This window comes from Passer domesticus, chromosome 4 (assembly GCF_036417665.1).
Source record: "Passer domesticus isolate bPasDom1 chromosome 4, bPasDom1.hap1, whole genome shotgun sequence".
Taxonomy (NCBI): domain Eukaryota; kingdom Metazoa; phylum Chordata; class Aves; order Passeriformes; family Passeridae; genus Passer; species Passer domesticus.
Genome location: NC_087477.1, coordinates 76507711 through 76629606, shown reverse-complemented (window position 1 = coordinate 76629606; position 121896 = coordinate 76507711). Strand labels below are relative to the sequence as shown.

Sequence of the window (121896 nt, the reverse complement as noted above, 5' to 3'; positions counted from 1 at the left end):
TATTTTTTTTGCCTGGTGTGTGAGATATGAATTTCGTGACTTAACCTATCAAACTCTTAAAGGGATAATCCCTTTTTCATCTGCATCCTCATGAAAAGCAGAACTCTCAGCAGCAAGACTCTGAAAGCAAAATACTGTTCTCAGCTTTAATATATTATTAGTTGATTTATAGCAAAGTTCATGCAGGGGCTCTACTTTGTTGTTAAGAGTCAGACATACTTATTTGACCAGCAAGAATGTGGATTTTTCCTCCTCATCAATACCCATTTTAATTTGTAAAACACATTTTTCCGAAGTTGCTGGTATTGTTCCCTTATGAATGCATCACACCCAAACCAAGAAAGGCTATGAAAGCAAGAAAAACCACATTCTTCAATGAAAGAAGTCACAATTTCTTGGTGTTCTTAGAGACACGAGTTCTCATAACTTTTTAAAATGCTGCATTAATATAAAACAAAGAACTTTATGCTGAATTCCAGCAAACAGCCCAAATTCTAACTGTGGATCCAGTGAAACAGATTTGTGCTGGCAGACAAAGTGTATCTTCTTCCACACTACCTAAATCCAGTTCACCTCTTCAAATTAGGGCTTGAAAATTCATCTCAGATTTGCTGTGGAGTTTTTCTGAGGGATTATCTTAGCAGAAATAATTTATTAACTTATAACTAAAAACAGAGACTTTGTGATGTTTTTTCAGGCAGGTTCTTTGGGAATATTTTCTGACCATGAGGAGACCCTGGTCCCCAGCTAAGAGCCTGCAGGGAAGTGAGTCCCTGGTTTAGCTGATTTCCCACAACAGGCACATCAAGGATCTGAATCCAACTTCCCTAGTCAGAGTTTTGCTTTTTTCATTAAAATCAGAAGTTTTGTCTGTAGATATTTTTACACTATAAGAAGGTTGTCCCTGCCCAGTTGTAGACACCTTCTGAGGAGCTCACCATCTGCTTGAAGATAACTGCTTCAACCACACTGCATTATGGTCTGCAAAACTTGCAATTCCATCCATCCAGCCCTTCAGTTCCCAACACTAAAACTGCACTGGGTCTCACTTAGTCTATGGCATTATAACTCAGAGAAATAATGGGATCCACTCATACTAGAAGCACTTTTGTCAACAATTCAGAAGATTTTAAAAATATTACATATATCTATATATAATATAGATATATATAAAATATATATATATATATATTTAAATTCCAAGAATTGATGTATCTAAATTTACTATTGGGAGGACAACATGACCAAATCAGAATGTTTCTTTACAAGTATTCTACAGAACAGTTAGAATCCATTAAAAATAGATTAAGGATCAGGTTAAGTCTCACCTCTGTGCCTTACACATGGTCTAGCATCAAGATTGTTGCTCATAAGAATGAGAGGAAGGAGTTTTATTCTCAAATGTCATTAAAATAATAATTTATTATTTTGGTAAAGTGACAGGGAACTAAGTATCAAATTCTTCTAGGCACTATCAGGCCATTCTTTGTTAATCAATACTGCACATTTCTTACGAGTCTTATCATTGGAGTACATTGTTCCAGAAATTTTAGCAGCATAGTGAGGCATGAGTCTGCTTCCAGATAAGCCTGGCTGGCTTAATTTTTTGTCTTTTTCTTTTCAAGATAAGTGCTGTAGTGAAGGGGCCCAGCAAAACATTTTATTCCTGATATACCTATCAATTCTAGCTTTGCCATATCCTTGCAATTCAACATTCAGCTGCTCAGGCTGTGAGCAGTCTCCAGGAGGGACTGACTCTCTCTCTGTTCCTTTTTCTGATGTTCTTTCCTGTGCACACACGTGGCAACCTCACCAACACTCTCCTTTCAGTTGCTGCAAATTCCCTGCTACGATTTCACATCCAACACTCCAACTACAAGGTGTAATTTGAGCTCAGACAGCAATACTTTCAGAGCAGTGAGGGTTTGGTAGGTGTACGAGACAAACACCTTCTAACACACGCCAAGGAATATGGATTTCATGTCCAGGAATATTCTGAAGCTAGTCAGCTGTGGATAAAATCCTGAAATTCATTTTCCCTGGGAAATTTTAACTCCTCAGGAAAAAAAATAGTTTTCTGTTCTTCACAAAAGTGAAGCTCAAACAACTTAAGCATTTTCAGATACTTCCACTGTAGATCACTGAGGATTTTAAATGCAAGCAGGCTTGTACTGTCTGTCAGGAGGACTTTTTCTCCCCCCTGAAGTCCATTTTTCCTCTGTCTGCTGTTAAGTTACTATTATCTTCCATTCTTTGAAATAATGGGCTTAAGATCAAGTGAAACTGGAAATGGAAAGAACAGTGAAAGATGACAGACTTGCAGGGGCTTTATTGGGACTATGGGTTGCTCCTGAGGTCAGAATCAGTAAGTATAATTAGATTCCTGGCATTTACAACAAATATAAAGCAACTCAGAGCTCCCTTTTGTGTGCCTGTAATTAAACATGCACTTTTACTGCCCTCTGCAGTGCTCCAAAGTATCTTTGATTCCAGCACATGAAAGTGGAATGAAAGAGCAGGCCCAAATCTTCATCTCTATATGGCACTCATATTTCTGAAAACAAAGTATTTCTCAGCAGAAATGGAACAGCCCCTTTCTAAAGAAACACAAAAGGGAACATTGTTTTTGCTAATAATTGGAGCCACTCCTGTACCTCCCAGAAACTTTCTCAATGCACTTGCACAGATAGAAAGGTCCCAACACAGACAGCTGGGCCCCACTTTAACCCACAAAACAAGTCCCAAATTTCCACTCAGAGTGAAGTTTTTTGAGTGTATGAATCAGCACTTTTTGGATAAATTAGTTTTCTCTTGTGCTTGAACACAATCCGAGAGGTAAGTGACAAGCTCAGAGAGAACAGGACTGGTAAGCAAAAAAAACAGTGGGGGCCACCAGTGGCAGTTGCTGAATCTTTTTTCCTTGCATTTAAGTATTACCCAGATGCCACAAAACTAAACAGTGCACAACTGAAATAAATTCTGCTCAGCATTACCACTTTCTCTGACTAAAGTGTATACATTATATTCCAACTACACTGTTTTCCTTGAAAGTAGAATGGATTTTTGACACTTAACTTCAATCTCTTAACTATTTATATATTTTGGCAAATTTATCTCTAGTTGTCAGGAAGCACTCACACTTAGTGTTCAACAGCTAGCAACCAATCTTCTCACATTATGAGAAGCCATATAGAAGAAAACACAGAAGAACAAGAACTTTTAGTAAGGTCAAAATTCTCTTAAAAGGGGTCTTTTACTTTTTTGATAAAGAAGTGCTTGATCCCCCAGGTTTCCACACAGACCCATCCTTGGTTGATGTAGTTGCTCTTATTTACACTGGGAACACAGTAAAACAGAAAATCCTGAAAATAACTCCAGAAAATACTTGCATGAACAGAAAATTGTTTGAATGGTATTTGGGACATTAAAATGGATTCATGGAAGAAAGCTGGTTTTAGCTTGAGTTCCTTGGAGCATTAAATTGTTATACTGGCAAGTCTTTTCCAAAATCTCTGTCCTGCCACTTCTAGTTTTTGAACTGGCTGTCCAGGTACTGAACAGAAAGGTAAATATGTTCCCTTATGGTTTATGTGACAACAGCTGAGTGATGAAGGAAGACCCAATTAATGCCCAAGTGAAGGACAAGCTGGGACAGCTCAGCTCTTTAATGCTCTGCTTGCCACCCTACCCACACACGTGTAGCAATGGCCCAGCCAAAACAGATGGAGCTTTAAATTAGCCACAGCCACGACTGTCAGCCAGGCATGGCATGAGGATGCTGATGGGGGACAGGGCTTGGTGTGAAGGGAGTAAGAGAAACACAAACCAGCAGGCACAGGTCTATAAAAAGCAGGGTTGACAGGTTCTGCTGCCTACAGAACAACCTGCTCTGTTTTATTTTTAGAGGAATTTAACCTAATAAGGCTAAAATTTGACAGCAGTACTTGCTTGCTCTCCATCTGAAGCAAACTCCACTACATGCAACTATGCACAACTGAACATATGGACATTGTTTTTCCATAAGATTCCTCTATTACCAGATACTGCCCTAAATGGATGGGGTTAGCCCACATTTAACCACTAGAGGGCTTAATTCTATTGCAAAAAACTCTTTTTTTTTTTCCAATTTGGTGTTCAGGACCTTTGAAAAAACATTCAAACTGAGTGCTCTCTTTAAATTCCAACCATAAAAGCTCAGTGATCTAAGTAACTGAGACAAAGGGGAGTTGTTGTAGTGAAGACATGACTGTGGATGGCAGCTCCTTCAGGAAAAAGTAACAAATCTGAGCCTGTTTCACAAACAGCTACTGAACACAGACCAGCTACACTTCTAGTCTGGATCACACCCACCTGGTTCCTGGGTGAGTGCACTGCACAGAACTGAGAGCTGAACAGCACTCAGATTGCTTTTAGTGAGATCAACAGAATTAAGATATCTGTAAGCAAGCTGGAGCACACCACAGGAAAACAAGGGATAAACTAGCCAAAAAAACCCCAAAAACAGTGACACAGAATCTTACAGTGTGAAGCAGAAGTGACAGAGCACACTGAAAGGTGACAGAATAGAGCAGAGATGGGACAGTGAGCACAGTGAGAGGCAAGGGCAGGGTCGTGCACAGGAGGGCACAGGCAGTGCAGGAGGGTCATATCCCAAGGCCTGTGCTGAGAACCTTGTCTGAGTAGTAACAGGTTAGTTGGATTAATCTCAAATTCTATACCACATTATGGACTAACCACTGAGGAGTTACTCTGCAGAAATTTAAAAGCACCTCAAGACACTTGCCAAAGGAGAATTATTTATTGTGTGCTCCACTATGACAGAGAAGTGCATCCCAGTTGTGTGCCTGAAGCCTGCCCAGGGATCAGTGTTCTTCACAGTTTTCCCCACATTCCAGCCCAGAGCTGGATGCAGTGCTCAAGGTGGGGCCTCACAGAGGGGCAGAGTCCCCTCCCTTGCCCTGATGGCCACCCTGCTCTTGGTGCAGCCCAGGACACAGCTGGCTTTGTGAGCTGTGAGTGCACATGGCTGAGTCACTTAAAGTTTCTCATCCACCCACCAACATCCCCCAGTCCTTCCCCTCGGGGCTGCTCTCCATCTGTTCATCCCCCAGCCTGCATTTGTGCTGGAGAGATTGTCCCAACCCATGTGCTTCCTTATTTCAAAACCAGGTGTAAGTAACCTTACCCCTCAGAAGCCTCTAAACAATCTCCTGAACATCCCACTGATCCAACCTGTTTGGGTAGCTACAGTGGGATAGAAAAACTTCTTTTAAAGAACCCAGTTCTACTGGCAGTTCTGACACTCAGCTACAGACTGACACACCAAAAATACTTGAGAACAACCAGCAACAGTGCGGCCAGAAAATGTGACATGAGAAAAGCAGTCTGGGAATTACAGAGGGTGCTCAGTCCAGGCAGAAAGCAACTACCATTTTGTTGCCTTTTCTGGAAAAAATACATGTTAGGAAGGCTGTCTCCTTTACATTAGAGCTTAGCACCAGCCTTATCCCAATGCCACTGCTTCCCCTTGGAAGTTTTCCCATCAGATCAAGTTACCTGATTTCAAAAATGCCTAACAAATCAGACAGCTGTAACCAATATTACCAGTTAAGATACTCCCCTGAGTTGATGAGTTTAAGGGGTGTAACATCACCAGCCAGGAATTCCATTTTAAGAGCTAAAACCAGGTGAGGTGACTGTAAAAGATGTCCTGTAAGTGAAGAGTTGTTCACCCAGCTCTTCTAGCAGTTTCTCCTAGAGAACAGAACTTGGCAACCAGCTGATGGACATCTACTCAACAAAATTGTCTCAAACTCACTCTGATGGTGATGTAAATAGATTTTAAGGTCTCCTCAAAGTCAGAGGATGGTGCTAACACAGATTTATCCTGGCTTAGTACCAATATCAGACGCTTGGCTTTCAGCATTTCCCTGCGTTTCATTATGCACAGAGCACTGCTAGCAGGAAATGAAGAGTCAGATGTAAAAGTAAATGCAGTTCTGTTTATTTTCCAGCAACTTCCCACGCACAAGCAATAGAACCACAAACTGCTCTCAGCAAAAAATCTGTACAGTTGGTAACATTTACAACAGTTTTACATTTAAAACCAGAAAACTGAAAGAATCAAGCACTTTCCCTAGACATTGTTTTCTTGACTGCATTAATAAATGACTGATGACTATTTACAAATTTCAAGTTAAAGCTACTACTTCTAAAAAAAAGCCAACATTATTGCATAGACTTTACCATGTTGACCTCCAATTTCTGGAGGGTATTAAACTTCCAATTGTTTCTGAAATATTTTTGCAAAAAAAAAGTGGGTTTTTTTTAAGGTAAGGTAGTTAAACTTACAGTAACTGCAGTAGATGGGCTTTACTAGTACTAATCAGCCACATGCACAGTACCACGTGCATTTCCTCAGGTTACAAGAGCCATATGTAAAAGCAAGGAAACATAAAAGAAAAATCCCTCAACTTGGCTCTTGATCTGCAGGTGGACAACTGAAATCATGTTCACAGTGGGGGAAATTGGTAAGATCTTGCTGGTTTTAATTACTAGAGGATAGCACTGCCATTGGCTAGTTTTACTATTGAAAAGTTTTATAAAAAAATCTGATATACATAAATTAAAAGTTAACAAGAAGTCATACAACTTAATTGCAATTTCATGTAAGTTTGGCCTGGAGAATACCTAGACCAATCACAGCTTTGAGAACAGTCTTCAACTTTGCTGCAGGTTTCTTACTATTAAAAGGTTATGGACCAAGCTAACCTCTCAAGCTTAAAATAAATGTTCTCTAAAACAGGTTGCACAAGACTATTTAACTCACAGTATCAAATTCTTTCAGTGGCTCACTCAAACACACTTCCAAGTCAAATTCTCCTTCTGCTTGATAGTCAACATGTCTAACTTTGGTGGGAGTGCCAGAACAGGTATCCTGGAAGGAAAAGGCAATTAATAATTACTAGTTAAGTAGAGGTTATTAGTACAGGTAATTCAATTAACTTCTGTAATTCATTTAGACCACCCTATAACAAAGGCTTCCAAATGCCTTAAAGCCACAAAAACTCAATACTAGTCTTAATATTAAGAGATGTATGCTTCTGCCCATCCAACCAGAATTGAAGATACATTGCAAGTGTTCCAAGGACCTATATATGCAAACATTTAAACATTAAACAGATTTAATATTAGAAAAATAAATCCAGTAAGAAAAGCAATCTTAGATCTTTACTGCTCAGCTGTACAAAGTGCTTTCTGGACAAAAATTTCATTTTCTGTGACAAGGAAATTCCACCCTATCTTAGTATTAGATATTGCAATCTAAAGTAGTATTTTAACTGTACATTACAGTTCATAACTGATTTGCGTTCAACAAATAAATTTTCTTTTGTAGGCTATGAAAAATGGGATGTTTTTAATTTGAGATGATAATTTAAGTTCCAATTCTCTAAACCCAAGACTACTATAGCTGGAAAATACCTGAGTTTCAAAATTGCTCAGCTTTACAAACAGTCCCTAAACAAAGCAGATGATGGTATCTGTGAGGTATTCAGGCTGCTCTGGATATATTTCTAAGCAATGAGCCAATTATCAGCAAATAGTTATGCAAGTAACAGATATGCTTACATCATTTTCTTGACAGCTCGTTTGAGATTCAGTAGAATTGCTTCCAACAGATTCTGTCTCCATCTCACCAAGGTCAACAGGACAACTATAAAATAATTTAGAAGAATATAGCATAAAATAAATTGATTTTTAGTGTTAAGATGCATTTTTTTGTGCCGTTCTGAAAAAAAAAAAATGACCAGAGGAGAGCAAAGAGACCTACAGAGATCACAGGGACAGTGGTGGCAAACTGGGGAGAGCAAACAGAACTGCAGGACAGCTCAGTACTCCCAAAATGGCCAAGGACTGAATTAAGACTTGAGACTGAATACTGCAACTTGTCAAAGACAAACCCAGTGCTCAAGCAATGCTCAAAGCAGGTGCTGCAGGAAAGGAATGAAATTTTTATGTTTTGCAAAGATTTAATATCCATTATACACAGCATCTGAGGGTAGTATTTCAACACCAATGCACACAGCAGGGATCTGGCTGAAGTCCTAACTCCCCTCACACTGACAGCAAGTAAAGGGAAGCTAAAAGGAAGCTTTTCTTTTAGATCCTATTGCTCTGCAGTAGTTTTAAAATCAGCATTCCATTAAGGAAAAACACTACAAGTTTTGTGTTTTATCAACACAAAACTGCCTGCTGAGGAATTAAGTTCCATCTTTGTCCCCTTCATTCTCTACTGCCAGTTTTATGTCACATTTTGCTGATCAGCTGTATTGCTTAATACAGAAGAAAATAACCAGGGCATCACTCTACATCTTCTGGAGCTTGGGCTGTGAACACTTGTGGCCATGCTTTGAGCTTGGGATGAGTTCACAATTCTCCTTCTCTGGACAAGAAACATTTTGTACCTCTGTTCTTGACCTAGCAAGTGAGAAGAGTGAGGCAGGTTCCTGTACACTGGATTGGTCCCAGCTTAATATTCAGTCCTGCCATTAGTGAGAACTCTGCAGCACTGCTCCTACCAGATAATTTGAAGGCAGCTCTGAAAGAACTGGCTCTGCTTTCACCATTAAAAAAGTGAGGGATATGTGTGTATGCCCTTCCAAGGATACTGGGAAAGGACCAGGAAGCTACTGGATATTTTCATTGAGGAGGAACTGAACAGCACTAAGTGTGGATAAATAATTAGGAAAAACATTCAGCACTCACTGACTTGTCTCAAAAAGAACTATGCTGGGGGTGGTATTTATTTCCTAAACATGAGACTTCACATCATAATTTCTATAACAGCATTTTGAATACTCTGTACATACATTTCCTGCAGATCACATCCTCCTTCAGTTGGAGGATCCCAGGAATGCAGTGCCACTTTCCACAGTTTGATCTGCTGGTCCCATGACCTACGGCTGTACTTCTTGAATTTGTTTGGAGTTCTGGGATGAACTCCTGGTATACGATGGCATCTATTCAGATATTAGACATGAACAATTATCAGTGCTTTATTCACATACATAACATAGCTTTAAATGTTAACTGATTGTATTATTTATGAGGAAAGACCAACGTGCAATTCCAGCACTCAGGCAAAGGTTTGCCAGCTCCATGTGAACTTCTTAGTTTTTCTGACTTTAAGTCAAATGAAATAATAATAATAATACAGAATTGGCATTCCTAGGTCTGAAAACTGAATTCCAAACTCAACAGCAGCTGTAGCCCATTTTGTCTTGTAGTTAATTCATGAGGAAACTGACTGCAAAAAGCAGTTTCATTTCCTCTCACTGACAAGCACATCCAAAGAACTTTCATTTCCATTTCAGGAGTATGAGGTATTTCATTAAAATAAAACCTTAAACCACACCTCAGTTGATTGTTAGTGTGATCTAACAGTTCAAAAATGTCTTAAAAGTTTAATTTGTAATACCTGCTATTAGAATGTGTATTGGATACCAAGTTTAGTACATTAATGTGCTTATAAAGAACAGGTATGACTTGCAGGTGGATATTTAGTTTTTTAGAAAGTCAAGCAGCTTACCTAGGAACTTCTTTAATGTATCTATCATATGCAATTGTGTTTTTTCCATAGTTTATCTGTTTTTGTCTTCTCATCAAAACCACCTCATCTGTTTCCAGTTCTACTGTCACCGTGGACTCCTTTGAATCAGAACTGAGAAAAAAAAACATTGCAGGTTTGGGACTACTAGAAAACCAGTGACATTCAAATAAACCCACTTGTAAAAGGCTATAAATGAACATGTTAAAACTTTTCAAACAAATGCTCGGGGTGTTACTAAACCATGGTGTTGGAACAGACTTGAGATGAACTATTTTAAACCGCGTGTTTTAAGAAACAACATTGTACAATGAAAATTCAATTTTCAAGATTTTCCTCAGCTAAGCTATAAATTTAACCTACCTTCCTGAGGAGGACTTCCTTTCTCTTGAAAATTCATTTATCAGGAGTTTTCTTCTGTGTCTGTAAGAATTCAAATCAGTTTTAAGAAATTATGTACACAAAGAATGAAGCCTGCACTGTCACAGCTCACAGCTGAATTAACTTTTCAGAAAAGCTGCAACACCCCAGACATTACAAAGACCTTTTTGCTATGAAATGGATGTTTCAGTTTTCCCTTAAAAAAAAATAAAACTACAAGGACTTTCTTTTCCTGACTCTCTTTCCTAAAGCAACTTCTTAGAGCAATTATATGAAAAAACAGTAATTAGTGAGAGGGTATTTTAATCTAAGAGATTCAGGAAAAGCTTCTTGCAAAAGGGAGATATTTAGGGATACACATCCAATCTCCAGAGAGTATCCCATGGCATTCTTGCAGGACTTAACCCAAAGCTGATCTAAAAGCAGCAGAGGATGGCCTGATTTTACTACAATGCTGAAGTTAAAAATACAAGTTGAAACAGATTCTACAAGACAACCTCCTGTTAAACACTCAGTGGTACCTTGCAATTTCTTTGTGAACATTGGTCCTCATTTCATCTTCTTCCACTGCAGTTCCCCAGTCTAAACACCTGGAAAGGGGTCCAGGACCTTCTGGTGTTGTAAAACTAGAAAGAAAAAAAAAAGATTAAGGCTCTGTGTTAAAAGTTTGGGTTATTGTATTCAAGTCCCCCACTCACAGCTTGATCCCTTAAACATAATTATTTACAATACTCAAAATGGCTGTGAAAACCTTGTGTTTTATTAAAATTTTAGCACTGTAAAATTAAGCATCAGTTGTGACTTCCACCTTGAGGTTGTGTGGTTTGTGTTGGGTTTTCTTAAAATTGATGCAGGTATCTATAGAACCACACCACTGTAGCTTGATAACCCAGCCCACGTTTTCAGTAACTTCCAGCTCGTGTTCTTCAGAAAATGGTACATGAAATGCCAACTTTATTCATTTACTCACTTCTTTTCACTAAATGACTTAGCAATGATTTATTCTTTGATGACTGCAGAATCATTAGCTATATAAGAGATAAAAGCTGGAGCACAGAATTAAGTGCAAGGCTAATTAATTAAAATCACAAGATAGCACCAGGAGTTGCTCCATGTAAATATATGCCCAGTAGAGAAGGCAAAGGCACAAAAATGTCCTATTTTAGCTGGGAAAGAGAGGTTTGCTCTGACTTTGCAAACTGGTTTAACAACTCTGCTGCAGCCCAGGCTCAGCAGTTTCAGACTCTTGTGGGGAATAAGCCCATGCCCTTCCCAGCCATCTACTGCTGCCTGCATTCACATTTTTCAGTGTTTCTCCTGTCTTCCTGATGACCAATTTTCCCTGAGTAAAACTCAAAACTGTATCCTACAGAGCAGAGCTTTTTCAGCAGATCTGGAAATGCTCTGGAGACTTTCCAGGATTCTGTGCAAACGTGTGCCCTGGAGTCAGGGAATTAGATCCACCTGCACTAAAACCAATTCCAGCTCCCTCCCTGCTCCTAAACTGGTTTGCACAACTTTGAGTGGTTTGTTAAATTTAAACTAGAAGTTATTTTTAGATGAAACCCATTTACCAACTTGGTAAAATTAAAAATCCATAGCAAACAGTACAGATCCCTCTGCAAAGACCTGTTCAAGCTCTGAGGATTTTAAACTTTTGCTTATACCAATTTCTAGATTTGCAGAGAACACAATAACATTCTGTCATTGCTCTCCCGTGGTAGAGAACAAACAGCAGAATCCCCCCTGGTCCCAACTGCTGAGTTTTTTCCTCAACACTCTGATGTGATATCTTTTTATATTTGTTTGATTCTGTACCTGTGCTGAGATTATCAAGATGACCCATCCTGATCCTCTTTACTTTTGAGAACTTTAATTCAACACAGTTGGATTGGCATAAACAAAAAGTAGTTTTGGCAGAGGAAGAGAACAATTTCAGAGCTCAATCCAAACTGAAACCATGAAGTATGACTGCACAATTCAATACTGGGAGACACACAGAAGTGTTAAAATATTTAACTTATTTACACTGAAACTATCTGTTGTTTCATCCTTGTAACTGCTGTTCAACCATGCTTCCTGGAATTAGTTTAGGCTACTCTGGATGGAGTAACTTGTGCCACTGACCAACGTGTTCCCTGCTTATTCAGCAAAGGAAAATGGTGGGCACAACCTACCCCATTTTCAAGAAACCTTGATTCAATCAACTGGGCTGTGGGGACAACTCCCATCCACAGATGAAAGTGATTAAAGATAAAGAGGCCGTGGCATGAATAGCTCAGACTGAAAATGTGATATAAAATAAGATACTTAAGTCTAGCTGTGCTGGCAAACACAAAAGGCAGCATTGTGGGGTGACCTCAAAACTGGATCCCCACACAAATGTGCTGAAATGTAAATCTGTAATAATAAATAATAAATAAAATATATCTGTACTCCCTTCAGAAACAGAAAATAGATTATTTCTAAGAACTGATTTTTTGTCATTTACTTCAATTTTACAACAATTGTTTGTACAGCTTGTGTACAAACATAATGGGCCTGTACAACATTAGTCCTCGAAAAACGGCAGTAAACCAGCACGAAATAGGACACAAATTATCAAGGACATACTTCAAGAGGAAAGAATGAAAAATGCTGACTCTTAAGAACAGACTCCAAGATAAAAGCACGGCACTCGATCCTTTTCCCTCCTTAAGACCAGCTATTTGTGGCTGATGGGCGACTGATAAACAGGCAGGGCCAGGAGGGTCAATGTAACAGCTCCCGGCGAACAAAAGAGCAGGAAGTCGCTGCCATTGTCACCACGCTCACCTGTCCAGCCGGCTGTCCTCAGGCCTGGGCTTGTTTTCCTCAAACACGGAGGATTCGGGCTCGTTCTGCCTCCGCCGCTTCCCATCGGCGCCGCGTTTCCGCGCCTGGGCCCAGCGCGGGGCGTGCTGCGGGCTGGGGACAAACACAGCGACACACGGACACCCGGTGGGCTTTAGGGCTTTAACCTCCTTCGGAGACCGCGCTTATTTACCATTTACTGCCGCCAAAGGCAGGGAGGCGACGCCACTCCAGGCGGGCCCTGTGAGGGGGCTCTGAAGGGGCTTTGAGGGGGCTCTGCGGCCGCTCTGAGGGGGCTCTGAGGGGGCTCTGCGGGCCCCCTCTCGGCGGGGCTCTGAGGGGGCTCTGCGGGCCCTCTGAGGGGGACTCTGAGGGGGCTTTGAAGGGGCTCTGCGGGCCCCCTCTCGGCGGGGCTCTGAAGGGGTTCTGCGGGCCCTCTGAGGGGGCTCTGAAGGGGCTCTGCGGGCCCGCTCTCGGGGGGTTCTGTGTCCCCCCCACCCCCTCAGAGACTCCGCCGCGGGACGGCGAGGAGCGAGGGCCAGGGATCACGCGGGGACCGACCGAGGCCCGGCGCCGCCACCCCCGCCTCAGCCCGGCAGCCCTACCTGCTCTTCGCGCTGCCGTGCGGGCTCCTCTGGCGGAAGGACATGGCGCGGGGTATCGTCGGGAGGGAGGCCTGGAGGCTGAGGAGGCCGCTGAAGGAGAGCCGGGCGCTGAGGGACTGGCAGGCGAGGCAGAGCCGAGGGAGCGCCGCCGCCTTCCCGCTCAGCCCCTTCGCATCTCCCGCCGGCGCTGAGCGACGCGCCCGCCCCGCCTCCCCGCGGGGCGCCTCCACGGGACAGGTGCGGAGCGGGGGGGGCGAGAGGCAAAGCGCTGCGGCGCCCCGCGCCCTCAGACGCTGACACACATCCCCCACCCCCTCGGCAGGGTAATGGCTCGGCCCGCTCCGCCGGCCCCGCCCCCGGGGCGTGTTGGCGGGAGAATCGAGCGCGGCGGCGCGCGGTTTTGGCGGGACTCAACAGGGGAACAACAGGGAAAAATCCAGCCCAAACAAAAAGAAAAATACGAATTGCCGCTATTTAAATGTGAAGGATGGCGGTGCCCGGCAAGGCTGTACAGTCGATGAAGCGCACAGGGTAATTGAAGTGGCAGTTCAAACCCCGCTCCAGACAGTCACTACATAAATTTCACAATTACGCGGCTTTAAATTCCCTATCAGTAGTGAGGAAGGTTGGGTAACGACACGAGGTGGTTACGCCTTGGTCCGTGGACCTTTCTGGGGTTTTTACTTACACATGCACAGAGATCCTGTTGGTCCTGATGTTGGGCATACACTCATTTTAGAACAGTAATTTAGAAACAACCTGAAGAGCTCCAGCAGAACACAAACAGCTTTAAGCAGTAATACATTTGCAGCCTGAAAACTGGTGGGACACTTCAGAGACATGGTTTTCTTCTGGCCTTACAATGGATTACTAAGGTTGAAAAAGCTTACAAAATCAGGCTCATAAAGGTTGGAAGAGCCCTCTAAGATCATCAAGTACAACCATTGCTAACGAGGCACTGCTAAGTCCATTACTAAACCATGTCCCCAAGTACCACATCTGGTAAAACACATGGGAGAAGTAGCAAAAAAAAATTGTTTGGTGGGTTCTTCTAACCAGCTAAAAACACTAAAGCAACTATCGAAGTGCAGCAATAGTTTTGGAGAAACTTTCTGAGCACACAATAACAGGTGGTATTTGGTTTTGATTTTTTTTTTTTAAATAAAGATACACTTCAGCCTTGCTATGCATGAGGGGATTTACTTTGAAAATTCCATTCCTGTTGCTTGGCCTTGCTACAGTAAATTTTGTACAAACACACATCTGTGTAGCATCTGCCTGAACATCCACATTCCTGCAGAAAAGTCTGCTCTGCTGGCACCCCTCCTTTCCCACACACTGCTATGGAAAACAGAACTGTGTTCTTGAACCAAGGTCATGCTTGAAGTACAGCAGAGGTTCAGAACACTCACAAACAAACTCCCCTCCCTTCAGCCTGGCTCTGACAAAAGCTAGACCAGCATGTTCACCTGAACACACCCAGGCAAGGCACACAGAGGACAGCTGCAGCCTGGAAGCCACACTGCACTTTGAGCACAGCACTATCTAAAAATCAAATTCAGTTTATCCAGCAGAACTATCTGCTGGGACACAGCTCAGGGATTTCAGCTGCACTGCATCTTTCTGTCCTTGTCAGCAACAAAAATCCTTCAGAAAAGCAGATTCACACCACGGTGGGAATTTAAGGGGAGGAGATATCTTCAGCTGTGACCTCAAAGGAGTTTTAGAAACAAAATAAAGTACACACAAGCCCTGGCATTTCAGAACTGGCTGTGAAGGATGGTTTCCACAAACACAGATAATGTATCATCTATAAGGAGATTCTCCCAGTGGAAGCATGCCAAGAGAAGATACTTGTCACTTCTAGGGAGAAATTGAAACTTGTCTGCTGAAGTTCAGGGTATATTTTGGTTTAATTATAAACTGAGCACAGATTTATGCAGAGGAGATTTAATTAAGTTGGGTAAAATTAAAGGAAAAACTGGGGGTGGAGTGCCAGACTTCTGCTTCACTTACCTCACTTGCAAGCTCTGTGTCAGACAGCCTTGGGTAGGTAAACAAGTGCATGGAGGCTGCATTCCAGTTTTGACTGCTCTATTTAGACTAATGAGGGTACTAATTAGAACACAGGATGATTCTACATCCACTGGCAGCACTGCATGAAATGACTTTAGCAGACCTCAAACTTCATCTGCTGTTTCACTCCTTCCCTGGTGCTACCACAGCTTGTTCAAGCACACAGAATCTGGATTAGGGAATCAATCTGCCCAAAATTTAACTGCCACAGGCAGACTGGTTATGCTATGTCTAGTCTAATACCCTCAACCAAGAAACACAAAGACCTTTTAAGGACTGCTGAATTGTAAAATCCTATAGATGTGCCCTTAGATCCACTGCAGGCCCTGTTCATCACAGGCAAAAGCTTAAGGGCACTTAATACTCATAAAATACTTCAGATGAGTTTAAGTATTTCTCAGCAGCCCATTACTCTCACCTAGCAGTTCCTTCTTCTCCAGCAGGACCCCTTTCCATGGCAGAATGGGGGCTGGGATTCAGCTGCTCCCTCCCACTAAGTTACAATGCCTTAAAACTGAGGGGCTGGACAAAACCAGAATTGTACACTGCCTTCAAGAGTCTAATTTTAATCTCTGAAGACTCCTCTATTCCCCTTTTAGCAAGGACTAAAAATCCAAAATCCCTACCCAAACCAAACAAACACCCTAAAATAAACAAGAAAGGACTACTGAACCCACATGTTCCTTTTATAATCAAACTGACAACACAACTGCAAAAGCAGACTAAAAAGGATTTTTAAAGTTCAAGTCTTTAATTCTTCTGCATAAAGGCAAATTGCCAAAAATGTAACACATTCCCTTATTTACAAGCATCATAAATCACAAGGAAACATGCACACTGGAACAACAAGGTCCTAAATATTACCTCTTAGAAAAGTGCTGTACAGATGTGTCCCTTGTACACACATGATCTGTGCTCTGTGATGTGTGACTGATAAATCCTTGTGTTGGGAAAAAGGCCTGAGCATGCCTGGAAACAACATTTTGGGAGTGAGAGTAGTTTCTGAGGAAGCAGCTTACTTCAAAATCAGCAGCACAATGGGCTCTGGGCCCTGGCTACTGCCAGCCCCATAGCAAGGGAAAGCAAAACCAAACTCCTGCAGAGACAACTCCCAGCTCTAGCAGCCACTGGTATCCCAGTACATGCTACACAAGGACTGTAAAATTCTTGTAACTGGCATGTGAATTTAGTCCAAACCACTGTAGCCACAGCTCTCACTTCAAACTTCTGCACACAGTGCTAGCAGAATGCAAGAAGGAGAGCCTATCCCAACACCATCACAACCCTCAGCCTGGACAAGAGCAGCTCCACACCTGCAAATACTGCTATTTATCCCCAATAGTTGTAGGAAGAACAGGCACTCAATGTATCCTCTCCTACTCTTTAACTGCAGACTGGCTCTTTGGGTCAGGCTGCAACATACATAAAGCAAAATCCAGGTATTTAAGCTGTGCTGCTGTTCTAACAGTCACTCAACCCTTCAAGAACAGGATCTGATTTTGATAAACCACACACCTTTCCTTTCTCTTCTCTCACCTGGCTTAGGCAAATGCCACCTTAATACATCTCAGAGAACAATAAATAGGCCAGATGGGTGATCACCCAATCCAGAAGTTATGAACAGCTTGTCTTTACTGGCTGAAGTAAAGGAAGGCTGAAATGATCTACATTCTTTTGAAGCAGTTCTTCAGGCTGGATGCCCAGTTCTGGCCCAGTGGAGCAGAGGAGGTTCCTTGGTTGGAGGAGTTGCATTTTCAGTCTGACTTGACACTGGACCAATCCACTGGTGAAACATCAGCACACCCTGAGGAACAAGACCTCCAGGGGGAATGGCAGGATCCATCACCTGAAGCAGCCTTTGGAATATAATGCACACGTCACCTGCCAACAGGCACAGCAGGAATGTCCTCACAAAAGCTTTAAGGAACATCCACAGTCACTGCAGCACAGGCTTCACAAAATCTGGAGTTTTACACAGATTGAGGCACAGCTTGCAGAAAACAATCTACCCTTATAAAGATCTGGAGAAACCTAAACAAAAAAGCAGGTAACAGCATTTTATAAACGTGCTATATCCAGGCATTAACAACAAAACATTCTCCTCTTTTCCTCTCTTAAGCTGCAGTGTTACAGTAGCAGTAAATGGAAGAGAGCCCTGCATATGGTGAGCTTATAGCACAGTATAAAGGAAAAACTCATACTGTCCAGACTAACCAAGTGTTACAGCTAGTATGAACATTCTGAGAACATAAATTACTGAAAAAATACAGTACTAGATTCTCTACATTCCTGAAGTATTTGACAGAGAGAAAAGGAAGCAGCTGAGCCTATTCTTCCCAACCCCCTGCAGAGTTTTCATCTAAATGTCATTATTAATTCATAAAACAGACTTTTATCTCAATTCTAATCAACAAATTTCTGACATATCTTAAGTGTCCTATGGACTAAGGTTTTTCCCTAGAAATCAACCAGATACATTCACATTTATTCCTGTTTAAGACAGAAATTTTCTTTTAGCAAAAGGGAAGACAGTGTGGAATTCTACCATGTAAGCCACTATGTGGTTTTCAAGCAAGATTAAACTTCCACAGATAAAGTTCCTGACACTTGAGAGTTAGAGCTCATCACATCTAAAAGCCAAGGTTAAAGGCAATGTTGCTGTAAATACTGGTCTTTCCATCCCAGAAAACCAATGTGTTGCTCCACAGAGAAAGCATTCACTTCATACATTCTACATCTAACAGAGCCCTTTTTCCAATTAGAACAAGTGATTACAAAGCCACTGAATATATAAACTCCTTAATACAGCCTTATTTACAGCACAGACCACTGCAAAAAAAGCTAAATATCAACTATGTGGAAACCAGACAGGCTCATAACTGTGATGTAGAGATGCTTCTTTTACCTGAATAATTTCACCTCATGTTGATTGCACATATGCTGACTGTAAATCTCTTCCTCTTTCAGTGCAGATCCTGCATGACAGCACCAGTTTTCCAAGACTTGATCTGCTGATCTCAGACTACATCCCTATTCTTCAAGTCTTTTTCTGTCACAGGAGAAATTCCTTCTTCAATACTTCTATATACAAAGAGAGACTAGATATTTTCAAATATTGAATTAGCACTTTTTTAAAAAGTGAAAGCATGTTAAATCTTATTCATGTTCAAAAAATTTAAATTAAAAATCAATAGAAAAATGTCATCAGCATAATTTTTTAAAAGCTCTATCTGCCTTTTCCTCACATTGCTATAATCCAAAATCTAAGTGTAAAACTAATTTTGGCCATGTTCTTAATAAGTTTTATAAGGCAAAATTTTCAAAGACCATTGATTGACAGACATTTATATCCTAGTCCATGTTTCAGAGCCTGCATCAAATGTAGATCAAAGACAATCTAATTACACAAAAGACTAACTGCTAATAAAATCTTTTTGACCCAGATTACCACCCATCCTATCAATGCACCACAGGAATCTACAGTCCAAGAGAAAACTTGCACTAAAATCTACTGCTGTAAATGCCAAGTTGTTATTTCATCACAAAAACATTAAGAGACAGAAAAGCTGCTATTGAAATACTTAAAAAAATTGGCACTTTTCATTTGAGAGATAAAAACACTTTCGGGCTGAAAGGTAACACTTTCAACTTAGCAAGTCTTAAGCACTAGGTCTTTCAATTAAGGTGCTGTATTAAGTGCAAGAGACTAGGATAAAACACAAATAAAATAAAAGAAAAAATGATCTGCCTGAACTGAACAGTTGCTCTCTGCAGAATGATACTGTGGATGGGCGACTGAAACAGAACAAATCAAGTAAGTAGTCAGCACAAACTCACCTTGGTATTTAGATTTTTTTCCTCACTATTGCATCTTCAGCACTTGCACTTTGCCATCCTCTGTCAGGGTATTCTGACTGATGTCCATCCAGTAAACTGCTACAAAGTTTAAGCCTACAAATAAAAAAGCCAAAAACCAAAGACTAAGTGGCTTTATTGTGATAACTTTTGAATACTAAATACAGCTACAATCCATTTACATTAACAAAGACTATAACATGAAAACGTGAAGACAGAATTTTACCACACAACATAAAAAAATTAATCAACACATCCCTAAGACAAACAGTAAAAAATAGCTCAATAAAAATTAAAAATCAAATGTTTATAATAAATGCTTGGCTTGAATTACAGCAATAAAGCAACTACACTACTAAAACAATATGCAAAAATACCCCTCAAACCCAAGCTGATGAGCTGCATTTGATACCTCTCCAGGTTGAAGTCTGCATCTCTGCAAGTCTTGCTATCAGGCAGAAAGAAGCTGGATTTCCTCTGTTTTGGATTGTTCCATGCTGAAGAACAACTGGCTGGAATCGAGTCACTGCATAAAAACAAACAACACTCATGGTGTCACTACAAAACAAATTAAATCTCCAGGGAGACAGAGAGGAAACTTCCAGCTCTTAGGCTGAGAAGTGAGAGGCAAGATTCCAATTCTTTCCACAAGACAGAGTTTAAAAGGGGCTCCTCATTTTCCAGCATTACCTGAGATGGCTGAGGCAGCAGAAAGCAACAGATGGAGACTCAGACTGGAAAAAGTCAAGTAAACTCCAAGAACAGAAATAACAACCAAACATACCATGTGCTGGAGGAAATGTAAGAAGGCAAAAAAAAAAAAAAAGAAAAAAAAAGTAGTAGTAACCAGTGAAGGAAAAGATGAAAAAGAAAGGACACCTTTACAGCATAAACAACACACAGAAACAACAACAAATAATCACTGAGGTATTTACCTTATTTCTATACTTGGTTGTACTGTCATTACTTCATCTTTTTCACCAAAGGCTTCCCACTTGGAGCACTTTGAAAAAGCATCCTGATGTCCTGAGTCAGTAAGGCTGGAAAGAAAATGAAAATGTCTGAATCCATGCACTGCAGCAACACAGTTCCTCTTAATTAAGAAGGGAGCTAAGGAGAGAGAAGAAACCACACCTGCATGAACATTTTCATTAAGTTTAGTGTGAAGTGTCTACTAAACTGCCAAAAGCCTCAGTGTTGCCTAAAACTACACCCAAAATACAACCCGTGCTGTGTCTTCTGACACACTGCAATGGAGCTCTGTAAACATTTGCTATCATACAGCACAATTATTCTGACATGATCTCCCTTTCTCATTAAACTGCACACATTTAGATACAATTAAAGCTAATAATAAAGGGAAGGGAAAATACCAGTCAAAATCCTAAAGTCACTTCATAGTAACATGAATTCCCACATGGAAACTCATTTCATACCTTTCCAGTGTGGGGTACATCTGCAGATAATGGTTTTTGCTCTCTGAAACCACAGAGGAGTCAGAATTGTTTCTTCTTCTGCGTTTCCAGACTGGAGAAGAATTGGGAGAACAGGAACTACAAAAACAGATTTTACACATGTAACATTTTTGATCTATGTTTAAATGTTGATCACTCTTCTGCTAAAGAACTGCATATGCTGCTGAGGAAGTTTTCTTTTGGGGTATGATTCCTCAGGCACACAGAAGAACACTGAGAAAAATCTCTCACATTTTGGAAGCAAATGCCTTTTGAGCTTCACACACATCCCCCCAGGACAAAATATTTCAGGAAACAGGGAAGTGCATGTCACAGTCAGCCTCCCTGCTGAGCTGCAGACAGGCACAATAATGTGAAGGATGGGGACTCCTGCTCCTGAAAAAGCTCCCCTACTTTCAGAACACTGCAGCAATGGTTAAAGAAACCTCAGAACTCTACACTATAAACTGAGAAGCTGAAAAAACACTGCATTTCCTTCTGTTCAAGCATGTAATTCAGCAATACTGGTAATTTCTCCATATTTAGTGCTCTCTACCACTGATGGATTACATTCAACAGCAGAAGTGTCAAACTCCAAAGCTGAGTATTAACTGCCCTTCCACACTAAACATTTCCCTCAAAAGCCTGACAGCACTGACCTGTACTGAATTATTTCCCTAAGCACAGAAGTTTGCTCTCATACCTCTCAGGTGTGCAGGCAGTCTGTCTGCATTCATCTTCACACTCATTTCTCTTCTGCTTTTCCTCAAACACAAAGGAGCCAGGAACATCCTCATCTTTCCATTCCTGGGAACTACATGAAGGTTCTGTACTACTAAACACAGCAGGGAAAAAAAAACTTTATAAATCTATCCATCTGGCTTACTGCTCCAAAGAGAAAACAGTTCAGCTGCAGTAAGAATTAACAGTTCATCTGACACCCAAATGGTATAAACACTGCAACTTCTACCACTGTCAATTACAACTCAGGTAAAACTATTTACACAGTGCAGTAACACAGCTAAGAGAATTCCATTCACTCTTCTCCTCTTACTAGTCCAAATCTTGTAAAGTATGAAGTGTCATTAAGTAGCAGAACCAGCCTTAATACAGAAATTCAAACTTTTGAAAAGATAAAAATATTTCCTTCTTGTACATTGTTGACACCATCTTGCAGAGAGCACAGAAAATTCTCTCATCTTCTTAAACACCTCAAATCCCCTCACATATTGTCAGTGTATGAGACATGTGGTTCCAATGACTTCAGGAAAAGGAAACATGAAAAGTTATCAAAGACAAGGAACAGTAACCAACAAATTCCTACTTGTGTCTCTCGCTTACCAGAAAAGTAACACTACCTTGTTACCTTGTACACACTTACCAGTGTAAATACAAAGGGGAAGGGAATGTGCTACTGCAGGCAGATCAAATGCCTTTTTCCCCATAACACCTGACTGCAGATTGACTTAGACTAAATAACTGCAATATCTTGAAGACTTAACAGAATTCTAATGGAAAAGCATTCAAGTAGACTCCCATTGTTGAGTCTGATGTCTTTTCCTCCCAGGCAGGAATGCTCTATAGGAACTATAGAGCCCTCCTTAAATTCCTTCAGCCCTGACTTGATTCACCCACAGGACATACACGGGCTGTAGATCCCAGGTTTCCTCAGCAGGAGGATCCCAGGCATGCAGTGCAATCTTCCACAGCTTGATCTGCCGGTCCCAGGACCTGCGGCTGTACTTCTTGAACTTGTTGGGAGTTGTGGGGTGAACTCCTGGAAGTCGCTGGTTCCTGCAAATACACAGGGACATTGGTTCTTTCAGAAGATAAGGAGTGTTTTCCTTAAGAAGAACCCTTAGTCCATCAGGTCATAAAAGCTTCAGTGGTCTAATAAATAAAATGCTCATATTTTTAAACACTTACTGAAATGTGTACATTACAAGACATTACCAAACATAAATCAAAAAAGCAACAATCACCACAATGTGCTGAGTCAGACTAGAAGCTCATCCAGTCAGTCCTGCATTCTGACAGCTGCCAAAAGCAGAGCCCTACTGCCCATGAACAAAGATGAAAGAGAAGCATAACTGCTTCAATATTATCCTAACTGCCAGCTCCATCTACTTTACTTTTCTTGAGTCAAGTGCAGCTTCTTTTATTTACTATTGTACTCACCCTGTCGAGGATGGAGTTACCTTCCTCCCCAGCAGTCCCTGTAGTGCTGTGCTTTGCATTAATTGCTAAAACAATGCTGATAAACACACTGATTTTTGGGATTACTGAACAGTGCTTGTCCAGCTTCAAGGCCTTCTCCTTTCTCACCCCACAGACACTAAGGTGAGAGTGAACACTAAGGTGAGAGGGACAAGTGCTGGGACAGCTGACTCAAATTCCCCAGACATATCACACACCATCTAATGTCACACTAAGGAGGAAAGAAACACAGGGAGAATTTCCAGAGAACTAAGGCTGTGTGCTATTCTACACACACACACGGACACCCGTGAGGAAGAACTAAGAGTTCACCTGGAAATCTGCAACACAGGGCAACTTACTTTGGAACTTCTTTAATGTATCTGTCATACGCCAGGGTATTCTTGCCAAAATTGATCTGTTTTTGTCTCCTCCTCAGGACCACCTCATCAGTTTCCCTTTCAGCTGGATTGCTAGAGTTGCTTGAAACAGAATTTGAAAATTAAAATAAATATGAAGTTGAAAAGAACCTTATAGCATTATAGGAAGTTACATAAGCACATATTCTAGAACTGCCCTGTATTCTTAATGACAGACTGTGAGCACAACTCTCACCTCACCAGTTCACAGAAGTGAAAGCTGTGCTAATCAAATCTGAATCTCAAATAATCACACAAGCAGCTTTTGAGCTAAAACCTCTCAGTGTTACTCCCTCCCCGAGGCATCCTTCAGGCTTGATATGAAACAGCCTCATATCAAATCCTCATTAATGAATGTTCTGAAAGAGCCAGAGATCATCAGAAGGTTGGTGCTAAAAACTAATTCAACAATAAGCAGTAATAGTTCAATACCTACTTTGACATTTTTTTGTTTGATGCCCTCATTGTGTTGCCTTCTTCAGTTCTACCTTCCCAGCTGTGGCAACTGGAAAGTGGCCTAGAATGTTCTGATGTTGTAGAGCTGAAAAATAATGGGAATTCAACATGAATGTTTGCTGCTTGTAACACATTTAATCAACAGAAACATCAATGATGGACAAAACCAGCTCCACAACTGTAAACCCATGGGCACGCTCCTTCTCTAGTTCAGTTCTAAGGCACCTTCAGCTTGTCCTCTTCTCTTAATTTTAAGGCCTCAACATTCAACAAGTCATGTAAGTAATACAGAAGCAGATTTAGCAGACAGTCATACTTTCTCTAAATGGTTTCACATCAACAGATGAAATTACCAGGCAAGCTGACAATGTCATTTTAACACAGGATAAAGACTCCACACTGGAAAGGAACAGATCTACTCAACAAAAGAGAAACACAAAACACTGCTGGCACATCCACTAAGGTCTCACACTCATGCCCTACTCTCAGTATTTTTTATAACCACATCAAAGACACAGAAAACACTCCTGAGTACAGGGTCCTTTCTTAAGCTCTTCAAGACATTCATTCCTTAACAGAGCAATATTAAACGGGTCATCAAGAATTACAATCACCTTCATACAGTGGAATACTCAGAAATGTTTTCATGTACCCTTAGTAAAACATTTCCTCTTACATTCTGTTCAGTTTTCTGCACACATCTCAGCACTCACCACTGTTCACCCTCGCTATCAGACTGTAAGTCTCAACCACTTCCTCCACCTTGGGTCTTTAGTCAAGAATATCCAAAAGCCAAGCAAAATATTCACAGAATTATCTAAGTATAGAGGTCTATCTCGTCTCAAATTGTCCTCAGGAATGGACTACAGGAAAAAAGGTGCTCACTAAAAACTGCAGTACAGCTGAATATACCAAGTGGCAAGTGAAGAGACAAACATGGTCTGCTCACATTTACACATAAAGATGTATAAGCAAAATATAAGAACAAGAGCAAATGGCTTCATTGGGACTTTAATATTAAAGACTTCAGCAACAAAGGGCTTAAACTACTGCTTCAGTCCACAGCCCTTTTCCCTTTCATTCTGAACACTTGCTAATACTGTGGCACGTATTTCCATGAGGCACACTGGATGGTCTTCTCTAGGCATGATGCAGCTCTCACCTCCTAACCCTGTGCTACTCTGTTAGAAGAAATCACTCAACCTAAACATGTCCAAGCTTTTCTTGGAGTCCTAAAGAAGAGTGCAGCAAAGTGGACATTTAAAGCAAATTTACACGTATTGTTTACCTGTCCAGCCAGTGGTGTGAATGGCCACATCGATATTCCTCAAGCACCAGAGAATTGGAGTCATTGCAGCTTCCCCGTTCCTGCTCTTGATGCCAGCAGTGTGGATGTTGCACAGAACTAGAAAACAAGAGTTTTCATGAGAAATCAATTCACTGGTAGTCACTCAACATGGCCTGTAAAAATCAAAGATGGACAATTTGATTTGGCATACAGACGTGATTCATATCAACTTACTCAGGCAACACATACTGAACAAAGGTGTTAGTGCAATTGTTGAGAAAATACCTTTGTACTTAACAAAGGTGTCAGTGCAATTGCTGCGGAAGTATCTTTGACCAATGCAATTAAGACACCAAAATTTTCAAATAAACACTTAATTTTTGATAACAAAAATTATACTCTTTTTGTAAACAAACTGGTGGGGAAGGAAAACCTAAGCGAGGACTTCCACCAGTGTTTATGGACTTGTGGACATGTCCATCCTCTGTCAGCAGGGCATTATTTGACATTTATTTACTGCCCCATCCAGGAGTAAACTCACAGGACTGACAAGTCCAGAAACTACACTTCAATGCAATGGCTAGGGAGAAATGGGTCAAATATTTATGTGGAAACACTTTTACACAGGAAATTCTGGAACCCTCACAATGAAGCCTGGGACAGGGAGCTGCCTGCAGTCCTTCCAACACACTGGCAGGTCAGCCAGGGATTTGTTAAGGCTTGAGTTCTCTACATTCTCCTCCTCGGCTCTGGCGGCTTTGACACCTTAAATGATAGCTTACTAATCCAAACACAACCACAGCATCTCCCAGCACCAGAGCTGGACTCAGGATGGAGCTGTAGATCCACTGCCACACCTGCCTGAGAGAACGATGTGGTACTGCACCTCTGTTACATGCTTTTGTATGTGACTAACAGCAAACACACTGCTTGGTACGGGCCAGGTCTCTGCCCTTAGCTCAACACGGAAGAAGAAAGGATTTTTGATGTTTTTCTCCGGTTAATCGCTCGTGTTTTCCTTCCCTTCCTCCTCCACCCCGCCTGGCTTTGGGAGTTTCCTGCTCCCAGAGGGCTCCAAGTTACCAACACCACACGGCACAAACAGCACAAACAGCTTCCTCAGAATCACTGACCCAGGCAAATGTTCTGCTTCCAAACCCGCTCAGTTTTGGCCAAGGCAATAAACGATTACAACCCTTCCCTAACCACCTTAAACAATCATTCCGTTTAACGACTTGGAAGAAAACAATTTTTAAACCAGCTTAGGTACACTGTAACACATGCCGTAAGCACGACACTGTTTTTAAGGGGGAACGAAAACCGAAAATTATGTCTTTTAGAAACACTGCAGTATTTGCTTTGCGCTGCCCGCCCGCTCCAGCCTCACACCAAGCCCCAGTGCCCTCAGCCGGGCTGGGGCGCCTCGCCGAGCCCTGCCCGGGGCTGCTGGTCCCTCACTCGCCACCGCAGAGGAGGCGGAAGGAGCAGGGGCTGTTTGCCGGAGGAGCACGGGCTGCACAGCCGGCACCTGCCACCGGAGCCGCCGCGGGACAGGCAGCGCCGCAGCCCGCCCGCCCCGCTCCCCGTCCCCGTCCCCCGCGGCCGCTCCCACCTGCGCGGCCCGCCGGACATGGCTGAGGCGGGCGGCGGCCCGGCCCGGCTCGGTCCCGGCCCGGCTCGGTCCCGGCCCGGCTGCAGCGCAGGCGCGGCCCGTCCTCCTCCCGCGGGGAGCGCAGGCGCGGCCGGGGAGCCCGGGACGGCGGTGTTCCTGTGGCGGTGCCCGTCGGTCTGAGGGGAGCGGAGAAAAGCGTCCTGCGCCCCGGTGAGGGCACCGCCGCAGCTTCCCTCACACCGAGGGCACCGCTGCCCCCACAGCATCTCCCTCCGGCTGCATCCCCCGGCCCGCTCCGCTCGGAAATGCAGGGAAAACCCAGCCCCCGCATCACGGCGTTACCCCACGCAATAGCCAAGGGTTCCTTTTGGGACAGTTTTTCTCCTCGACGTAGTGAGGGCTTGGTGGCCACCACAGTGTACACGCTACAGGAATGTGTCCCACATTTCATACCATTAATGGAATCATAGAGCAGTTTGGCTTGAAAAGGACATTAAAGATAACTTGCTTGAATATTTATATTTCAATTCCTTAAATAGCTCAAAGTCAACAAACATTTCTCAAGAAAGGCACTCTGAACTTTAGTCTTTCTGAGGTTATCCTGACTGGAACGGTACTTAGCTGCAGGCTAGCTACTTTCACAAAATCCCAGAACGGATTGGTTTGGAAGGGACACAGGACCCTCTACCTACAACTGCCCTGGGATGGGCAGGGACACCTTCCCCTAGAGCAGGATGCTCAGAGCCCCATCCAGCCTGGTCTTGAACAGGATCCCTTCCAGGGACAGAGCATCCACAGCTTCTCTGGTCACCTCTGTCAGTGCCTCACCTCCCTCACATCAAAGAATTGCTTCCCCTGTATCTAATCTGAACCTACACCCTTTCAGTTTAAAGCGAATCCCCCTTGTCCTGTCATGCCATGGCCTTGTCAAAAGTCCCTCTCCAGCTCTCCTGGAGAGCCTTTAGGTAGTGGAAGGTGCTCCAAGGTCTTCCTGGAGCCTTCTCCAGACTGAACACCTCCTCCTCTCCCAGCCTGTCTCCATAGCAGAGGTGCTCCAACCCTCTGAACATCTTCATGGTTCTCTTCTGGATCTCCAATAGGTCCATTACTACAGAAATTTGATATATTCTTTATTGGTGGTGCTTGGTAATATATCTGAGCAAGGTCATGATGAAATAAATGTTTTACGTAGGACACACCATTGCTACATGCCAGCACTTCCTTGGAAAGACAAATTTTTTGTCATTGCCCCTGCTGATTTCATGACATCCAGTGTCACCCCTTCCCATCTGGTAGTTGTGAAAAGTATTTGGAGGCTTTTTTTCCCCCGAGGGTCTTATAGAGATTTCATACACACCTTCTTCCATTTATGCAACCCTCTGCATTCAGCCTGCAGTAGGAAAATCCATCCAAGGAGGACTCACCATGTACACCTTCAGGAGAATTTAAGCCCTATTTGTATTTATTCCCATGTTCTCAGGCATTTAAAGTTTTACTTGGTAGATATAACTTGAAAATAAACCAGAAGTCTTACCAAGAATTGACTGTATTTTTACTGGGCTCTTCAGAGGGTTTTAAGATGAACTGCATGTATTCATTAAGCCTTTTCCCTAAGGGCTATCCAAATAATACTGTTCATTTTAAAGAGGCAAACTATCCAGCAAAAAAACTCCACCAACCCCAAAAACCACAAATGAGAAATCCTGCAGTATGTTTTTGGAAGAAAATGTCTTGTAATCCATGTAAGAGCTTGAGTATTTATATCTCAACTCCTTAAACAGCTCCAAGTCCACCAATATTTCTTTTAAAATGGCACTGAGAACCTCAGCCTTACTGAGGTTTGTCCTGAATGCAATGGTGCTGAGCTGCAGCCTAGCAAGTTTGACATTATCAGAGAAAGGTTTGAGTTGGAAGGGACCTTAAAGAAATGGCCCTGTGGCTCTTTGGATGTAACCTGAAGCTGACAAATCACACTGACAAATGCCTATTTTTGTACTCTATTATTTTCATGTTCATATGGATTTTTAACAAGCTGTTTCTCTAACACAGCTTTTAAGAAGCTCACAAATGTTGGAGGCATGTCAGATTACTTTGAGAATTTAAACTTGGGGAAAACTATTTTTTTAAGGAATATAAGGCAGGTATTATCATTAACATAAATCATAATTTTGCTTTGGTAATTATACTAAGTTTTCTAAGAGGCACTTCTGTGCATTAAAAGGTGCAAGGGTACAAAACATTTATGACTGTTACCCTGTTGTACTTTCATATTGACAAAAGAGGTAGGATGAACAAAAGCAAAGTTCCACTGAAGTGAGAACTTCCAGTCAACTCGGAGTAGATTCCACTGCAGTAGCAATTGGGAATTTAAAGCTTTTATTACATGAGATACTATTGGGAACTGACCTTGCTTTAATCTTTAACACCACCTGCAACTACCTGCATCTAAGATTCTCAAGGCCTTTGTGATTTTAGCCTCACATTCTTTACAATGAACATTTTTATTCTGAACAGGCAAATTGCTGTAGGAACTGAATGACTGGCTGTGCCAAAAGCACAGCTCCAAAATCCTACCCTCTCTTCTGCAACTATTTCAAGGGCCACATCCCTTGTATTGGTGCCACATTATGTAAACTTTTCAGAAGCAAATGTTACAAAATGCTTATTTGTGGAGGCTGCTGTGTGGTGATAGGTGCATGTCAGACACCACCACCCGGCCCTGCAAGACCCTTCCAAAGGTTAAAAAATCCTGCAGAGACCATTTTAAATCTGGAAATAACTTTCCCACAGAAGTACCAAGGAAATATTTTTAAATTCAATTGCTAATTGAGTGCTAGATTATTTTATTAGTTTTCGGACTTACCAACAAATCTGTCTGAAACTCCAGAACTCCATTTAATTCTATTCAGATGAAGAGTGACATGCCACTGAAGATCAATTTGGGAAAGAGAGATAAATCCACACAACCTGTCTCAGTGTCAAATTTTCACTCTGTACATCCATACAATCCAAAACAGCAGGTAATGGAAAACAGAGAAGCCATTGTTATTAACAGGTAGTTTACTTAATTGCATAGTAGATGTTGTATATAAAGTAACTGAGATATGCTGAAGCAATAAATGTTCTTAAACTCAACCAGTTTGGATTTTTACAAATAAATATTATTTAAAAATTTTGAAGTTAAAATCCAATACCAACAATTAAATGTTAGTTCTCAGATCTGTCTTCAATTCCTTACCTCTCTATGAATTCTTGCTTGCAACTACATTTGTAACCATTTCCTGGCTGGTTGCAAGTGCAAGGTAGGTGCATTCACCACCTGTAGCTCAGCTGAGACTCATAAAATGTTTCACAGTTGTGCTTCCAATACTTGTACCATTTTTACATCCTGACACCTGTTCCTGCTCAAACTAGTTGCCCATCATGGTAATCAAGAGGTTGTCATGTAATCCTTGGCATGCCCCTTCTGCCCATGATTTACTGGTAAGATCCTTGTGATTATTCAGGTGGGAGGTATGAAGAGCTTTTATTCTTGTAGACCAATGCTTTAAAGTGTTCCTTTCTCTATTTGACCCACCTGTGATTTTAATTTAAAAAGTAAAACGCAGATGTTTGCTGCACTCCATTCAAATGTATGTAAACAAAGTCTAAAGAACATTGAAACCCTAAGCAATGTAGCTCCTGGAAACCAACAGATTTTTTCCAGATATTAGCAGTGTAGGTAAAGGGGTTGGCAAATCCTTCTGTTCTTTGAAATAAAGACATCCATCAAAAAGTATGCTAGAGGCACATTAATGGAATTAAAGGTCCATACAGGATTTGTAAATCTTCAGGGATTACATTTCTTAGCCTACTGCTACCCTTTGTGGTAGATGTAGTGGAAGGAGTTCCTTCCAGCTGAAGCAACTCAGCTGGTGCACTTCTTTGAAAAACAACTGCAAAGATTAGTAACAACTTCACTACTGGATTAAAGCATAACAAAAGTATAAATGAAGTCTAACCAAAGCAATTTTCTCAGTTAGCCCTTTATTAAAGAATCAAAACCCAAGTTAAATTTAAAAATATAAAGAATTTAACCTATGTTAAAACCTGAAAAAACAATAGTACTGCAAATATAGAAGGATAACCTTATCCCATCCAAAATGTAAGAAAGGAAAACAGGGGTTTAAACAAAATTAAAATCCAGAAGCTAACATCAGGTGAGTAAAATCCACAGATAAGGTAAAAGTGTAAAGGAACTGAAAAGATTTACATCTGTTTTCAACACTGTAAAAGAAACCTTTAGAGTCTGTACTCTGATAGAACATGAAGTCTCAGAAACAAACCTAGCAGGCCTTAAACCAAACCCACTACGAAACACAGCCAAATTCAAAAAGTTAAAACATACCCAAGTTACTACTCATCGTATTAGGCAAACATCTAGAATGCAAAATTTGGCTCGGCAAGTCGGGCAAGGCACTTGGCTCGACAGCCAGGTCTCTGGGTGCTGCTGGTCCTGTCTGCTGGCAAACCACTTGCCCATGCAGGTGAGGCACCACATGGGCCGGCAGTAGCACTGCTGGCATTCCCCCTCGTTGGGCTCCTGGCAGTTCTTGATGAGCTTGATGTTGGCAATAGTCTGCATACACCCTATGCATGGCTCCAGCTCCTGAGGGAGGAGAAAAACCATCAGAGTTGTGAGCTGCACAGAGCCGTTCCTGTTACTGCTTTTTCAAAGGCTTTTAGAAAATAATTTGTGGCAGAATAATCAAGGCAGAACTGTCCCACCAGAAGTTGGGTTTCAAAACCATCAAATGGTTTTACTAGAACACCCTCTAACAAATGACAGCAAAGCTTTTCTCTGAACAGAAAACCCAGAACTGCTGCATAAGACTAACAATTAAACAAAAATGACTGAAAAATAAATGTTCTTTCACTCTCCGAAGAGCTTCCAGCAGCCACAGCAAGGTAAGCAAGCAGCCAGCTTTGTCATTTAAACTATTTTTCAAAAAATGTACCAGTATAAAGTAAGGAAAACAAACCAAGCAAACATTTAAACAGCAAATGGTTGTTCCTATCTTCCATCTTTCTAAGTAAGAGACATAAATGAGGAAACCAGGGCTGAACTGAACACAAGGACACTCAACCTGAAGGTCCAGAAATTTACTTAATTTTTTGGGATAAAATTGGAATAACTGACTTTGCCCAAAGTTAATTATGCCACATGAACTTGCAGTTGCATACGGGGACAACATCTTGCTATGAAGTGTTTTACAGTTAATAAACAATAATTAGCATTTCCTGCATGTCTTCCAGCTGTCCAAGAACTCAACAAAGCTCAAAAGACAGCACACTGAATAGGCACAGAGACCTGAATCTGTTCAAAATGCTCCTGGTGGAACAAAAACCAGCTCTCTCTGTGGTCTCTAGTTCCCATCTCCAGTGGCTCTTCCCTTGTCAGCTCAAGTGTCTGCTCAGCTGCACTGTCAGCTGGGCTGTGGAGCAGATCCACATGAACACAAGCTACTCAGATTTAACTTGTGAAATTAGGTCTTAGCTTTTAAGCAGGAAAAATTCTAGCATAGAAAGATTAAGTAACTTTTTCAACATATTAATGAAGCTTCAGAATAGGGAAAAACTCAATGTTGTATTTTTAATGTCCTTATCATCATCTGTGATGTAATTTATCACCCAATGTCAAACCAAAGTTCAGTAGCTCAGCTGCCACTTAAATGTGTCACAAATTAAATTCTCTGCAAGAAAGCAGCTTTAATATCTTCTCTTTACTGTGACCATCTCTTTTGGCTGGCAGTGCAATCACACACACAGCATAATGTGCAGACACACCTGATCCAGTTTTATTTTATTCATAAACGATATAAGCTGCACAACACTGCCAAAGATACCAGCCCCTCACTCCACCAGCAGAAGCAGTGGACACAGACTCCCTGCAGGGTCACCAGTACTGGTTTAATTGGTTCCCACTGGACAGTGCTCCAGTCACACTTCCATCTGCTGCACAAGTATAATAATGACCAGGTCTCTGTGAGTATTACTGGAAGTAGGACTCTCTGCTGTTATAATTAACACCATATAATAACAGCCATAATAATTATAACTAAAGCAAACCCCAATTAAGAATCATTAGTTTATTTCAGCAGAAGATCCAGCAGAACCTGGCTGTCTAGAAAAGCAAGCTGTATTGGAGCAAACTAAAGCCTAAAGAACAACAACAGCAGCTGTGGCTCTGGCTCCCCATAAACCTTCTGCAAGTGCAAGGTCATCATTTCTAAATGTGTTCATGTAACATTTTAGTAGCAATTATTACAGGGGACTTTATTTCACTATGTCATTTCTCATGTCTCAAAACTGTAATGCTCACAATACAGCTTGTTCCCTGAAGCAGGAACAGAAGCAGCAGCCAGAGTTCAGGTTTATGACGAGTTTACTGACACAGCAGGTGAGCATTTGTGAAGGAAGCATCACCCTGACTGAGCAAAGAGCACTTGGGCTCCTGGCATCACTGACCAGGAGGCCTGACTGGAGCCAGCCCTGGCTGCATCTTCTCAGGGAGTTGGCTGTGTTGTTCTTGGCTGTATCTTCTCAGGGAGTTAAGGAATCTAGGCCATGTCTTATCAGGGGCCAACAAGGTGAAACTGCAAGTCCTACAGCTGTACACCAACACCAAGGGGCACTTTAACCACCAGTCACACTCCAAGTAAGTGACTGCAGCCCCCAAGCCTATGGAGCTCTCCTGCAGGGCAGCCTCAGGTAGGCAGGAGACCTCTCAAGGGATCAAGACATCCCTTACTTGGTATCTATCAGGTAAGAGTTTATATTAGATCTGAAACATATTGTATGCAAGATAGCTGAATTATCAGAAGTTTAGAGAGTAGTAGGGTGTTTAACTGCTGTTCAATTACCATTTAATTACTGACTGAATACTGCTTAATTATTAAATGAGGATTATTAAGCAATACTCACATGACGATTATAATTTAATCATAATTTTTCATTTAATCCATATTTTTAATAAAACCTTTTTGTTAACCTCACAACCATGAATTCTCTTAATAATTCACCTGAGATAGCCCTAGGTAAACATTTATCATTTACACAGTAACCACAGGCTCATCTATATTGGAACTATAATTGTTACAGACCCACATGGATAGAAAGTCTCACCTGAGTGCTTGGAACTTGGTATGTCTGGTTGATTTCCACCAGAGATGTAAAAGTTTCTAAAAATAAATCACTAAGGCTTTGATGGATCACAACATTAGCTGCATTGCTGATAGGAGCACGGAGCTTCTCCCGGAGCTCCCCATACTCTGTGGAGTTCAACCTGGAGAAGAGAAGATGGAGCAAAATGTAACCATGATTAGCCACCCAAATACCTTGATAGCACCTTGCAGAGGTGAACATCTGAAGTGAATCCAAAGAAAAGTTGGTACTTATTAGAATAAATACACAGAATTGTGTTTTCTTGTTTTCTTCTGCTGTTTAGTTATTTGTTTTGGCACAACTTGGTCAACAGAACATGCTGTCCTCATTCATATCTGTGTAAGATTGCCAGCAGGGTATATCAGAGATCAGCTAAAACATCATACAAAAATCAAGGCTTTTGAAGTAATCACCATGAACAAAAGCAACATAGGTATGTAAATCATGCATTAACTCAAAGTGCTGTTGGTACCATTTCTGTCAGCTTTTTAATGCCTATTTACTCAGACAATATCTAAATTTTCAATTATAAACTCCTGAGGAATTTAGTTAGGAGAAATTAGTTATATCATGCAGCAGGCATCACAAGGTGATATAGTACACATGTAGCAGAGGAATGTCAATCTATCAGGTTCTGTGGTTTTATGACACAATCTAAATTGTATCATAAATAGAAAATTCACAAAGGTCACAAAGCACTGCTGATTTAAGGCTGCAGCAAGTGTGTTCACACCATCTGCTTCTGTAAATTAAATTTAAGTGATGTCCACAGCACTCAAGTGGCACCTGAGACCTCACACAGATCCTACAGTGACATATCCCTGCTGTCATCCCTTTTTAAGAGCTCTGAACTGTAGTGTCAAAACTCTCCAGCTCAATGCTTCCACTCATTAAACAGCTTTCATGGAGAAGTCCCTGGAAGCCTGCCCTCATTTTCCTACCACTCTCTGGGTTCCCAGAGCCCAGCACAATGCAAGGCTGGCTTAGCTCTAGCTCTCGGTGGTCTCCATTGTTTTTACTGCTGCAGGATAATGTCATTTAACAGATGCTGTCCATGCAAATCAGAGACATTTATAACCAGAGGAACAATTCACACTGAACATGCACAGAAATGTGGCCCACCTGCACAAAAGCAGTTTTCTTCCAGAAATATCTCATTGTATTTGATTCTGTTTCTGGATATATACAGTGACCCTGTATGATTCTGCTACATTCTAGCAGAGATTTACTATCACTGACATCTTATTAGAACAGCTTTTAAACACTGTTCTTGCTGCTATTCTGTTTAGTCACAAAATACATTTGTGCTTAGGATTTTTCTTCCATAAAAGGAATTGTCAAACAAGTCATGTTTTTCTCAGCTCGGGTGTACTCTGGCACTGAAGTGCTTGCAGAAGAAAATCATTAGTTGTTTAATACTAATTTGGTCATCACAGGTCTATAAAAGTCTCTTTTCTTAGCATTGTCATGCTTACCTTAACCAACCTCTTGTTCTGAGTTCTGTTCACCTGGATCTCTACCATAATCACCTCTTTGCCTTCCTTGTGCTTGCCCCACTTGCACACCTACAAGTCTGGTGATCTGCATGCTTTTAATTACCTAATAAATGCTCCTGACATACAAATTTACAGCAAAAAGACACCTTTTCAAATATAATTATAAGACCACTAAGATGGCTTTTAACAACACAACAGCAAAGACTTTAGCACCCTTCTACTCAGAGATTTCTGCTGAACTTGTATTTTAGCCTGGTTACACAGAGACCAATGAGATAAACTGCATGGGCCCTTGCAAAACAAGCCCTAACAGTTCACAATTGTTATGATGTACTGCTATGAGAACATATAGTCAGAAAGAGACCAAAATTTCTTCCTTGTTTTAGGGGCAGCTGGCTTGCAGTCGTTCAGTGAGAGCTCTTCTGAGCAGTGACGAAATTGTGAGCCTTAAGCACAAGGAAAAATCCAAAGCCATGGATGACCAACAGACGGTTTTAGACAAATAGCTGTTTCTCCTCACCCAAAATTTAGAAGACCAAAAATTCTACCTTTCATTCCTGTTCTCCATCTCCCACCTAATTTTATCCAGTTACTTCTTTCTGCATCCAGCACAATCCTCTCCCTAAGAATGGATCAAAGAGGCCAATCCCTTTGTTTATCCGTTGTGTAGTCAGTGCTGCACATGCATGAAACTCTCTAAACAACCTTCCCTGTACTGCGTGGCAGAACTGCACATACAGCAGCCCTGAACACCAGGCAGGGACCAGAAAGGAAGGGATGAGACCAGGGTGTCTCCAGACTGGTGACAAAATGCTCTCTCAGCACCATCAAACAGCACACACATAGCAGGTTCAGCAGCTGTTTTACCGGATATCGAATGCCTTGACGTAGGGATTAACGCTGGCCACGCGGATGGTGAGGAACTGCACAGGCACGTTGGAGTCTGGGGTGAGCTCGTGCTGTCTGGAGTCTGTCACCGTCAGGTGAATGTCCTGCTGCTGGGCAACATGTAAACAGTAGGTGGTCACTTTAATCACCCACGTGTCCGTCACGATCACCCTCGCCCCTGGCGCTCCGGTAGCGAATTTGTCGATTCTCCTAAATTCTGTGTTGATGGAAGAAGCTACTGCCCTCCAGCCTGACTGTGGCAGGGCGTGAACAGCGAGTGTCCGGGCTAGCGGATGATTATTCCAGCCTTTCCGTGACCAGTAATATGCCAGGGCACTGGTGACTGCTGGGAGGAGAACGGCGAAGAAGAAGAAAGTTTTCCACTCTTTTGAAGCCAGGTAGAAAAAACAAAGATGTTTTTCAGGTGCAGCAAAGCACATACCAAGGTAATAACCTGCAAGGGAAAAAAAACCCTTACTTTCGAAAACAATTAAGTACCTACAAAAGCAGATACCCCTGAATCATATGGCTATCTAACCAGTGAGCTCAGCCCCAATAGAGGTATTGTGTTTCTGGATGACTTCAAATTCAAGCCTCTTATCTCAAGGAATCTGAGGTAAATTTTTAGGCATCAATAATTTTTACCAAAATTATATACCTAAAGGAAAGTGATCTGAATTCGTTGTTGAATAAAATTACCTGTGAGATGCCACTTAGTTTTAGGAGAATTATATGGCTAAAGGAAGCCGATTTGCATTCCTTGGTTAAATCACAGAATCACAGAAGATGATGCAGTGGAAGAGACTCACAAGGATTATCAAGTCCAACTCTCAGCCCTGCATAGGACACCCCAAGAGTCACACCCTGTGCCCCAGAGCATTGTCCAAGCACTCCTGAGCTCTGCCAGGCTGTGCTGTGAGCACTGCCCCGGGGAGCCTGCTCAGTGCCCAGCCACCCTCTGGGGCAAGAACCTTTTCCTGATATCCAACCTGAACCTCCCCTGACACAGCTTCAGGCCATTCCTTGGGTCCTGTCAGTGTCACCAGAGAGCAGAGATCAGTGTCTGTCCCTCCTCTTCCCCTCATGAGGCAGCTGTATCTGCACTGAGGTCTCCTCTCTGTCCCCTCCGGGCTGAGCAGACCAAGTGCCCTCAGCCTCTCCTCACACGCTTCCCCTCAAGGCCCTTCACCATCCCTGTGCCCTCCTCTGGGCACTCTCTGATGGTTTAATGTTTTTCTTACATTGTGGCACCCAGAGCTGCCCCAGCACTGGAGGTGAGGCCGGCCCAGCCCCGAGCAGAGCGGGACAATCCCTGCCTTGCCCGGCTGGCCGTGCTGTCCCTGATGTCCCCAGGACAGGGATGTCCCTGCTGGCTGCCAGGGCACTGCTGGCTCAGGCTCAGCTTTCCACTGCCCAGGAGCCCCGGGTCCCTTTCCCTGGCACCGCTCCGCAGCCCCTCATTCCCCAGCCTGTACCCAGACTGCAATTCCTTCGCGAGCGCGGTGCAGCCCGCTGGTTCCGGAGCTGGGGGAGCTCACCGCGGGGCAGCCGGGGCGCCACTCACCGAGGGGCAGCAGGGAGTGCGCCAGCAGCGTGCCGGTGCTGCGCCGCAGGTGGTACTGCACGAAGGCCGCGTCCTCGCTGCCCAGCCAGGCGGACAGCAGGCTCTGCACCGTCAGCCCCGCCGAGCGCACCTCGTCGGGCGGGAACACGAAGCACACGGCGAACACCAGGTAGGCCAGCGTGAAGGTCACCGCGGGGCTCTCCATGCTGCGCCCCGCGGGGCGCCGGGGTCCCCGGGAGCGGTAGCGCCCGCCGCAGCGCCGGCTGCTCCAGCGGGGAGCGGTGCTTCCCGCCGCTCCAGCGGTGCCTCCCCGGCAGCCCCGGATGCTCCAGCGGCGGCTCCCCGGCAGCCCCGGATGCTCCAGCGGCAGTTTCCCCCCGCTCCAGCGGCAGTTCCCGCCGCGCCCCCGGATGCGCGGCGCGGGCCGGCGGGGCGGGAGCCGCCTCCCCTCGCACGGATGGTCCCCGCCCCTCCGTCCATCTCCTCCCGCCCCTCCGCGCCTGCCCCGAGCCACGTCCCCGTTCCGGCCGGAGCCGGAGCTCAGCCGCGCCCGCCCAGCCCGGCCCCAGGCAGTGTCCGCGCTTCGGGTCGTGCTCCACAGCCCTGGCAGAAGGAGCCGAGTCCAGTTCTTTATGAACCTAAAAGAGCTCTGCTGGATGAGGGCAGCGTCTTTCTGGAGCAGGGAAATGGCCTGTTTTGTTTAAGCGTCGGGAAAAGCTTCTCTTTGCTTTTCCTTGTGTATTTCATGTAATGTTTTCTAATGTTTTCTAATGAGGCAGGGATGTAGCATCTTAAAATGCCCTAAAGGGAGGTGTGTTTCGAGGTATCTTCGTACACCCCCAAACACAGTAAAGGGAGAGGCCTGACGGGAATATCTTGTTACTACTGAAGTACAAACAATAGCTGATACCCACAAGATTTGCTGTTTCATATGGAATGTAGGAAACCCCCTGCACGCACCCCGTTATAACCACAAACTTCCATATTTATCTGTTTCAGAAAAAGGGGAGAGTGTATAACTGGAAAAGCACAGCACAGAAAGCAGCATGTATTGTTATATGCTACTAATGATGGAAAACCAGGTCAATAGCAAATGCCACCCATGGAGTGTGACATCCTACCGCTGGCAGATGGCTGATGTGTTACTGCTGTGATGGAGATCGGGAATTCATGGTGGTTTAGTGACTTTTGAGGATGCATCATGCTTGGATTCTGCGCATCGTACTTCAGTCTAAAAGACATCCTTGTTAACAACTTTATTGTTTTAACAATCATTTCGTTGTTGCTGTCTGGTGACTCAACAGTAAGGACTGTTTAATGTGCTGAACAGACTGGGAAGTCCAGTAATAAAAAAAGTTACGAAGCAGCAAGTTTTCTTTCTGTGATTTCATGCAAGAGCATGCTGAAGCAGAACAGCTGAGCCTGTAGAATCATAGAAACGTTTGGGCTGGAAGGAACCTTAAAACTCATCTCATTCCAACTCCCCGTCACGGGCAGGGACACCTTCCACTAGCCCAGGTTGCTCAGAGCCGCATGCAGGCTGGCCCTGAAGGCTGCCAGGGATGGGGCAGCTGGTGGGGCGGTCCGTGGGGACATTGGGCAGCCGTGGGGACGTGATGCCCCGTGGGGACACGGCGACATTGGGCAGCCGTGGGGACACGGGGACATCGAGCAGCCAGCGCCGCTCGTCCCCGCGGGGCCGCGCCTGCACCGCCCGCTCTGCGCCGCGCGGGGGCGCGCTCCGCGGGGACGCAACGGTCACGCGTGGCGCTGTCCCCGCCCCCTCCCGCAGGGCGCTCTTCTGATTGGCGGGCGCGCCCCGAAGGCCGCTCGCTCATTGGCGGGCCGGGGCTGCCGTTGGGTTTGAAATCGTGAGGCGGCGGCGGCGGGGCTGCGGTTGGCGGTGCGCGTTGTCTCAGCTGGGCGCCCTCAGGGCTCGTCCCGGGACCTGCCGGCAGGTACGGGGGGCTTGGGGACCCCGATGCAAGGCGGCGTGAGGCTGGGGCGAAATGTTTAGGTTTCCTTTTGTGAGCTTGGGTGCTGCAATCTCGGTGAGCCCTCCGTGAGGGAGGGACAGGCTCGGGGAGTTCGGGCTCTGTAAGCGCTTGAGGGAGGGAGGGGCTGTGTCGGGACCTCTTTGTGAGATTGGAGGGCTCGGGGACCGCTATGGGAGCTTGGGGTGCTATGGGGGTGAGCTGTGGGGCTCCTTTGGGAGCTTGGGGTTGGGGGAGGGTTTGGGGGCCTTTCTGTGACCCTGGAGTGCAGGGGCTGCTCTGTGAGTTTGTGGGGAGGCTTGGTGACCCCTCTGCTCTTGGGATGGTTTGAATTTGGTGGGGGGCTGGCTGAGGGCCCCTCAGTGAGCTTGGGGTGCTGTGGTGTTTGGGGAGTTTAGCGACCCCTTTGTGAAAATTACACTTGGGGTGCGTTGGGACCGGGGGTGTCTCCTTGTCTAGGAGTGTCAGGGGCACCTCTGTGAGCTTCAGATTAAGACATTTGGGGGTTATTTCTGTCGGTTTAAGGATGAAGAGAAGCAAGGAACTTGGGGGTAAAGGCTGGAGCTCAAGGGTGGAGCTCGGGTGCTCCGCCCCACTGAAGTGGGGGTGAGGTGAGGCTCTTGGGAGCATCCCTGTGTTTTCAGGATTATATGGGATTGATGGGGAGCCCGGGGTGAGCCAGGAATAAAGAGGGGCTGAGGCAGGGTTGGGTTTAGGTTTTTTGGGGAATTTTTTCGAGTTTTTTTTTACTGAAGACATGTCTTGGTGCCATGATGGGCAGGGATGGACCCCCTGAAAAGCGTTCCCTGGCCTTGCTGCTCCTCCCCTGCAGTCAGGAGAAGGTGATTTTGAGAGAGTTGCTTCTCAGGAGAGTGTTTATTTGTTCTGAAGTGAGATATTTGCACTAAAATAAATGTATATACACATCAGTCAGCTGTATGTCTGTTTGTATGGAAATATTCACAGCACGTACCAATTTGCTTTGCCATCAGCGAGTGCTCTGCATATTGGCAGCTAGAGGAGTTCAGAAGGATAATGAACTAGAAGAATTCCATCTCTGCCCTGCATGCTCAGTGGCTTTTCAGGCATTTGAGACCACTTTGGTGTTTTGGATATTGTGTCCTGGTATTTGTTAAACAACAGGTTGAAGCACTTTACAAATGATGGTTAACTGAGGATTAATTACCTGATGTTATGTCAGTTCTTAACTGTAGAAAGGCAGGTTCCTGCATGAATATCCTTCTAAAATAAGGAGCATTTCCTTTTTTTAAACTTTGATAGATCCACGGAAAAGTTTGGGTTGCAAGGGACCTTGAATATAATCTAGGTCCAACCTCCCTCACATGGACACCTTCCAATAAACCAAGCTGCTCCAAGCCCCATCCAGCCTGGCCTTGAGCTTTGTTTTGCAGTGGGAAGACCTTCTGCCTTTCCTAATCCTTATGTGCCTTGGCTGCTGACCACTTTAAACAAAGATATGAATAAGGCCAGCCTTTCACTTTATCACAGCTGCTAGCTGATGAACTTGTGGAATATTATTTAAATCAAATGCTGCAAATTTATAAAATTATTAATTAATTTTAGTATTTTAATCCTAGAAAGAAATTTGATTTTTAGATTTAATATCTAGAGTGGTATATGTATAAGGTGTCAATTTAATTGGTTTATCAATGGTGCACAAGTAGCTCAATGACAAAGCTGAAAAAGTCTCCAAACAAACTTCCCCTGCTTATGGAGCTGGTTTTAGAAGGTGTTGACAATTTTACCATGTCCTAGGCTTGCTTCTAAAGTAATTACAGTAAAAATACAGTTTGTAAAGATTCACTTCATCTGTTGCCTCAATTTTAGTCTGGAATAAAGGAAAGCAATGAAGTTCACTTCAGGTTCTACAAGTGGTTAATGTAAAAATACTTAATACAAAATAAAACCTGAACTGAACATGAATATGATGAATAAAGAAGGCATGAAGAAACAGCTAGTACTGGCGTGCTTTGCATGCCACTGCTTCTGCAGCTATTGTTTGCATTCCAGTGCTGATTAAAAGTGCTGCTGTCAGGCTTGCAGACAAAGCAGCTGAGTTCTGTGGAGAGTAGGAAGCAAATTTTCCCATAAAGATTAATGCCTACATTGACATGGAGAAATGTTTGGAGGCTTATGTACAGAAATTTAAATACATAGGGGCAAGGAGATTGAAAATATGACTTAAAATTTTCAGTCCAAGTGTTCTTGTTACCTCTTTATAACACTGAAAACAACCATATGTAGTCTTCTGATTTTCGAGATTAATCCTGAATACATGATGGAAAAACAGGCTCAGGATGAAATGTTTGGTCAAATGAAGCATTTGAGATCACTTAGAATGGTTACACATTGCAGAAAGCCAAAGTCTTGTCCACTTGATACTGGTTATCTTGCACAGGTGACAAAATAGAATACATGAGGTCATATGAAATAAATTGCTTTGAGAGCAGTTTTTCTGATAAATAACTGCACTTCTCAGGTGTCATCCTTCATGGACAGTGGTTATGCTGAGATCTTCCTTGCCTTCTGTCTAGCTCTTTTTTCCAAAGCAGCTGTGCACCACTGCTTGTTTTAAACCTTTAAGAACAGCAGTGGCTCCAATGGGAGTAAAAAGCAGGCAGAGTTCAAGTACATATAGTGTGGTGGCTTGCCTGGTGTATTTTTTTCTGTTTCTAATTTATTTTCATCCTTACTCTTAGTTGCAGCCCAGGCTTTAATTTCAAGTCCTTCACACTAGTACAATTAGATCAGTATTCAACAATCTACTAAAGCTTGTGCATGTCCAGTGTAAGAACAATATTACATATACCTTTCTAATGGTGACTTTTCTCATTTGCATGCCAATAATGTCTGTGCTGCACAGGATTCCGAAGTACTGTGTGCTTTACCAGAGCAGCATACACTCAGACAGTGCAGCAAAAGGCTAATTTGATCCAGGACTGATCCCAAACACACCCTAACTGTACACCAGCAAGCAGCAGAAACAAATTTGGTTAATGTAGTAATGAGACCATAGGAGTAAACAGATGGTTGTCACCTGTCTCATGTGGCCCTTGCAGGAGCAGTGGTGTTGCTGAGCTGGATTTCCTGTTAGAAGAGACACGGCTGTAGTCACTGGCTGAAGGGGCTGGGAATGAGGAAACATTGCAGGTGACAGAGCTCCCCTTAAAGGACAAGCAGCTTAATTTGCAAGGCTAGAATGTGAGCTGTGGAAGGCATAATATCAACAATTAGCTTTTCAAGCCCCCACCAAAAGCAGAGGGGCTGTGCACTGCTGCTTTTAGATACTTCAGAGTCTCCTGAGATAGAGCTTTCCCTGTGAAGCCTTTCCATGCTTCCAACTTTCCCTTTGAAGCTGTTAGTCCTGGCTAGTCAGGGCCAGGCTGCCAACTTCTTCCATTATCTCAAAGTGCATCTGGCTGACCACACCCTCTCATTCATGCTGCGGTGCTGTGTGTGTTGATGTTCTAGAATGAGTCTGCAGATTTTAAATGCAGAAAATGAAGAAAATGGAGGAAGCCTTAAGGATGATTTAACAGCGGAAGACTTTGACTTTTTCTTTGCGCCGCCGGAACCTACAGGGAGACCGTCTATTCTTCGCCTGTCCCAGAAAGAAAACTTGCCACCCAAAAGTGGGGGAAAGGCAATGAAGGTAAACTTCTGGTTTTGTGTTATTTTTATTCTTTCTCCTGCTATGATAGCTGCCACTGAATGCATGTGCTATTTGGTGCTTGAAAAATGCAAAATGCTGTGCTCATGTTTTTCCTTTTTCTTTCTCCCCACCCCTTTCTTAAAGGTAACCTTTCAAACTCCTCAAAGAGATCCTCACACTAGAAAAATCCTGAGTCCTGCTATGACAGACAAACTTCAGACTGCTTTTGCACTTGACGATTGCCGTGAAGATGTGGCAGATGATGTTTCATTTGCACCCTCTGATTCTGAGTGAGTAGTGGATCCACTGCTTGCTGTGTTACCCATGTGGGACATGCTCAAGCTAACTTTCCCTATTTTAAACCTGTGTAGTTAAAGTATAATATTCTATAACAAGGCATAAACTGTGCAAGAAGACCAAAATTAATACTGACCAATGCATGAACTTCTCCGAAGATACCTGTCATTACTTTTAAGAAAATTTTATCTTGATTGTCATATTAATTATTGAACTTTATTCCTAACTCCTCTGTAACTCATTTCATTAAGGTAACTTATGGTATGGATAAATAGCTTGATGAGATACTGTAAGAAACAGTTTTGTATTCTCTACTTGATGTAAGGTTTCTGTGGGAGGATACAACTATTCTGAAGCTAAGCCTTACAAGAGTACTTAACATAGAAGATATTTTATCTTGAGGAGTAAAATCTAAAGAGATAAATCTTCTGAAGGTTTAGCTTAAATTGACACCTTGAGTCAGTGAGTATTAAGATTTTCTTTAATCTAGCAGCACAAAATGAATATACCATCAGTCACAAGTGTAAACATGTTTGTGCCTTTGTAGTCTAGCAGCCTGAGTCTCAAAGTGGCTCACAGTAGCTGTTTGTAGAAGAGCATAGAATCTGTAATGTTTCAATTTGGGGGTGTTGTGACAATATTAAATGCAAATTTTGTTACTGCCTTTTAGCCCCCCTTTAAACTAGTATAGACATCTGTAATTCCCACCAGCAAGAAGTCTCAGGTCTCAGTTTTGCCTTCTGCAAGCAAATATGCCCTTTTATTTGTTTTTAACTACCCAATGCTTTAATTTGATCCCTATTTTTGTTGTTGGGAGGGGGAGAAAATGAACATTCAAGTGTTGCCACCTTTTCCCTAAGTGTATGTTTGCTTCAACTGTTTATTTCCACGTACAGTCTAGTTCAGAAAGCTATTTCTGAACTAGCCACCACAATTAAATAATGTAATGGTATTTATGCCCCAAATTCATTGCTTGCACAAATAAACAAAGATTTAGTACTTATGAAGTTGAAGTGAATTTAAAGGATCAGCACCAAATTTTTAGTCGGGGCATAACTGTATCAATGCACTGCTTGTGCTGAACGTGTCCTCTCTGGTTTTAAAATGTGAGGATCTGTTTGTAACAAATAAGTGAAAGGGCTCCGTGTTGCTGAACGGGGTCACTTTTGACTCGTCACAAGCGATTGACGTTCCAGGCAGGTGTCTCGCTCCTGACTGGCATTTATTAGGTTAAACACTGAAGGAGAGTGGGAGGGACCTGAGTAGTCGCAGCCTGGGGCTGAGCTATTGCCGGGAAGAGGTGCTCAAACCGGGTGAGAACAACTTCTTCAGCTCTTATCTCCCGCCTCTGCTTTCGAGTTTATCAAAGTGGAGTTTTTAGTGAGTGGCTTTTAATCATGTTCTGTTCTGCAGCAGATAAGGATGGCACATAGAAATAATAACTTTATGGAGGGACAAAACAATGGGAGGAAATCCTCTTTCAGGAAGTAATGACTTAACTCTCTGTAGTCTGAGGCTAAGCTTTCAGAAGTTGTGTGGAGTTTGGGGAAATAAAGTGGGCAGCAATAACTTGTAGAATATTCAGCAATAGTAGTACACAAACTCTTTAACCTGTGTCTTTCACTGGAAAATCTTAACCATTCTCTTACTGGAGAATTGTTTTCTTGTATATTGCTGTGCTCTCCAGATCTGCTGTTGTACAGAATTCAGGGTGCCTGAAGTCCAGGGTCTGGTTTTGTATGTAGGCCCTCAAAAATCAAATGATACAAATGAAATCAAGTGCATACTTTCAGGGGGGGAAAATATTTGCCAGAATGCCCAGACAAAGTAATGACTAGTGTGGGAGGACCTGAATCATGACTTGGTTTGGTCCCAGACTTGAGTCTGTCATGACTCAGATGCATCTGCATGAGGATGGTACCACAAGTTGTTTGTGTTTGAGCTGCTGACTGTCAATAACAACTCATAAACAGTGTGTGTTTCACTGCCTAGTGAAAGGGCAGTGTCCAAATGGCAATGTCCAAATGCTGTGGTGAGTACAGCAGTCTCCAGGGATGACTGGCATAAGGTATCAAGACTGTGTAGAACAGGTAGCTTAAGAACACAGGTTAACTTCAAGGATTGATCTCCTTACGTTTCATGTGTACCAGAGCTCATAAGCCTTGACTGTTTAGGTGGCAACTGAATTCTGGCTGTTATATTTTGCTGTTGCTGTCTTGTTGGAAAAAAAAATCTGATAATTCTGACCATGCAAAGCTACTTGTGCAAATCTTTCTAAAGATAATTTCAAACTATGCCTGCAGAGTAACTGTCATCTTTTTTTCTTTTGAATGCAGCGCATGTCAACAAAAGACTGAAGCTGAAACAAACAATACACAAATGCCAGAGAAGGTCAGCGTGGCTCCTTACCCGGATGATGAGATGCCAGTGAAGAGTCGAGGTTCCTACAATCTTGATTTTGATAACTTAAATGACATCAATCCTTTTCAAAGTTCAGTACAGTTGCCTCATTCTCCTGGAAATCTGCAAAAGTCTCTTGTAAAGGTAACCAGTAGTCCTGAGAAAACTGTTGAAAAAAGCGGTGATTCTCTTCTGGGGGACAATGCAGCTCCTTTTGCTTCAACTACAGCAAGTACAGAGTGTTTAAGTGAAGACAAAGCTCTCGTCCCTGAAAAAGAATCTGCACTGAGCGAGCTGGAGTCTAACAAATCCAAGCTGTCACCTAAGCAAGCAGTTGGTGACTCTGAGCAGGGTGTGAAGTCTGCTTCCACAGATGCAAGCCAAACGGATAATTCAGTGGTATTAGCAGAGGCACCTACACCTCCTGTACAGTCACCTGGCAGCTTAGGTCCCAGTAGTTCTGATGTGAGCAACTCTTTTAAAACTGAGGAATCAAAGCTTCAGAATGTTTCAGTAGCAGAACAAGCCTCTGCACAAGAGTCAAAGCCTGATGAAGAGCTGAGTGTCTCCAAAGAGAAACCTGCAGAAAAGCCTGATGTCACCAAGGCTGGACCAGTAAAACTGGAATTTGACTTTGATAATACCACTGCTAGAAAACCACCTCCTAAGAAACTAGGTAAAAGACCTGGGATTAAGCCACCTTCTAAAAAAATTCCTATTACCAAAACAAAACCAGAGAATACTGAAGTGCAAAATAAAAGTAATGTGGAGGATGAAATCCCTATTCCTCCTAAAGCATCTTACCAGTTTGATTGGGACAAACTTGATGATCCAAACTTTAATCCATTTGGAGGAGGCTCTAAAATTTCCACCTCACCCAAGCGTTCTAAACCCAGCCCTCAGAAAGCTCCCCTGCCAGAGGAACAGGAGAGTACCTCACCAAGAAGGGAACCTCTTCCAGTGGAGCAGGATAACAGGCCAAGTGAAACGTGTGAAGCTCTTGAGAAAGAAGAACCCAAAAATCTGTAAGTGAATCTGTAGCTGAATGCAGGAGCACCTTGAATTCATGTGAGGAAAGTTAGATAGTATCTCAAACTAGTCCATTCCTACTTCTTAGACAGCATCCCTCCCAGGCTGGCAGAGTGTCTTGTTTGTAATCTATAACACAATTATGTTGCAACAGGAAAGGTTGTAACTGGGGAAACTCCTGAGATGACTGGCTTTAGGCAAAAGGTGTTCTTAAGCCTGGGAGAATGGACAATGCTCTTCTCTCCCAAAGTGGTGCTTTCCCCACTTCTCCAAGATTAAAGTGGAGAATCAGGTGACTGCTACTGCCTTTAAATAAAACGGGGAAGTGAGCAGCAGTGTTGTGCATGGTGCAGCATGGGAAGGGATCAGGCAATTTTGTTCTCTGCTGAACTCTGCTGTTTCTTCCCTGCATGTTCTTTGTATCTAAATGCTATCTCCAATAAAAAGATCTGGCTCTGAAGCTCCATTTTTTTTCTTTTTTGGCAGCATGCAGACTTTTTACTTGAAGATGGAATATGTTCTTACCTTTCCTAGAAAGTCTAATTATTAATGTTAGTATAGACAGTGAGGTGCTTGCCAGAACTAGACTGGCACAATTTGTTCATTTGACAGAAATGTTGCACTCTTGCTCCCTGTGTAACATGATCAGTTACTGTTTACCAAGGTGAAAAGTTTACTTACTGCTGACAGCACAAGTGGAATATTGGGCTTCTCTAATGAAGTTCACACCAATAATCACAACATTGCCTTGGAAAGAGGAGCAGGCTGCTTGTAATTCTGTTCTTAATTAAACAAAGAGCTTATCTTTAACTTAAAAAAAGCAATGAGCCTAACAAATGGAAGTGAGAGCAGTGTTAAGTGAATAGAAATAAATGATGCTGCTGTGACTTTCTGCTTCCCAGGACACACTACTTCTCATGGTGGGAGAGCTTTCTGTCACCTAAGTTGTCACCAGGCAAGACAGTAAATTTATGTCCCCACCCTCTGTAAAGTTGCCTGTGCTGTGGCAGTAGAAACTCTCAAGGAAGCTACCTTTGTTCAGTTCATCTGGTAGTACAGAATTTGAACTGTGTGATGTAAATGCAGATTTTTTTTTTATTCTGTTTGTTTTCTTTAGGGAAATGGTTGAGCAGAGTGTTGTAGAAGACATGCCAAAAGCTCAAGAAGAGAAGCCAGAAGTTCAAGCAGAAGCTGAACTTCCAGGAAAAAGAGAAGTGGTAAGGTATAGGAAAGATAGCCAGTCCTTGCGGAGTTGTTCCATGAAACAGAGTTCTCTGGCTTAATGACTTAATCTTGTGAAACCTATTTTTGATATTTTGTCTAAGAATTAGTGGGTTTATGCATCTTCAGCAGCTCTAGAAGGAATGTCAGCTGTGCAGACATGTGTTTTCAAGGTAACATGAGAGACAGCCAAACTGGTGCCTTTATATTTAGTATCTTTTGATCAGCAATTGCGTACAAGGACAAACATAAGGGTGTGGCCTCTAGAAAAGTGGCTCCTGAGCTGTGCTCACTGTTGGTAGTTCAATTTTTATGCCTGTGAATTCTTGTTTTATTATATTGGCTGCCCAGTTAGTTTATGACAAACCAATTTGATCATTAAAATGATTCTCATTGCATTTTAAAGTAATTATTTTAACAATTAAAAGGCTTTTGTTTTTCTCATCAGGAGAAGCAAATGAGCCCATCTAAAATGTCTCCAGCTAAGGTTGCCCCCGCTCAAGATAATTTGGTTTCCACTGACAGTGAAAAAAAGTCAATGTCTGCAGAAGAAATTAAACCTAGTTCCCCTAGAATTGAAACAACAGCAGATGAGACAGCTGGTGCTGAACCTGAGGAGCTGTTCAGACCATCATCAGAAGGTAAGAGCATTTCTTTTAAACAGACTGAAAATGTATTGTTTCAATAGTGTGTATAGAGATTTTTCTACTTAAGTTTTATTATGGATAGTTTTTTCTCATTCTGCCCTTCTGAAAGGACTCCAGAACACACAGAGACTAGCAGTGCTGGGAAATGTATCTGAGCCTAAGTTCAAAAAGCTGCCTACTAGAATTCAGTGGTCTGTGAGGATGGAATTTAGGCTGGTACAGAAACTGTCTTTTTAGAGTTTCAGTGGCACTTTCTGGGCTCAAAAATTGCTCCCTTAAAATAATTTCTGATGTTAAAGGCTTTGTAAATTGAGAGCTTGTGAGCTGTACAGCCATGTGTGAGTCTTGTAGGTTGCTGCAGGCTTTAGCACTGCTGGTTTCGTACTGCAGTGTGGGTGATCTTCCTGACAAGCACGCTTGTCTTGAGAGCTTCCCTCGTGGCTGTGACTTAACCACTTGCAAGGGTTGTTCCTGGTAGGAGCATTGTGTGGCAGGATGAGCAAATGGTTTGACTGCAGTGCAGTCTGTCACCTTCACACTGGAGTGGAGTCACTGTATTGGGAAATGGTTATAACTTCATCCTTCAAGTCTGAGCTGTGTGCTAATTTTAGTGGTGAGATTGAGATTGACAATCTTCCTCTTTCATGGGACATTGTATGTAACAAAATACAAGTGTGCTTGTCGCTTTAGCCATAGAACAACAGAAGTTCTTCAACTGTGTGTTAAATCCTAGGTATTCTTATAAGTTCTTGGGAACAAAGGGAAGTTTTAAGTTTGCATAGCTTAGAAATCTTTACTTTTTTTCAGGTCTGGATAGAAAGACATTTTAACCAATGAAGAGCTAGAAATCATGAGACTGAGAGCAGGGATTTATTTGCTTTATACACATATGTTTGTTTCTGTCTGTGGTAGGACAATTTGGCAGTACTGCATCTTCATTGTATTGTTTCCTCATTTTGCAGTTTTTGGAACGGGCATAGACTATCTGGAACAGTTTGGGTCTTCATCAGTAAGTATGACATTAAATGTTTTGTTTACCTTCCTGGCAGTGTGGAGAGGAAAGCAAAGATGAAAGTGTCAAGCCTTAAATGTTTTCATTAATTAACTTCACTTAGAATTGTCCACAGAAATTGTCATCTGTTCCAGAGAAATGTGATGACAAGGCTGGGTGGGGGGTGATGGTGTAAGGAAATGTAGTTATAAGCAGTTTAACAGAGGTCTCTGGTGTCAGTCTGCAGAGGTGTTATTTTTATTTAACAGCAGTGAAACTGAGGTGAATGATGTTTCACTTCTGGCCAAAACTGCTAGAAGATGATGCTTTAAGAGTGCAGGATCGTTGTTTCGAAAAGAGTTTTTGTAAGCTCTTTTGCTTTATGGCCAGTTTTAGAAAATTTTTCTCTCAGTGGGGCTTGTCATGTTTTAATCAGTTCAGTTTAGTTATTCTTACTGTTCTTCTGGCCCAAGCAGGAGAATCTCTGAACAGTGAATGCACGGAATTGAAATTGTTTTAGTCATGCTGTGTTTGTCCTTATGATTTTATAAGTGAAGAGAAAATGGCACACATTGGTTTTTCAGCTTATAATACTCTTCCCCTGTGTCTTCTGGTTTGGGATAGTTCATTAATGTTTCCCCTTTTGATTCAGTCTGTGAGCAGATTGAGCTCTCTTGATATTACATAAGGACTGAAGCATGTGGGCACGGAGTTCTCTTATGTAACTTTCCTTCTGAGAACAGTGCTCTGGCCACTGAAGAATAGGCTCACCCACTCTTCAGAGGGTTATTTGTGTGTGGGTGGGATGTGTGTGTTGAGCTCTGAAGCAGATCTGTCAGTTTATGTCTTTTTCCCCTCTTCAGTTCAAAGAATCAGCCTTGAGAAAACAGTCACTGTATTTGAAGTTTGACCCTCTGTTGAGAGACAGTCCAAGAAAACCAGTTTATGGTATTATTGAATTAAGTGAGAGTATCATGAGAGCTCCATCTCAGCCTGGGTACGTATTGACTTACTACATAAAATCAGAGTTGTTTAGATTGGAAAAGACTTTTCAGATTATCAAGTCTAACAGTTAACCCAGCACTGGGGAGTCCACCACTAAACCATGTCCCCAAGGGCAACATCCACACATCTTTTAAATAACTGCAGGTCTGGTGACTTGTCTGTTCCAATGCTTGACCACCCTTTCAGTGAAGACATTTCCCCTAATATCCAATCTAAACCTCCCTCTCCTGGCGCACTTTGAGGCTGTTTCTTCCAGATTTGTTCCTTGGGAGGTCAATCCCCCTGTGTCACTACAAACTCCCCTCAGGTGGTTGTAGAGAAGGGTCCCCCTGAGCCTCCTTTTTTCCAGGCTGGGCTTCCTCACTTGCCCCTCATCAGACTTGTGCTCCAGACCCTTCCCCAGCCCTGTGCCCTTCTCTGGACATGCACCTCAGTGTCCTTATAGTGAGGGGCCTGAAACTGAGCACAGGATTCAAGGTGTGGCTTCACCAGTGCTGGGTACAGGGGCACAATCACTGCCCTGGCCCTGCTGGACAGACTGTTGCTGGTACAAAAAGAGTTTTGCAAAGAAAGACAGCACTTGAATTGAATGGTGTTATGTTTGTTCATTTTTAGGCCTGTTGCTGATTTAAGTAAAGTGCCTGAGGAAGCTGAAAAGCCTCTAGTGAGTCTTGAGAGTGAAGAAAAACCAAAAGGACTAGATCTTCTGGGGACATTTACAACTTCTGTAAGGGTGTCTGGAATGCTGTCAGGTTTCTTGTTGATAGTTTAGGAAGGGGATAGCCTAGGTTCTGGATTTAAGACTTAGGCAGGTATTTTAGGGATTGCAGAGTCTGATAAATGTTTACTTAAATGGTTGCTTTAAACCAGGTTGGATACTCATTTATATTGAAGTTGAACTTTATGATGAACATTTTCTTCAGTATTAAAAGTATTTTTTGTGGAAGCTGATGCCATTGCACATAGTCTAAGGGAATTTGAGCTGTTTTTATGAATGCTGTAGTCAAGCAATCTTTTTTTATGCAAGTCAAGCTACAAAGGGCAAGCTATGTTTTGTAATTGCATTGGTGGGATGAAAAGCACTTAGGTTAAACTGGGTGCTCTTGCAGCTATGGTTTATAGTTTGAACAGATCTGCCTGCAGCAGCTCATCCTGAAATGATCTCTTTTACTTGTGAGGAACAGCATGGTGTCATCTGCTTTGTTTCTGATAGCTGTAATTGGTGGATAGCAGTTTTGGTTCTGCTTTATAGGTATTTCTTAGAGCTATGCTTTATAGGTATTTCTTAGAGCTATGTGGTCAACTTCAGGGTAAGAAACATAAAAAGGTTTTATGCTAACAACGTTATGGAGGTGTCTGGTGTGTTTAAGTGAGATACATTGACTGCAAATAACATGTATGCACCTAATCAGTGGTATGATGGTAAGAATCTGTTGAAACTTTGCATTTTTCTTTTCTTTACAGGATGCTGGTCCCCTAATTCCAGACTCCCTGAGTAGTGATGCTCCACCAGTCCCTTTTGCTACTTCTACAAACACTGCAGTGGATGCTATTATAGATGTACTAAAATACAGCCAAAAAGATATGGATGAAGCTGTTGAACTGGTGAAGAGAGAGGTATGGTGGCCCTCCAAAGCAGAACTTGGCATGGCCTTGGAAGGTCCTTTGTTTGATTATCTGGGATAAATCTCTACTTTGCAGTTTTTGTCATCATATTTGACATAAGTGTCTCATTATAAAAAGCTTGCTGTGGACTTGATGGGTTCTGTAGGTATAGAACTCTTTAGAGCTAACACTTAAGGAAACAGGATAAACTTTATTATTAGTCAGGTTCTGCCTTATACCTGGTCACTATGAAAAGGCACATGTTATCAGATGGGATAGCTAGGCTTAGTATCAGTGATCTGGATACTTCTTATTCAACAAGCAGGAATACATTTGCATGCCGGTGGAAGAGAGTGGTTATGTAACTTCCCTAAAACAAGATAAAGCTGTAGTGCCAGTTCAGTGCTATGGTCAATACTTTACGTTCGGGACCTGAATGCACAAGAGCATGTCCAGCTAATAAAGTGAAGGTGAGGTCTGAAGCTCACTCCAGAGGATAAAGACATTAATGAAGGAGGGAAGAAGTAGTTGGTAAGATTTTAAGCCTGGTCTGTAATTGCAGAAATTGCCTTTAAAAGCCCATCCTCTGACTGATGCAAGAGGACTTACATATCCACTTACTTCAACAATGGGAGTACTTGATTTGTTATGACTTCTGATTTATGTTGCCTTACAAACACTAAATAATGTAAGAGAATTTAAGCATAAATGTCCTTAAAGCTAATGGTATCACTTCAGCAAAAAAATGGAGCTTCCAAAGTTCCTGACTGCTGTACTGCAGGCAGTGGCATTAAGGACACCAAAGATGATCTGTGATTATTTGCTGCTGAAGCACTTTTGTTTTAGAGTACAGAGATAATGCTTTTGTAGGAAAAACTTTTGCTTTCTGTCATTTAGGAAGTGACTTTCACTCAGCATATTGTCTAATACAGGAAAATACATGTGGCTTTGACAGGGGAGAGCTTTTAATGCATTGATCTAAAACAACCTATATAATAGCAAGGGGTAAAGCTGGTAGTGTCTTTAAAGTGCTGCTCTTTCATGTTGGAAAGAACTACTTTAAACCTGGAAGCACTGTTGTAGGTGTGACTGGATGACTCCAGCTGTGTCACTTAAATAATAAAGAGGCCTGGAATTGCAATATCAACCTGAAAGGAAGACAGGCTAATTTTTTTTTTATATATATATATCTGTGAAACAACTCAGGAATAGGAGGAAAGTGAAAACCTATTTTCCTTCTGAGCAAATACAGTATTTACAAAAGCTTGCCTTTTTGGGTGCTACGGAACCCTCTTTGAGCTTGCAGGTATCTAATTTGTTTCCATCTTCACATACTTTTGGTTTTGTAGTATTTTTTTCCTAACTTAGCTATCACTACTGCTCTTAATAGTACATTCTATTTTTGCTAGTGTCCTGCTTCCTGTTACCTGAAATACTGCAGTATATTTAAAATTAAATTGCTCTAAAATAAATACTGAGAAATCAGTGTGCTACAGTTTACGATGTAGTTTTGTGACAAAACTAGCAGTAATCATGTGCTTTCACTTTTTTTTTTTTAATTGCTGGTTATTTTACATATTTTGAGCCTCTTGTCTTTGAAGGCCTCCCACAGTTCAGTCAGCTCTGTGGTTACAGCTCTTAAATTGTTATGGAACTTGTACAAAGTGTTTATCAAAGAGTGTTTGTGCTGTTTAATTCTGTTACTGGGAGCTCTGCTTTAGTTTAGCTGATGTGAAATAGGTGTCGTTTTCAAATTAATTGAGGCATTTTTTAATCCTCCCCTTTCCACTTTTCCTTAATTTAGTGTTGAGTATAAGTTGCTGCAAACAGCAATTTGATGTTGAACAGGCTTCTGGTGTTTGTTCTCTTGTGTGTTAATATTAGCAGGTTTGTGAAGTGCTTTTTTTGTCTGCCCTGTAAATAAGGAGGAAATGTGTATCACTTGAGAGAATGTTCCTTGGCCCTTTGTGGTCTCTCAGAAGTTATGGTCTGCACAGACACTGAGTCAGAGTAGCCAAGAGGGTGGGTTGGCTGAGTTGACTCTGATCTTGCCACTTGAAAAGATACTGGCAATGTGCTGGAAATCATATATGCAAAATCTATGTATTAATCTAAATTTTAAGTTTGTAATTAAACAATTTTGATTTTGTTAAGCAATTAGAACTTATTTCTTTCTCTGTATTAAGTTAAAAGTATACCCAAGTTGCCCTTCAGACTGTTTTTAGTATCAAATCTTTTTATCTTTTTGTGCAAAAAAGTAAAGGCTTGCCTTTTCACCCTCAAAGGTTCAAGAGAAAGAGCTGGAGATTGAGAAATGGAGTCAGAAGTATAATAAGCTTCAAATGGAATACAAAGAAATGGGGTATGAATCTGTCCTGACCTTTATATCTATTTAGTTATTCCAGATGCTTTTTCTAACTTAATGTTCAACTTTTCTTTTTCATGGCTTTTAGAAAAATAGTTGCCGAATTTGAACAGACAATAACACAAATTATGGGTAAGTTTCCTATTTACACTTTGAGTGCCTTGCGGGGCTGGGGCATGCTTGGCCCAGAGTTACTAAATGAGGTTAATACTGTCTCACCTCTGACATTAATATTTCAAGTGCTTCCAGGATATGTGTAAGGTTTAAGACAAGATAGACTCACAATTTTATGTATATCCTTACAGGCATGATATCATTTGATAGGTAACAGTGACTTTTTGAATCAGGCATGAATGCAACTTTTTCTTTACTGGAGCTGTTGGTTTATTAAGACTGGCAGATCCAGTTGTCAGCACTCTGCATTTAACTGTTTACTGTCTGACCTCATTTAAGTGTCAAGATATCACTAGAAGTTCTTGATGGACAGATTTGGCCTTTTACTTTAGTCAAATTTGTGATTTCAAAACTAGGAAAGACATCCAGTGAAGCTCTTGCATAGTTACACTTTCTTAGGTCAAAGCTGAATTAGGCACATCTGTGCCAGTTTTTCTGTGCTCTTCTAAGGCCATGGGAAACATAGCTTGGGTGTACTAACCCAAAGCTCTTCTGAAAGTCTGCTGTGCTAGTCTGACTTGTTACCCCAGTCTCCTCCAGATCTTCCAGCTGTTGTGTATGTTTAATGAAAGAGAGTTTTGGATTCCTTGCTTCTATCACAACATTTGAGGCTCCTATAATGGTAAACTCTAGTGGAGTATTTTGACTGCAGTGCAGGAGAAAAAATGCTTTTAGCAAGCACATGGTGTTTAATGGCCTTAAGTTTGCTGTGAGGTAATATGTAACAAGATACAAAGACTTCTTAAAAGCACAGACGTGGTGTCTTTACAGGTGAGAGGCCATGTTATGAAACTTTTGTAAGGAGAATTGAAGGTGTGGGGGTTTCTGTCTGTACTATGGCTTTTATGCAAAAGCAGTAACTATCATGGGTTAACTCTACTTTCTGTAGAGGATGCTCAGAAACAAAAGGAAGCCTCAAGGAAGGAAATACAGAAGCTGATGGAAGAGAAGCAGCAAGCCATTTCAGATCTGAACTCTATGGAGAAGTCCTTCTCTGATATCTTCAAACGACTTGAGAAACAGAAAGAGGTGTTAGAGGGTTACCACAAAGTAAGATGCTTTAAAACAAATAATACCCTTCACTAAATCTCATTTATTTTGGGAGAGGAAATGGTGAAATTTCTACAGCAGCCATTAATTAAGTAGTATAGGGACTACCTGTAAAACCAGGTGCTAAGTTGTTTATTTAAATATTTTAAAAAAACTAATTTGTTGTATTTAGTGACTGACTTAAAGTAAGATAATATCTTAGAAGGCAAAGTTTCTTCAAACAGAAGTGAGCTGTTTCTTGCTGCTGCACATCTTTTTTGCTAATCATAGAGATACACTCATGTGGCAATTGTTGCATAAGAGCAGCTTGTTTTCCCTACATCATAGTGAATGGATGCTGAAGAGGTTGTGCAATTACAAATCAGAATAATACTTATTAGGTGCTCCCTACTAAGATGCTTGTGGGGTTTTTCTAAAGCTAAAATAAAGCCTTGGTTCTGCAGCATCTTCAGAGGCTGGAGGAAAGAATCTAATGAGGAGTATAAGCTATGGTTTCTTACTCTAAGAAATGCATGAAAATTGATTCAGTTGGTGCTTTAAAAAGTGCCTTCAGATTTTTTAAAATTAATTTATCTTTTAATGTCCCTGTTTACTAAAACTCAGAAACTAGTCTCTTAGAAGTTTCATGCTAGTCTAGGTTTTAGAAATGGGCATAGTGTCTGTTACAGCTTCAGTTTCTTCTTTGCTAACATGTCAGGCTTCCTTCATTTTGTCTCTTCCATCTCCACCCTAAATTCAGAAGCCTTTTCCTTAGCATAGAGATAAACATTGATTGGAAACACAGTTACTAAATTCAAGACCTACAATTAGTAGAGTCTTAGCAATTGTTTCAAACAGTTCCAACTTTCTACAATAGTTTATGAAATATGTTCATACTGTGACTACCAAGGTAACGTCCTTGTTAGTGTTGGATTTGTTTACATCAGGGTCCAAATCCTGAATCATTCTGTGGGTTCTTTGGAGAAGTTGGATTTCTAGCTATTCCTGTGACAATTGCAACTTAATACAAAGCTGATTTTTAAAAAAATTGGAGCAAAATAAACAAAACCAATTAGTGAATGTCATTTTAGTGACCTTCTTTACTAGAGTTTGCTGCTAAAAATGTACTGTGGGGAGATCTGGTGAATAAATGTTTGCAAAGTTAAGATTGTTGAAAGGAGACAGTTTAGTCCATATAGGCCTGTGGGGTTTCATAGTTGTTCCTGTAACTCCAGTGAGTAAACACTGCCCTTCAGGTGTAGTCAAATAACCCATTTGTCAAGTGGGGAGTCTCCTCCATCCAGCTAACAGAACTTCTTTCGGTTTTGGGCAGAATGAAGAAGTTCTGAAGAAATGTGCAGAAGATTACTTGGCCAGAATTAAAAAAGAGGAGCAGAGATATCAGGCACTGAAAGCACATGCTGAAGAAAAGCTGCAGCAGTAAGTACCATGTCAAGAAGCCAGGTACCAGGAATGACATATATAGTTTTCACAGTAGCTGCAGAATGTGGTTCAATAGTGCCAAAACTTGGCTTAAACCTTTTTCATTTGGTAATTAATCCAAAGTACAAGCACCTAGTGTGATTCTGAAAGTTCTGCTGTCTGAAGGGGATGTAAACACCATCTTGTGCCCGTTTCAGAGCCAATGAGGAAATTGCTCAGGTTCGCAGCAAAGCAAAGTCAGAGACTGCAGCATTTCAAGCCACTCTGCGCAAAGAGCAGATGAAGATCCAGTCTTTAGAGAGGAGCCTTGAACAAAAGGTCAGTCACAACACCATGGGTGAGTTCTCTTCAAGCTATTGCCTTGGACTAGGTTAGGAACTCCCTTCATCAGGGCTAGTAGGAGCCTTACTAACTGTGCTGGTTTTGATGGCTGCTGTCCTGGCAGGCTTTGGCAAATTGGCATTGAGACCTAAGACACAAGTGTCATGTCAGGACTCGTCTGTATGTTTAGATTTTTTTTGGAGCACAAGTCTGGTTTCCAAACCAGTCTGGGCTCCTGTGTCAGGAGGTTACTGAAGGAGGTGGTGATTAACAGTTACACGTGGTGCAGAGCAGAATCTGGGAGTAAATTTGAATAACTGTCTGGCTCAGCTTGTTCATGAGCATGACTTGTAAGCTATTAGCATGTATTTAACTGTATGTGACTCAAATTTCCAGTATTGTTCAGGCCAGTAGTCCTTGTACTTTATTTTTTTTTCATATTGCATAGATAATCTTAGAATGTTTTGTAAAGGCATATCCTTTGTTGTAACTCTTCAAAGGAATAAGCTTTTTGAAGATTAAAAGTCACTTCTGGAAGTGCATGCTGTTAGTTTTACTGTGCATCATTGTTGTTGTTGCCAGTACTGAAGACTCAAAAACTGATAATGCTAACAGATTATTATGGAAAAAACCCATATTTGTGAGTCTTTAGGTTTATGGCTGAAGTTTGCATAGGAGAAGAAACAGTAGGCCTGTAACTGGAGAGATGAGACAAGCCATTTAACACAGAACTGCTTTGGTCTTGTCATAAATACAGTAACATTATAAGAGTTCTTACTAAAATGGTTTAGCTGTTCCATAAGGAATTCTACAAACTGGAAATTGTCACATGTCAGTAAAAGTATCAAGGCATCATTTTACAGAGTCTGTCTTGTGAAGATTAAAATCTAAATTGTCCATGTCCTGAATTTTGGTGTACCTTACAAAGGCTGAGCCCCAAGTCTTGTTTCCCTGGATCAGTTGGTCTCCATGTGTTATGGGAATGTCTGTGGAGGAAGCAGAAACAATATACTGGATTTAATTTCTCATTTCCTGAGGCTCCTAAGGATGCCATGTGACCTTTGGCATAGTAGACTCTCCTCTACATTAAATTTGCATGAGCCACCATCATGTAAATGGACTTTCTATTGCATATACTGGCAAACAGGACTTACTGCAATCAGCTCACTACAAGGTTCTAACATTGTTTGGGCATACCTGAAACTCTCTCTTTTCTTTCTTCCACAGACTAAAGAAAATGATGAATTAACGAAAATCTGTGATGACTTGATCTTGAAGATGGAAAAAAATTGATATCTTAGTTGTCTTGTAAATATGTTTATTTTCTGACTTCCTGTCTTGTGTGTTCATTCACTTTTTTAATGTATGTGGGGAAAAATAAAATTCTTGATTCACACTTCCATATTGTTGGCTATATCTTTTGTAGGAAACATCTGTTAACTTATGTTTAATTGCTGCTTCCAGTAAGTAACACTGTCTTTCATAGCATTTTCACACATTGCTCAAAGGAAAAACTTAATCAGTGTACCTTTAGTCTGTGCCCTGTGTAAGAACTTCAGAGTTCTTGACCTGGCTTTGCTGGGAAGGGTTGACATGGGCATTGTCTCTATTTTGCTCTTGCTGCTCTCTCACTTAAATCAAGGCATTCCAGAGTTGCAAGACTGAAGTAAAGCTGAACCTGCACAAATGCTCTAAAGTATTTTGGAAATGTAAAAAGATTTGGAGCTTTGGGTTTGGTTTGTGGGTTTGGGTTTTTATTGTTAAGCGGAGCTGCAGTGATTTTGTTTTTGCAGATAAGCTAAGCAGATGGTTTAATGGCAGGACTGATTGCTGCTGCCCTTCTCTGGGGTTTTCCATGTTATTAGTCTGTCTGACCCTATTGGCTATAAAATGTTCAGTCAATCTCCCTGGCCCTGCCTGTGGTGGAGAGCCTTGAGAGCCCATAGGCTGCAGGTCACAGGCGTGATGAAGTCAGCCCTAGGCAATGGTAAACATCTTGAATGAGCTGTTTATTACCTGGCAGACAGCAGCAGGATGGTCTCAGTGCAAGCTACAGCTTCTGATTTCCAGAATTACTTGGGAGGTTATTCTCTTACTTCCCTGACTTGTAGGTGCATCTTCCTCAGAAGGGCTGTTGCTGCTGAGTGGGCTGAGCTGCACCTGGAGCCCTTCCCTTAAATCAGGGTGGTCTGCCTGGGCAGGGAGAAAATGAGCAGCAGTGCCTTCAAGTCCAGAGTCAACTCCTCTGTGAGGCAGCTACTGCTCAGTGTAGGCAGCAGGAACACCCTACAGATCAAAGCTAGTTAATCAACATACTTCAGGTTTGTGATTTGTGTGGTTTTTGTGATTCCTGCACTAATGTGAGAGGGTGACAGCAATGGCAATGATATTAAATGCCTGGTTCTTGTACAAGCTGTGCTGTACTTTTTAACCTACAGCTTAGGATAATGATGGAAGAGAAAGAAATAGCTATAGAAGAGTACACAAAACCAAAGTTCACTATCCCCTGCCTCATCTTCAGATTGTAGACTCCCTTGGGATGTTCCTTGGTAAATAGATTACCATGCTGATGGAAAAAAATATTGTACTTGGTCTAATTTGGGAAATGTCTTAGTTATAGAAACAGATTTTCACTAGATTTGCAATAAAATGGTTTGAAAGGGACAAAGATCATCTCATTCCAACCTCTGGCCATGGGCAGGGGCACCTTCCATGAGACTGTGTTGCTTGGAGCCCCATCCAGCCTGGCCTTGAGCGCTTCCCGGGGTGAATTATCCACAGCTTCTCTGGGCAACACACGAGGCTGGCACCAGAGCTGCTGCTGCTGCTAGGCTGCAATTAGCAAAGGCTCAGTGTTCAGTCCCCGAGGCCAGACCTGAGCTTTGCTCCCTGGGGTTGGATCATGGCTGTGGTGTGCTGCGCCAGGCTGCTCTGGGGCATTGATTGATTGATTGCCTGAAGCTGCTGTTTTGCAATAGATCAATGTGTGCTGCAGGCCACTTTGTACATTGTGCATAAAAAGGGTAGCAAAGGGCAGAGCATTTTAGGTATAAAGGGATATTTATTAGGGATAAGCCTGCAATCCTAAATATTTCCACAAGATGTAGCTGCTGCCCTTTGAAATAGGGGCTTTATGGTGTGGTGCTTCAGCACTTCCAGAGCTGGAGGTTGTCCCTCTTCTCGAGTTGTGCTTAATGCCAGTAGGACAATTGTTTTTATGGATTTCTGTTGGAATGAATAAAGAGCTGCACAGGGACAGATGATAAATAGTAAGCTGTAAATAGTGACAATGCTCTCTGGAGTTTTTGTGCTACAGGTGCCAAAGCATTCCACAAATTGTGTGTACCTTTAGGAAACTGCTGCATCATGGAGCACTGGGCTCTTCCTTACCTTCCTGTATTCTTTCAGGGTAAAATGATTTTCTACTCTTCCCCCTGGCTTCCTATTGTTTATGCTCTGGTCCAGTTTGCTGGGTGAAGAGAGGGGGAGACTTAATGTGTTTTGTTGGTTTTTGAATATAGCAGCAGTACAGACACCATCACCCCTAGAGTGTTGATGGAGGTGAATACAGAAGGCCAGTAGAGACCAGCATGCCAGATACAGGTGCAGGTGTTGTTTTGGTGCCTGAAAATTCTTACCTGACATCAAAAGTTTTATTAAAAATTACGCCTTGTGTGTCCACTTTGTGCCTGTTGATATTAAATACTGGAAATTGTCACATTCCTGCAGTAATCTGTGACCCCCGCCTGGGAAATCTGCCCGGGGCTCTCTTGTTTGCTGCTTGTGTCAGTACCTACAAGAAAACTGACAGTACATGGAAAGCAATGCTTGAATGCAGATGGCTATAAAATGCCAGGGCACTGAGCAGCTTTTGTATGTATGAGACCCCAAGGCTTGACTTCAGTGCACTGCCTTGGATAATTATTTTCCTTGCCAAAGGCTGGGGGGCAAGGAAGGCCTCTGCATTTTAAACTGCTCAGGAAGGATGGTTGATTTTTCTCTGCAGGTGCAATGTGTACCTCCAGCTTAATACTCAACATCTGTAAGAATTTAGTATTTTGTGATTCCTACCTGAAAGCATCATTTGAGTGTTACCTTCCTTATTTAAAGAATTGCTCTTGGTACTATCCTAATGCTGGACAGTCCTCTCAGAACTCACCTTTATGGTGTACAATGTTGGTGCCTAATACATATTAGTCAATTTGTGTGAACTGTTGTGTGGAAAATACACGGGTTTCAGTAGGATTAGTGTTTTCTTACTAAGATAAAAATTAAGCTGCCTTGTTTTTTGCATTATTGCCATTTACTTACCAATGTGAACAGCCTGCTCTGCAAGCAGGTTGTAGGACAGAAAAGTGATACTACTTGGTGCCTCTGCCTGCTTAGTTTTATTTATTACTTCCATGAAAAGTGTCAGGTGCTGTACAAACAGAGGAAAAGGATGTTCCTGGAGCAGGCACTGTCATCAAAGAAGATGATAGTACCTACTCCAGACAGCCTGTTTCCAGCTGAAGTACCTGGGAGGATGTATTTTATCTCTGAGCTGATTAAGCTGGAGCAAAGGTACTGAACTTTCTTCCCAGCCATTTCCATTGCTGTTCCACCAAAACCAATTTTCAGCAGAACATTCATCATGGTCCAAGCACAGACTTTAGTCTCTTGCACAGTTAAAGACTTCTGTTCAGAAATTGTGGCTTAGACCTCTTTGGAGTCAGGGAATCTCTCCAGACTGATCCTAGAGTCAGTGGGTTATATGTTGACCAATTTTCCAGTCCTGTTCAGCTTTGACAGCACAGTAAAAAAATGTCAGAGTTTGACATGAGGGAATTTCAGGAGTCACCTTGATGTGAAATTGAAACCAGGCAGGGCTGAATTAAACTCTGACTTCAGCTGGACTTCTAAACACACAGCTCTACTTCTTAAGTTGCAAGTTACACCTCCAAATCAAGTGTTTTTCTCCTCCCTATGGTAAAAATTGAAACACAGAAGAAAATCAGAGAAATAATGAACAGTCACCTTTTTTTACTCAGTTTGGAGGATGAATTTATTACGTAAACAAAAACCAACAGAATATCTTAAAGCAGAAAAGGGGAATTAGTACCAGTTTTCCATTAGAAAACAAATGGTAAAAGCATTTAATTTTAGCATGCTATTTTTGGCTGTATGAGGAGCTCTCCCTCTCTTTAAAAGTCATTAGATCATGACATGAATAATCCTTTTATGGTTTTGAAAGGTCTGTGTGGTTTGACTTTGACAAATGGATCAGTCACAGCATCTACTTTCTTACAGATTTCTTTTCCTCTCCAGCACATCTAATACAGACAAACTAAATCCTCTGTATTGGTCATGGGGAGGGAAGTTCCTTGTGAATTTTGTCCTATTTTTGATTATAGTGCATGTAAAATTAACAGCAATTTACACCAACTATTTGCTTTTCAGCTCCTGCTCACAGATTTTTGCTGGTGATGTCTTTGCTGTTTGAAAGTCTCTCTTGTAGTTTGCAGACAGAACCTGTGTCAAACCCTGATTTTTTTTTTTTCTCTCCTTGTTGTGAGAGGGTTTCACAATGAAGTTCTGTTGTCCTCAGGAGGTTTGTGGTGTAACTTTATTCATCTCCTTGGAGGCTCTCCTGGCTGTGGGTGTGTAAGGGGACATCCCTTGGGTCGTGCTCCCTGTCAGAGCCCTGCAGGAGCTGCTGGAGCTGGGAGCAGCGTGCCTGGCTGTGTGTGTGACAGGTCTCAGTGGGGCAGGAGCAGCTGGGCAGTTCAGTGGGGCTCACACAGGTTGTGGCACCAGGGGTGCTCACCGGTGTTGTGTGGCTTGTTTGGCTTGAGGAAAGAGCCACTGGGGACACAAATGTGGTGTTTTCCTCCCTCCTTCTCTTTAAATCCACTTGGGCTTGCAGCACAAAACAATGTGGGGAAGCTCAAACCCTTCCAGTACTAACTTCTGTATCACCTCAGCCCCAGACATGATGACTTTTGTACAGTGCCAGGAACTGTTGGAACCCAGGACATCTCTCTGGATGCCCTGGATGTCTCAAAGCCCTGGCAGGGGCTCGGAGACCCTGGCAGGAAGCCAAAGACACCTGGAAATTCGATCTTAATTTATGGAGCAAATTGCCAACCTTATATGAAGAATTACAGGCCACAAAATTTTAAGTAGCATAGTAGTAGGAATCACAGGGTGAAGGGAAAAATTTTAGAGCACTGCACAGGGGGGTTTTGTATGCTGTACAGGGGGGTTTGGAATCCTGTACATGGGGCTCAGGAGTCCCAAGATGGAGGGATTTGGGTGTGCCCTGTCCTTCTTTCTTCTCCCTGGCATCCATGTTCAGGATGATGTTGGCACGTGTGGATTGGTTCATGGTGAAGGTGCACTTGCCAACAAGGGTGAAAAGTATTGGAAATAGAAGGTAAATATCTAATACGTAGTTTTCACTATAAAAGAGACAACCGCCCCGGGGGCAGGAGAGAGTGCCCTTGGCTGTCTTGCTGATCAGACCTCAGCTGGACAGACAGAAAAACTTTGTAGATAAGGAACAAGAAACACAACCAAAGACCGAAAAAGCAAGAGTCCAGACTCCTCCTTCAGAGCATGGCCTGCCCAGAACCACCTTTTCCTGTGCTGGGGCAGAGACGAGTGACAGCTGACCCCGACAAGGATCAACTTCAGATTCTTCTGGAGGAAATGGTGCAGGATGGCACTGAATTAGCTAAAGAGTAATTTATTTTTTTATTTTATCTCTGTTTTCCAAGCTTGCTAAGCAACATTGCATCCTGGATCCCAGTTAACTACTTTACTTTTTACTTTTTCATTCCTTCTAATACCTTCTCTCCAGTGCCATATAATTTTTTTTCTCTAAATCAAAAGCCTATATCACGCCCTCCCAACACAAGTAAATGTGTGTGTCAAATTCAATGAACCTGTTTCCTTTAGAATTAGTTCTTGAGACCAGTTATCCATTATTTCCTCTGGGGAATGCACCAGCTAAGAAGAGAACAAAGCTAACTGAAAGCTTTGGGGGTCAAGCAGCCCATATTAGTCAGTATGAGCAGGCTGTACTTCTTGGAGCTCAGCAAGGTGCCAGTCAAGGTGGAGAAGAAATCCAAGTGTTTCCCATGAATTTTGTGTCTAGGATTTGTCTCCAATTTGTCTCCAATTTAATAGACAGGTAGCATTAAAGAAACAAAAACAGTGAAACAAACCAGCACTTGATGGCAGATCCAGGAATTGAACATTTTTAGGAGAGTTAGTTATGCAACATTTCAATATGCAGGAAGTTCCACTGTCAGTTGTCTGTCTCTTGGCATTTTAAACACCATTCCCTGCCTTTCTTTCCATTGGCAAAGCCAACTGGCCTGTGCTTGGGAGGCAAGTGACAAGGCTACTCTGGCTTACACTGAGGAGTTCTGTGAGAGCCTGTGCCTGACAGCTGATAATTTTATTTATGATCATGGCACCACGCTTCACTATTCTGTTTGAAGGCATTGTTGGTGTTACATGGGAGAACTATGTTTGGGTTGGAAGAGAGGTAAATGTTGGTCTAAAAATACCTCCAGCCTGGCTCCTAAACTGAGGAGCTCAGATGCAATGATGCTTTGATTTCCCAATCAGCATCATCTGCTGCTGCTCTGATCCTTTTTCAGGGTATTCACCCTGGCCCCCAGAGTTTAGATGCAGAAAGCCACCAGATATAATCCATAATATCAGTAAATAATGTTGTTTATTGGATGTTGCAGTAAATATGGGTTTTAGTTCATTTCAGAGTGTAATGACCTAGGGGATAGGAGGTGAATTTGAGCACAGGGATCTGAGCACAACATGCTCTTGGAGAAACCACTTTGGTGCTCTACATCTCTCTTTTCCATGGAGGTGTCTGGAGATTAACAGTGTCTGCTGCTTTTACACCACACACTTGAGGTTTTCAGTTCCAAAAGCTGAGTGTGTTGCTAATATTTTCCATCTGAGGGGCAGCCTGGAGCTAGCACTTCAAATTTTAGCTGCCCAGATCTCGTGATAGGAAAGCTGTTGTTCCAATAGATGAACTAATTAACAATGAAGCATCACATCTGGCTGAAAAAGCTCTGCTGTAGTTTCTATGGAGATTTCTGTAAATAAATAAAATCCTTTCCAAAAGAGTGTTTTGACCAGCAGTTGGTTTCCAAACAATAGAACTCATATCTGGGTCTCAAATCTGAGTTCTCTAGACCAGATCTTGTATCACTGGAATCTGGGACAGCAGGGCTGGTAGATTTGCTGTGGATTTAACTCTTTAATGTAGGTGATGCCCAGAACTCCCCCCTCCAAAGAGAAACCTGACCTAAATTTTTTGGGTGCTTGACTTGTGACAAGTCATGTAGGAGCTGTGTCTGTTCTTAGAGCATGTGGTAAAACATCACATACTTATAATGGGCAAAATGTGATGTTTCAAAATTAAAGTGGAAACAACCCCATATTTTCTGTAAAATGAGTGCTTTTAAGGGGTTTCTAGGGTGTGGCAAAGGGCATCCCTTTGCAGAACCCAGAGGAGCTGGTACCAACAAATCCATTACTCCAGCTCAGGATATTTCAGTGCTTGGAGTGACTCTTCACAGGCAGTGAGAGTTATTAACCTCCTTCTGGAGCCTGAGGTCCCTGCAGTGGCAATTATGCAAAGTGCAGCCTGGAGTCTGTTTGTCTGGCAGGGATGTGTAATTCATTCTTCCAAGTGCTGTTGTCCTGTTGTACCATAAAACCCGTTTGAGGAGCCCTGGGAAAGCACTTGGATAATGACAGAGCTCAGAGGCAGTAGGAGGATGCTGGTGGTGACACCAGCTGGTGACGTGGAATGAGGTGACAGAGAAATGTGTGTGACTGATAAATATCTGTACCAGGTGTGAATGTACCATGAGCTGTCCTTGGTCTGGACTGAGAAGATTTTGTCCATTCAGACCACACACACGCACAAAAATAAATTAGGAAGTATCTGTGTACACTTGGGAGTAAACATTGATTTTTTTTGGCTGCCTCCTGAGAGAGGAAGAGTCCCATCTGGAAAGATCTGAGTCTCCCAGAGACCTTTGGGGTTAGCTGTAACTAATCCTAATTTCCAGCATTAGATCTAATCTGAACATCTATGATAACTTTGTCAGGAAAAGAATTGCAGCTGGAAATATTGGCAGCATATTTGCCTTTTTTTTCTGCTCATATATATGTATAGATGTACATGTGTCCATATGTATATGATGCACATATCTGTAGGTTTCACTCCTTGCTGTCTTACCAAAGCTTCCTAGGACATCAGAAGTCGATGAAGTGTACATCTGTCTGCTAGGAAGTTAAGCATGTTTTAAAAATCCATCTATTCATTTTTATCCCAGCACTGGCTGGGCAAGATGCCACTTGTGGCAAGTGCAATCAGAGTTGGAGCTGCTGGTCTCTGGTGTCCTTTTTGGGGGAGCTCTGGGCATGAGCCTGGCTGCAGAAAAATTGACTACTCCCCTCTGCACAAGAAGAGAGTTTCAAAGCCCTCTGCAAAAAATAGGTGTGCAACTTTAATCAGGATCCAGCCGTCTCCTGAGTACAATAGCCAAGGTTCTTGACCCTACAAGTGATATCCCAAAGTCTTTGTGTGCTGTGGAGGAGAGAAGTTCTCAGGCAGGTGATGATAAGTTTATCTCAGAGGTTCCACTACAAAACAGCAGCGGTCTTGTCAGGCAGCCTGGTCTCAGCCCCCATGCCCTGCACTGCCAGGGATGTGAAGTGCCCCTCACAGCCCCACTGGGGCTCACCAGCTCCACAGATCCTGCTGTGGTGTTTAACCCCAGTTGGCCTCTCAGCCCTATGCAGCTGTTCCCTCGCCCTCCAGTGGCTTTGGGGACAGAATCAGAAGAATGCAAATGAGACAATTCATGGGCTGGGCTCCTGCCAGTGTCATGGGTAAAGCAAAAGCTGTGCATGCAACAAAGCAGAGCAAGGAATAAACTCAGCACTTCCCCAGGCAGGTGTTCAGCCATGCCCAGGACAGCTGGGCCCCATCACACGTAAGGGTGACTTGGGAAGACAAATGCCACCACTCCAAACAACCCCCTTCCTCCTCCTTCCCCAGCTTTATATACTGAGCCTGATGCCATCTCTGTGGTGTGGAATATCCTTGGGTCATTTGGGGTCCCCTCCCAGCTCCCTGTGCACCCCCAGCCCCCTCGCTGCTGGGGTGGGGTGGGGGCAGGAAAGGCCTTGGCTGTGTGAGAGTCCTGGGCAGCAATAACAAAAACACCCCTGGGTTATCAAGAGTGTTTCCAGCACCAAACACGGCCCCATTGCAGATTCTGTGCAGAAACTTGACTCTATCCCAGCCAAACCCAGCACACACAGCTGGCCAGAACTCCTGATCACTGACAGGAAAGCACTTTGCATGTGTGCCAGGTGTTTTTCAGCTGATTTGCATGGGTGGACAGGGAGCAAAGCAGGTTGATTGCTCTAGACAAGGCTGGCTGTACTGCCTGTCCAAGTGTGACCTTACTGAGTGCTTAATTACTTGCTGTGCTCACAGTAATTTTCAGTTTCTCAGCATTGTAAAGAATATTATTTATAGGAACTTTATCCTCCTGGCAACCAACAAAGTAATTACTTCAGACTGCATCTTTCAATTGGATTTTGCTGTGATTTGTGGCTGTGAAATCCAGAAGGTGTTAAAGAAATGGATAAAAGGGATTTACAACTGCAATCTTGCAAGTAAAACCAACTGCAGCTTGTGTTTTGGTTTGATTAACAATCAGTAGAATATAAAGGTAAGGGATTTAAAGATTATGAAGATAGCAGAGGAAATTAACTGGATGGGCCAATTTGAGTTCCAGGTCCTCTGATGTGGTCTGGGCAGGGCTGTGTATCCCTGGATTAGCAGTGAGTGTGTCTCCAGGTCCACACAAGAGTGATGAGAGGGATCTGAACTGGGAATTTGTGACAAGACAAGAGCATATATATTCAAGACAAGACAGAGAAAAGTACAAGGCAGCATTTCCCCACCATCTGCAGCTGGCTGTGTGAAGGAGTCAGGGGTTTTGCCTTGACTGTCAAACTGTGCACTGTCAACTTGCTTTCTTCCCACTGCAAAACCTGGGGGACTGGGCTAGCACCAACAGAAACCAACACCAATAATGAGCTCAGCGAGGTGAAATCTCAGTTCTTCCCATCCACCCTCGCCCAAGTCACATCCTGACAAAAGCAAGGAAGAGCCAACATGTATTTGTCCAGAAATAAGGGCAGCAGCATCTTTCTGAGGCACAGAACAAGTCCATTGTGCTCTTCTGGCTCATGTCCCTGGCACAGACACTGCAGGTGCTGGGCTGTCTCTGTCCCCAGGATTGGAGGAAGCCAAACTGCAGCAGGAAGGGTTTCCAGCCCTTGTGCCCATGTCCCTGAGGCTGCCCAAAGTGCAGTGTGTCCATGGGCAAAGCAGCTGCTGGCAGCTCCCAGCTGGGAGCAGGCTGACGTGTCTGATGTCCACGGTAGCACAAGGACCTGCTGAGCCAGGGTGGACTCAAGGTGGGGAAGATGGTCTAGCACAGAAGGCAGTCACCTCAGTTCCTTTTTTTATATTACAAGTGAGAATTCAGATGTTCCCAGAGACCAAGAAATTCTTGCAAAGGACCTGAATTTTGCTTAGACTTGGAATTTCAAACTTGGAACTTCTTAAATTAGTTTTAAGTGGCTCTCTCAGATACAAACCTGCTGAGTGAGAGGGAGAAGCAAAACAGGGATTTTATTTACTCCCTAATCTCCTTTTTGAAGCCACTGGTGAGGAAACAAGAAGCTTGTTTTTTAAGCCCTCTATTGCTGTCAGACTTTTCTGCTGAGAGAGAGGGGTGTTTTTTCCCCTTATTCTTTATTGTGACTCAGGACTGTGCACACTAGCAAGTGACTGCCTCTGCATAATAAATTGGTGACCTGAAAAAAAAAAAAATGGAAAAGATGCAGTTTCTAGGGAGTTCAAAAACATATGCTCCAAAATCTGCTTGTCTGTATATTGACTATTATTTCCAATTGCCAAGGAACTACATGTACATTTCTGGTTTTTCAAAAGCACATTGTGTGTGTTGTTGACAGGAGGCACTTTGGCTCCAAAATACTGCCAAATAGCCTTGTCAAATGGAGATTTTTTTCTCTCTTTTCTCCTTCTCCCCTCTCTCTCTCTGTCCCTCTCCCTCCTTTTCCCTCTCTCCTGTGCTCTCTCCCCCCTTCCTCTTGCAGAGCATTTGGGGTGAGGGGCTGTGCTGTGCAAAGGGATGAATTCCAGGCTGTGGATTCAGCAGTGCCTTTGTGTTTGTGACATTTTAACTGCTGAAGGAGCCAGAGCCATGGCAGTGACCTTAGCAAGGTGACAGGGCCCACAGTGTCACTCACACAGGAGTGATCGTTACCTGCAAAAGGACATGGGAATGTGGCAGCACTCCTGCAGAAATGCCAAAGGGACATCAACCCAGGCTTCTAAAGGCATGTGTTGTTGACAGGAGGCTTAATATTCAATTACTATAAAATTCTGAATTAATACAATTATGCTTGAATAATTTACATACAAAGTTACAAAGTTTTTTTGGGATTTGTTTAGAAGCGGCAAAGGTTACTGGGAAAGGCAAAGAGCTAAAGTTGGTATTTTGGCTCAGGAAGTGTAATATGAAAGGGAAAGGTAGATGGCCTTTTCCCCTGGATTTTGTGCCTCTGGTTGTAACATTCTGGTTCAGGAATGTCTATTAATACTAAATTATTCACTTGGGTGACTTTAGTAGGTGGAAACCAGAACCAATTTCAAAGGACTCTGAAGGAGGCCCTTCATAAAGGAAACAAATAATTACACATTGTTTTTTATTTTGTTGTTTTTACCTTATTTGTGTCCAAGAAACTTTTAAATAGGCCTTCTTTGTTTGTCCACACTGGAGCAATATAACCAGGGAATTTGGCAGAGTCCCAGATCCTGGCAGCAGCTGCCAATAAAAGCTCGCTGAGCAAGTACAAAAAATAAAATCACACAATATCATTTTTAACTTTGATTAAGTTGTGCTGAATTGCTCCAAGGGAGGTAATGGCAAGCTCCAAGGGGTTAGGACCAGCCTGGGATGTGAAGGATGTTTGTCTTGCAAGTGTTTGCTTTGAGCCCAAAGTATGTATGTAGTTCCCACTGCTGGGGAAACACTTTATCAAAAGCCCACTATTAAAAGAGTTTGGGGAATAAACATTGCAACAATGGGAACAAATAAAATCCTTTATACTGTAATGTGCATAGCAAGCCACTGTCAAATATAAAAGCTGAATATGCTTTAAAATACTCTGAGCCATCCAGCAAGGGGCTGCCTGAGGTCTGGCAGCGAGTGGCTGGGCAGTGCCAGGGCCATGGGGCTGGGGCTGGCGTGTGCCACCAGGGGCAATCTTGGCTTTCCTGCTGTCAGGATGACCCCAAGAGTCCCTTTTCCCAGCCTGATGCTCGAAGAAAGAGTCGGGATTCTTCGGCTCTGGTTCACAAGGTTGTTTATTGTCTGTTATCTAAAACATTTTCTCTCCGACCTGCTGAGTTCTGTCTTGCAGGTCTGTCAAGGGCACACTGCCTGCCCCCTGGCTGGTGTTGTCTTTTTATACTAAAAACTACATGTACTTTATTTATGATTGTTTTCCAATACCTATCACCTATGTTAGACTGCCTACTTCTACTCTAGACCAATCTAAATGTCCCACCATCACCCAGAACATGGAGGTTAGGAAGGAGAAAGGAGGACAGGGAACTCCCAAATTCCTCCATCTTGGCACTCCAAACCCCCCTTCTAAAAATCCCAAAATTCTGCTTTTCACCCTGTGACAACTACTATTATGCTACTTAAGCTTTTGTGATTTGTAATTCTTCATACAAGGTTGGTAATTTGCTCCATGGGTTAGGATCAAAATCCCAAGGGTCTTTGGCTTCCTGCCAGGACTCCCCAGCCCCTGTCAGGATCTCCGAGCCCCTGCCAGGGGCACAAGCCATGCAGGGCACCCAGAGGGATGTCCTGGGTTCTGACAGGGCAAAGGGTGAGGGCACAGCCAGGCTGCTGCTCTCCTGGGGCCCCTGGGAAGGGGGCACCTGCTGTTTTGGGCTTGTCTGCTGTGAAAGGTGGGGTCTGGGAGGGCTCCTGGAGAAGACACCTCTGGGAAGGGGAGGAGGGAGCTGAGGAGCAGATCCTGGGACACTGGGCTACTTGTGTTGGACAGGCTCATAACTGGAGTTTGGAATGGTGAGGAGTTATGATGGATCCACATTCATGAAGCCAAAGGACTGGAACTATTCAGAGTTCTTCCCTCACCTGAGCCCATGGGGGCTGCTGGCTGTTTTATCCTTATGCCTTTCCCCCACTCTGGTCCTTGGCTGCTCAGCACTGTTTCAGTAGTTTGGGGCTGGTCTCCTGATTAGCACATCCTCAGCTGGGTCCAGACTGTCTCTGTGTCACCTCTTTGAGATTTACCTCTGAGGATATCTTCAGGGAGCTGTCAGCCTTCAGGTGCTTCAAATTTACTTTTTCTCTAGGGTGCAGGCTCTTCTCCCAGTGCTCGGGATGCCAGGGACATCAGCTCAGCCTGTCCTGCTCTGTTCTGCTCCACGGGGGAGGCAGCACATCTTCAGAGCCAGGACAGCCTCTCCCCTGACTAATCCTGTTCTGGAGTAAAAGCATTTTTACATGGAGCGGAAAATCCTCTAGTCCTGTCTAATTCACCCAGCCTTGAGACCTGCTCAAACAGCTGCCATTGTACTGGAGGGTTCCAAGGACCCACAAAATCTGCTTTTTCCTTGCCTGACTTCTGGCAAGTAGGACTAGCTGGGGACAAAAAGCACAACTCTTTCCCCCTGCTCTGGTGTCCAAAATGTAAGTATATTTTCACTTTTCTACATCCCTGCACTGCCCTGCAATTCTGCATTCCCAGCCTCCCTTCACTTGAAGCTGTGTCCTTGCTCAGCTCCAGTCTTTGTTGATCACATCCTCTCCCTGGACATTTTTAATGTCCTTCCTGTTTGCAGGTCTAGCTTTTTGCCTGCAGTAATTCCTCCTGAAAATCTTGGGTCCCACAGAGAGCTCTCTCTCGAGTCAGGAAGCATTTGTGCTTCCTGATTTGTATGCAGATGCCAAAGTTCTCAGCTGTGGAGCAGAAATCTCTATTCTGTCCTCCATTCCTTGGTTTCAAGTGAAAAAAAAACTCACGAAAACCCAAGCCCCAACAACAAAAAACAAACTCCAAAGCATTGTATCTTTTTTTCATTTTCTCCCATTGATGGAGATTCAGTGTTCATCAAATGACTCTTTAGCTTTTGCATTCCTGGGGACATCATTCTCCAAAGCCTCAATTCACATGCTGTTTATGACAGTGAGGCAGTAAAATTCATTGCATTTTTGTTTGCTCCCCTTTATCCCATCATCAGCCCATTACACACACTGTGCTTGCTTCCACATTGGTCTGAAAGTTGTTTGGTTTGGTTTTTTTTTTCTCCAGAAATCACTCCCAGGGGCTCTGGCACTGGTTTGGTTTGCTGCCAACACACTGGCCCAGGGCACCTCTGGTCTGACCCACACCATCATATCTCACAGACACATAGGCTGATGCACCTGGGAGAAGTCAGGGGATGCCCAGTGTCCACACAAGTGCAGGGAGAGCTGCCAGCAAGGCCAGCACAGCTCCAGGAGAGCCCCTGGTGCCTCCCTGAGCCTGGCCAGGAGAGCAGAGGAGCTGGGGTGAGCAGTTTATGGCTCAGTAGGGATCCATTGCTCCCATGCCCAGCAGCAGCTTCTTTAAAACCTTCACCTAGGAATTGTTTGGACACGACCTGGCAGGAGGGTCTGGCTGGACATCTGCCAGCCCAAGGGTGAAGGACACACCTGATGTGAAAAATTCATCCCAAGGCATTGAATGCAAAATTCTTCTTGTGTGAGAGCACCAAGGAGAGACATTTGCTCTCACTGGTTTTCTTTATGAAAACCCACAGGTTTTGTTTGGCTCCTTCTTTAGCACGTTTGAAAATACAAGAAACTATTTCTTAGGGAGCAGCCAATGAGCCCTCCAACCCCCAGTGTGTTTCCATTGACTTTCACATATTTTTGTCATATTTCTCTTGGCAGGTGCTATAATTTAGGCACTTGCTTCTATGCCTTTTGGTAAAGGTTTATATGGAACTAAAATCCCATGGTGCTTTGCTGTGTAGGTTTGGGCCTGGATTAATTTTTTAGGATCTTCAGCTCTTTTGAGTTTTTTTGTGTGCTGCATAGTACCATTGGTTAAAAGCTCTGCTTTTGCAGTAAATTAAATGGGAGCCTGTTTGTATTCCTGGTGTTTTCTCTTGCAGAAATGCCAATAGTCATGAGGAAACCTTCAGCAGCAAAGGCTTATGTGACAATATTTTTGTGTGTTGGTGTTTGAAATGGACTCCAGTTGTGCTAGGGGAGGTTTAGATTGGGTATTAAGAAATACCTGGGCTTGTAGTTGCAGACACTTCAAGAATGTGGTCACTGCACACAGGCATTGAAATGCCAATTACACATCCCTGCAGGTCATTCAGCCAAGGAGAAATGGGAACAGGAGTGTGTTTCTGCCTCTTGTTCCAAAGGCACACTTTCAAATGCTGGGCCCTATCCTGACCTCAGTTACTTTGAGTGGTCTCTACACTGTAAGTGAGGTGGTTTGTTTTATGCTGTGGTGTTGAAATGGGGATTTGTCCTGTTAGCTGACTTTTTATTTTAATCCAAATATCAAAGCCACTGAAAGGATGGCTGATCTTTAAAATAGTAGTTATTCTCATTAATTGTTCCAAGTGAAGTTCAAACTGGGTTGTAGAATTCATCATTTAAAGGAATGTGTAAGTCTGAGTCTATCCCAGATTCAGCTGCAATTAGCATTCCCATTAATATGCTGATTTATTCCTATACAGGCCTTTGTTGCACAGGGAGAGAGGCAGTGAACAAGATCAAAGACACGTGGTCCTGGCACTTCAGCATCTCCTGGGAAAACTCTGCTCCCTCCTGCCAGGAATTTTTGCAGTTGTGGCTTTGGGACTTGTGTCTTGCTGCTCCTGGGTACCCAAAACTGCAGTGTCCTACTGCATATAACCACCTTCCCTAAAGTGACTAAAACAATTCCTCAGGAGGAGAAAAGGTTTCCATCCACGTTACCTATTGGAAAACCAGTTCCTGGCCCATCCTGCTTTGTTGTGTCTCAGCATCTTGTGGGAGGCTGTAGCCATGATATTTTATGGAAAATCCTTTGCTAGGATTTTTCTCTTATTCTAGCTGAGAAGCCTCAAAAAAGAGATGTAAACAATTAACTATCTGATGGCTGTGGAATGTGGTCTGGACATTGTTTACCAACAGGTGCAACTGTGATTGGTCAATGTGAGTTGTTTCTGCTTAATAACCAATCAAAGATGCAGCTGCATCGGACTCTGAGAGCCACAAGCCTTTGTTATTCATTCCATTCCTGTTCTTTCTAGCCTTCTGATAAATCCTTTTCTCTCTATTCTTTTAGTATAGTTTTAATATAACATTTTAATATAATATATATCATAATATAATAAATCAGCCTTCTGAAACATGGAGTCAAGATTCACATCTCCTCACACGGAGCACCAACCATGGCAGGCCAAGGACACTCATGGGACTATGGACAGGGTATTTTTCCAGCTAGGATTCTCGCATGGATGTAGGCACAAGGTGCAATCTGCTCTCCAGGACCTCTGTCCAATGAATGCTGGTGGGGCCTGGCTCAGCTGCTGCCTGTACAGCAGGTCCTGCTCTCTGCACAGGAGGGGGAGAATCTGTCTGTTCCTTGTGTTCACTATCCCACGGCTCCTGCAGCAGCAAAACAAAACACAGATTTATTGCAAAACCAGAGAGGCTAGCTTAGGACATTTTGTTCCTTTTTTTTTTTTTTGGTGCACCCAGCTCTTCCTCCCACATTTCTGTGAGTACCACAGTGCAGATGTGCACAGCTGCTGTAACCTCCTCTGTGGTGGCTTTAGCCATCCTTTCCTGCACAAACCCCAGTGTCTGGCTAACCCACATTTGAGGAAATGACAATGCCAGATCATTCTGGGGAAGCACACACTATCCCACACTCGTGTCTAGGGTACCAGGTTCCCTGTCCATCTAAGTCCTCCAGAGGCCAGCCCAGGGAATTTGAAGTGGTGGGTCCTGAGGCAGGGTTTCCCCCCAGACCAGAAGATAAATGTGAGAAGGGTTTTTCTCACTTTTGCTCTCCTCTGTGAGCATTGGGCATGCTCTGCTTCCAGCATTGTCTCAGAGCTTTGTCTTACAAATCCCTCCCTATTGAATTTCACAGACTATTCTGAGTTGGAAGGCACCCACAAGGATCGTGGAGCCCAGCTCTTAAGTGAAAGGCCTGGGTTTGTCCAGCTCTCTTCCATGGGCACATCAGAGTGATTTCCCAAGGTGTTCTGCTGCAGGATGCAAGCTGCCCCCTTGAGTGCCCCTTGAGTGCCCCTTGAAGCACTGCAGAGCACTCCTGCATGCCCAGGTGCATGAGCTGTGCCATCTGAACTGGGTGGGTGTTTTTAGGACACTGGAGGCAGTGCCCCTCTCTGTTTGCCTTTGGAAAAGCAGCAGTGACCCCACTGCTGGCTGGGAAAGTGTGAGCAGTGGCCATAGGCTGCAGCCCTGGCTCTGTCACCAGCTGCTTTTACAACTCTGCCCAAGTTTTTCCCCCTGTTTTACATCATGGAAGCAGTATACAAGGATCATACACCCCTGAAGAGCTTTTTTCTCCAAATACATAACAGTGCTACCTGAGAACAAGATTACAGCTACAAATCACCCCCCTTTTGCCTCCAACAGTACAAAGCCTACCTCCCTGGTTTTAGTGCAATACACCAGCTGTATATGACTGTACATTAGCTTTACTAGCCCCTGAGGTGCTGTTCAGTCTGCCACATTCTCTTTTCCACCCTAACACCTGCACATTATTTTTGTCTCTTGTATTTCTCAGCTGTGGCTGGAAGGTGCTCCCGCAGGCAGATGGGGACTGCACATGTCAGAGGAGGCTCTAGATGGTGCTGCTGTCCCGGGAAAGCAAAGCTGGGATCTTTTTGTCACAAATAAAAGCTCCAGTAAAAGCAGTGTAAAACGAGCAAGTCAGAGGGACTGAGAAAACCGGGGCGGCTCAGAGCTGCGGGAGCTCCTTGCCAGGTAAATCCTGAGCTCCAGGACCAAACACTGGGCAGTCAAAAACGGGATGCAGAGAGACTGTGGAGTGATCATGGGCCACTGTGGGATTCATCAGGGCACTCTCCTTTGGCTGCCCCTGCAGACCCTGCCTGAGGTGGAGCAGGATGGTGCTTTGCCCATGCCAGTATTTTCCAGGCACAGGCTGGAGGCTCTGGGAGGAGATGTAGCACACCTCAGGGGCTCAGGAGTAGCTGAACTTCAGAGAAACATCTTCCTAATCCCCATTCACTGGTTTAAACATTGAGGAACTTTATTTCATCCAAACATCTTCTTTCTTGTTTGTTTAATTCTGGCTCTTGTGACTGGCTAATCTTGTTAGCCATAAGTGCAAGCCATTCTCTTTTGGATTCCTGCTAGGTTTGTTGTGTATGGCAGGAAAATCACAAGGAGTTGAAGTACCATGGCATAATGAATTACCACTTCTCCACTGGCCATTTGTGAGCTCTTAGCCTGTGCACAGCAAAGCCCAGCAGCAGTTTTAGCCAAGATCCAGCATTTACAGCAGGGGAGGATGTCCCCAGCACCAGACTGCTCCAGTGCCATCCAGTGTGCTAAGGAGCAAGCCATGATCTGTTTATTCCCAGACTCCTGGTAATGCCCTGTTGCAATGAGTTTCACAGGTCACTTGGATAGTATTTAAAGAATTTCCTGATGATGGTAACATGTCTGTGGCTGGCCAGGTGCCTCCAGCTTTCCTGTAACCTTCTAGCCCACGCAAAAGAGAGCCAAGATGGCCACAGAGAAGCTTGGACTTGACTGCTGTGACTTGCCAGGAGGTTTTCAGCCCCAAATTCATGCCTAGCACTGCATATCCTCACCCCTTACACAGAAAGTACCCCCCTTTCTGTGTGGAGATGCTTCAGGAGCAGCTTTCTGAGCCCTTCATCTGTCCTGGGCACAGTGCTGGAATTTGTACCCCTACAGCAGCAGTTTGGGACGGTTCAGATTGGGCATTTTTTGTCACATGGCTCAAGGAATGCTAGGTAATGCTTCAGCTTTAGAGCTGAGTCTTTACTTCAGGGCTGGCAGCACTGCACAAGTCCTGAATAACACTTTCATCAGACCCTTCAAGCAAATCGAGAAAGCCAGCCCGCCTCAACTCCATTTCAGCCTTGCAAAGACTTTTTCTTCTTTGCCTTCCCTCCCTCAGAGGAAGTTTATATCAGAATACTGCTGAAACTCAAGATCCCTCATCTGCCTCCCCCCACAAAAAAACAGAGGCACAAAAGAGGCATTAAAGACACCGAACATGCAAATAATCGAATGTTTTCATATGTGGAAGAATGGCTGCTTTTAGTAACTCATCCCAGAACACGACAGCATTAGAGGTTTTGGAATGAGCACCTCCCAACAGCATCAATAAGGGGAAAAGGTCCAAAAAGTAAGCCAAACAGTGCTGCTGCCTGAATATAGCCTTTCATTCAGCTCTCCCCACACCATTTCAGGCCCATTTTGGAGGTTTTTTTTGATAAATGATGGAATTTGTATTTTTTGGCTCCCGTTCAAGAGTTTATATTTTCATTCCATAATTTCCTTAAACATTTAATTTCCTACATTAGCTGACAGTCTCTTGCATCTGTTGGAAAATTAGTTCTGATACTTCTGTCCCTGTGCTGGGAATTTGTTTTTTACAATTTTTGTTGTTGAAGATACAGAGAGAGCAAACCCACCTGTGAATAGATGCTGTTGCACACTGACCTCCAGTTTTGCAGATGGTATAGATAGACATAAAGGATAAAGAGACATTTGAGTCAAAGGGCTCCACTTTTAAAGTTATTAGAGAATGTTCTGTTCTGCTTGGCTGTAATACCGTGGCTGTCTCCTACCGATCTGGACCCAGAGGTGATAAATGCACAGGAAACAGAGTTTTCTTACAAATGACCAGTGCAAGTTGCTGCTTTGAGGTATTGGTGCCACCTTCAACCATCAGGCAGCATTTCTGTGAGGTCTCCCCACTCCTCCTCCGTCTATGCTGTTCTTCCTTCCCAGTGCTGCCTCTGCAGACAAGGTGCTCCTCATTCCAGACTCACCTTTCCTACAGTGGTGGAGCCAGCACCTCTGAAGAGTGGCAATCCCAAAAAACAATACGAAGAAATATTTTTTCTGGTTCCATTGAGGTCTCCAGGACAAGAATCCATTTAGCACAGAGTATCAAAGAAGGTGCTCAACATTGTTGGAGGAGAGGAGGTGGCAAGGTCTAAGAGCAGACTGTGAAAAAAAAAAAACTGCATAGAAAAAACTGCATAGAAAATAAATCAGTTATGGATAGAGTAAAAAATGTGAGAGGTAAAATCACCCTGAAAAAGTGTAGCTAGGGAGCAGACCACAAGAGTGATTTTACCTGTTCTGTCAGCCAACATGGAACCCTTCTCTGCATGGCTGGGTACCAAAGGGCAGCCCCCAAAGCTGGGGCCAGCAGTCAGCACACAGGGTGGCTCAGGATGCAATTGTCCCTGTCTGTGGACATTTTTTCTTGGAGTTTGTGAAGGCACTTTGCATCTGGAAATTCTGATTCCTACAGTCCTTAGGAATCATATTTGAGAAGTGTAATTTGACTCTCTGGTGTCTTCAAATAAACTGAGATGAGGTTTTTTGAGACAAAACCCCTGAACCTGATGCCACAAGTATATATTTATTTTGTGCTGCTGCAGGAGTCAGAAGTAGTCAATTTGATTTCTCTGTCATCAGCTAATTATTCCCCACATGGAGTGACTCCTCATCAGCTCCTACTGGGCAGCTCTCAGATGGATTTGAAGATGCAAAATGTCAGGATCTGTCCCAGCTTATCTAAGTTGTGCATTATTTAGGTTCCTGGAAAGTTGCAAATTTGTGATTTCCTTGATGCTTGGCTAGAAAGAAGCCATGTGCTTCAGCTTTTTCCAGCACACAGGACTCAGGGTTCTTGGCACTGAGGAAAGCAAAAGGGTTGAAGTCCTGGACTGAAGTAGGATCAGACATCTGAATGGCAGATGATACACCAGTGGGACCATCAACAAACCCCATCAATAATTCAGGTGCTTTCTCACCAGGTTATATTATCTCTAGGATTTAGGTCTGGTCAGATGAGTCTGGCCTTATGAACACTCCTGGTTCTTGTAGCAGCCTGAGCTTTCCACCATAGCCTCTGAGGAAATCTGAACTGGTTTGGATTGGTGTAGTATTATGAGAGATAAAGGCCTCCTACCAATAAATATCAGCTGATACTTGCTCCAACAGACATCTTGCCCAGTCTTTTAATAAGTAAAATCTTCCACTGTCGGGACCTTAAAATTTGTCATATCTCAGTGGAAATGATCTGATAGAACACATAACAAATTCTCTTTGTTCTTTAAGTCCACAACATGCACAGTCCATTTCTTTTGATGGCTGGATTTCTTCTCCTTCCTTTCTGCACAGTGTGCTGGTTGTCTCCTCCATTCCCTTCTTGTTCATCAGGCTGGGATATTAGAAGAGCTGTGTGTGGTCCTGGCCAGCTACTGATCCACACTTGCTCCAGGAGAAACTGAGGTTTGAAAGAAAAAGTGTGTGTGTGGAGTGGGACTTATTTTTCTTGATACCAAAAATGTCTGGAAAAATGAAGTTAGGCAAAGAAATGCCTGCAAAAGCCACACATCACCTGAATTCCCAGAAAGGCAACGGTTGGAGAGCACAAAACAATATGTGAGAAAGTATCAGAAGTGGAAAATGTACAATAGCAGTTTTTAGGCCAGACATGTTTGAAAAATTAAAGCTCACAATCAGTTCTGCCATCCTTTTCAGGTGAGGTAAAACCTGATGCTGAGACTGGCCAGGAGGAAAAGGCACAGGGGCTCTTGTCCTGCTGGGAGTTTTTGTTACAGCTTTGTGTTGGGAAGGTTTCCCCCCTTTCCTCCAAAGATGACTTTCTTCCTGATGGCCCTACTTGCTGCTCTGACCTTGATCTCCTCTAGAAAACTCCAAGGGCAGGGCTGGGACAAATGACCATGAGAGGAGGACAGATTGAGTTGGAGAGCCTGATGTCTTGAAGGTGGTGATGGAGGGAATAGATGGACAGATCCAGCCCCCAGAATGGATCCATCCAAGGACATGCTGATGTGGACAGACACACTCAATGCTGGCCACCACAGATCCCCTCTCCCCCATCTGTGTCCCAGGGAAGACAACAGGGGTGCAGTCCTGCTGTGCAGTTTGAGGCGGGGGATGTCCCTGGAGTGCTGACAGACCAATGAACTGATACAGCTGGCTAAGAATTTATGCTAAGAATTTATTTTTTAACATCATTTATGCTAAAAAATAAACAAGGCCAACAATGCTGAAATGAAACATTTGGGCTCAGCTGTGTAGAGCATTTCTGTATGCTCAGCTCTCACAGAAGGAGATCTGATGGCCCCTTCTCCTACACAGAGCCATTGGCTGGATTTGGAATTCTGTGCTATACTACTGCTTTCTGCCTTGTTGGATTTCCGTGTGGTGCCATGGGACCTGGTGATGAATGTTGGGTGGGAAGACCTGGATGTCCTGAGCTGGTCAAAAAAGGAGCCTGGTACCACAAGGCACTAGCATGGAGACGGCTGGGCAGCTCAGCCAGGTGCAAGTTCAAGCCTGAAACGCGTCAAAATGACGTAAAAAACACCGCTTCCCAGAACACTTCATCCTATGAAAATGCTTTGATATTTCAACATTTTGTCCCCAGTCATAACGGAAACAAATACTAAAATATTGAAAATTCCTGTGGGATGAAATTCCTGTGAAGTTCGTTTTTGCACTTAGTGAAAGTAAGTACAAAAATGCCTTGTGGGTGGCTTTTTGTTTTTGCTCCCTTAATTAAAGTTTCCTGATTTTTTTCCACAGTGTCAGGGATGGTTTAAAGAGCTTTCTTCCTTCAAGAGTCATTGCACACAAATAGGCCTTGAGGTTTCCCCATGGTGAGGAGGGAGATGTGCATGGAAATCCAGATTGTTAGTGAGCATAGTCCGAGGTTGGGGAACAAAACCTCCTCCCTGTGTGGTTACGGGCACCTCTTTGCAGGGTGCTGATTGTTGCTCACTGGTCTGCTCACTGCTTTGAATCAATGTGATACTGTCAGGAAGAAACAAAGATATGCATTTTTAATTCATTTTCTTCCTGGCATATATAAAATGTGGTGCTTTGTTGGAAACCTTTTTGGTTTATTTTTAATAGGCGCGTGGGACGTCAGGAAACATTCAGATTTCCAGCCTTGCACAGTGGCAGAATTGACATTCAGTGAGGTCTGAGGGAACACTGCCTTTGGCCAGCAAGGTGCTCGCCAGCCCTGGCACTCATCTGTGGCCTCCTCCTTCTCCTCCTGATGCCCAGCTCCAGTAACGTGGCTGGTAAATTTATTGCTGCCTTGTTTGGCAAGAGATTAACACCAGGCTGGGCTTTTCAAGCAACGGGCATTTTTTGGCAGGTTTAGTCCATCTTCCTCCTGAGATTCCCAGTTTGAGGTCCAAACTTTAATATTTGTTATGCCTCAATATCCACAAATATTAGCAAGTTGAGATGTGACCTTTTGCACCAGCATACACCTTTCCCATCTGCCAGGGACCCTTAACCTCTCTGAAACTCAGCAGCAAGAAACAGCAAATAGCACACGTGTAACAGGGCTGTGGTGTCTCCAGCTCTTGATATCCCACTCAAACTTCTGCATCTTTGCTGTGTTTGGAGTGTGCAGGTGTTCCTCTGAAGGGGGTAAGTCTGGGGGTGTCTGTGGTATTAGGGTGGGTTGATGCTACCTAGTTTCCCTGCTTTTCCAGGATTACAGCTATCCAGTGCCAGCGAGTGTTTCCCAGCTCAGAGCCAAGGGAGCAGTTTAGGATGGCTGGCCCTCCACACAAGAGAACTGTTATCTTGAGTACAGACCATTCCCTAGCATTTCCAGCAGATCAGAAACCTGTTTGTTATGTTTGTCCTTGGAAAGGAAAGTGTTACGTATCAGAACAAAGTCCCAGGTTCATAGTAGTAGGGTATAAGCACAGTATTTACAATGTGGTGAGCATGGGGAGACACAGAGAGACATGAGCTTAAGGATCTTTGTGTGTTTGGTGGGGCCGTGGCCCCACACCACCCCAAGTCCATGAAGGTGACATTTCCAAGTGACTTCGAATCCACTTGCACACACAGATTCTCTTGAAAATTGCTGTTCTTCCTGTGTATCTAATTTGGGATTCGTGGGTCAGTGCTGTGGTAATCTGAGCAAGTGTTTTTGGGCACGGGCCCTCTGCAGGGACTGGGGTGGCTCCAGAAGGCACAGCTGGTGTGGGCCCTCCCCTGCAGGCTGGTAGGGAGCAGCCTCTCCTCAGGTGGCTGCTGAGGAACTGACCACTGCAACGTCAGCTTATTGGGGGAAAGGCTGGGAAAGTGTCCAAGTCAAGGAGACAAGCCAGAGGGTCTCTTTTGGAGGGGCAATAGCTGCTGCAAAGCCAGGGCCTCTGCCTCAGTGCAGGGCTGGGTGGCTCACGGTGACACCTTCCACGCAGGTCTGCACAGCAGCCTCTGTCCCCAGCACACTGCAGTCTGCTTCCCTGAAGTGGCCAGAGCAGAGTCCCTCAGGACCACTCTGTCAGCAGGAGACAAAGCTGTTTGGCTGCAGACAAGCCATTTGTCTTGTCTCTGCAGAGGAGCAGCAAGCACAGTTTTCACAAGTGCCATTGTGTGCAGGGGAGGTGCTGGCTTGGGAGCTGCACGTCACACAGGACCAGGGCAAGTTTGACAACAACTGAAGTGGAGCCTCAGCTCTTTTATTAGCCAGAACAGCAAATTCAGTAGAAATGCCCCCTCCCTCCAGTTTACTAGAATAATCCTTTCCATCTATGCCAGGGATGAGCTTACACCTGTCTGTTCCAATCCCTTTGGTTCTTGGGACCATTTAACCATAGGAAATGTCAGAAAAAATATAGAGTCATGTGGGATTGTTACACTGCATGGCAAAATAAGTTGAGACACAGACTTACCAAAGTGTTAAAACTTTTTTCAGCCTTGATCCCCATTAAAATGTGCCATGTGATGTTATTTTAATACAATATGTACTACAGTGCCTATGTAGCCACGCTGTCAATAATATTATGATACAAAAGTACCTTAATGCTAGAATAAGCACAAAATAACTAAAGCTTCAGCATAGAATAATTAAACTTCTCCAAAATCCCCTGTGCATGGGAAGATTTCATCCTCAGCTCAGGTGTAGTAGGGCCAGGAGGGTGGATCTGATAAATGAGTGATCCTGAGGACCCTGTGTCTGCTGACAGCAACTTCACACACATCCTGAGCCCATTGCTGCCATGATTCAGCCAGTGAGAAAAGTGGTTGTGCCAAGTCCCTTTCAAGCCACTTCCTTTTTTTCCTACATTTTTTCTATTCAGTACCCAAGAACTAGTTGCTGTTTTGTGCAAAAACAAGTATTAAGATGATAAGACTCTAATCTTGATTGACTTCTGGACAGCTAATGTTAACTAATGGTTCAGAGAAGGGAGACATTTCAGAGGAGATTAATAGAAGTCACACAGATACGCTGCTGGAGATTGGTTTTCATGCTACAATTTGAATTTCAGTGTGCTCCCTAGGCAAAAAAATATTAAATAGTTCAAGCATCAGAACAACATACACGTTACAGGAATAAGAGGAATGAAGAGGTGGCTTCTCAGCAGGATGCAAGCGGTGAGATATTGGTATGCTGAGCACGAAAAATTTGTCAACAAATTCCAAGAGCCCAGGGGTGGGGGATGACATGGCCAACATAGCCTTGGGAACACACTTCAAAGGGTGAATGCGTGGGATGCTGCCAGGCACGGTGAGAGGAGACAAGTAGTAGCAGCTATTGCTGTCTGTGAGATTTTCCTAAGGGAACCAGATGGTTGGGAGATGAATGGTGAGTCCCCAAAATCTTGCTCACACAAGCCTTCTCCAGGACAGCCCCTCTGCTCCCCCCACTCTCACAGGCACTGGGTGTGCATGTTTAAGGTTGGGCTCAAATGCTTTGCCCTGACAATGTGTTTTCATGCCCTGTGCATGGATAAGCTCAGCTGAACACTGTTTGGAGCTGTATAAATTCATTAAAGCACATAAGAGTGGAGAAAGCAAAGCTGACACTGATGGCTGTGAAAAAAATGCCTTTTAAAAATACCTTTAAAAAAAGGTATTTTATATAGCTGTTCCTCCCTCAGGCATTGAGGTGTTTGCTCCCTGTTTCTTTAGCTTCCCCAGTGTGCTCTGGTGCATTCAGAGCATTCCTGTTCCTCCATGTGCACCTCACCCTACTCCAGCCTGACAGACTGAGCAGTCCAGAGGGTGATGGAAACAACTCCAGAATGGACTGTCCCACCTGGGGAGCTGCTCCTGCTGCACTCTGCATCATTCCTTGTATTAGATTTGGCTTTGAGAAGCCACCCACTGCCTCTTGCAGGTTTCACTGACTATGCACGTGCATCCTTCAGCTGGAGACCCTTCCCAAATATCTCACAGATCCCCCTGTGAGAAACCTCCATGTGAATCCACACCTGGAGCATGCCTGACCCTACAGTCAGTGTGCATCCCTGTTTCTCCCTCGTCTTCTCCTGCTGCTGGGCTTTAAGCTATTGGAACCCATCCTGTGGGAGCTGAAGTTATTCTTTTTTGACAGTGCAAGGAGCTTTGCAAATGCAGAACACATCAGAGAATGAGCAGAGGTCAGCTGGCACTGAGCTGGGTGAATCAGTCACCATGCACATTTTTCTTTGTGGTTTGTGTTTCTTTTTATCATACAGAAGGTGGTTTTTTGTTCCTGAAGTAGGGGGAGACTGTCTACAGTACTGCTGGTATTTGCTTCACTACCTTCCTGTGAGTGTAAATCTTCCCTCTTTCTTTCTCTCTATGGGGGTAAAACATTCAGCAAATCCCCTTTTTCAAACCAGGGATCAGGTATATCAGCAGGCACAAAATGAATTTCGCATTGAGTTTGGATCTCCTCCTCTGCAGGGGTCTCTGGGTCTGCTAAACTTTCACACTTGATAGCTGAAGTCTGCTTGTGATTAAAGGGGAAAATGAAAAGCAGACGGCTGAGGTGAAAGGTGCAGATTGCTCTGTTTTACTGCCCTGGGAGTGAAGTGGGTTGGTATGCAGGCCTCTGCAGAGAAGCTCAAAAATTCCTTTCTTATTTCAAAGACTGAAGGGAGCATCACATCTCCCAGACAGTGCTTGTGAAGGGCCGTGTTCATATTGCCCAGTCCCAGGATGCAGCTTTAGCAGCACAGCAGCTTCTCTGCAGAGGGAGCTGGGGCAGAAAACCTGGGTGATAAATGCCCCAAATTGCCCATCACTCTCTCAGTATTGGCTGGGGGAGAGACAGGCACCTGCTGGGGCAGTAAACCCAATCTGTACCCTGTCCAAACTCCTTTCGTGGGTGGAAGTATCAAAGGAAGAGTGAAGCAGAGGAATCAATAAAGCAGTGAGTGATGCTTGCCCAGGGTCCTGTCACTTCTTCCAGAGGAAATATCTGAGACTCTCTGGAAAGGTGTGACATCTTGCTGATTTTAGGGAAAAACTGGCTGATGCACTTGTCCATGGTGATGGAGAGGGAGGAGCAGACACCAGGGAGATACTCTGGTACCCGATGAATCAACTGAGGTGGCAACATCTCTAAACAGAGGTGAACAACTGGTTCCATCCTTCACTTACTCCTTTCCAAACCTTCATAGTTCACTTCTCCAGCCTGGCTGTGTGCTGAGGTTGAGCTGGGACTCATGCTTTGTCTGGACTCAGTGGCTGCTGACTTCAGCCCAAGAGCTGAGTGAACCCACCCCATCTGACCAACAGAGCCACAGCCTCACAGCCCTGGGGCCATTGTCACCATTTCAAGTCTTATTGCATTCCTGAGGGAGAATTCCCAGCTTGGAGGATGAAGCAGAGGCCAAAATACAAGGGAGAAGTTGAGACTTTTGGATTACACAAGCAAATCAAACTTTGCCTTGACTTTTGTGCTGGGCATCCATCACCAAAACAGAGGAATGATTTTGTGTGAGTTAGAAATCATCACCAAACCTTCCCAGACAGGCACAGCCACCACTTTTGTTTCACTCCATATAGATGGGCCTGGTCATGACATGGGATGTCTCTCTGTCTCTGTCTCTCTTCAGCTTGGAGTGGGGTTTTAAGCCCACTGTGTTTCCACAGGCTCTCTGAAGTGCACAGCCTGACAGATCCTACCCTGGCAATCAGACACTCTGCTTGCATCAGTAAATGAAGTGGTGAGAAATTATTAAAAGGATTAGCTGCTGGTCCAAAAGCTCTCTGCTGGGGCAGCCAAAATGCCTCTGCTGGTTCCTAAGCTTCCTCTTGTACTCAGTGATTTCACAATTTGGGGGTTCACAGTTCATAGGGGAGTTGAACCAGTGAAGCAGCAAAAGGGCAGATTTCTCAACGAGACCTCAGAAAGAAGATAAAATTAGGAATGCTATCAAAATGTCATTTGCTGTCATTATCCATGGAGACAAGTCACAGAACAGACTGAGAAGGGCCAGGCCAGGGCCCTGCCAGGTGACTGCAAGAGGCAGCTGAACAGAGCAGCCTCTCTTCCACCCCTTGCTCCACTCTATTTATTGAGGGCTAAGCAGGCATCTCACCAGCTCTGGGTCCCTGAAATATTTGCCAAAAGGGTATTCTGGCTGAGCTGGGAGAAGTCCCAGGCCTCATAGAGAAGGCTTCAGCACCTCTCCTGCCCATCTCTCCTCCTTCCTGCCAGCAATCTCTTTTTTGAATACCTGGGATATATGTGCTCAGGACTTTGCCCCATAGCTCAGCAATATTCCACTGAAGCCTTTTACTTCTGAGCCAGTCTCTATTTCTTGTTCTTTTAGGCAATATAAAACCAAAGGTGCAATTTACTCACGTTTGCACAGTGGTTCTTGCCAGAATACAGAGAAGTAAAATTTGCTCTGCTGCTTGACTGCTTGCTCTGAGCCTGACATCCTGGATCTGCATTCCCTCATTCCCATGAGGGCAAGTAGAGAAATTTAGATCCCATGTTTAACTTAACTTGTGGCTACCAAAAAAAAAATAAAAAAATCAGATCTAGGCTGTCTGGCACTCCAGAATTCAGGACTATGAAGACCTCAGGGTTTGGTTTCCTAATTATATATTGTCTATATATGAAGGTAAGACAAGAAGCAATGAGCATAAATTAGACATTAGGAACAGTAGAAAGCAGTGAAGCATCAGCAGCATTAGCTGTGGGATGTGCCTTGGAGATCCATGGGAACAGATTAAATCTTGGTTTCATAGAACTATGGAAGGCTTTGGGTTGGTAGGGACCTTTAAAAGTCATCTAGTCCAAACACACTGCAATGAGCAGGGATAACTTCAACTGGATCATATTGCCCAGAACCCTGTTCAACCTGATGTTGAATATTTTCAGGAATTAGTCATCAACTAGCTCTGTGGGCAACATGTTCCAGTGTTCCACCACCCTCATAGTAAAAAATTTCATCCCTGTGTATAGTCTAAATCTGCCCTCTGTCAGGTTAAAACCACAACCTCTTGTGCCACTGCAACAGGCCATGCTGAAACTTCTGTCCCCACCTTTCTTATAAGCTCCTTTTAAGGACTGGAAGGCCACAATAAAGGCTCCTTGGAGCCTTCTCTGCTCCAGCTTGGACGACCCCAACACTTTCATCCTTTTCCTAAAGGAGAGGTGCTCCAGTGCTCTGATAATTCTCCTGTATCCTGTGGACCTGTTCTAGCAGGGACCTGTGATGCTGGGGACCCCAGAGCTGGGTGCAGCACTGCAGGTGTGCTCTCACCAGAGCAGAGCAGAGCAGAGCAGAATCCCCTCCCTCACCTGCTGCCCATGGGGCTTTTGATGCAGCCCAGGACACGTTTGGCTTTCTGGGCTCCCAGTGCACATTGCTGATGTCCAGCATCTCCTCCACCAGCACCCCACGTCCTTCTCCACAGGGCTGCTCTCTTGGGACAGCAGAAGGTGGTACATGACTCCTGGGATTGTTTTCAGCCCTTTTCAATGGTTTGTACCAAGGTTTTCCCTAGTTTCAGCTGGGTGCCATTTTTTCCTCTACTTCTGGTCCCAGTGATTTTCTTATTCTCTCTTGTCATAATGTTGGCTGAGGAAGGTGGAAATATCTCCATGTGTAATCTGTAATCCTGAGTTCCTTTAGGATTACCAAAAATATATAAGTATAGCTATGATTTATTATCTTCTGTACCCAACACCTAAATGTTCCTGGGTACCTTTGTTTGGATTTCATTCATGCCATGCATCTCTTGTTCCCAACAAACTCCTTGATTCTTGATTTTGATTTGCAGTGCTCAAGGAGATCTGCTGTCTTCACAGACCTGCACAGTTTTCTTCATCAGCCATTTGAATTCCTCTGAATTTATTTTATGGGCATAAACAAAGATTAATCTGCACTTCTTTTATGTGTGCTAACCAAAAGCAGGGAGAGCAACACACATAGAATCAATAGAGAGTAGAATGAAAAACCTCTCATTGAACTGTCAGGACTCCAATGGCTTTTTATACCAAAGCTCTGCTTGTCTGAACTTACAGCCATTACCCAGATCTAGGTGTGAGGAGGAGGCACGTTTCCCATGTTGATCAGAACTGATGAACATCTGCTGCATGGACAGTACTTCTAAGTCTTTACCTGGCTGGTGCAACATTGTTTTCCAGCTTGAGGGAGGTTTCTATGAGTCTGTGAGTAATTTGATGTCCACCAGAATGATTTATGTTAGTGTTATTAATTGTAGCTACCCAAATGCCATTTTAAGTGCTGAGATAACATGAGATCCTTGATGAGATATTGACAGGTATGGGAAGCTGGAGGAGAAAGCTCCCTACTCTCAGAAAAAAACCCAAAAAACAGTAGGATTAATCCTGATCTGCCTGAAGTCCACTTATTACTGATTGAAAATGATCCATGCAGGCCTTTCTTTAGGCCCATAGGTCCTTCCTACAAACCTACATTTGTTCTAGAAATGGGTCTACAAACATTCATTAGTTAGTATAGAGTTATAATAAATCCTCAAGTGTCCAGGGACAGACTTTGCAAAACAATGATTACTTGACAATTCCCAAGTAATGGGATTTCCTCTTTATACTGGAAAATAAACTGTTTAATTAAAAGGAAGAGTGGAATTAAAATGATAGAGATGAAAAAACTCTTCAGTAGGTCAGACTGTAATTGGTTCCTTAGCTCAGTGTGGTTCAATGAACTGTCCTGCACTCAGTGGCTCAATTATCTCTGAGTATCTAGGGCACTTTTGCAGCATTTCCTAGCTAGTGTAGTCAAAAGGTTTAAAATAGAAATATCTAGAAATGTCAGAGGTGTTCTGTTTAGCTTTTCCTAGTCAGAATCAGGGGAGGGGTATAAAGAAGAAGAAGAAGAAGACAAACTCTGGCATTTTGGTGTATCTCTTGGGATGATGATGTTTAGACATTTGCTCAGTCTTATCAGGCCAGCCAGAATGTCTGTTGTGTCTGTTTGTGTTCCCTCACACGATTACAGAAACAGCCTGGGCAGTGGAAATTCCAAGAGGATCCCACCAGGGCAGTCACAGGCGGAGCTGGCTGTCAAAGACCATCCTGCACTTCCCCTCTGCCTGGCTTCTGCTTTTCACCTCCAAATGCAGGTGGGATTTGAAGGCAATCCTCATTCTCTAGAAGCCCACAAAGGGGAAGATTTTGGCTTCCTCTGACTTCAGCAGGGGGCCTGGAACCACTGTCAGGAGCACGACTTTGGGCTCCACTCACATCCAGGACCCTCTCATGAAATGTGGCAATTCTTTGTTTCCCTGAATTGTGTCTCTATCAAAGTATGAAAAGCAGAACGAGAAATCCTCATGTATTTCTGGATGTGCCAGTTTTTTCTCGTTGGACTGAAGATCTGTCAGCAGAGAGAAAAATCCATGCCTGCATCCAGTAATGTGTCCCAACCTGCAGTGCCTCAATAGCTTTAATCCAGGTCCCTCTGTGCTGGAAGTTTGAGAGGTGATAGTCAAGGTGTCAAAAGAAGAGACAAGTTCATAGCGTGAAAAGATACTTTTTAGATTCTTTTATCTAGATGGAAATATTTCAACAGCTATTTGGACACACAGAGCAAATCTGAAGGGCTTAAATTCCCCCAAAACATGTCAGGTCAGCTGCACAAGAAGGGCTCTGTGCCCTGCAAGCTGAAGTTTAGTTCCAGCTCTACCTGTCAGAAGTTTGCCCGTGGCAGACTTGCATTGATCACCAGGGAGGGGCCCGTGCTCACAGCAGGGAATTAAAGCAGGCAGAGACCTTGGGGAAAGCCTGCTGTGGGACAGGAAGAATAGCAGCATTCATTGCTTTGAGGGAACCTGGCAGGATGGGCAGCTCCCCCTGCATCTTGGCACTCCTGCTTCTGATCCAGGGACCCTGAAGAACTGAAGGGGAAAGAAAGACAGGAGAAGAAAAAAAAAACCAAAAAAAACAAACCCAAACCTCTATTATTCAGACTTTTAAAAACCTCCATCAAAGGGCTGGTTTGTGTTTTGGACATGTCTCAATGTAGGTTGTCATTAGTGACTGGCTAGCTATATTTGAATAGATGCAAGTGACAATCCAGAGCCTTTTCCCAGCCTTTTTTTTTTTTCAGTCCAGTGTGTAGTTAAAAAAAAAGGTTCATTGCAGTCTAAAATACATCTGCAGATGGTGTGTGCTCTCCTTGGCTCCAGTTGGGGCTCAGAGTGAAACACCACAAAATGCCTCTTGTTACCAGCACTTTCTGCCCTGCTCTGGTAAGAAACCCTGTTTGGTCTCAGCAGATTTGGATGCCAGCTCCTGGCCCTAATGTTTCATGTGAACTTTTTGAATGGCACAGGAGCCACTCTGAGGTTTGCCAGTTTCTGATTATAGGCTGGCTCTTGGGAAAAAGAAACAGAGCAATTGTCATCCTGCCCCAAATATGGGCTGCATCCCAGCACCCCTGAGGTCAGCAGATCAGCAGCAGTGGATGTTAGAGGGAGTATGAAACCACAACAACTCTGCTGAAGCCCTTGAAAGGTGAGTAAAGTTCACTGCCCTTCCACTTCCAGTAAGTGTGGAATTTGGATCTTGATCCACAGGGGCATTTAGGTCCCTGACTCCCAGTGGTTTTCTTGCCATGGTGCAGGTTAGGAGCTGAGTCCCTAAATAACTGGAGGCTGTGAGCCCAGTGTGTTCAGATGTTTCTAACATTACTTGTGTTATTGTTGTATATTGAGATCCTGACTGCAATCTGGGCTCCTTGAAATAGACACAGGGACACATGGGCTGGGATTAAGGTGGCCAAGTGTGGAAGTTTATGGTGTGGGTGTCACATCAGAGCTGTAGACAATAGAAAGAGTACAGAAAATACAGAGTAAAATGGGATAGCATGAAGTAGTCACCTAAAGCTGATCTTCTGAGAAAGTCTCCTTCTCTTCATCAACAGCAAGGGAAGCTGGAGTTACATCTATGTTATTGGTATCCAAATTTAGATAGGAGGTATCTCATTCAGAATGGAAGGCAATTCCTTCTCCAAAGAGGTCATGGTGCTGTATAATCCAGGCAGCTTGAGCTGGGCTCTGGAAAGCAGAGGCAGTGAATTTTAGTTAAGGTCCAGCCAGCAGAGCCAGGAGTTGGCACAAGCTGTGACAGTCAAAGTTGTTAGCCACTCCTGAAATCTGGGTCTGTCTGGTTTTCCCTCTGATCCTCTTCCCCTCTCTCCTCTTGCTCTCTGGCTCAGTTGTTTGGATTGCGTGAAGTGCAAACTCTTCTTTCTTGCAGTGTTTGCCCAAAACTCCAGCAAGACACTTTATATCTGGTTTCCAACATCTTTGGAGCAGATGAACACGTTTTAGAAACCTAATTCTCCAGTGGTAGCAAGTAGGAACATTTCACCTGACCTCAATAAGTTTTTAGATCAGCTGAGGCTGAAGCATTTTGTCTTCTGTTATGCACTTCAAAGAAAGATGGCAAAACATGAAAACGTTTGCTGAGCTTTGTTTTATGGATTATGGGAGACTTTTTGATCATTTCTGAGTTGTCTGGGGTAAACCCTAAGCCACCCGTCTTTACATGTTCTGCTCAGATGATGTCAGAGCAGATGGTGAGAGAGTATTTCCACTTCAGCCTCTCCATGTGTGCTCAGCTCAGCTCCACAGACCTTGATCCCAGCCCGGGCCTGTGGCCATTCCTGCAGGACACATGCTAGATAACAGCACATTTTCTTTTCTCACATCAAATGCTGGGTGTGTTTCCATCCTTTAGATAAACTTTATAGTGTTTCTATTTCCCTTTCCCCCATGGTACTGATTATCCCAGAAATAGATAGGCACTGGAAAGCTATGTTCTGGATCTGAACTATTTCTGCATTGCATCTGGCATTGTGACTGGATCCATTTTTGGGAATGTGATAATTCTATGTTTGCCCTTGTGCCAAATTTTCTTTCTTGAAGTCTTATTTTTTTCCCCACAGGCATGGATTGACTTTTTTTTTAATTTCAAGCACTTCTTGTTTGAATAGTTTTGTTTTCATCTTCATCTTTCCACTTGTGCATCTTTCTGCTTCTCATTTTTATTAACTTCTGCTGTGTCACCCACCTTGGCCTCACAACAGGGGCTAACAGCTGAACCTTCTGCAGTTAAAACACAGCAACAGTGGGACACTGTGTTCTAAAGGGAAAAAAAAAAGAAGACAAAGGCCACCTTTAAGTTTAGTCCTGCCTGAAGAGAATCTCAAACCCCGGGTGAGATGCTCACCTGCTGGTCAGACTGAGATTTCAGCACTCTGCAGTTATTCTGGAAGGTTATGAAACTTCCCCAGGAGGAATTTGATACAGAAAACTTTGGTGTCCTTTTGGGAGGAGCAATACTTCAGTGTTGGGTTTTCCACCCAGATGAGTGTGGATGGGGTTAGCTGATGCCTGTGGAGATGATGGCACAGATGTTTCCCTTGTATTGTTTTTTACAGGGGAGGTGTGTCTGTGGTTAGGACAGAGCCAAACACCAAACAAGAAAATACACAACCAAAATGAGAGCCCAGTGGCCAGAATGGGCTGGAAAATGAGTGATCACAAAGGGGCAGGACAAAGTGCCACCAGTGCTGGACTGCAGGGATCCACTGTCCCTCCCCTGCAAAGCACACAGCCTTCCCCAGAGCACCACGCTGCCTGCACTGCTCACCCAGGCTCTGCCCAACAGCTCTCCTGATTTATTTTGGAATTGTTTTCCCCACTTTGGCATTTCTCAGGGTTACAAGCAAACTGGACAAAAAAATAATGTTCCAAGATGCAAAAGATGTGGCATGGTCCATGGGGAGGGGAGCTGGGTCTCCTTGCTCCTCTCCAATTGCACAAAAGGGATATTAGGGAGAAAAGAGCTCCTGCCTGAGGCAGGGAGAGTGACCCCTCTGAACAGAAAACACCATCCCAAACACACAACCTGCAGTCTTTGGAACAGGCCAGGCTGCTCCAGATTTTCCTATTGAGATGTTTTCCTTCTCTAGAACATGCAACAAAAAAGGAAGGCAATCCTTTGCCATATTCTCAAATGATCTGCTAAAGTTCAGGAAATTGGATCAAGAGGTGAACAGTGCTGAGCTGTGTCTGCCACTGCTTTGGCACCATAAATGACCTGGAACCACAGCCTGCAAATGTTTGGTGTGGGGCAGGGAATCCCACAGGACTGTAGAGAAATTACCCAAATGGGACTGAAAAAGTAATGGTTTGCATCTTCAGGGGGGTGGTCCAGGGATTTCTGGTGTATCTTGCCACCTATGAGCTGATGTTGACTTTTAAGATTACTTCCCATGGAAAGGTAACTTCAGTCTCCAAATACACTGCAGCTTTGGAGGCTCCAGAATGAACTTGGGGCATCTTCTGACAAGGAAGACAGGATCTTGTCCATGGTTTGCAAAGCTCTTTCAGATCCTTGAGACACAATTATTATTTCAACACTATTGTGAAATCTTGAGGGTCATGGCTGAAGAAATAATTGGCTGTATGGAAATAAGGATGAGATATTTCAGCAGATGATGGGACTATCCAGCATTATAATAATAACATTTTAAAGACTACATAAACAACGTCTATGGGAAAGACATAAACTCTTGTTTCAAGGCACAATGCTTGTGTGTCAGGAAGCAATTCTCCTTTCAGGCCATTTGTTCTGTAACTGGTGGCTGCAACTGGAGCTGGACACCCTCAGAATCAATAACCCATGGCAGAGGCACCTCTGATTGTTTGTTACTTCCATGTTTTGCAATTAATTCATTGGGATAAACAAGCTTTTGTTTTCTTCTTGCAAATTTGACCACCTCCCCAGTCCTTGTATTCCCATACTTTATATTCTTCTTGGCACTAATTGCATGCTTTCAGTCAGCATGTTTTAGCTTTCCAAGACCGTAAGCCATGACTTGGGGGCACAGTCACATTTACATCCCTTTGCAGATGGCCTGTTTCTAGCACTGTCACTCCTTGGGTTTTATTTTTTGCTGCCTTTATGCTGAGGGACAGACACTGTTCAGTGGGTCTTTGTGATTCTAATCTTTTTCATACAGTTTGAGGAGCAATGAACTTGAAAAACAAGATCCTTTTTTCCTGGGAGAGAAGGCACCTGAATTTAGGCCTGTATTTACCACCCACTGAGGATGTGTGTGACAGTTTAGAGAGGGCTGAGAGCAGAGTGTTGTGGTTGCTGTAATGCCCTTTGTTGCTTCCATATAACTCCCATTTCTGTGGGCACCATCTGTTTGCTGGGAAGTTGTTTTTTTTGCCTCGTCACTGCAGGCTTCAGGAAATGCCATCTTGCCAGGTGGCACCTCTATTTGCTGCTGATACAGCAGCTCCAGAAGCAGGTGCAGCTTGTGGGATAATGTAGCTTTGTGCCAGCCCATTACAAGGCACGGCCCATTCAGGGGCTTGGATGGGGTTATTGCTTTAGCTCAGCTCCATTTGAGACGTGGGCATTGCTTCTGAAGTGCCCCTGGCAGCTGACTTCTCACTTTGATTTATGCTAACCTTAGAGCTGCTGGTAATTACATGCATGTTCTTGTATTCAGGGAGTTTTTGCAGTCACCAAGGAGAGGGGACTTCTTCATGCAACACCAGGAGAATGAATTGTTCATTTTAATGGGCATCTCAGACACTTTGGGACACATGAAAAGACCTGCCTGTGTGTTCCTTCTTGTCATGGAGGAAGGGCTGGTGGAAGGAGAATTGATAACAACACTGCAGCTCTGATGTCTAAGAGTTTCAGGACTAATTTGCTGGTGTTTTGTCAGCCAAAATACTGTGTGCAGAACAATGGGTTTGCATAGTGTGATTCTGTGGCTCATTAGCCTAGTTGGATGACTAGCTGGGATTTGTTGTCTTCTTGACATCCCTTAAAATAGTGCAAGGGAAAGACTGCCCAATACACATTTTTCCATGGCACTTTATTTACCTGAACTGAATCCAAAGGGTCACATCAGAGAAATGGTCAAAAATCTTTTTCATACTGGTGTGTCCTCTGTGAGTCCCCTAAAGATATCATTTAGCTGGTGTTTTACACAGGAAGACTTGTTCTGATCCAGGCAGTGATCGCTAATATTTCTCTCCTAAGCTACCAAGCATTTAATATTTTAGATAACATTTCCTCAAGTAGACTCTCATTGGCTTTGTTTTCATTTTCATTCACTGCTGAAAAAGATCAGATGCAGTCAGATAACTGAAAAACAAGAAGAAGAAGAAGAAGAAGAAGAAGAAGAAGAAGAAGAAGAAGGAGGAAGAGGAGGAGGAGGAAGAAGGGTGTTTTTCTAGCTTAAGCAGCACAGGGAAGCCTGGAAAGCTTTGGATTAGGTCCTTTATGAGTGTTAATTTCTCCACAATGTTTAGGTACACATTAATACACAGAATATATATTAAATGGGCTGTGAGCAGAGTTGGTAATGCCACTAATAAAGGTCCAATAAAGATATTAACCTATGTGAAAAGAAGGACCATTCTTTTGCTGTGAAAAGATGTGATCATTCCTTCTGCCCATCTGGGTTCATTTTTTAATCACTTGGCTAATTGCAAACTGATTTTGAGAGAAGAAAGAGGGGAGAACTCCAATACTACAAAGGTCCTGCAAGTTGTTTGAAATTTCATGGCTGAGTAGAGAATTGAGATGCATGTGAGTGTTCTGAAAAAGGTGAGAAGAGGCCAAATTTTGTCATGGCCAGTCTGTCCACAGGCAGGTGGCTCAGGACAACCATGGTGTGTTTTGCTCATTGTCCGGGGGGGCAGGACAGAGGGCATGGGGGGAACAAGGGGAATTGCAGGGGGGTTGAGTTGCCAGCCCAGCCTGCGTGTTGAAGTGAAACCACATTTCCTCAGTCTCAATCTTTGTGAAACAGCTTCCTGAACGTGGGCAAAGGAATGTATTTTTCCCTTGTACATGAAATCTCCTGAAATGTTTTGTCTCAAATTGGCTCAAAACTTTTAGAGTGCAGCAGATATTGAGAGCACAACATTTCAGCCCACACAGTTAAATCTGGCAGAATAGGAAGTGGTTGAAAGTAGGGTCTGTCCAGGATCACTCAGGAGGGGACTGAGCTGAAAGGGACAAGCTCTGCTCCTTGTTTCACCCATGTCTGGCTACTTCTGCAAAATGTCACTGAATTTCTGGCTATTGTGGCCATCCTCCACTCTGGGCAGATAGTTCTGAGTTTAAGTAAAGAAGTTGTTTACCAAAGCAGATACAGAGGCTCTTCAGAAACCCAGATGTGCTGCCTGTGGTGTTCCACTGGCAGCAGAAGGCAAACCTGGAGTCAGGGTATTGTTTTGGTTGAATTCTGAGTGTTTAAAAGCAAATGTGCCAGAAACATGAGAAAAGGAGAGAGGAGATAGTAACAGAAAACCCCAAGCTGCCAGAATCAGCTGTGCACATAACCCCAGATGACCACAAAGAGGATTTTTTGGGTGTAGACATGGCCAGAAGAAGAGACCAAGAAGATAGGGAGAGGCTCTTCTTTACTTTTTGATTCCCATTATGCCCAGGGAAAAATAAGAACATGACCATACTCTGCTGATAAATAGGACTGAGTAAAAACCACTCAGCTTAATTGCCATCTTTTATAATGGAAACATTTCCCATGATGAGAACTATCAGCTCTCTACTGTGGCCAAATATTGCAGTGCAAATTGCACTGTGTTTACATACACATGAAATACATATATATATATATATATCAAATAAAACCACTTTGGAGTAAGCATCACTTCACAGGTTTTTGAAAGAATTCTACTTCAATTTTAGTGTATTCCCATTTGTCATGTTGGGTGAGATACATGGGATCAAAAGTAGATGCATGATCATATTTTCATCTGAGCCAGACTCTGGGGCTGTGTTTTCTGTTTTTTTTTAAATATCCAGGTTATAACTCTACTTATCTTAAAATAGAGCTTTAGAGTAGGTCGGACAAGTGTCTCCTTAAAGATCATTTATTGAAGAGCCTGAGGGTGGCCAGCTCTACCTTGTAGGCATCTGAATTAGGTGAAATTAATTCCTTCCCCACTGATACCAGCTACATGGCACATAACTCCTGTGCTGGAGTGGGTGGTCTGATCTTTCAGGCCCTGAGCTGAATGACAGGGCTGTTTGCAAGTGGTTTCCATGAGCTCCCTGCAGTATTCTTTGCAGCCAAATGTTATCTTTTTATGCCTTAGGTGGTGGTGGGACGCTCCAGCCATGACCACGTGCATGTCTTTCTGCAGGAGATGTGTGTGATGTGTCACTTCTGCATTTTAGTGATCCAGACACTGACCCTGGGCACTGTTTTTCTCTCTGTGGGATGGCTGGTGCCACTGGTTTTGGAGTGTTGTCCCTTAACTCAGCCCTAGCAGGCTTGCAAAGGAAGCAGGGTGGTGTGGTGGTGAAAGTACCCCCACTGCATGGCAGGAGATCTGAGCTTAACTCTTCACTCTGCCACAAAAAAATATCATTGTTGATCTTGGGTGCATTTCTTACACTCTCTGCTCCACCACAGTTCCCCCATCTGTAAAAATGTGAAACATTTTTACCTACCTGGCTGAAAACTGAGGACTTCATAACTGGAACTCGAGGAACCTAGAGGGAAACTCTGGTCTGGATTTGCTCATGACAAAGCATCTACTAACATATTTTCAGCCAGTGCCTGGCAGAGCAGCAGTGTTCAGATTTCTGTTTAAACAAGCTCTTTCATCAGATGAAAGAACATACCAGGAACTGGTCAGCAATATTCTCTGCAGAGTGGCCCCTGGAAGGGGAGCACAGACCAAGGAGTTAATGGCTTCCAGGTAAGGAGGAGGTGCAGAGCTGCAGTGAGATGGAGCTGGCAACAGAGGGCTGAGCCAGGAAGATCCTCACCCCTGAGCAATCCCAGTTACTGCTGCTGGTCACCTCTGCAGGGGGAGGACAAGGTGAGTGCAGCCATTGCTCTTCACTCTGCTGGTGAATATTGAACAATAACAGTGCCATGAAGCCTTTCACTTTAGCTGGCATGAATCAAAGGCTTTGGTCAGGTTGGCCTTGGAATTGTTTAGGATGAAATTGATTCCTTTCAGCCTTTGAGAGGGTCCAATTTAAGCTGTTTAGCTGAGCAGTGTGGAAAATACAGCAGTTTAGCTATTATGTGGTCACACTGGAGAGCAGACGGCGTTTACCGATACTGCAGGATCCATAACCTCACATCCTCTTGGAAACACCGTTCTTATTGCACTTTCTATGGCTGTTGTTGTGGCCACCAGCGATGAAAATCCAGCCTGTTTTATCCATCGTGTTTCTTGGCCTCCATATTTCTTATATGTCTTATTCACCCCCCAGATCTTGTGATGCACATGTTCACTGCAGGGCTTCCACTCCAGGCAGAAATGTGTGAGTTTTGAGACAGCAGGGCAGGAAATGCTTTTGGAAGGTGTCAATGGCCTTGTAGTTTGTAAAGATTAATGTGGCTACAAAAGCTGTCATGACAAAACCCCACATTTCTGAGAGACTGATTGCTTGTGCTTTTAACCCTAGAGCTTTTTAGCTTGGATACAATAGCATCTTGTTTTACTGCAGATGTGTAAAGATAAGATGAATATATACAATAACCTGTTTTCTGCACTGGAAAGGCTCTTTGCCTGTCCTACCTGAGGGATGGTTTCTTCCAGCAATCCTGGAAATGACTGCTTTGTGAAGCCAGGACAGTCTGAAAACAGAGGCTCATTTTTTCCCTCAGATGCATTTTACATCAATTCTCAGCTGCCATTAAATTATAGAGAATATGAATTTGTGAGCTTTATACTGGCAGAGAATCTGACCTACATTTTGGACAATGGATTATATAGACAAAGGGAAATGTTAATTTGGACTGGTTTCTGGGAAGAAAAAACATTTTTCTTTTTACAACTTGTACCTCTTGTGGAGGTACATGGAGGAGCACTGAGATAAAATTGAGAAAGCAAAATTTGGGGCAACTGCTAGTAAAGTGAGATGTTAATCTTTCCCCATGAGGACATCATGATGATTTCTCAGCAACATGCAGAGGGAAAAGAGATGGAAATGGTGAAGTAATAGAAATGGCATCTTGGTTCAATTGGCACTGGTTTCATTTGGGTATAAATGAAGAAGAACGAGAGAAAACAAGTAAAACACGAGTCCTTTTCCAGAAGAAAATAACCATGTGATGTGATTCTGGAGCTGGACTGCCAGCACTAATTGCTGCCTCAAAGGCATAAAACCCCTGCTTTGAGCAAATGCCCTCCTTGACAGGATGAGGACTTCTCCTGCCTCACCAAAATGAGCAGGTTGGTTCCTTGGCAAGAAATTTCATGCGAGGACTGGACAGAATGGAGAAGAAGCATAACCCTATCCTGGCAGACAAATTAGCCTGGGTGATCTTAGAGGCCATTTCCATCCTTGTTTTCCCCATTTTTCTCCAGAGTGGGTAAACCTCAAAGCAGTCAGCATTTATCCAAACACTTCCATTCTGAAAAACTGGGCTTCTGGCAAGATTTCCTGCCCTCCCTTGTGCTGATGGCTGGAAGTGCTCTGAGGGCACCATTGTTTGTAATGTCTCCTTACTCCCACTTCTGGCACAACTCTTAGGAAGTGCGCAACCACGCAAAGAAATAAAAATAAAAGGCCTTGTGGCTAGGTACATCAGATAAAGTCAATCTGAGTCTGCAGGAGGACCTACTTGAAGCTTTTCATCCTTGATATTGAAGCCAGACCCTGTCCTGGTATGGATGGTGCTGGTACTCATGGAGAGTACCCATGACTCTTACTCCTGGGGCAGGCCATGCCCCTGGCTAAATGAGGGTGGCACGAGGGACATTGCCTTCTCCATGCCTTCTGCCCCTGCTGATGGAGGTGGGCTTTCCTCCACAGCCCAACACACTCTCCCTAAAGCCACAAGAAACACAAATGAATGTAGAATGTTCAAAACAATCACCTAATTTCCTGAAAACGTGTATGAGGTTTTCTATTTAGACTCCTGGAGAATCTGGAGAAAAACCAGGTTTGACTATTAATTAATATGGATGGGGTTAAAATTAGCAGCCTCTTCTGCAATAAAAACTTGGTTAAAATCATCAACATGATCAAGTTCTCCCAACACTCATGTCTGTCTATTTTTGACAGGGTTGGGAGACATCACCTTAATCTCTGGCTCTGCCAAAGCAGGTCTCCACTAGAGATTGATACTGCTACACTTCACTTTGAATGAGCTGGGTGTGCCCATACCAGAGTCATCTCCAACCTGGCAAAGGCAACTTGTCTGTCCCAATCACAAATAGCTTTTTCTTCCAAGAATGATGGTTTGGTGCCATGGGGAGCTGTCTCCTCCTGCCCAGAAATGATGACTTGTGTGAACAGCAGTTGCTCTTCCACGGCCAAGGACGTGCCGTACCTAAATCTGGTTATGTGTCAACTGTATTAGAAGAGTTTTCACTTTATGAAATGGTTTATTTTATAAAAATGTAATTTAGGTGATGTTTAAAACAGCCTCCATCTTGGCTAGGACCTTTGATGTCAGTGGAGCACCATGACAATGACATGGTTCTCTCAGGGACGAAGCTGCAAACGAACGATGGCCATGCTGGTTGGGCAGGTGCCAAGGAATGGCTGACAGGGATAATGTGCCATGGAAAAAGAGCAGGGATAGCCTAAACATGTGTATTTGTTTGGACAAAAAAATATCTGTGGAGGGAAAAATGGGTGTTATTGATGAAACACTGGCCAGGGACAAAGAGCTGGGTTAAATACCATTGCTGGCACAGGCTTTGGGTGTGCGCCCAAGGATAAGTCATGGCACCTCCTGCCCTGCTTCTCAGCCCAAAAAATGGAGATGTGGCAGAGGATAATAACAGCCCCTTTCCTTTATCCCGGCTTTATGTGTCAAACCAGCAATCCTGGGGGAAGGGGCTGCATCAGGCACAATAGAGGCTTGTTCCCTTTCCATCATGGCTGTGCAGCAGACACAGGTTGTGCTGTCCCAAGGCTTCTTTCAAGGTTGTTTTGTTGAGACCAGTATTTAACTCTAGGCTTTAGAAACAGAAAATGAAAAGACAACTGTTTAAATGGTCAAATTGCCCACCTGTTCCAGGCAGGCTGGGTTTGGGGTGTGCACTGTATGACTGTGACAATTTTGTCTGAGGTCTGAGATGTGAGTTCAATGGCAATTTGCAGAGTAAAGCAGTGATTGCAGCAAAGCTTGACTGGCAAATCTCTAAAAGTTTGAGCTTAGCAAAACCTAACTTTCCCTCTGGGACAGCATTTAATTTTAAGGTTAGGTAATTTTTGTGCAGGACTTACTTTCATGAGAAATTCTCTCCCAGTTGGGAAGATAACTTATATGTTGTTACATAATTAAAATGGAGAAGATGAGTTCTGATTCTTGATTTTGCATTTAATTTTGGTTTTATGTAATAGGACCACTAAGGTAGAGAGAGATACTGAGTTCACTCTTCTCTCCACCATACTTTTTTCCAGGAAAAAAATTTATTTTCTTTAGTCCTCAAATGGAAGCAGCTGGCACAGTGAGAAAGAGCATTGTCTTTAAATTTTGAAAGAGAAAATTTCCCAAAGAGGGTTTTCTTCTTATTGTTTTTCCCTTTTCCTTAAATAATGTTACATTTTTGCAATAAAGATACATCAAAAAAAAATTATCAGTTTGTGGAAATATCTTTTTTCCCTGCATTTGTGGGTGGATCTATTGCATAGGTTACAGGACCATAAAGAGCATGAGCTGTTCTAAAATACCTCTGTAGAGTGACTGTACTCATGTTTGGAAGAAAAGCCATGAAAATGTAAAATAGTTCACTAACACTTATTTTAGAAATATTGATAATAGGCAAGACAAGTGTTACATACATTCTCTTCACAACCTGAAGTCACCTTTCTGAAAACTTCTAAGAAGATAAAAAGATCATATAGAAGGAGGAAAAAAAGAGTAACACAAGCAGAAAAACTTGAGAAAACTCCAGAAAAACTTATTTTCAGTTAACCATGATCAATGCACAAAGTCGAAAAAAGTCTAAAAAAGCACTGCATATGGCTGATAAATTTCAATGTTATTCTGTTTCCATTTTGAAATATTATGGAGTTGTGCTAAGCAGAATTCCTGAGGCTGAAAGAAAACTCAGGTACTCCAAACAAATACCATTTGAAGTGAATGTTTTTTGGCAAGGTGTTTCACAGTATGCATTGAATAATTCCATCCAAGATATTTTGATACCTTGTTTTAGGAAAAGAAAATGCTGAGGATTCAAAGTAAAATCAGACTGCGGGGGAAAGAAAATTAATCTGTTTCCTTGGAACTTCTCTCAGAATATTACAAATCCTGCAGAAATTTATGGGTAGCCAGAAGCATCAACTGAAGGCCTCACCATTCACCAGCCTGTTACCAAAAGGGAACATGAGAGAACATTTCCATGTTGTGGAATATGTATGATGATTTTATGATCGAGAGAGGTCAAGCTCAGACTAGCTCCTTAGGAATGCTGCTCTCCAAACTTCCCCAAAAATCCTCAGCATCCGGCAGCATGTTGTGTTTTGTAATATCTACTCATTAATCACTACCTTACACTATTAATTAATGCTGGCAACACCTTCATCAGATGGGGAAAGTTAAGGCAAGATGAAGTTAAATTCCAAATCACAAAGAGATTCCTAGCTGGCTGTCAAGAAAACAACACAGAAATCACAGGCATTTCTAAACAATAGGTGAAGCTGGAATTCTAGAGATATTTAGATACATATCATGAAAACCAGGAGATGATGAGGAGATGTTTCTATGTCTGCTGCACTCAGCATTTTGAGAATTTTCTCCCTTCTGTACCACAGAAAAGACTTATGTGTTTGTGGCATATATTACAGAGCTGTAGGAAACACTGAAGCCATTCAACACTTGGAATGAGCACACTGAAAGTTGTCACACATTATCTGGGATTAGAGCTGACTACTTCTAGCCAGACCCTCCGCTACTGAAAGTTAATTGGTGAAACTTGATTTTATAGGCTGGCAAGATGCCAGTGTACCTCAGCTGGAGGTCAGGAGTCCTGTCCTGCTCCCTGGCTAGGCAGAGGCAAGGTGGGAGAATTTCAAGGCTGCTTCCATCCTTCCTTTGGGGTGACAAGCTGTGATGGGTCTTTAGAGTTGGAGGGAAAAAGCTGAGGAAAAGCACATTATTTCTTCCAATTCCTTGATTTAGAGGAGTTTGTGGAAAGAGCTGCAGAAGCCTTGGATGATCAAAAGGACTGTCATGGCGAGAAGAATCTCCTCTCCTCCTCCAGACTTGGGCTGCATGCAAGGTTTGGCTGTGGACATGTAAGAGGTACACAGTCATGTCTGCATGCTTGTAGGATGTTTTTAATTTAATTTTAAAAAGAAACTCAAATTACCACAAAGAAACTCAAATTAATAGTTCCCAAAGGTGCCTATTTTGCTCCACTGGCCGACTCGAGTTCAATGGGATGAAACCCAGCCCAGGTGCTTCATCAAATTCTGCTTCAGGGGCTTGTTCCTCTGTGAGTTATTGACCCTCAATCAGCTCCGATGCTCCAGCCTTAGGGTGACTTTGCCTGAATCAGCAGCAAAAGCAGAAATCCAAGGTTTGTGTCCCAGCTGTAGACAGCTTTCTCCTCACCTTGTCTGCAAATAGGAAGTGACAGGTCATAAGGCTCCTCCCTGGGGTCTGTGAGACCACCGGGTGTTGGGGCTGCCCTCAGCATTGCGCCACCTGTGCCTGCAGGGGTGGCATCAAACATGATGGGCATGCAGAGGCATTTCCTGCCCCAATACCAGGTCCACACAAATCCTCCCATTTCTGTGTCACACCAGGACCAGGAGAAGGCCTTGAAAAATGAAGCTGCCAGTACGAAAGCAGCAGGAGAAGGCTCATGAGGACCTTTCTGGAAAGCTGAAAACAGGAAATGTTTAATCAAGCTCTGAGGGGAAAAAATACTTTAAAAAAAGAAGAAAAGTCAGTCTCTTTCTGAGCAGCCAGGATGTTTGTGAAATCCCTGCTCCGTTTATTATGATGCTGAGTTTCAGCTGGCTGTTTTATTAAAGGCAGCTGGGACACATTACTCGCGCATTAACACTGAGCCAGCTTTCATTTTAAAACTCACCCGTTGCTGGGAGCTTTCCTTAATGCCTTCCTGCTGCTGCCAGCTCCATAATCCACACCAGCAGCCGCAGGGGAAGATCACCTCAGCTCACTACACTTCTTATTTCCGGGGAAAGGCCTCATAAAAGCCAGCCTGGCTGCCTGGGAGCGGGACTGTCGCTCTCCTTGCCGGAGCGAGAGGCCGGTGGTGCATCTGCCAAGAGGACATCTGTTTGTGGAGCAAGCCCCTTAACACTCTGTGCAGCCCTCCCTTAATTGCTTTCCAGGGACGTATTAGAGCTTTTTGCAATGTAAACTGTGTTTCAGTACATCACAAATCACTGAGTGATGGCTCCAGTGGATCGGGCGGAGGCTGGCACGCCTGGTTTGGAAGGGTGGTGGGGAAGGAGTCCAGAGATTTGTCCTGCAGTGTGGCAAGAGGGATGCTGGGGTTTGGGAGCCACTGTCTCTGTCTCACAGGCACACAGGGCCAAAATGTTCTTCTCAGGGAGATGAGAAGTTACTGAAGTCCCTCACCCTCAAATTGTTCTGTTTAAAGGAACACTCATGTGCAAAAGGAGAAAGGGAATGTGTCTCTCTTGTGCCCCAGCCCTGTAGCTTGGGGCATCAGAAGCTGTCTGGGCCCTGCCTGCCATCCTGGTCCTGGTCCTGAGCCTGGCTCTGAATGCCTTCTGGGAACCCAAGTGTAAAATGCTGCTGTGAATTTGGGTCACAGTTTTGGGAAGGGGTCAAAGGAGTGATCACACCTCTTCATGCCCCTTCTTAGCTTGGTGTCAGAACAAGACTGGTGCCATTCCACAGCATGTTGGGTGGTGCATATGTGTGGTTTTTAGCAGGTTTGTTCCCTAACTTGTTTGGAAGTCACAAGCTGACTTCAACTAAACACAACTGAAAGGCAGAAATTTCAAAAGTATTGAGCCCTTAGAAGTGTGAATAAGCTGTAGGTTGGAGAAAAGCAGTTCTGTCAATGCCATTGCTGATAGGCTGCTCTGGGGCCTCAGGCTTTGCTAGGCACTGGAGAACACACACATGCTCCATTAGGGGGTTTAAATGAAGAGGACAGTTCTGTTCCTTATGACTCACTTGTTCACCCTTCTCCCATGTCCAGGAAGAACGTGGGACTAGCCTATGGAACAAGCTGCCCTGATGACGTGTTTCTTCCTGACATATCTTAGCTGGTACTTAGTTGATACCATTTTATTTCTCAGAATGCTAGATGCTTCCTCATGCCATAAAAATATCAGAATCCTTTTTCCCCACCTCAAATCTCTTTGTGCCTTAATTTGTAAAATCTAACAACAGGTTCCTCATGTTAGTAACTTCCATACTGAAAAAGAAGGGGTTTCTTCCAGTAAAAGCCTTTGTTTTGTTGTATTCTCATGCATTTTCTCTTCTAGAGAGAGTAGGTGTCTGCACCATTAATTATTTTGTACCATGTTTCTTTATGCTTTTTCTCCACAGAAAAAGGGCTTTAAGTTTGGTGCAGCAGCACTCTAAAGAGAGGCTAGATGCCAGGAAAAGCCAGAGGTACTAATCAGAGCCCTCCACAAGTTCTTCTTGGAAGGGAAACCACTGAACTACTGCAAAATGTTTATTAGGTTCATTAAATATTAGGCTTAGTAGTGTAGAACTGTAAGCCAAAATGTGGCTGATATGCATACAGAGACGCAGAAGGAGATGTTTGTGTGTGTGTAGCTGTCTGATATTTCTGAAAACTTTCCTCACCAGGTAAAAAATCATGGATTGAGAATCCTTACAATTTTGTTTTCACTAGATTAGCACTGCTCAAAGGGCAGCTAGCTCTGTGGAAATTTTTTGAGGGTCCCCAAAGATTTTGAGCATGGAGCAAGATGGAAGAGGAAGGAGGTATGTTTCCAGTCCTCCCAGGGAGGCAGCTGAGGATGCATGTGTTCCCTCTGGGGAGCTGACCTGAGCTTTATTGAAATGTCTCACCAGCTCTGGGAAATGCAGAGAGGTGAAGGAGCTACCCTGTAGAGTTTCTTTTTGGGTAAAATTTCCCTTTGCTTTGGGTGCTGCTCAAGCAAAGGACTAGGCTGTGCTGTGATCATCAGCTTTCAGATGATCAGATACAGAGATTCTCTTTTGCAATACTCCTTCAATTCCACTGCCTTGAAACACCTTGTCTTTGTCAGCTCCTCCATGACAATGTCATAATACTCATCTGAATAAACGTGAACTTTCTGTGGTAACCACGTCCCCCGTGTTAGCAGGGAGTTAATTACTGCAGTTCAATACAGGAAGGAGCTCTGCACTTCATTCATGGCAGTTTGCTGTAATGAATTCAAGAGCAGTTGTGTCAGGCCCTGAGCTCGAGTAAATCTACATAACTGCACTAGACCAGGTGATGATCTGCCCTATTATTTTTCTTACAGTGCTGCAATTTGCCTGGGACACTTGGTTTAACATTTACATCCTGAGTCTTGCAAAATGTGCCAGGGGAAATTTATAACCACGAGTTAATTAACCATGAATCAGTTAATATTTGGGCATGTGAAGTGCTATATACATGCAAGGGATTAAGCTGTCAGAGGGAACTTTGCTTTTAAATCTCTTAGGAAAGTTGTCACTTCTGGCAGCCTGCTGGTCTCCAAGTTAATGCTGTGCAGGGCAACTGCAGGAGCATTGATTCAGGGACAAAGCTTCTCTTGCTATTTTTTACATTTTCTTGGTTTACTCTATGGGACTCACATCCAAATAATTCTCCCCCTCTGCCCTTGGTAAGCTACTCAAGGCTTTGGTTAGGGGAGAAACTGGTGCACAATGGCTGAGTGAGATTCATGCTCTTGTGCTGTACAGATCACAGTGTTCTGTCAGCTCTGGAAGGCAGACAGACACACCTGTAAGGGCTGCACAGCCCCTGGTGTCTGCAGGGATCTTGGCAGCAACGGAGAGATGAGCTCTGCATAGCAGCCAGGATTCAGTGGTGAATTTAAGGACCCATCTGCTACAGCTCCCCTTTCTGGCCAGTTTTGCTGGAAGATTCATACTCTAATCAATCCCACATTTCATTTTTATCCTGAGTAGTGCTGTAAGGAGTTAGTGATCCTCTGACACTGCCTCTTTCCCTGCTGGCATGCCCTGCCCTGCCCCAGAGATGCTCCACAGATGCAGGCAGAGGTGAGCATCTGCACATTAAAGCCAGTTCCTTACACCCCCTTGCTTCTGAGATCTTTGTGCTTCCACATGGGCTTTAAAGCAGCTGCTGAAGCAATTGGGTAGCTGGGTGGATGGGGAGGGACAGAGATGTTAGTTTAGTGTCTGGCTGGAAACCTTACTTGTATTTGGGCAGCACTAGCTATTAGGGTATTATTAGTATGCTTTGTCATCAGGGCAAAGAAGATAAAGGCTAGGAATAAAGTAGGAGTGTTTTTAATCTTGTCCTTGGTGACAAAGTCTGGCTTAATGCTGTTTGCAGGGCTCTGATTGTGGTCAATGAGCAGGAGGAGGAGAGTAACATCAGAATGAGTTGGTAATCAATAACAGAATCACAGAATTATTTGGGTCAGAAGGGACCTTTGAGACATCTAATTCCACCCCCTGTCATGGGCAGGGACACCTTCCACTAGACCAGGTTGCTCAAAGCCCCATTCAGGCTGTCCCTGAGTGTTTGCAGGGACATCCAGAGTATCTCTGGATAAACACACACAGCAAAGCTCAGCAGCCCCGAGCCTCTCACCCTCTGCCCTGTGAAACCCACTGAAGCAGCCACTGCTGCTGCGAGGCATTTCAGCTCCTTGCTGGGACAGGGTCAGCCCTGCTGGCCCAGGGGCTGCGGGTGACCTGCTGGGGCCAGGAAGGGATTAGGAGCTGAGCAGAGCAGCGCTGGTGGCTGCGCTCCGCGGTGGGGCTGAGGAGGGGACAGCCTTGTGGTGACCAGCAGCACCACTGGCCCTGCAGGACCTCAGCACAGCCCTCCCCAGGCTTGGCTGAGCTTTAGGATGTTGATGTGGCTGCTCCAAGCTCCCTGAGGTGGCAACAACTGCGTTTCACACAGCTTCAAAGAGCCAGGTTTGATGTAGCAAACTCATTTTTTTGCTGCCTACTTGAACCTGATGAACGTCCTGTACGAGCAGCAGCTGCTGACACATAGTGACAGTTTGCATGAGGAAAATGAGCGTGAATGGAGCGTTAATAAAGCTCTGCTAGACTCATTTAAAGCACACATTTTCCCAGAGCTGAGAGCTGACTTTAAGTCACTGGAGTTGTGTAACCAAAGGAAGGGATGGAGCACTTCCCTGAATTTCCCTGTTTATGATAACCCTCTCTAAAATACTTGGATAAATAAAGTCTGCATAATGACGTGCCATTATTCAGGGGCCCTTGCTACCAGTTTCCTCTACTCTTCAGGTAAAATTCAAAAGCTTTATAACATTTTTATGAGCAGAAAAGCAGAATAATATTAAGAAGGGTAATTTTTGATAGGAGATTGTTTTACAGTTATATATAGGTAGGCAAATGCCTTGGGTAATGTCATGACGCCCACCATGTCCATTCACCAGTACAACTATTAACCATATTTCCTGAGTTACTCAGTCTTTTGGGGCCCAGTCAGGTTGGTTTTGCCACAGGGAATTAATGTTTCCTCCCAGGATAAAGAGTAGATTTATCCCTGTTCTCCTCCAAGTAACTACATGAAGCACTAACATCTCAGACTATTTGAGGATGATCAAGTGTTATTTATAATGCAGCCATTTTAACAGAAACTGCAGAGTTTTGGCTGTAAGAGGCTGATTTCCCAGTGCTTCTGTCGTCTGAAAGCTTGAGCAATGCAAAAAACACAGGACTTGTAAAACATAAGGCCAGATGTTACCCTGTTTCTCTGCATGGCTATTGCCACTGACATCTGGGGACTTCTCCAAGAGCAGGGGTGGAAACCCCCAGCTCTTGACATGGCAGTTGTGAAAGAAACACAGAGATGGCAACTTCCTGCATCTTCTCCAGTATCTGTCTGCAAATCCAGACAGAAAGCCTTGTGGGGAGAACAGGCTGCCATTTACTTTATTTTTCAAAACACTTTCTTGACCCCAACACCCACCAGACCATTTTCTCCTGCACTAGATGGGAAAGGATGAGCTGAGCTCTTTATATGACCACAGCATGAATGTTTTCATGCAAGCATAAGAGCAGCACACAGCAAAGGAGATGGATAAATTTCCAACAGGTTTTCCCCAAAACAAAAACGACTCTGCAAATTTCCCTCAACACAAATTTCCTGTTTCATGCAATAGATGAAGAATATCAGTACTTTGTGGACTTCAGGGCTCATTTTTTGTCCTTCATTCCCAGTCCCTGATGGACCAGATACCTATGACATCTCTGTGATCAGATACAACCCAAGATGTTTATTTCTTGTTCCAACACGTCATTTCTAACATTTTACCTCCCTTGATTCTAAATCTCTCAGGTGCCAAGAACCTGGAATGTCACCCAACCCATGTAGGAGCTGGTTTGGCATTCTCTCATCTCACACCCATCAGGAGCAACCTTACTGGAAGAAAGAAAATTCTATCAATAGGAGATTAGGATCACATCAGCTCGAGGCAATTCCCCTGGAAAAAAACCAACCAAACAAGCAAACAACAAAAAGAAATCTTTGTGAAGTTAGCTCTAGGATGGGAATAACTCTTGATTGGCAGAAGTCTCTGGCTACAGAAGGGTTTGGGATATGGTGCCTTCATTAGTGTGACTGATGGAATTGCAGAGAATTCCCATACAGAGCCACGAGGCCCAAGCAGGCCATTAACACAATTCCACTGCATTTTTCTTAAATCCATTAGGCTGTGCTGTTGTGGAGGCTCATTTTTTTCCTCCAATTTGTAGATTCATTTCACAGGGAGTGATTTTGCAGGAGCACCTTGTGATTTAGTTCAGCGTAACCCAAAGTCAGACTGTGGTCCCCTGAAGGAATACTTTAATTTCTCTTACAGCCTCTCCCCTCATGCTCAGTCTGTTGGCAGCTCAGAGCATGCACATGTACATTTCTTATGAGATCCCTGATGACCACAGGGAAAAGGTCCTGGGAGATGCTGGAAATGCATGTGCTGTATGGAAACTATATCTTACCCAGGTGCACAGCTCTTGAGAAGCCTGAGCCTCTCAGGAGCTGAAAAACTCTCTTTCCTGTGTGGGAGGAAAAGGTTTTGCAAAGATCGTCAAATGGGAACAGAAAGGCTTAAAACATAGAAAAGAAATAGGTATAATTTGCCTGTCATTCCTTAGGCTGTTGGGTTTTACAGGCACATTCATATAAAAATCAATTAAAATTCGTCTTCCACAATTAAATGAAAAGGGCAATTTAAAACCACACAAATGAACCCCAACCATGAGAAGCTATCTACATAGGAAATTTGCTTTTTTATTGCAGCAGAGGCAAACCATGCCAAATAAAGTTTATCCCCTGCTGTGCTGGGCACTGCACAGCAGTGCAGAAATTGACAGCCAAAACTTAGTACAAGGGACATGTAATCTTCGTAGTCAGAGCACCACACCACACATTTTCCAACAGATTTTCTCACATGAAAATTCCAACTGATTTTCTCCCATGAAAATTGTAGCCTCAAAATATTAAACAACTAAGTGACACAAAACCAAAAGACCACGCTAAAATCAGAAATTAAATACTGCTGTGCTGAATTCTGATCCAGTGAAGGCGTGCAGTGGCTCAGGTACTTCACAGTGACCAGCAGCTCCTGTAGATTTGTTTCCAAACAAAAACATTACTCTGCACAGAGACCTCCCCTCTTCTCTGTGATAACTTCTCCATGAAACAATTCCTTCATCACAGGGAGGGAGGGTGGGTTGTTTAGTTTTTGCAATCAGGAGGTGTTTCTGCTTCTCCCATGCACACACCTGCCTTCAATTCCTTTCTGGATGCAGCTCAGCTGTGTCTTCACTCAGGTGCACTCTGCTTGTTAGCCACAGCAGCTCCTCTGTCTGCTGCTGGCATCATCTTGCTGTTCCCTCCAGAGCAGCAGCAGCTGTTTCTTCTGCATGTGTGAAAGTCTTTACACTACCCAAGAACTGCTAAATACGTCTAATTGCTCGTGTAATAATCTCGGAGTGAAGGATACGAGCTGGATAATTCCCATCTGTAGATGCAAACTCTCACCCCCCACTCTGAGGAAGAACAGAGTGGCTCCTGGTGAAAAAGAGGTTGTAAGTTTTTGGAGGAGATGATCCTCTTAGGCTGGGAGCCTGTGTCTTACTGATTTGGGGAAGAGCATAAGAAAATGGGAAATGCAGTGTTGCTTGTCAAAAATAATGCCCTTTCTATCACTGATTTGGAACTCAACTACCAATTACCTTTTGTATTTCATATCTCTGTTTTGCTTCTTTGAACCAGTGTCAAAGAGTTCCAAAGTTTAACAGAGAAACATTTTCTTGTGTTAGAACCTGATTTTTTTGTGTGTTCATTAATTGTTCTTCTATCAGGAGGGGATCCACTTATTGTGCACTCTCCATATATCACTCTTGAGCTCAGAAGTTTCCAGCACCTCCTGATTTGTCTCTTGTAACTCAGTAGCTGTGGAAACCAGCAGCTGATGAACCCAGCTGCCCCATTTCTCTGAACTACAGGAGGTCAGAACTATTACTGTTTATTTTTCTTGTTTTTTTCCTCCTAAAAGTATTCTATTTTTTTAATTATTAACATGCTAATACTCAATTAAATGCTTGAAAATTTAGATAAGCCACTGTGTTATAACTCTCTCAATCCTTTTCTGTATTTTGACTTCCTCTTCCAGCCTCCCGAGGGTCTTGACTTGCAGTTTGACTTGAGAAACTGCTGCACAGCATCTGAGACAGTAGGCAGTATCCTTAAATTGCCTTTTATAAGACTGAAACTTTTATTTATGATCAGTTTGTGGTTTGAAAAGGAACTGTACATCTCTTCAGCAGCTCTTTCACAGCTCATAGAGCAGCATATCAACATCAGTGAGCTGAAGTTTACCAAGTCTTAGGAGATCAGTGAGCCTTAGATGTGCTTCAAGCCTTGCCATCTCACTGAAATGTTGATGTTTCTGCATTGGAAAGAGCCAGGAAAAGCTCAGTTTCATGTTTTCCTTGTCCTTGATCTTGATCTAATACTTATCCAGGTTTCAGAGATTTGAAAACAGGTACAGAGACTTGGGCTGGGTCAGAGGACAAATCTTGGGCAGAAACTGAGCTCTGCTTTCCTTTTCCTTGTGCTTTAAACCCAAGCTTGGACCTTACTGAAGGTCAAGAAACAATTTGCAAATTGTTAACTGAGGAGTGTTGATTAATGTTTCATTTCACAGAGGAACTGGAAGCAAGGTTGTTTCCGTGCACAATTTAACAAGGAGGGGAAGGTGAAAGGAAAGTGTACACCATCCGTCTTGGATCCTAAAAGTCTTCATTGCTAAGGAAAGCAGAGGAATTTTGCAGTATCACAGGCCACATTAGGATTTCTATTTTATACCTCATAACCTTTTCAGTTATTTTCAGGAGTAATGACACACCTAATACACGGCAGAAGAAATCCTTGTCAGGTAATCCAACTTTGAAGCAAAACAAATAGTGAGAACAACATCAGAAGCTTTGAATAACAAAACACTCATCCCAAGGAATGGCAATGGAAACACGCTCCTCCAGCAGGTCTGCTCACTGCTATTTATTCAGCATAGGCTGTGAACAAACAGTAGGAAGATAAATGGCATTAAACTTTGGTAATGACAGACAGCACAGATAGGATGTACAGGCTTGAATTCCTCTGTAGCCACATGAAGCAGGAGTAATTAGAACTGGCTGGACAATTGCCAGCAGCGTGTTCTCATTGAGAAATAAAATCCTATTACAATGCAAGTACTAAAATAACTCACACAGTAATTTTGAAAATCATGTGCTGGAGAAAGGACCAAGTTCTCAGATTTGCAAAATGAACCTCAGACAGAATAACACATGATTTTTTTTTTTGTTTGTCTCAAATGATGTTTTGGTTTAGAATTTAAAGCTATGTACTTGAAAATGGAAAAAAAAAAAATCCTTGATGCTATGTAATCAATCCTAAATGCTATTTCTTCCATCAAAGATTTTTCCATTTACTGAGCAGTAGAAAGGGAGGGATTATTTTAATGTGGCATGAAGATAGATGTCAGCCTCTCAAAAAAGATTAATCTCTACTGTCAGTGGTACCCAGGCCAGGGAGCAACCTCTGGCTCCAGAGAAATTCAGTGCAGAGAGTTTTGCATCTGTAACATTTAGGGCAACTTCTAGTAGCCAAATGTCTGAGTCCATGCTGTGTGTCCAGGCACAGAAATCTTTGTTTGTATTATGGAGGGAGGGGTCTCTGGCTGTACAGGGTGCAGTATTGGGTGTGACCAGTGCCCTGTGGCCATCCATGATCAACTGCTGCAGTTCAACACTCGCAGAAAACTTTAATTCTCTCTTTAGATGGCAGATCTTGTTGCATGGGGAATGTGCCCTGCAAACTTTCTGTCTCATCATCTCTGCTCAGATCTGAGCTAATTACAGATACACTGCTCAGTGGGCAAGACCTTTAGTTGTTCAGAATACTGATGGCCTCTCCAACTTTTTCCTGCTGATCAAAAATTTTTAGAAAATACAACCAGATGTCAGGCTTGTCTGTTAAAAGAAATGGATTTCAATCTTGCCTTTTTACCTAATGCTCTATTGCATGGAAGAAAACAACCAATAGCCATGAAAAGAAAGGGGCTGCATGATGAGATGATTCTTCTATTCTGCAGGCAAACCAAAACGCCAACATTAATTTAACTGACTTGAATGAAATTTTCATTTTGTTTACAAAAGACATAGTGACAAAGCACTTGCCCTGGTTTACATGTAGTGTTATGGTTTAGGTTTTAAAATGTCTTAAGAATTATCTAAATGTAGCTACAGAGTGAGAATGATTTAATTTCAGTTAATCTGTTCAAAGTGAGAATAATTTAATTTAACTTAATTACTTTGAAGACAAGCTCTTTTCATACTACATCTAAAGTTAGGCAGCTACAGAGGATAAATCACCCCATCTGTTGCAAAGCATGGAAAGCAAAACTGTATGAAGGTTTCCTTTGAAAGCATAAAAATAAAGTTTAGCCCAGTTTATAATAACTTTGTGAAAGCAACACATTGAAAAAAGAATTAGTCCCAAATTAGCCAGTTGATTGGAATCAGCACTTTTAATTAAAAAATATTCCAATGGAAACCCCTTCCTTGTCAGCCATCCAGAGCTGTTTCCAGCAGCTGAAAAGTCAGGCATTGTGGACATTGAAGCTACAGGAGCAGTGTGGAGGGTGTGTTTGTGCACACAAGTGCAGCCTTTCATGCTGCACTTCCTTGCATTTCCTGTGACGATGCATGTGCGTACAGCAGCACTGCTGCCACACTGCCCTCTGCCATGGGGGAGCCCAGAAAACTGCAGGACACTGAACTTTGTGCTTTGAGCCCTCTGGAGTTCCCATCAGGTCATGCTTGCAAGCTTTGATCTGTGAGCCTGGAGGCCAGAGGTGCGGGTTTGGTGGAAGCTGGGATCCTCACTTGGCTGGCCGAGTCACAGAGCTGATGGTTGGGAAGGATGCCAGTTGTGACAAAACATAATGAAATGATGAGAACTGGCACCACTACAGTGCAGTGTGCTGCTTGTCCCTGACAGCAATCCTGAAAGTCGTTTGTGCATGGAAAGTGCACACAAAAGCCATAATTAGACCATATGGCTGAGCGGTTCCTCTGGTGCTGCTCAGCAGAGCTGTAGAACTTTTCTCTTGCAGCAGATGAGTGACTGGAAGGGTCAGATCCAACCTGGAGGATCTCCACTTTAAATTTTTTTTTAGATTTTTCTCTTACATCTCTATGGAAACCTGCCATTATTGGCTTTCCGGGGGGAAAAAAAGTCTATCACTTTGATCTTAACCACATCCCACATGGTCATGGTAAAACCTGGAAAGCTGCAGCACTGGGATTCAGTATCCCAGAACAGAGCAGCCATTCTTAATGTCTGTATTTTTAACATCCTTGTCTTGGGCAAGGTACAACACTCCAATGACTCAAATACAGCTTGGTGCAGAGGAAAATACCGTTTATCCATATATATTTGCTTAACTGTGAATAAAAATATAAACAACTTGGGGAGCTAAATGGGGTGGAAGACTCATGTGTGAAGGGAGGGTCTGGGAGTCACCCCCCACAACATTCACTGTGTTACTCCAGGAGAAGGGCAAGTGTGTTACTCCAGAGAAATAATGACAGCTGTTTGTTTCAGGTAAAATGTGAGGCATTTCCAGTTCTCTCTGCTCTGGATGCGACTCTGGGAAACATTTTTGCAGTCATTGGGGTTATATCAGCAGAGACATAGTGGAGCTGAAAGGAACTGACACTTGGAATTTCATATCTGTTTTTCAAACCACTAAAAACAGATATAAAGCCTGTGAGAGAACACACCACCTCAGACCTTGCTACACCAGGGTCAGAAAAAAAAAAGAAAAGGTATTTTGTTTGCCAAAAAACTTTTAATTTTGTGCATGTTCTGGTTTCATGTCCATCATGATTGTGTCAACATCAGAACCCAGCCCTAGGAAATGTTTATGTCTAATTTTTTCAGGTCCTGAGCATTTTAATCAGTAAATTATTTTATTCACAGAGCAATTCAGTAAGGGAAAGGGGTCACAAAATGTATTTCTAAAGGCTGCAAAGGATGATGGTGAATGGATTATGGTGTCCCTCAGTTACTCAGTAAATTTTTAGTACAGTTGGTATTGATTCACATCTGTTGGTTTCCATTTCAATGCCTGAATTATAAGAATGAACTTTATTTCCTTGTGTTTTATTTTCTGCCCCTTTTTTACTCTTCATTGACCCAGTCTTCTCACCATTATGCACAACAAATCTGATTCATTTTCAGGCAGAGAAAAATCTATGGGTGTGACAGCTGGTTCCAATATTTCCTAATATCAGTAAAATTTATCACGAATTTTGAATTTCCTTCCAAGAAAACCCAGGAACCTGTGCATTTTTTCACTGAATTCCTCCTCATTTTTGACCAGCCATGTACGGGATGTAGTTGGGGTAAATGACAGGGAAATGTCAGTACCATTTTAAGTGAAATCTTTGACATCAATCTACAAAAGGCAGGCAGATGGGGCTTTATACTTCTGTAAGAGCAAAGCTTCAAATTTATTTATTTATTTATTTATTCATATTTCTATAGTGTAGATCGAACTGAGGTGGCCCATGAAGTGGCTCTTCTTCAGAAGGTCTGTGCTAAACATGGGCCACCTCATGCCTTCAGCCCTTTGGACTCTGCAGACACAGTCCCAGCTCAGAAGGTGTGGTGGAAATGTCTTGTTGGCATATTTCGTTCCTTTCAGCATTTTATAGAACAGGCCACTGATTTTCAGCCAGTGAGCAAGCGTGGTTTGTCTGCTTGAGCACCAGAAAAATGAGCGTCAGAGACACCAGAAGGTCCCAGTGTTCATTGGTGTGGCTGGCATCTTGGTTTCTTTTGATACCTCACATGTTTTTATGGTGGTGGATGGGGAGGATGCCTCTCCTGCCTTGTGGGAAGTTCATCCCAAGGGAGGGAGGATGAGGGAAGCTGGAATATTCCATGCTGTGCAAGCCACAGCTCTTGCGAGGCGCCAAAGCAGCCGTTGCTGCTCGTGAGGGACAGAAGCAGTGCTGGGTTTATCAAATCATAGCTGGGTACAGCTCTTCAAAGGCATCCTTGTGGCACGTCACAGCAGCACCATGATCAGTCATGATTTATGAGTGTCTGGCAGCCTCTCTGCCAGATGTGCCTGTCCTTTGTTTTCCGCAGGAGCTGGAAGCCGTCCATCCCGAAGCCGACCCACGCAGAGGGAGTGTGCAGAAGAGACAAGTTCTTGGAAAGGGAAACCAGGCAGTTTGGAAATGGCAGAGCCCCTGGGCACTGCTCAGATGTCTCATCTGCCTGTACTGAGCTGCATCTGCTCTTTACGAGCTGCAGGTTTCACTGATGAGTAGACGGATGTTGTGAAAGGCAGTTGTGGCTGGGATTTGCTGGGGCTTGTAGGTGGTAGCAAAGTTTTGGAGAGCTGACAGCAAGTGATGTTGTAGTTCAAAATCTTAGAGAAATAACAGCAATTGTTATGAGGATATAAAATACTTAAGATCTGGTAGAAAAGTTCCCATTTGTATCTTGGGGACAGAAATAAAATGGATTCAGTGATTCCTGGTAATATTTGTTGGCTGGAAGGAGCCACACATGTAATTAATTCTGCAGTCATTTGAAGTGCTGGTGGAGGAACTCAGTCCACCTGCCTAAGGCATGTTGAGGAATGATCCTACTCCACTGGGTGAAAATGTTTCTGCATAGGTAGTGAAGCCAGTTCCCTCTAGGCTGGGCAGACCCTCACATCACGGAATTCCTAACTACCTTCCTCTTTCTCCCCATAGGAGATGCAAAATCACTTGCTTTAGGAAGATTCGTTCACCTGACCCCTAAAACGTACAGCTGCTAAGGGAAGCAGAAGCCATTCCCCCAGATTTTCCCCATTCCTCTGGTTTGGGGATACTTGGGTTCCAATGACTTCAGCTAAGTTTTACCAGCCAGTCATGGAAGTGACTCTGCTGAAGGCCAGCCTAAAGCAGTGCTGCAGGAATTGGGAATCAGAGATAGTGGAGTCAGAGTGACAAATTTGTTGGAAGCAATCTGATCCTGAAAGGAGATTTACAGACATGACTTTGCAGCCTTCTAGATTTTTGTGTCTTTGATTTGTTGAAAAGATGATATGAACAGAAGAAAAATGTAAACGGGAGTGCACTCTGGAAAAAGCATAGCCTGGGGAGGGTGTAGAGCAGGAGGGGACATGCTTCTTTGATGGGTATTTAAAACTCTTCAATAGAAATCAGCAGAGAGGTGAGGAGAACCGTCCCTTCATGTTCCCAGGCTGTGAAGTGATGAGAGGCTGTCATCTCAGATAATTTCCTTGTTAAGGCCAGTGCCATCTCCAGGCACAAAGCCCTGGAGGTCCGGGGTGTCCAGTCTCTGTGGGAGAGGCAATGCAGGTCTGACAGATCATGCTTCTGTGGTGTTCAAGAGGGCTCAGCCTAAAAGTTCAAAATAACTGATTTTAGACAACAGTGGACTCTACCACACAGCTTGAAGGACTAACTGGAAAGAAATTATTTGGAGGCAGACCAATTCCTATCCATGGCTGACTGTAAACCCTTTTCTGAATGCAATTTCTTGGACAGGTAGGCCATAGAGGGGTCTCACCTGGAACATCTCACCATTGAGGGACTTTCCCTTATATGGGGGCAAGAAATCTGGCTGGAGATGATATATAAATGATACAAATATATATATATATATATATAAATGATATACAAATGATAGCTGGAGATGTAAACTCCCAGAAATTCCAAGTTTCATCCATTTCACACTCAACTTTAAATCCAGATGGTGGCTAAATGACCTTCCTCGAGAAATTAGTCATCAGCAAATAGAAAGGTGACAAAATCCACAAGCCCATCAATATTTATAATTTCTGAAGTGTTAAGAATCTGCAGAATCTGTGAGGAGAATGCTGCTTACATCCCTTCCATTGGCCAAAGAGAACTCACCTAGCAAGGATTTATATTATTTATTATCTTTTAAATACTTTTGATGCAGTCTGATTGGTGGGTTAAAGGGCTTTTGCCCTGGTTAATTTTACTGCCTTCTGTCCTCATTACTGGATTTTTATTCTGTACATTTGTAATACTACTTAAATGTGGACTGTGGGAACGTAGATTTGGTGACTTAGATTAGACCTCTGGGATGAAATGCAGAGAACTCAGAAATGAGAAATATTTGTGGAAAATCTGAGCCATGAAATCTTTACCTCTAACTGTGGTTCTTGTTCCCATGTGTGAGGCACACAGAGGCCAGTTCCAGCCCTCCTTTCTTCCTGGGTCCAAGTCTTAGGGGGATGAAGGTCAAAAGACTCAAAAAGTATTATTTTAATGTGGTTCCCTGTCTTGCTTTATGAAAGGCCATTGCTGGATACCCAGAGGTCACACCTTAGGGTGAATCTGTCCCTATAAAGCCAAACACCTGAGATCCTGACAAAGGTAACGTGGATTCAGAGAGATATGAGGAAAAGTAATTTTAACCTTTGCTCCTGGAGCAGTGTAAAAGAGTGGCTTAGGTCTGGTGGCTGCCCTGGCCAAACCTTGCAGCAGCAGCATGCACAGTATAGAAGATGGATGATGATGGTGATGAAGGTCCCAGAGGACCCATCTGCTTTTGGAGAGAAATTTAGAAGTTGCAGACCTGAGACTGCAAGACACTTAGCCCATTATCTGTGTACCCATGGGCAATTTTTGTCTTCATGTGAAAATATGCACAGATCATACTAAAATATCAATGCACCCACACAGCCACAGAGGAAACCTGCTGATCTGAGCACTGCCTGCTGGTGTCAGGGACCACTTCAGTGTCTGAATTGCCATGAGCAATCTCAGGGGCTTGAAAAGGGGCCAGGAGCCTTCCTCTGCCTTGCTGGCCATGCTGTGGCAGTGGCAGAGGTCCTGGCCAGCCCCACCAGCCCCTGGCCATGGTGCCCTGCTCTTTCCACTCTGCTGGGCAGGGAAACACCCCAGCAGAGTTTAATGGCAAATCACTCTTTTTCCTGGTCCAAGGGCTGCCAGGAGGGACTTTGGGGCTGATGGGCTGTGTGAAAGGTGCTCCTGTCTGCTCCACACAAAGCCACTTATCAGAGCCAGGAGGTGGGAAGGGGGAGAGTTACTGTACAAACAGGCATTCAGGATTAATTGCTTTTCATCTCTGGAGCTGGCCTTTCAGCCCTGGGATACAATAAGGGCCTGTTCTGATTGTATCTGTTCAGGGGCCGTGTACAGCCAAGGGTTGTTTGGCAGGGGCAGGCTGAAGTTTTTGGGAGAAATGAATCGAGCTACCAAGTGCTTTGTCCTCCTGGGGCTGGAAACT

At 43.4% G+C, this 121896-nt stretch overlaps 4 protein-coding genes and 1 long non-coding RNA gene across 11 annotated transcripts; 2 read left to right on the top strand and 3 right to left on the bottom strand.

The window, feature by feature from the left end:
• Positions 1 to 6604: 6604 nt before the first annotated feature.
• LOC135299626 (histone RNA hairpin-binding protein-like) lies at positions 6605 to 13712 on the bottom strand. The gene is made up of 8 exons (XM_064418933.1): positions 13426 to 13712; positions 12803 to 12934; positions 10510 to 10614; positions 9971 to 10030; positions 9590 to 9721; positions 8871 to 9020; positions 7630 to 7714; positions 6605 to 6937 (listed from the first exon to the last, which is right to left on the bottom strand). The coding sequence occupies exons 1-8, from the start codon at positions 13467 to 13469 to the stop codon at positions 6821 to 6823; spliced, it is 825 nt and encodes a 274-aa protein (XP_064275003.1). The 5' UTR covers positions 13470 to 13712; the 3' UTR covers positions 6605 to 6820.
• A 2519-nt stretch (positions 13713 to 16231) lies between these two features.
• On the bottom strand, positions 16232 to 30636 carry LOC135299624 (uncharacterized). 5 transcript variants are annotated; one of them, XM_064418931.1, is made up of 12 exons: positions 29645 to 30636; positions 25170 to 25286; positions 23862 to 23966; positions 23369 to 23488; positions 22455 to 22604; positions 21514 to 21645; positions 20793 to 20909; positions 20292 to 20396; positions 19769 to 19882; positions 19339 to 19452; positions 18407 to 18599; positions 16232 to 17532 (listed from the first exon to the last, which is right to left on the bottom strand). In XM_064418931.1, the coding sequence occupies exons 1-10, from the start codon at positions 29674 to 29676 to the stop codon at positions 19347 to 19349; spliced, it is 1098 nt and encodes a 365-aa protein (XP_064275001.1). In that variant the 5' UTR covers positions 29677 to 30636; the 3' UTR covers positions 16232 to 17532; positions 18407 to 18599; positions 19339 to 19346. The 5 variants fall into 5 exon arrangements, with proteins under 5 accessions (XP_064275001.1, XP_064274996.1, XP_064274997.1 ...); XM_064418926.1 differs by lacking the exon at positions 29645 to 30636 and adding an exon at positions 26782 to 27062; XM_064418927.1 differs by lacking the exon at positions 29645 to 30636 and adding an exon at positions 26782 to 27062 and having other exon boundaries at positions 18407 to 18582.
• Positions 30637 to 30790: 154 nt separating this feature from the next.
• Positions 30791 to 38376, bottom strand: TMEM129 (transmembrane protein 129, E3 ubiquitin ligase). Its single transcript, XM_064418932.1, has 4 exons — positions 37933 to 38376; positions 36348 to 36822; positions 33946 to 34105; positions 30791 to 31429 (listed from the first exon to the last, which is right to left on the bottom strand). Exons 1-4 carry the CDS (start codon positions 38135 to 38137, stop codon positions 31181 to 31183), a joined length of 1089 nt encoding a protein of 362 aa, XP_064275002.1. The 5' UTR covers positions 38138 to 38376; the 3' UTR covers positions 30791 to 31180.
• A 1411-nt stretch (positions 38377 to 39787) lies between these two features.
• On the top strand, positions 39788 to 59528 carry TACC3 (transforming acidic coiled-coil containing protein 3). Of its 2 annotated transcripts, none has more exons than XM_064418925.1 (16): positions 39788 to 39890; positions 43419 to 43599; positions 43744 to 43889; positions 46233 to 47321; positions 48443 to 48542; positions 48995 to 49187; positions 50156 to 50202; positions 51048 to 51181; positions 51805 to 51916; positions 52654 to 52806; positions 55080 to 55156; positions 55248 to 55291; positions 56223 to 56383; positions 57696 to 57802; positions 58003 to 58123; positions 59354 to 59528. In XM_064418925.1, the coding sequence occupies exons 2-16, from the start codon at positions 43420 to 43422 to the stop codon at positions 59417 to 59419; spliced, it is 2730 nt and encodes a 909-aa protein (XP_064274995.1). In that variant the 5' UTR covers positions 39788 to 39890; position 43419; the 3' UTR covers positions 59420 to 59528. The 2 variants fall into 2 exon arrangements, with proteins under 2 accessions (XP_064274995.1, XP_064274994.1); XM_064418924.1 differs by lacking the exon at positions 39788 to 39890 and adding an exon at positions 43007 to 43097.
• A 53321-nt stretch (positions 59529 to 112849) lies between these two features.
• On the top strand, positions 112850 to 118674 carry LOC135299622 (uncharacterized). 2 transcript variants are annotated; one of them, XR_010361592.1, is made up of 3 exons: positions 112850 to 113105; positions 113385 to 113531; positions 113696 to 118674. It is a non-coding gene; the product is annotated as an uncharacterized LOC135299622 (long non-coding RNA). The 2 variants fall into 2 exon arrangements; XR_010361591.1 differs by having other exon boundaries at positions 112996 to 113108.
• The last annotated feature ends 3222 nt before the right edge of the window (positions 118675 to 121896 follow it).

What these genes read in the sequence shown, in the direction of transcription:
- TMEM129 (XM_064418932.1), bottom strand. Translation starts at nt 38,137, where the DNA reads ATGGAGAGCCCCGCGGTGACCTTCACGCTGGCCTACCTGGTGTTCGCC. An exon ending in GCACTCCCTGCTGCCCCTCG is followed by an intron (nt 36,823 to 37,932) that starts GTGAGTGGCGCC and finishes TTTCCCTTGCAG; the next exon opens with GTTATTACCTTGGTATGTGC. An exon ending in ACCAAGTTCCAAGCACTCAG is followed by an intron (nt 31,430 to 33,945) that starts GTGAGACTTTCT and finishes CTCCTCCCTCAG; the next exon opens with GAGCTGGAGCCATGCATAGG.
- TACC3 (XM_064418924.1), top strand. An exon ending in AGAGCTCCATCTCAGCCTGG is followed by an intron (nt 51,182 to 51,804) that starts GTACGTATTGAC and finishes GTTCATTTTTAG; the next exon opens with GCCTGTTGCTGATTTAAGTA. An exon ending in TTGAACTGGTGAAGAGAGAG is followed by an intron (nt 52,807 to 55,079) that starts GTATGGTGGCCC and finishes TCACCCTCAAAG; the next exon opens with GTTCAAGAGAAAGAGCTGGA.
- LOC135299624 (XM_064418926.1), bottom strand. Translation starts at nt 27,047, where the DNA reads ATGCTGTGGGGGCAGCGGTGCCCTCGGTGTGAGGGAAGCTGCGGCGGT. An exon ending in ATGTCCGGCGGGCCGCGCAG is followed by an intron (nt 25,287 to 26,781) that starts GTGGGAGCGGCC and finishes CTTGTTTTCTAG; the next exon opens with TTCTGTGCAACATCCACACT. An exon ending in TACATTAAAGAAGTTCCAAA is followed by an intron (nt 22,605 to 23,368) that starts GTAAGTTGCCCT and finishes GTGTATTTGCAG; the next exon opens with GAACCAGCGACTTCCAGGAG.
- LOC135299626 (XM_064418933.1), bottom strand. Translation starts at nt 13,469, where the DNA reads ATGTCCTTCCGCCAGAGGAGCCCGCACGGCAGCGCGAAGAGCAG. An exon ending in CACGGCAGCGCGAAGAGCAG is followed by an intron (nt 12,935 to 13,425) that starts GTAGGGCTGCCG and finishes GTTTGTCCCCAG; the next exon opens with CCCGCAGCACGCCCCGCGCT. An exon ending in GTTCACAAAGAAATTGCAAG is followed by an intron (nt 10,031 to 10,509) that starts GTACCACTGAGT and finishes GAATTCTTACAG; the next exon opens with ACACAGAAGAAAACTCCTGA.